The sequence below is a fragment of the Mugil cephalus genome, chromosome 16 (genome assembly GCF_022458985.1).
Source record: "Mugil cephalus isolate CIBA_MC_2020 chromosome 16, CIBA_Mcephalus_1.1, whole genome shotgun sequence".
Classification (NCBI taxonomy): domain Eukaryota; kingdom Metazoa; phylum Chordata; class Actinopteri; order Mugiliformes; family Mugilidae; genus Mugil; species Mugil cephalus.
The window spans coordinates 18,685,271-18,798,651 of NC_061785.1; the positions used below are offsets into that span (position 1 = coordinate 18,685,271).

General features: G+C 42.8%; 8 protein-coding genes across 13 annotated transcripts; 6 read left to right on the forward strand and 2 right to left on the reverse strand.

The window, feature by feature from the left end:
- Nucleotides 1-1,718: 1,718 nt before the first annotated feature.
- sbk1 (SH3 domain binding kinase 1) lies at nt 1,719-16,540 on the reverse strand. Its single transcript, XM_047609925.1, has 4 exons — nt 15,758-16,540; nt 7,730-7,971; nt 6,389-6,591; nt 1,719-5,953 (listed from the first exon to the last, which is right to left on the reverse strand). The coding sequence occupies exons 1-4, from the start codon at nt 15,793-15,795 to the stop codon at nt 5,123-5,125; spliced, it is 1,314 nt and encodes a 437-aa protein (XP_047465881.1). The 5' UTR covers nt 15,796-16,540; the 3' UTR covers nt 1,719-5,122.
- A 3,360-nt stretch (nt 16,541-19,900) lies between these two features.
- LOC125023061 (retinol dehydrogenase 13-like) lies at nt 19,901-23,764 on the forward strand. The gene is made up of 7 exons (XM_047610140.1): nt 19,901-20,095; nt 20,621-20,739; nt 21,238-21,393; nt 21,487-21,591; nt 22,010-22,222; nt 22,358-22,459; nt 23,116-23,764. Exons 1-7 carry the CDS (start codon nt 20,031-20,033, stop codon nt 23,325-23,327), a joined length of 972 nt encoding a protein of 323 aa, XP_047466096.1. The 5' UTR covers nt 19,901-20,030; the 3' UTR covers nt 23,328-23,764.
- Nucleotides 23,765-25,092: 1,328 nt separating this feature from the next.
- On the forward strand, nt 25,093-30,453 carry decr2 (2,4-dienoyl CoA reductase 2, peroxisomal). 5 transcript variants are annotated; one of them, XM_047608515.1, is made up of 10 exons: nt 25,093-25,302; nt 26,950-27,113; nt 27,223-27,291; nt 27,902-27,953; nt 28,053-28,188; nt 28,919-29,043; nt 29,268-29,361; nt 29,443-29,547; nt 29,759-29,947; nt 30,148-30,453. In XM_047608515.1, the coding sequence occupies exons 2-10, from the start codon at nt 27,013-27,015 to the stop codon at nt 30,180-30,182; spliced, it is 906 nt and encodes a 301-aa protein (XP_047464471.1). In that variant the 5' UTR covers nt 25,093-25,302; nt 26,950-27,012; the 3' UTR covers nt 30,183-30,453. The 5 variants fall into 5 exon arrangements, with proteins under 5 accessions (XP_047464471.1, XP_047464472.1, XP_047464475.1 ...); XM_047608516.1 differs by having other exon boundaries at nt 26,988-27,113; XM_047608519.1 differs by having other exon boundaries at nt 27,012-27,113; nt 29,759-30,011.
- Nucleotides 30,454-32,772: 2,319 nt separating this feature from the next.
- On the forward strand, nt 32,773-61,114 carry rab11fip3 (RAB11 family interacting protein 3 (class II)). Its single transcript, XM_047608513.1, has 14 exons — nt 32,773-35,732; nt 42,112-42,205; nt 45,128-45,204; nt 47,677-47,849; nt 50,836-51,036; nt 53,113-53,250; nt 54,254-54,289; nt 54,411-54,504; nt 54,679-54,923; nt 55,228-55,309; nt 56,376-56,513; nt 57,228-57,383; nt 57,478-57,618; nt 57,711-61,114. The coding sequence occupies exons 1-14, from the start codon at nt 34,086-34,088 to the stop codon at nt 57,822-57,824; spliced, it is 3,336 nt and encodes a 1,111-aa protein (XP_047464469.1). The 5' UTR covers nt 32,773-34,085; the 3' UTR covers nt 57,825-61,114.
- Nucleotides 61,115-68,391: 7,277 nt separating this feature from the next.
- Nucleotides 68,392-75,345, forward strand: telo2 (TEL2, telomere maintenance 2, homolog (S. cerevisiae)). 2 transcript variants are annotated; one of them, XM_047608137.1, is made up of 20 exons: nt 68,392-69,092; nt 69,179-69,456; nt 69,560-69,628; nt 70,340-70,487; nt 70,573-70,675; nt 70,755-70,823; nt 70,896-71,037; nt 71,736-71,872; nt 72,038-72,129; nt 72,587-72,685; nt 72,804-72,892; nt 72,984-73,075; nt 73,164-73,280; nt 73,376-73,447; nt 73,536-73,706; nt 73,799-73,890; nt 73,970-74,069; nt 74,162-74,226; nt 74,391-74,506; nt 74,843-75,345. In XM_047608137.1, exons 1-20 carry the CDS (start codon nt 68,752-68,754, stop codon nt 74,956-74,958), a joined length of 2,508 nt encoding a protein of 835 aa, XP_047464093.1. In that variant the 5' UTR covers nt 68,392-68,751; the 3' UTR covers nt 74,959-75,345. The 2 variants fall into 2 exon arrangements, with proteins under 2 accessions (XP_047464093.1, XP_047464094.1); XM_047608138.1 differs by lacking the exon at nt 72,587-72,685.
- A 984-nt stretch (nt 75,346-76,329) lies between these two features.
- Nucleotides 76,330-98,925, forward strand: ift140 (intraflagellar transport 140 homolog (Chlamydomonas)). The gene is made up of 30 exons (XM_047609062.1): nt 76,330-76,465; nt 76,927-77,090; nt 77,185-77,406; nt 77,598-77,719; nt 77,853-77,983; nt 78,111-78,286; nt 78,380-78,471; nt 78,552-78,658; nt 78,851-78,993; nt 79,100-79,303; nt 79,393-79,465; nt 79,597-79,688; nt 79,837-79,964; nt 80,079-80,196; nt 80,328-80,449; nt 80,544-80,679; nt 81,036-81,167; nt 81,766-81,992; nt 94,223-94,400; nt 94,721-94,911; nt 94,996-95,091; nt 95,185-95,317; nt 95,627-95,770; nt 95,861-95,989; nt 96,175-96,357; nt 96,449-96,652; nt 96,764-96,976; nt 97,279-97,445; nt 97,815-97,956; nt 98,090-98,925. The coding sequence occupies exons 2-30, from the start codon at nt 76,944-76,946 to the stop codon at nt 98,267-98,269; spliced, it is 4,332 nt and encodes a 1,443-aa protein (XP_047465018.1). The 5' UTR covers nt 76,330-76,465; nt 76,927-76,943; the 3' UTR covers nt 98,270-98,925.
- On the reverse strand, nt 85,376-93,388 carry tmem204 (transmembrane protein 204). The gene is made up of 3 exons (XM_047609063.1): nt 92,099-93,388; nt 91,287-91,442; nt 85,376-86,690 (listed from the first exon to the last, which is right to left on the reverse strand). The coding sequence occupies exons 1-3, from the start codon at nt 92,376-92,378 to the stop codon at nt 86,449-86,451; spliced, it is 678 nt and encodes a 225-aa protein (XP_047465019.1). The 5' UTR covers nt 92,379-93,388; the 3' UTR covers nt 85,376-86,448.
- Nucleotides 98,926-99,377: 452 nt separating the features above from the next.
- ccdc78 (coiled-coil domain containing 78) lies at nt 99,378-106,359 on the forward strand. The gene is made up of 14 exons (XM_047609569.1): nt 99,378-99,469; nt 100,832-100,963; nt 101,294-101,380; nt 101,577-101,933; nt 102,682-102,732; nt 102,881-102,969; nt 103,253-103,331; nt 103,426-103,551; nt 103,637-103,833; nt 103,935-104,109; nt 105,726-105,745; nt 105,836-105,917; nt 105,992-106,092; nt 106,174-106,359. The coding sequence occupies exons 1-14, from the start codon at nt 99,404-99,406 to the stop codon at nt 106,259-106,261; spliced, it is 1,650 nt and encodes a 549-aa protein (XP_047465525.1). The 5' UTR covers nt 99,378-99,403; the 3' UTR covers nt 106,262-106,359.
- The last annotated feature ends 7,022 nt before the right edge of the window (nt 106,360-113,381 follow it).

Genomic DNA, 113,381 nt, shown 5'->3' on the forward strand with positions numbered 1-113,381 from the left:
CTGCATCCAGGGAGATCACTTTCTGAGCTCTCCATGCTCCTGGACCACCTAGTGAAGGCTTAACATCCAGCCTCCTCCTGGGCTGGAAATTAGTTTAGTACAGCTAGCAGCCTGAGGAATAATCCTTTTGGTCCCGTAAAAAGGATCAGTTCAGACCATTTGGAATAGTACTACACCTGTCATGAATAACATTAAAACCACTGCCTTGAGAAATAAATAACTTTGACCATCTTGTCACAATTCAGTGTTGTGCTGTAAACTTTTGGACCTGATGTTCACTCATGTGGTTGTTACTTAGACATGTAGCACCCACCTAGACCAGACCAAGCACCCACACCCGATAGCGATGACACTCCTTGATGGCAGCAGCCACCACCAGCAGGATGCAACCTGACACAGACACACACATATATGCTGTCTGTATGTGGACCTTTTAGCTCACATGAGTTCATAACAAGTCAAAATAGGTCACGATAAGTGCGACATTGCGTTACATTTTTTGGCATCTCGCTTGACCTCACTTCCTCTTGACCTTCTCACCTCCATTCAATGTAAAAGTAAGATGTAAGTAGGGGAAAGCTCCTTTCCACCAGCTCCACGCTCACATGCACAGAACCGCCGTGAGCATGGACTGTAAAAGTTGTTGTCACCCCACATTCGCTGTGACATGCTCTTAGGGTTTCACTCTGTTTGCGTGTCTCCTTCTGCGAAGAATATTTGCCAATGAACCAACAAAAGTGATCACTGAGTCTGAATCATTACTAACTCCTCAACAACCCCCATGACACCTGGCCTCCAAATTCACTAGATCCTAAACTGATCAAGTATCTGTGGGATGATCCACAGAGGCCCCTCACCTGAGCCCATAGGACTCAAAGACCCCCACTAACAAAATTCTGTTACCAGATACCACAGGACACCCTCGGAAGATCCATGTCCATTCTCACACATGGGCACATGGCAGACCTACACAATATTAGGAAGGTGGTCATATTGTTATGCCTGATTGGTGTATGTTTTTAAAAATGTAGGTATTTCGTCTTCCAGATAGTGGAAAGAGGGACAACCCCAACAGTAATACATTCTGAGGAACTCTTAACAGACCAGGTCCAGTGCTGCCTGTATTAAATCAGTCCAGAGGGTTAATGCAATCAGTACCTTTACGCTGGCACTAGGCTGCTGTGGCCCTTTAAGGGCAGAGAACAGACTATCACAAAGGACAAGCTTCCACTCACTACACAAGCCCAGAGTGTCATGGCTGACCTTTCCTTTCTCTTGCACCGTCCGAACTGATTAGCTTTCCTCTGTGGCAGATACACCGCCGCTTGCCGCTACTGTCTAAGCCCAGCTTGATAACAACTTCAGCCAACTCTTCCACTTTGACGCAATAGCCGAGATGCAGCATGAAGGGACAGCGGGCCGATAACAGTTCTCATCTGAAGTGCCACATTTTAACCGTCCTTGAACTAATTTTGGTCTGCGAGGGCAGCAGATAACGCCTATCTACAGATGTGTTAATTGGGCTTTTTCAGAAGAAAGCCAGCATATTAAAGTTGTCTGGGGGCTCGCTGGCAAAAGCCAAAGCCTTAGGAAATCACATGTGACGCAAGCTGACCTTCATCTAATAGTCTGGGGACCACACAAAGCAGCGCTGAATTAGCTTTGCCTGTCCTGGCAGAAAGAAATACCACTGTCAGAAACACCCAGGAGGCATGAGATATGGTGCATAAATTTATTTCAACATATATTAACATTTTGTTAAAGACACGATGCGTACAGTATTTACATTAGATTCTACAACAAGATTTGCTGGCAAAAAAAACAACAAAAAAACAAAAACAAAAAACAAACAGATTTATCATTTGAACAGGGTAAACCGGGTAAGAGGAAGGCTTCTCTCTCAAGAGCTAAAATAACATTTGATACTTGACCATTAAACTCGATGATTCCATGAGAGACAACAGTTCACATTTCAACAACTGATAGTAGTCTAATGATGCTAATGACACAGCGTATGAAGCAGCTGCTCAGATCAGATCTTGGTGTCACTTGAGTTGCATCATGTAATAATCCATCTTGTCGTCTTAAGTTTCACGATGTTGCGTTATGTTAAGGGGCGACACTACAGCTAAAAACTGGTAGTTGTGTTGTTCACATAAAATGTTTAATTTCAAGCTATTTTTCTTGTGTGACACGTCTTCTTTCAGATTATTTCAGAATTACATTTAGTTTTCTGCTCATTCTCTGTTGTAAATGTGTGATACAGTGTCTCATTTGCATATTTAAACATAACAATTGTAGGTTAAAATAGTGGTTTCTAATAAAAACAAATAAAATGTTCCATTTATAGCCTATATAATATAATTGTATTGTTCAATTGAATTACTTGTTAAACATATATCTCTATTGCCTGAAATCTCCATTTAAAGGTGACTTGCATTCACCAAACTTTCCAAAAAAAAGCATTCTTATCTATATTTTGAAGGTCTATACAGAGTTTAATGTATCACTCAAAGCCAGATATAATATAAAAATCTTTTAATATTTTGGCTATTGAAAGCCACTATTTTTCTGATTTACGGAGTGATATAATTAATCAACCCCTTAATAGCCTTCATTTAACAATAAAATGAAACTCGGTTTTGCACTTCATTTATTCAACGTTCAAATTTCGGTGCAGGAAATGTATGCAAATCAATGCAAATCTAACCAGATAACTCCTCATTTCCATGTTTAACCCTATAATTACAGAGAACCTGTAATTCAAAGAAGTACTTGTCTTAATGTAGGTAATCAGCTGGAGAGGTTCATGTCTATTAGTCGAAAAACGTACCCTATTCATCTGCAGTGTCTCCCCTTCGGTCACATTACGTTGTAACACCTTTTCATTATCTTATGCACACAGTCTCAAGGTCCATCTAATCCCCGTCCTTTTCTTTTATGTAGAGTCTAGACTGCCACACAGACAGAACAGGCAGGGCTAATTCACTTTCCACTACAATCTAATGAAGGATTACCTTTGGAGAAATCCCACTGGGCAGCCCGCACCTCAGCATACAATACATCCCTTGACAAGGCTTCAGCCACAATCAGGTCACCTTTTGCAGAACCATGAGCGAGAATGGAAAGAGAAAATGACAGGGTCGTCAGATGAGACCGGACTTGAAATGTTTATCTGCAGAAATGCGTCACCCAGTTTAACATGCTGTTGTGAGGAGCGGTGGATAACCGCGAGGGAGGTTGGTGACCAGTTGCATTTGGGCTCAATTAGACTTGATGTTCGAGGGGAGGACAGAAGCGGAACCCGAGGAACGCCGGTGCTGTCGCTATATCGGACGAGTGGGGAAATGAGGGAAGTGAAGACAAGCACACATTTGTGAGAACACATACAAACACATGCACCCGGCTGACATAAGAGTAACGCAATTCCGGCAAGAAGAAGAAGAACAGTAATGAGCATGAGCAGGGGAAGTGAGCGGGGAAGCGTCCACACTGTGCTTCCTAGATGCTTTCGTAATTAGCTGTATCTTGATGGAAGCTGAAGCTGTTCCCTGGTCAGGATCAATCAACCGTTCACCCTTCACACAGTGTCCGTGACTGACGCAAAGGTCATTCTTCCAGACAACGAACACCTGGGTTCTGCTGTTCAAGTCACGTGTCCGGATGAATTCCCAGAAACAAGACAATAAAACACAATTAAAAGTGGACAAGAGGGGGTGGAACATCATACAGTATTCTGAGAAGTGAGGGTTTTAAGGTGTCGACGAGCAAAGCAGCCGTCATTAGCTTCGGCTAAGTGAATGAAAGAGGAAGCATGATGATTTTACACAGGATAACATCATGGCGACAAGACACTGAAGCAATGGATGATATCTATTGACCAATTTGTCTGTCATAAAGAAAACTTGATCCGGTCCAGATAAAGAGGAGAACAGCAGCTGCTACAATGACATACGACATGATAGACTCTAGATTATATTTCTGTATATTTCATTTGTTGTAATAGACTGTACATTCTGTCATATTTTGTTGCTACATACAGTGCATCTGCCCGACAGTAACTGGAAAACCCTAAAACCCCATGTCTCCCTGTTGTAGAAAATGAGTACAGCTACATAGATGAACTACCTGATATCATGGTGCACTCCTAGAAATATCAAATTATTTACAATATATAGTCGTAGTTTTTTTGTCTTAGAGCTATCCTCCTTTACAAAAGATCTTGTGCTTGAGCTTTTGGAACACAAACATACACGTCCAAAACACACACAGCAGGTAGAAAAGAAAAAATAAAATAAAAACACATTTCTTCTCATCGTCTCTGTTCGCCCGACCCTTTCGCTCGGGAAAATGTACAATCCCTGTAGTTTTAAACTGCAAATGAATCTCATTGAGAGGAGTACAAATGCGTCTCCCAGCCACTCAATAGATTTCCATTAATAGTAAAACAGGGAATGACCCACTGAAGTGACCTGAGTTGATGCCTATCGCTGAGAATCTCAGTCTAGACACCTAAGATGTCCCATACAAACTGCTACATTGTTTTGTTTTCCTTTTTGTCTTTGTAATATTGGTATTACCACTAGTATAGTAATACTGCTATACTAATAACATCTTGAAATAGTCTACGACTAGTGACTAGTTTTATGCACTGGAAGTTGGCAGGGATTTTATATTTGTGTAAATTGCCTTCTGATCACGTGAACATTTGAATTTCCTGGATATTATCTTCTGGAATAAATAAACACTACAGTAAAGAGACTTGGAGTGAGTCTAACTATAGAATCATTAGCACCACCACAGTGTATGGGCAGAAAACACAAATGTCAGGATGGCAGAATGAGCTGCTTAGAGAGGCTTGATGGCTTCTCAGCTTGGGAAGCAGTCTTTGGTCACAAATCAAAACCAAAACAGCATTGAATGTCAGTGATAAGCTGTTCAAGCGTGTACCACTGATTGATGATGTCCATTTCCACAGCCTGGGATGGGATCCTGAGCTTCTCTGTCATGGATAAAGTACCTCTACTTCTGACTTGGTCCTCTGTGGTACTCGTTAACACCTCTTCAAAGCTCGCTATTACCGTGAAAAGCCATCCAGCTTCCAGCACTAACATTTGTGCAGTCACACGCAGATTTCAATGGCTGTCGCCATCACCATCTGACTTTTGTTCTTGTCTCGGCCTGGAGACTGGTGCTGTCCAGGCTCCTCTCTAGGAGACAACGGGTCAGAGAGGACACTACGTTTGAGTGGCGCTGGGCGAAGGCAGGAAGTCCCCGGGGGGGTGGAGGGCTCAGGGTGTCTGTGGGAGGAGGAACGTGACGAAGTGGAGGACGACGAGGAAGTGCAACTGCCCGTGCACACTCCTGAGCTTGACCTCTCACCTCTCTTCGCTCGGCAAGAGGCTCTGCGCCTGAGCTCACTCACCAGCTCATACTTGACAAAGCAAAAGACGTCCTTGACTCCACAGCGTTTTTCCGGGTCGGCGGCGAGCAGCCTCTGAAACATGCGCAGAGCATCATCAGTGAAGCGGCGCCACTGAGATGGGTACGTTCCCACAGGGCATCCCGCTTTCTGCCAGCGCCGAAACTCCTCGTAGAAGGCATCGGCCGGCAAGGCTGCCTCCCAGGGGAAGTTGCCCGTCAGCATACAGAAGACCAGCACGCCGAACGCCCACACATCCAGACTGGTGGTCACAAGAAAACCCTCGGAGCGGCTTGCGCGGCACACCTCCGGTGCTGTGTAGGGGATGGTGCCACTCACACGTTTTACACGGCAGCCAACGCGTCGGGTCATGCCAAAGTCAGCCAACTTGATGCGACGGCATTCGCGGTCGAACAAGAGCACGTTCTCAGGTTTGACATCTCGATGCACTAGGTTCTTGCTATGCATAAAGTCCAGGGCCAAGCCCAGCTGTTGCATGCAGCGTTTGACCATTTCCTCTGGCAGCCCCACCTAAAAAAAGTGTTGAGAGACAAAAAGAAAGAGTAAGAGGAAGTTTTATCATTAATGCAGTCAAGAGTTTCATGGTACACCTGTTACAGCACGGTTAAAAAAGTGTAGGTGTCACGTTGATTGGAGGTTTGGAGACTCAGAGTGAAAAGCTCCAAAAAGGAAAAGTGAAACTAAAGAGTGTCTATTCTGAGTTTCGCTGCAGCCATTTTTAATGAGTCTTCAGAAGAACCTTGAAGTCAAGAACTCCCTGCACATCAACTGGAATAGCACTAAAGCAAAGTGAGAGCTTTTCATGGAAAGAAAACCGGGACGAAGACAAGGGCCCAATCCCGGGAGAGCTTGTTAAAACTGCGGCGTTTGAACATTGTGACTGATTGGAGGAGGTCACACTAAGCGCGGCCGCGATTGGTGAAGGGAAGAATGATAGCTGATTACCTGCGGGGGTATGATGTCGAAAAGGTCCCCAGCGGGAGCATATTCTTGTCCAAACACATAGCTGTCCTCCGTCTCAAAGAGCACGTCCAGGACTTTGATGATGAAAGGGCTGCAGTTAAGTGAGCCCGTTAGACTGTATTCCCGCAGGAAACTTTTGAGCTTCGTCTTGTTCTTGGTAACAAACTTCAGCGCCATTTTGGTGCCTGCAAAAAAAAAAGAAAAATAATATTAAAATGCAGAACGCGAACAATTAAATGTGCGTGAACTGAACCTGTTCATCTCATCAGGACTGCCTACATTTTACAATTCAAAAGTGTCCTCCAAAAAGCACTGTGAAATTGGAAATGCAGCAGAGAGCGATTTCTCTTTGTGCCTGCTACGCTCATTCATATAAACATGTACAATGAATGAATCTCACCTCCACTACCCTCATAACCAGCTGTTCACAGTCACAGCTGGAGAAGCTCTTTAGTGCTCACACCGGCCATGGAGGCTCTCATTCTACTCTGCACCACTTAATAATGCTTAGTTATACGGCACTCAGACAGAGCCCGCAGAGCCCACTCACTAACCTTCAGTTTCCAACATGAAAAGATTAAACACTAAACCTAAAACGGATTTCTAACTGAAATATACACAGATCAGGCATAACATTATGACCACCTTCTTAATATTGTGTAGGTCTGCATTGTGCCTCCATAACACTCAAAGAATGAACATGGGCCTTCTGAGGGTGTCCTGTGGTGTCTGGTAACAGAATGTTGTTGGTGGGGGGCCTTTGGGTCCTGTAGGTTGAGGGGAGGAGCCTCTGTGGATCATCCCACGGATACTTTCAGTTTGGGATCTAGTGAATTTGGAGGCCAGGTCAACACCTTGCACTGTTCTTTGTGTTTTTGTTGTTTGTTTTTTTGAGTTGTTCCAACATTTTTGTATATGTGTGTGTGTGTGTCAGGCAACATCGTGTTGGGGATGGATGCTGCCATAGAGAAGTGTCATTGCTATGGGGGTGGGGGTACCTGGATCTAGATGGGTGGTAAATGTCTAAGTAACATCCATATGAATGCCAAGTGAAAAGATGGCCAATGTCATTTCCTTCTCCTGTGGTTTTAATGTTGTGGCTGATCGGTGTATTCATCAACACACTGTCTTAAGTCATACATTGATCACATTAAACTGGTTAATATTAAAAATGTGAGGCATGCTGGTGCAATTTGGATAGTGAAATCACAACAATCTGCTACCATTTTTATTAGGTGGTTGAGAGTCAAAACAAACAAATAACACATGGACAAGGGATGAAGAGCTTGACATGTTGGACCATCTGTGCATTGACCCACTCACCATGTGTCCTGTGTGCCACCAGGTCCACCTTGCCATATGTGCCCTTTCCCAGCTCGCGAATGTGCTCGTACTGTTTGGTTACATCTGCTGCTGACAGAGAGGTGATGGCCAGGGCCTGCATGTCCTCCACTGGAACCCCTCCGCAGTAGCCCATTTTGGACGTAGGGGAGCCCCCGCCACTGCCCACCCGTCCCGGCCCAGACGGTGAAAGTGACAGGCTCGCCTTGACGCTGTGGGGCAGACTGACGGGAGAGGAGAACACTGCTTAGAGTCAGGTTACAACAGTGATAGCTGGCGATTGTTGTCTGTACAGCACGTCCTAAAGGATGGATAAATCAGGAAGGCATTCATTTCCCGTGCAATCAATTCAGGGAGTGCATCAACAGGGAAGGGATGTTCAGTAAATGCATTGGACTTCCTGCTGTGGCTCTAGATCACTCTGGCCAGCTTTCAGATATGGCTGTTCTCAGACAGCACTTACTGACGGACGGCTATTGGAAAATCAATAAGACCAGGTAGCAGGGCTAAGGAATGGAAACAAACTGACAAAGCTGACCGTGTCAATGCGCTGGCAAGACATGCCACAGATGATATGTGGCCACTCTCCACCGATTATACTGAACATATAAATTTTTCATGCAGTTCAAAGAGCTAAGTTTGTCGAATTGCTGAAGCGGAAAGATAAAATAGTGCAACACAGAAGTGATTGCTGATTTTAAAGAAACTGGGAAATAGGTCACTGATCCCGTGAGGCTCAAAGTATAGCTGATTTAATTGCAAGCTCAGATGGAGTGACGTTAAACACATGACACACTCAAAGCTGACAAATTAAATATCAGTTCTATCAGTCAGTACGTTCACATTAAAACAAATTATTTCCTTAATCCAACTTTAACTGGACAACTTAAATGCATGTAAACAGGTTCCTCCAACTAAAATCTCAGTTCTCCTTATCCGACTAAGACACCCAGATAATAATGCGATTACAAATCGTTTTTCTCTGGGATGTATACGCTTAATCAGACTTCAACTGGATAACGTGTGTGCACATGCTCCACAACCGCTGTGCTGGTGTATGACCTCAGTCGCAGAAGAAGAGGGCATCAGCGCACATCTTATCTGCTCCATAAAGTAGCGCGCACATTACGTATGAGATTAAAAAAGCTGTACTATTATCTGTCTTGTAGTTTGACATGCTGGTCTGCCACATGAACGACTCTTGTTTATTATAGGACGTATTAGGCCATATCAACCCACTGACAACACACATATCGCCACCTAGTGTGGAGGAGGAGAACATGTTCCCGTCAGTTATTGTTAATGACCGCATTCAGGAAGTGGAAACTTTGAGCATAGCTCGAATAAGCTGTGCATGTAAACGCACCGAGTAGTAAAATGATGGCAAAATGGAAGCAAAGCAAACTATTGAGCAAGCTGCACAAAATAAATCTCCTAACGAAACGAACCACATTAATGATCTTACTCCTTTGACCCCCCCCTTTCCTGCACACATAATCAATTTTAATCATCTAATCACGCGTGCATATACACAACGCTAATAGCATCAAATCAGCACAAACAATTTTGCTGATGGACTTTTTCATCCATCATCCAAACCAAAGCCTTTGTTCTTCCATCCCTGCAGCCAGTTTCTCAGCAGCTCTTGTCTAAACCAGGTTCAAAGCACCTAAACGAGAGCATCATAAAAAGCCTGTGCCGACTCAGCTCAGCGTTAAAGAGGAAAATGCTGAATTAATGCATAAACGCACAGCCGCACAGGAAGTTTTGCTCAGATACTTGGGAGGTGCGGGGAAGACTGTGGGAAGACTGGTGTCCCATAAGACTTGTGGGAAGACTAATAAATATAGTTGTTAAGGCACTGAACACTAAAATAGGATGCAGCCACTTTGTGTTCTTGGCTCAACGCTGTTTTTAAAAGAAAAAAAAATCGAAGCTGTAAATAGAAAGTGTGCCCTGAGTACCGTATGTGTCTCTGTAGATAACACTTGCTTCTTGATTTTATCACTACCGTGGAGATGGTTATGTAAGACTCTATGAATGTTGTAGCCAACTCATGCTGAGCGTGCTCACTGTACACAGCCTCCAGCGAGTCAACAAAAAAGTCGATCGCTGTCCAGAGCAGTCTGTGGTCCAGGTTTGGTGATTAAACGCTGAAACGGGACAGAGAGACAGGCAGACTGGAAGCACATTTCCTCTGACCGCCCACCCTGCGTGGCCCCACACCCTCGATCAGTGAGAGCGGAGCAGAGCAGAGCAGAGCGGAGGGAGCGCTTGTTTACTGGCCGCTCCTTCCAGTCGCTCTATGGGCACAATGTGCCACACTCCAGCACACAGACCCTAATCACATTACTCAGCTCCCACAAACACAGCTCCCCCTCCTCCATTTCCTTTGCAGAACTGGATTAAGAGTTCTACACTGTGATGAGTGCTTGGAGGACGGTCCTCTACGCAGCTGCAGTGATGCCATAAATGTGATCCAGAAAGTCCAGTGTAGTGCCTGGGAGGTGAGGGGATGCACATTTGTGGCTTGTGGGAGGTGATTGCATGTGGAAGTTTGGGAGGGGAGGCAGGGGTGGTATGGCGTATCAGTCACACGGTAAAACTTTATCAAAGGACCTTTGTGTAACTCTGAGACGGACCGGCTCTGAGCCTCAGCACAACTCAGAGTTCGTGTTTGACCACTGCCTCATGGCCCAATGATCTGTCATGCTGCCCTCTGCTCCTCTCCTGTCCTCTCAGGCTGCTAAAGACAGGCCAACACGTGCATGCTCCACATACTGATGAGGATTGGCTCCAGACACATTTTAATGTCTGGGGGATTTTAGCCAGTCTCGCTCAAGTGCAAATCTTTTAAAGACAGATCCCTGGCCCGGCTGCTTACTAAAGTATTGTTTACTGTTGTTGGAGGAATTACTGCAAGAACATCGTATAAATTTTGATGAAAAGTCATCTGACATTTCAGTCTGAAAACAAGCCTTTTTTCCCCTAATTCCTAAAAAGGTCTTTGCCTCAAAGCAACAATGCTTTCCAGGCATTAATTTCCCCACAAAAACAGATTGACAATTTCGCCCCATTTAGCAATTATCCAAACAGAGATGAAGACATCTGAGGTATAACCCTCTTAAAAACAGGCCATTTCCACAAAAAAAGGGAAAAAAAACATCCAGATTTACACCCTAATGACCAAAGTAATGGTTTGGAAACCTGTTTTTTGTGATTCCACGTGTCCCCACGTAACATTAAACTGCAGAAGCACCTGACCTTTTGTTCTATAAATGCCATGCCAGAGACGAGAGCAGAGGACAAACCGTGTGATACAACTGGAAACTGGACCTCTTGTCATAGCCTCAGTGGTGTGCTCACAGCACGTGCACTGCTTGATGCGCTCACAGCCTCTGAGCTCTTAGTCCTACTTTGGTTTTAGACCCGCAAGTGATGTGTCTCTAGAATTTGTCCATCAAATGGTCACATGTTCATGGTGAGATTTGAACAAGGACCAGTGGTTCCAGGGGACCCTACTGATTTGGATGATCCCCTGACCTTTCCTCTAATACCTTCATCTCAATCTCAATGCCAAATGCTGGCTCAATCTCCGTGACATTTGGTTCACCCATGCCCCCCTGTTGGCGTTTCACACAGTGCCATCGTCAGGTTAAAAATTTCCCTTTAAGACTTTGGTTCATGGCTAAATTCTTGCAATTACAGCATCGTTGACGCTAACGTCAACAAGTCATTAGCATAAGGAATCAGAGCTCGGGAGCAAACCGTCATGTTGACAGGGGACTCATCTGGGATAACAGTTGTGTATTCAGTGAGATGTTGCTAGTCTCAGTGTAAACTATATGAATGGTACAGTTGTGGGATCTGGCTGATTATTACACAAACACTTTATAGAGGGACGTTTAAAGAAGTAATACTGATTCACTTCTCAGAGATTAGTTTTATGAAAGGTGGAAATTTGACTCTCCAGCAAATGCATTTTATTGAATACATAGTATTTATCAGAGAGAAGGGGAATCAGAGTCTGCAGCTTTACAGGCACACGCTGTCCTTTTAAGTCGCCGTTTCTTCCTCCTCTCCTTTTTCTTTTTGCCTGTTCCTGAAAATGTAAACAAGAGACTAATGAAAGAAATAAATAGATTGCGGAGTCTGCTCCGCGTCTCTACCACTCTCCGTTACTAATGGACTGGTTGCTTTGCTCTCGGCAGAAGAGTCATTATGGAGGAGGACTGATCTCTTGTGTCCAATTTCCTGTCAAAATGCCCAACGTGCCTTGCTTCTTGGCCAAAGTGAGACCAGTGAGGAAAATGCAATGTGACTGGAAGGGTTTCTCTCACTGTCTGCCCAGAGCAAGCGTTAGAACAGTGGTTCCAAACCTGATGTCCGCAACCCCATGGTTGCGTCCAGAGATCAGGGGGCGAGTCAAAACTTGTCTGATCTGAGCTCACCATCCGTTTCCACCTGTTTCACCAGTCACCAGTTTTTAACCACTATTGCGTGTGTCTCATTAATGTGTATTTAAAGAAGTTTAAATTTGTGGGGGAAAATTTAAAGATTATATATAAAATGTCTAATCAACCAAACATTTAGCAATCCCTCCTGCAGTGCCTCCGCGGACCCCTAGGTGTAGCAGACCCTCTGTTGAAGACCTACGGTTTAAAGTATTCCGGCACCGTGCCAAATCTCCTTTGTGTGGAGTTCGATCGTGACTTAAAAGATGATTACATTTGCAGGATATTGTCAGGTTCAAGCAGCCAAGTGAGTTCATCTACCAATGGGATGAGAGTAAAGCAGCTCAGAGTTGTCAGACCTGGAAATTACTGCTTCCAAAATTTAAAAAAAATAGCTGCTGCATATATCTTAATGTTCACCAAACTGTGACGATATACCAAACTTATTTTTTCTCCTCCGAGTTAACCTGTAACTTCAACGCTATGATATCGAAAGTCTGAAATTTCCGAGTTGGAATGTAGAGTTTCCGAGTTTTAATTAAGACATCATATAAACTGGCGTTTTTTTCTTCTAAGTCACTGTTGTCAGAAAGATGGAGAGTAAATTTATGAAGACAATGTGTCCTAACTACAAACAAAGGACTTAAAAATATTAAAATAATAATAATAACTAGTATTAATTAGTTAGAACATCATCCACTGTTTTTTTGTATAAATTGAAACTGAATTAAATAGTTAAACTGCTAATGGAATAATTCCGTCCCTCCAGGAAACATGTTCAGGCTGTACGAGCTTTTCTTAGATACAAGTGGGGGGGCTCCAAGGAAAAAAGGTTGGGAACCACTGCATTAGAAGACATATAGAACAAATCTGTTTTTGTCTCTCTGTAGCTCATCCCTCGTTGTTTCGGTTTGAGTGGGTAAAATGAAAACACACATCATTTGATCAAATCTAAATGGGCTTCCCTGTGACAGGCAGTTGCAGTCAGGACACTCTGTTCTCCGTTTAAAAAAAAAGCTGAATCACCTCCTTCAGAGGCACAAACCATCGCATCCACTGAGTTCAGAACCTCCTGAGGTCAAAACCTCCTGCTGCGCTGTGATAGGTGAACCAACAGTCCGGGTCACAGACTCTCACTTTGACAAATCACCCACTCACAGCTCTGTCCAGCTGCCCATATGCAGGATCCCCGCTGGGACTGAGTGCTGTGTAACGTGCTTCTGGCTCGCCTCACTTCCACTTCCCTTCACACCATTCTGTCTCCCTCTCTCTCTCTCTCCTGTATGTAAAAACCCCATAGTGCGACCGCCTGCTGCTGGCGCAACCATTGGAAGTCAGTTCCCCCCTACGCGGTGACCTAAGACCCAGGAATGGATAACTCAATACTAAATGTTCCCAAACAGTGACTGAGAGTGGAGATTAGCTGCGAGCATTGATGCTACAAGGGCAACAAATGGCTATCAAAAAACAAAACAAAAAAAACAATCCCACTGTAGAATCTATCATTATCAGACTAGTATCAAGGCTGAAACATCGGCACAATAAGTTACCGTGGCACATGCTGTACCTAAACCCACCATTACAATCTCACAATCCAGCAGCCTCAAATCATAATTGGATGGCTTCATGAGATGAGGATGCGAAAGGAAGAGAGAGAAAGCAGCCCTTTGATGTCAAATGTGACTCTAATATGAGCTCAGTGAAATGGGGTCTAAATGATGGCGGTAGCTAATGATGTAACAGCAACACTAAGGAGAACATTGCTTTTATTTCTCTCAGGCCGTTTCTGCCCTCCGCCTCAAGGCAAGCGAACAGTGCATGGTGATTTGTTATCCTTTCTCATACACAATAGTCTCTAACCACAATCAATGCTGATTGCTGTGGCTGCCTTCAAGAAATCTGGCCCATCTCTCGCTAAACTCAGCTCCGCTTTGATTGCATGAAAGATTAGTATCAGGCGCTGTCTCATATTCGTGTGAGCAAAGAAACAAACAAAGAACAAAAAAAAAAAAAAAAACACAAGGACATGCCTAAATCAAACCAACAGAATAACCATGAGAAGAAGATGAGGAGGAAGAAGTACACAGTATTCAATCTGACTGACAGAGCTGCCATTAGACAGCTGCTCCCACTGAGATGATACCAAATTAGGAAGTAATCTGCAGGTATTTGTGCTATTTCTTTGTTTCCCCCCAGCAGGCTTCAGACATTTGAACAAGAGCATATGCTCGTGCTTCCTGTCCTCTATGCATCCTAATTCACAACGTTTGCCTCCTTTGTGTGCTCCATGCAGCCACGTTTTCCTACAACAACCAGTTGTGCAGCCCGACTGCGCCTGCTAAATCTGCTCATTTTACTTTAAGCTCATTTCTCCAGTATTAGTCACGTCCAATTCTTGGACACAGTTTTGTGGCTGTGTGAGGGGCTGCGATGAGTTCAGGCGCGTGCCTGCTGGGCTGGGCTGTCTGCTCCTGTTGTTTGATACAAAACCTTAAATTGCGGCTGTCTTATCTGTTTTCAGCAGGAGGAGCTCTGCTGGGTTTGTTTAGGACACATATTTGGACTCCCACAATGCTATTGTTGAATTCAGGAGGACGAATTTCATGCAAGACGTCTGGAACATGCTTATGAAGGAGGGCCCACTTGTTTCCCATTTAGAGATTTGCTTGCCAGTGGTCCATTACTGATCACCAATGTGAATGTGATTTGTTGCATATTAGAATTTCTATTTTATGTTTTATTTTTTGGTATAGCATAAAGCAGTGGCAGCCTTCAGTCTGTATGAGGTTTCAGGTCAGATCTCAGCCATTACTGCAGCTCCCAGTACAATGTTTGTAACAAAGGCATGCGAGCTGTCGTGTCTCGTTTAGAGTCCATTACCAGCCTCCAGGTTTGGCTTTTTGCAGGATTTGCGCTATCAGGTCAGCTGCTCATTTAAATGCATTAGGCGACATTAATGATGAGATAGGTTGTCACCTGTCTGCCCTGGACGAAGTATAAAAGGGCCATTAAAAAAGTGGAGCACACCGGATGCCCTCGCATCCATCTAGCGCAGCCTGAATAACAAAGGCAGAGTGGGAAACATCATCATCTTGGATTATGTGGGTGGGAATAAAAATTAAGTCTTAGCCCCATTAACACTGGTTATTATTAATTATATCCTAATGGTAAAGGAGGCTGTGGAGCTGTGCAATAACTGCTGACACTGACGCTTTAATGCTCCGCCTGGCTTGCAAATACAGATTGAATATTCATATATGAATATTGTGATTTGGGTCAAAGGTCAAAAAACGCAAAGCTATTCAGAATGTGATAATGATCAATAAGAGCATTTGTTAAAAACCGCTAAGTCAAAACAAGGAAACAATATTTGAAAAAATAAAGAGAGAAGGGTTTCTGTGTTTAATTGAATATTTGGGCCAAATATGAAACATCAATGAAACGTCAATTCCGTGTTTCTGTCTGTTTCCTTCCGTCCTTCCTCCCTCCTTTCTTCGCAGGCTGCTTGGTCTGACCTGGTTTCAGGCGCCCCAGGGTGCATCTAGGTGTTACTCACCTGCTGGCGACCTGTCTTTCTCCTCCATGGTCCTGCATCCGCTCGGCGCGCAGAGCTGCTGCGCACTGCTCACCGATCCGCTTGGTTCTACGAGAAACTGATGGACGGCTTGTTGTTATCAGTTATAGATGCAAAGAAGTCCGTGCATGTTTCCTAAAAAGATACAAATATATATATTTATATATATTTGCAGTTTCAAAGCTGACAGAGCTTGAGCGAGGTCCGCCGGTGCGCTTTTGTTCGCCGCTGTTGCCCCCAATGTGATGCTTGCCCTGGTTCTGGAGATGCTCTTCAGTTTGACACTTTCTTTGGAGGCGGATTAAATCAAAGCGGCAGCTGATGCTTGATGCTGAGATGAGGACACAGGCTGGGATCCCTCCTCTGAGCGACCACCGTCTCAACCTGTCAGGCAGCGGGAGGAGGGTGCGTGTTTATCTTTCGCTCCTCCAGTGGTCCGCATGACCCACTTCAGCACCACATACACACGGAGGCGAACCCATTCATTTGGATCCAGTCAGGGTTGGCTCGGGGAAGCTCTGCTCTCTGCAGCGTGCACAGACAAATCTGCATGTTCACACTCCCTCTCAACTCAGCTAGGCGTCCTGCTGTCATTGTCGCCAGGTCCGGCTGTTTTGTCCGTCGGTCCGGCGGGACTCTAGAGTAGGGGAGGGGGGCTTGTCTCAGATGTTGCTCCTCTGCTGGTCCTACCAGTCAGATCCCTCATTGTTCACCGTCTCCACCCTCTGGCAAACTAATAAGCTCACGTGTCCCGGGTCCTAGCGCCTGGACGCTCCCTTCAAATCGACATCCAACCTGGATGCATCCGGAGCATTTACTTTTGATTCATGCATTGAAGGAACAGGCTGCTCCACTCTTGCATAATTCAACAGCTTATGGCCTCAAGTGTGTTTACTTCACACGATGACTTTGCCAACTGTCCTTATTAGGTAACAGCAAGGCAAGACTTTCAATTAATTCACTGGCCTGTCAGCTCCCCATTTACTGTACATGTTTAACAACAGGCTTCCTGCCAGACAGACCAGACTGACTGCCTCCACATCACCATCAAACACACATTAGACGAGCCGGCTGGTTTATTTTCAGGGTGGTGACACGGATGTCTCCAAAGAAAATTTAGCAAAGATTGTGCTGATGAGCTACTTTCTGCCATCCTGGTCTCGTTTCAGTGCCCAGATGTCTCAGCAAATCAGGGAGTCATTTGCTTTGTCATTTGCTTTCTGTCCATTCTGTCTACTTTACTGTCTCATTTCGCCCAGATCATCCGATCAAAAGCGAGACACATGTCAGGTTCGGGCTGAAAGATAAGCTGTTGTGAAGCAGGCCAAGGTCAGAGGATGAATGGAGCTCATTCAGGGGAATATGATCTTTCGGTTTCCAGAAACAAAATCATTTGACCTGGGGTGTTATTATGCTTGTTTGGGGGAAATGCACGGATATTGAATAGCCGCCTCTTCAGCTCCTCTTTGAGATGACGAGTTGTCTCACAATCCAGTCGTTAGGTCAACAAGGCAACGAGAGTTTCCTCGGGGTGATCGTGGGAACAGAGCTGTCATAAATCATGGTGAAGGTCAAACACTGTGAGCTGACAGCAAAGAGCGGGACGGGTCAAGCTCACCGGGGGGGAAGATGCACCTCGGAGCTGTGAACAAATAGTTCTCCTCGCTCTTTTTCAAACACCAGACTCACGTCCTACTTTTTACTTTTACTGTGTCACCTAAAGTTTTCCACCTCTTGTTACAAGGGGGTGGCCTTGTTTTTTTTTTCTATGTTCTCAAATGTATCTGGCTGCACTGCAAACTGCATACTGGGGGGAATATTTATACTGATGATGGAGCTGAAGGGATGTGGTTTACTGCACTCAGATTTCACTTTATTTCACCCTGCTCTGTTCATACCAAAGGTTATAAAAATCACCCAAAAAGTTAATGGAGAACCGGGCTCAGCGACTCTGGCCTCGTTCAGACCTTCCATTAACACCCGTCCCGTCCAGTCCCAATTCCAAAATGATCAGCTTCAAGTACGAATGTGAACACACCCAGGACACACTCGAGATCTGATGACTCAGCAGTGTGGCAACACATCACTTCCTGGGACACACCAAGCACCGCCCACTCAGCAGGGCCCTAATATGTCATCCTTGCTGCTGCTGCTAACTTCCTAAATAATAAATGAACCTAAACAAGAATTAGCAAATGAAATGACTGAATATGAGACTAAGAGTGAGAAACAAAAGCTTCTGTACTTTTCTCCCAGTACAGACAATCAGATTGTCATCATGTTCTCTCTGACCAGCACGCAGTGAAGATTTTTCATACATGATTGGACCTGGGAGGAAACTGGAAATCTAAGTCAAGTAGCAGATGATGCACAAAATTCTATTTATTTACGTGATCATGCAGACAAGCTATGGTTCATTTTTTCCTGTCAGCAAGCCAACTGAATCTCTGGAAACTCTTGCCACATTTGCTTTGGTCAGCAGGAACTTAACTGTCCAGAATGAATTTCTATATATATTTATTTAGAGAACATGTTTGGCAAAGAAGTAAAGCTTTGCATTGAAATTAAGGAATACAAAGTTCTACCCCACCTTTGCGCTGCAACGGTCTGAATCTCCAGTGTAACTTTGTGTCTCATAATTGAGCTCTGCGCTGTCACATTAACCGGCCCCAACAGCCGAGTCATTTTTCACGATCCAGAAACAGATCACAGCCACGTCAACCATTCCCATTAATCCATAAAGCTCTTCGTCTCTAATCCAACAAGCTCTTCATCTCTGCTGAGTCTTAAACGCCTATTTTAATTCTATTTCCTTCTCCTGACATTTTTATCTTCAAAAAGGTCACTCTTAAAAAGGCAAACGTAATAAAAGGGGCAAATGTCACACTGTTTCTAAAGAACCTGAAACTTTTAGTCCCGACCTGTCATCCAAGCCACTGTTTGGGTGGTGCCAATGATCCCACGGGTTGTGTGAGGTCTAATTTGCTCTGAGGTCGACAATGTTGAAAAAAAGAAGAAAAAAAAAACATCATGTTGAAACACTTACAGAACAATTAGCTTAAAAGGTCTTCTTTTGTGGTCTTTTTTTAGTTCTCACTATAAATTAGAAGTCTGCTTTGCAGATCTCAATCTCTGCCAGCGCTTTTCAGTCAGTTTGGTCATCACCACTATTTCTACTGGTTTACCCTACGGTCTTGGCATCATTATTTTATGAGTATAACAAATTATATGATACGTGTAAAAGTGCGGATGATTCAAAAACAACAAGGCTACATCCCAAGGGTTACTCTGACTTTAGTTTTCATCACAGGACAGAACCAAACTAAGGACATTTTTGGCGAGAAGCTAACTAAAGACAGTTATGGATCATAATGCAGAATCAAAGACTAGCAAATATTTGGTAAATTAATCCACTGAGTCATGAGAAAATGATGGCTGTTGTATGTGAAAAGTCACACACAAAAATGTAAATGTCCGTCATATATTTTTGTTGCGCGCTTTTACAACAACCTGCTATCAAAATCTATTAACAAGCGACAAACAAGCAACAACTGTAAGGAGAACAGTTAGCTGTGCTGCTGTGTATTGTGGTTCACTGCTTTATAATTTTAGTTAGAATTCAATATCAGCGTCAGAAATCTTCTACGTGGTTTTTAAAGGCACAAGTTCCTGAGGAAAAACATTCTGCAGGAAAAAAATAGTTCCCCGAAACTTAATTGAGACCCAAAAGGAAGCACAATGAGTGCATCCAATGATGCACAGTTCTGTAGTGGAATTTGGCTTAACTACAGCACTTCAGTTTTCTTTTGTGTAGTAAAAAAAATAAAGATATTCAGCTTCACACACAGGTCATTAAGTAAAAGTAGTTTTTAGAAATTAATTGAATATAAAAAAAAAATAATAATAGTAAAAAAAAAAAAATACTTTACTAATTAGTTTTTGACAGAGTGGCCACAAGTCACTTCACCAGAGATTTATACATAAAAAATCAAATAAAAGTGTTAAAATTGCAAGTTGTTCCCATGCAGCAATCGCGGACTGCATAACACCAGCCACATGTTCAGTGAGACTACATTTCCCACAACGCCACAATTTTGTCTATCTGCGGTTGGTCGGGCGAGTTCATGACGTCGATACTATGCGCCCATAACCTTGTGTTGCTGGTTGCTGCACAGAAGTGTCTCCAAATCAGATGTGTAATCGTTGTTAAGACCGTTTTAATGGTTTATTTTGTTGTCAGCTTTATTTCGGAGCAATGAGCAAATATATTTTACCAGTTTCAGTTTTTGGGACAGTGGTTGGATGCGCTGTTTTACTGAAGTGAGTAACTCATGCTATAATTCACAGTGCCTCTTTATGATGTAACTGTCGGCTGTATTGTTACATATTACATTGTATTGGTTTCATTTGCTCATTATAGGAAGCATAAACTGCGAAGGAAAGTCAGGGCGTACTTCACGTCATGTTATGTAGAGCATAGATGTATTTCCTCTCATGGTGTGAGGCCACTACTACTTTACAATCTAGTAAAAGCCCACAGAAAGCAGTCTCATCACTTCAGTAGTTAAATATGCTTCCGGTTTATTTTCTAATGGACTGAATGGACTCTAAAAGTGATAATGTGTTAGCCTACTTAATGAGACAGAATAGGGTGACACATTGAGTTCAGTTATCTTCATGTCAAGCCAGCGATCAATGCAGATTAAATTTTAAGACTTATTCAGTACTGATACGAACACCAGTGTTGGAAGAGGTGCTCTGATTGTTAAAGTAAACGTATTAGACTCACAATTTAAATAACACCCGTTTAATACTGTTTGAAACTGGTTTTGTTTCCTCTCACAGAAACCATGTGACTGGAGGCCGGTGTCCCAGTAAAGCTACCATTAATGGAAAGACTGTGGTCATAACAGGAGCTAACACAGGCATCGGGAAAGAGACTGCCCGAGAACTGGCCAGGAGAGGTGTGGAGAAACTCCTCTGAAAGGCACAATATGCGCTCATCAGCCACAACATTAAGACCACCTGCCTAATATTGTTTAGTTCTCCCTTCTACCTCCCACAAAGTTCCAGTGTATCTGGATATGGAGAGAGGCTTTCTGAGGGATTCTGTGAATCCCACAGATAGTTGATCAGTTTGGGGTGTGGGGATTTTGGAATCAACAGCTTGGACTATTTTTCATGTTTTTGTTTTTGTTTTTTTTTAAGCAATTTTTGTAGCGTGAAGACCAGACTATACTGCTGGGGATGGCTGCTGCCATTAGTAGGGCATGTAGTCTGGTTAGCAACAATGTTTAGGTGGGATGTTGATCCCTAAATAACATCTGTATGAATACCAGGGCCAAATTCCTCAGCAATTGTTCCCCTCCTCACCTGTCATTGGTTTTAATGTTGTGGCTGATCGGTGCATGAAATCTTACTGTGCGTTGCTCTTACTGAGAGGCTCCTTCTTGCGTCGTCAGGAGGCCGGATCATAATGGGATGCCGTGACATGGAGAAGTGCGAGGAAGCCGCGAAGGAGATACGAGGGAACACCTTGAACCGCCACGTCTACGCTTGTCACCTCGACCTGGCCTCCATGAAGTCCATCAGAGAGTTTGCAGAGAGAATCAAACAAGGTGATGAACGTAGATTACTCCTCTAGGTTTGTTTGCAGTTTCAAAAAAGGTGACACTCAATAACGGTTTCTCAAATGTTGTCTTTTACTGCAGAGGAGCAGCGGGTGGACATACTGATAAACAACGCGGGGGTCATGAGGTGTCCAGCATGGAAGACTGAAGACGGCTTCGACATGCAGTTCGGAGTTAATCACTTAGGTGCTTACTTCCACTGGGGCAAGATTTGGTTGCAATGGCTGCAGTATTTCTTCAGGCTGCTTGAAATAATTCTGATCAGAGATTCCAACATGGCTTAACAATGTTTCCATTGCTTGTTTCAACATCAAGTGTTGACATGATTATTATGAGCTAATAGTTTCTTGTTAAATGGATTATCAGCGGGCTGATCGGCCATCTGTCCTCATTGAGGTGGTTGCACGGGGTGTTTTTGTTCTGATCGGGGTTTTATTCTGATTATTAGTGGAATACCAGTCTTTGTAAACATAGCCACTGACAAAGCTAGAACACTTAATCCACTGAGGAGAGAAGAGTGTCTAAACTCTTCATGAGAGTCTGAGAAATCTTCACATTCCGGTGAAATATCCAGCGCTGATTCCAAGTTTCTGCCTTCCCCCAGGCCACTTCTTGTTGACGAATCTTCTGCTGGATAAGTTGAAAGAGTCCGCCCCCAGCAGAGTGATCAACCTGGCCTCGCTCGCCCACCTTGTTGGAAAGATTGACTTTGAGGACTTGAACTGGGAGAAGAAGAAGTTTGATACCAAGCAGGCGTACTGTCAGAGCAAGCTTGCCAATGTTCTGTTCACCAGAGAACTCGCCAAGCGATTGCAAGGCAAGTCTACTGGCTGCTGCGTATGTGGGCATGTGTGGGAGGGAGCACAGCCTATGTTCTTATTTGTAATTGGCCATTGGATATATATTTTTAAACAGTGTTGTGTGTGTGTGTGTGCGTGTGTGTTTATAATAGGCACAGGAGTCACAGTGAACGCCGTTCACCCGGGAGTTGTTGCCACGGAGCTCGGCAGGCACACCGGCCTGCACCAATCACAGTTCTCAAGCTCCGTGCTCAGTGAGTATCTCACGTCCTTATTGGGTCCTTAATTTAGAAAAATCAATAAACGCTTACCTAAGATGCAACAGTTTGCTCATCTTGTGTAGACTCTGAGGTTTCTCTGTGAACCTTCTATTCTTACCTTGTTGGCATGAATAGGTAGAATTTCAAAAATAACCAGCCACATATTTTGTTTGCCAAGTTTCAACTTTGTAACTCCTCCTTAGTGGGGGATCTGTCTTTACTGCTGTTGTTAGGTGAAAGGAATAATGCCACAACTTAATGTTGAAAATAAAATGGAAAAATAGATGGTTCCCATTTACAGTTTCAAATACAATATAATTAATGATGTTTAATATTTTGTTGAGTTGATTAATCTTTACGTACATACACTGTAATCCTTAATATGTAAAGGGAAGGTTTTACTGTCAAATGTGTAGTGAATTCTGGTGAAGCAGAAGTACACAATCAGGGAATTAAAAATAAAATCACCAAAATCAATGTACCAAGGGCACCCGTGCGACCAGTTTTGATGCTGCTGCAGCTTCTTTGTGCTCATTCTGGGAATTGCTAGATGGATCTGCTCTGAAATGATTCATTTTTAATAACCCGCCCTCTTGGGTGATAAACAGAGTGTTTGCCATCGAGTTTAAGCCGGCCGCTCTCTTACACAGGTCCCTTTTTCTCCCTGCTGGTGAAGACCCCAGAGCTGGGGGCTCAGCCCACCGTCTACCTGGCCGTGTCCGAGGAGATGGAGGGGGTGACGGGGCGGTACTACGATGTGATGGACGAAAAGGAGCCGGCGCCCCAGGCTCTGGACGAGGAGGTGGCCCGCAGGCTGTGGGAGGTCAGCAGCAGGCTGGTGGGTGTGGAGGAAGGAGGATAGTCAAAGCCACCAGCCGGAGACCAGAACAAAGCTGCACAGACAGACCCGGCGCAAACACTCAGACAGAGCACAGGACCAGATGTCAGTACTGTGGGACTGTAGGTCTGCTCTGGCCTCGGGGGCAGCAAGAGATAAAGGACCTTTATGACTTGAGCTGTGCCAGGAACAATTCGCTGGTTCTGGTTGTCTGTTTTCTAAGTCCCTTTATGTTCCAGCATCATGATATTGTCTCTTTTTCTTTCTTTCTTTTTTTTTTTAAAGACTGTTTGACTTATTTAAATGATCAGAAAATGGCGAATACAAATGGCCTTATTTACTGCTTACATGAAAAAGCTGCATCATCTCATTAATTAAACACAAAGCAGAAGAAAAGAAGAACGGTACCAAAATACTGTTGAAAAATAAAAATTAATGTTTGGACGTTTTCATCATAAAAATGACACCAGTTTTTGTTTTCACGCAACCTCACTTCACACACTAGGTATTTCACATGCTTTCTCTCACACGGACAGCACAGAGGTGTGTAAATTGAGTCTCGATTGAAGACTACCCGTCTACAGAGGGAGGTGTTCTCAAAACCTACCCTTACACGGGTATCCTTAGATATCCTCAGATCCTTATGTACAACTGGGCTAAGACCAAGCAATTTCCCTTGTGGATCAATAAAGTCTGTCTATGTCTAAGTCTAGAGTCCAACAGACGGTTCTCTCTTGGTGGATTTAAGAATAAAATATTGACTTATAGCACCACCTGCCTGTCTCATATTAAGGTACAAGTCCCTCTTTTAATCAAATCTTAAATATTTTTTACATTTTTTTTAATTCTTCTCTTTTTTTGCCTCTCATAATGATTTGCCATTCTTTGAGTCACTGCTGGCCCGCACAGAAGCATGACATCTTCTCTGTAAAGGTTGTGTTTTTGTTGTAACCTTATCCAGACTGCACTGGAAATCAATTTCGACTGATGACTGCTTCACTGTTTAAAGAGGCTATAAACTTTTACCCTAACCTTTTAAACCACTAAATTTGATTCCCATACTAAATTGGAACATTTTCCATATGGTTTAAAAGTCACAGAAATTGTTTGTAACTATAAAAGACAAATTAAAGTTTGCGGTTTGTGGTCTGAGCTTTAACGCATCCATCATCATTCATTTTAATGCACACTTTTATGTGCACTTTTGTGTTAGCTCTCGTGTTTAGGAAAAAAACTAATCAACTTACAAAAGCACTCATCTCACATTTCTGAGCCTCTCAGACATGCAGCCTGCGTGCAAAGAAAAATATCCATCCCAAAAGTATTCGAGGGATCCATTGCATAGAGCTCTCTCCAGCGGTAATTCCCAAAGTAGGGATCAATATGGGCCACTCTGCGCTAATGTGCTCTGATCAGCATCGGCCCTGAAACTGTAGACCCTTGATTGTTTCACTCAGTGTTGGTTTACACTTGGAGAACCTCTCTGGTGCCATCCTAGAAAATGATTGTTAATGACCAACAGAATCACTGGGGTTTCCTTTGCTCTCAGAAACCGTACAGTCTTACAGAGTACATGACGCTGAAACAATCTCTCTCTCGAATCTAATCACCACTGACCTCTAAAAGTTTAGTGTCTGCGTCATTTCTAAATGTCAAAGCAGTTTTACTTTTTATATTCTACCCATTGTTACACACTCCAGTAACTAGACGGCACTAGGACCTTTCGCTTTTACAGTCTGTTATTAGGACAGGGTGATATTTTTTGTGCTCTTGAACGCAACCCAGGCGGACTTCGTTACCCACAATGCGCCACTGAAGGATGGCGAAAAAGTAAACGTCCAAGGTACAAGTCGTTCGTACAAGAAAAATATCTACCGAGTTAGCGATAAACGTGGATGTTCGTGGTCAGATATAGATAAGTGCGTCTTGTGCACGTTGTGTAAACGACGAGTTGGACGGATTTCCTTTGAGTTGGTGCAAAACGACTTTTCTTCTACAGGTAACAGCAGCTGATTGACAACCGGACTTCACTGAAGTCGGAGAAGTTAAAGGTTGTAATGCTGATTAGATGCGTGCTTTAGAGAGCTAACTTAGAGGGCTAACTTATAAGTCTGAGAGAGGCACCCTGCAGAGGGTAGTGTGTTGTAGACATGTGTGCTGCGGTCTGTTTTAGGGTTTCAGTACTTTCAACCCGTTTTTAAAGTCCTGAGTTGCAGAATACTGAGATCAGGATCCAAATCAGAGGACCTTTAATCAGATTGAGTGAAAGTTTACAGCACAAGTGTCGAACTCGTTTTAGTTCAGGGTCCACACACAGCCCAGTTTGATCTGAAGGGGGCCGGGCCAGTTTCGCAACAGCATATTAACCCTTTGTTTTAGTGGAAAATAGTACATTATGAAAGTATTTACATTTAACAAATTGCACTATTGCAAAACATTTGATGAACAACCGGACATTTCTAAAGAAATGCAGTTCAATATCTATAAAGTGCTATGTGTGAAAACTGTGTGACCCCTTGGAATTTTTACTGGAACATTTTCAGTTAATGTCTCCAATGTAACTTTTGCACTTTGCAAATTCATCCCTCGGGCCAATAAGGCCCTCTGGTGGGCCGCTTTTGGTCCGCAGACTGTATGTTTGACACCTGTGGCTTACTGTACTACTCAGCTCTGGTAATGAAGGGGTCTTATGCTGATCATGTATTTGTTAATGACATTCAGTTTATATGTTCTTCCTGTAATGTGGCACACACAAAAAGTAAAATGCAACGCTTACAGCCAAATGTGAAGGTTCACTTTGTAGGATTTTGGAGTGTGTGTGGAACAGAAATCTAAGTTTCTTAATAACGTTTTGCCTCAGTGACTGTAAAAAAATGTTTGCGCCTTGAGGTTTCTCGAAGAGTGATTTTGAAGCTCAGTGTGGTGGTTCTGGCCGTCGCCATCTTGGCAGTGCTAGACTCAGTCTAACAAACAGTCTGACAAACCGCTTGTTCACCCAGTGAGAATGGTGGACAATGAGTGGAGCTGAGACGACGTCTAGGCAAATGGCTAGTGACCTGTGAAGGCACAAACCTGTTACACAGAGCGGCAACATCTTAAGTTATGCTTACATTTAAATGCTAATTTAAACAAGTGAGATACCTGAGAATCATCTTGAAAGGGAAATTATCATCTTTCTGTATTTATTTAAGGTGTAAAGTTTTTAATGTGGACTGGACTCAATTTTGGAGACAGTCTCAAGTGGCCGTTTGAGTAGCTACACTTCTGGTTTGGCTCTATTTTTCAGCCCCTGAGGTCGCTGCTGTGTTTTTGTTAGCCATAGAAGTAGCTGTTCTCATCCAGACTTAAATTAGACTTTAAGACTAGACTTTAATAACATACAAGGGAAATACAAGCTTAGTTGCAGAGAGTCCACTATTTTGCGCTGCTGCTTAAGCCGTAATGGTAAAACCAAACACTGGTTCTAGTGGAGATTTTTTTAGTTTTTTACTTTTTTTTGGGCTCTGTGCACATTTAGACAGGGAGGAGGTACGGTTGGTACCTGCTAACTCACCAGTAGATGGCACTAAACCCTGCACGCTGGTCCTTTACCTATCTGACAATCTGACATATTATCGTTTTATTTAGTGTTATCTTGCTTACACAGGCAACTCATACAATGGACTTAGGTTATCTTAATGCCAGTGTGTGACAGATATAATTTATCAGCATGGCAGAACCAAAAACACAAGGAGAGCCGCTGCCTGAAGATGTTGGTACAGACGACTGCCTGACATCATACACACACATCTACAGTCCAGATTTACTCAAGTAAGCATGAAAAAGTTTTCATTTGAATGCTTCTCCAATTACCATGTGAGACCTACTTGCTTTGCTGCATTTTTCACTGCAACTACATAAAGCACGCTTTGTTTTCTAGGGATCAGGTTGCTTTTATTACTGGCGGAGGATCTGGAATTGGACTCCGTATCGCTGAAATCTTCATGAGGTCAGACAGATTATCTGTTTCTTCGTAGCATGAAATGGTCTTGCAGAAATATCAGTGTTCAGTCATTTTCACCCCTATTGCATTCACACATGCTGTTTGTACGCTTTAAAGTTGACAACAACAAATGATTTGTCAAGTAATAGACAATCTGAGAGTCGTGACTGTTCAAATGTGTAAAACACTGTGGGGTCACTGTGCTCAGTTGTCCCCATATTCTACTGGCAAACCTGTTATCTGATGGACTTTCATCATTTTTTTTTATGCAACAAAAGTTGAAGCCAACAGATTTGTATTTATTTAAATTAGCGCACACCTTGAACTGTATTTTGATTTGTAGGTTGGAGGCTCACCAGAGGATGAAGCTACCATTTTTGTGACTCATGCCTTCCTCATAACATTTTTTGTTATCTCTACAATGTCGTTCATGGCATTCTCAACCTTGCATTCTCTGCCTCTTGTCCTTGACTGTTTCACAATAAGTTACTCCCCTGTCTCTCTTTCAGCCGTCGCTGTCTTTTCACGTGCTAATCAAAATAAAACACTGTGTCCTTTTACGTTTTGTTTCTTTGTCTCTCCTCTCTGTTATATTTTGTTCTTATCTTTCTTTCAGACACGGCTGTGACACAGTGATTGCCAGCAGGAACTTAGACAAGCTCAAAGAGGTTGTTTATTTTTACGGTTTCCTCAGCCATAAAAAACCCATTAAATGTAAACCAAATGTCAGTGTTTCAACCTCTCCTAATGTGAACGTGTCTCCCTAGGCAGCTAAAAAGCTGTCTGCTGTGACAGGACGCCACTGTCTTCCTTTGTGTATTGATGTGAGGCAGCCTGACAGCATCGCTGCTGCTGTAGATGAGACGCTGAAGGAGTTCGGCCGTGTAGACATCCTTATTAACAGTATGTGACATCTAACACATATACCACTTGTGATAAAAAAAAAAGAAAGAAAGAAAAGGCTCTCTTGAGTGCTGTATGAAAACACTTTGGAGCTGATTCACTCTGTTTTTTGGAAGATAAATTTCACAAAATCATTCCAACTTGGAACAAAAAAAATGGTAATTTTAAAGTGTTTTGGGCTGAATAACAAGCAAATGAAGCAAAAAGTTTTGGTTTACTCATTAACTTTCCTGACGCTGCATCTTCTTTATCTTTTATCTTCATGCCCTTACCCCCTCTGCACACTGTTGCATCACTACAAGATTCTTACTTATTCTTAGTTATGTTATTTAAGCATTTATGGATTTAATGGTGCATTTAAACATTTTTGTCTAGTAGTGTCTCATAATTTGGCCTTGGTTACAGTAGGAGTTGTTTCTTTTCAAGTCGCAAATCGTTCCCCTTAAGTGTTATAAGACTCAAGTCTTGTACTTTGACTTCCAAGTCTTAAACAAATATGTGCTTCTTAAAATGCAATAATTTTGTCAGCAATTTTTTTTTAAAAGTATTGTTTTATTCTAAAAAAAGCATTGTGGAGGTGTCACTCTGACACCTCATTCTAATAATTTTCCCAAACCAAACAAATGATTAATGAAAAATGATGACTGGTGAGGAGCTGTCGTCCCTGTGAGTCAGATGGTTTGAGACCAAGTGCACTCAAGTCCACAGTTACGATCAATGTTTTTCACAGATGCTGCTGGAAACTTCCTGTGCCCTGCTACTTCGCTCTCCTTCAACGCCTTCAAGACAGTTATGGAGATAGACACTATGGGAACATTCAACACCAGCAAGGTTGTTTATGAGAAGTGGTTCAAGGTGCAGTATGACTTCTCTGTGTTACAATATGTCAGAGTTAAAAAGAATGATAGTAAATTTGTAATTAGTTTAATTACTTTAAATATGATTTAATCGCTGTAACTCATCGTAATTACCAGAAGAGGGCAGTAAAGATCAGATATCGCAATAAACCTTGGTAAACTGATGTTTTATTTACTTTATTATTTCACCAACTTTGAGCATTTTGTCATTTTTCTTTGAAGGATCATGGTGGCAACATTGTCAACATCTCAGCAACACTTGGATACAGAGGGCAGGCCCTGCAGGTTCACGCCGGCTCTGCCAAGGCAGCGAATGGTAAGAGCATGTTTTAGTGTCGTGTCATAAGACTGTCAATGAGAGATGGCGATGACTCCACGTTTCTCGTCTCGTCCCCAGATGCCATGACCAAGCACCTGGCTGTGGAGTGGGGGCCCAACGGGGTGAGAGTCAATGCTGTGGCTCCAGGTCCTGTCTCCGGCACGGAGGGCTTCCGCAGACTGGGTAACACAATACTGGCTAACTAACTAATTGAACAGTCATTTAATGGATGTCAGTTTTATAAACTCTGGGATCTAGTCCAAAAACAGACTTGTGGGAGTTATATTAACATGATAATAATATAAAATTCCCATATTCATTACTTGGCTAGTTCTTAAGGGCTCATGTCAAACAGAAGAAAACTAGATAACTGGATTTCCCTTTAAACCCTCAGGTGGCCCTACAGGGGAGGCTGCCGGCGCCTTCCTGTCCATTCCTTTGCAGCGGGCTGGCAACAAGACAGAGATGGCCCACTGCACTCTTTTCTTGGCCAGCCGAGCGTCTTCTTATGTGACCGGAGCCGTCCTGGTGGCGGATGGCGGCGCGTGGCTGACCTCAGCCAACGACCTCTCCACGCTGTTGGGTATAGCCTCCTCTAAATCTGCTAAACTGTGAACAGGGACTCCCCTGTCCTCCTCCTGGCCCAGGTGTGTAGGAGGAGGCGCAGTTTGAGGTCTACGTAAAGAGACAGGAGACAGGATGAATGTGATTGATAGGGTTAAAGGATAGATTTAATGGTGGTGTCACTCTTAATAATTCACTTGTATCTCTTATGTTTTTCAGGTTATTGGTCATCTGAAAAGAAAAGAGACAAGTAAATGCTGAAAACTCAAGGCAAATTTAGCACCTCTCTGTAGTACGGATGTGTTACATGTACAGTATGTGTAGTTCATTTTACCTTCTGGTGGCTTGAGAGTTTAAAGCACACTAGTACACTACATTGACTGTGTTCTCAATCTTATTAATTAAGACTGTATAATAATAGTCAACCATTCCAGGGCATTGTCATCATGTCTTGTTTACCACCTGCCAGTTGATGCGTTTTCCCGTAATCTGTTAATTAAACTCTTACTCATACTTTCACCTGGACTGCTGTTTCCCACATGTTTTCTTCATTGTGTTGTACCTTTAATAGAAGTTGCGCAGATTTAATCAGTCTACATGGGTTTTCTAGCATTTGGTTGGATTGTCTTCAAATGGTATGACTTGGGTCTAACATTTTGGCTGTCCTTCCACAAGCTTCCCACAAAGGTTTGCTGGTATTTTGGTCCATTCCTCTTGACAGAACTGATGTAACAGAGGCAGGTTTGCAGGCCGCCTCGCTCGCACGTGCTTTTTCAGCTCTGCCCACGGTAGGATTTCTATAGGATTGAGATCAGGGCTTTTTGATGGCGACTCAAAAACATTATTTTTGGTTTTGTTTGTTTTTGTATTCTTAGGGTCCCATTTAGAAAATCTATTTGCGGCCAAGCTTTAAATTCCTGGCGGATGTCTTGAGATGTCGTTTCAATATTTCTAAATTCTTTCCTCGTGAAGCAATCTATTTTCTGAAGTGCACCAGTCCCTCCTGCAGCAAAACACCCCCCACAACAGGATGCTGCCAGCTACGTACTTAGCTGTTGGGATGGTGTTCTCAAGGTTGCAAACTTCCCCCTTTTTCCTCCAAATGTAACGATGGTCATTGTGGCCAAACGGTTCCATTTTAGTTTAATCAGACCACAGTACCTGTCTTCAAAAACTAGTGCATTTGCAAACTGCATTCTGTTAATTTTATGTTACTTTTGGAGTTGATCGAGTGGCCTTAGACTCAACTTTATCGATCTCTTTGGGATGACTCCCTCCAGGAAGTTCAGCCCACTTTTTAACATGTTTGGAATAAAGACTAAAGACTAAGACATCTTTTACTCAACTTTCATTCTGGGGTTGATAGGCACATTTCACAAAAAAAGCACGTTCATCACTGGGACACAGAATGCATCTCCTTCCTGAGCAGTGTGATGTCTGGGCAATCCCAGGGTGTCTGTACTTGTGTATAATTGTTTGAACAGATGAAAGTGGCACCTTCAGACATCTGAAAGTTGTACCCAAGGATAAACCAGGTCCACAGGTGTGCCTCCAATTGACTCTAATGTTGTCAATTAACCAATTAGAAGCTCCCAAAGCCATGATGTTATCGTCTGGGCATCATCTACGTTAACTTATGACTTTGAAGAAAGTAATATAAGAATCTAACTCCCATTATTTTAGCATTTAGCAAAGAGAAATAATTTTGGTAATACTAATTGACCTAAAAGGATTTTTTAATGTCAAACAATGAGGGGTAGGTATTGATGAGGACTTCACGATACGATATGTATCGCAATACCTGAGTATGATATGATCCATTACTGTGATATTATGATATTGTGATATATCGTGCATATATATATATATATATTATATATATATTATATATATATATATATATATATATATATATATATGAAGTGAAGTTAAGGTGCTGGAGGTTAAATATATGCAGTGGACACTGTGAATATCGTAAATGCTGACAACTCCAACAGGAGTATTGCTCTTGAGAAAACACTTGCACAAAATTACATGATAAATAAGGACATGTCCTAGGATATATTGTCCAGAGGACGTAGGTGTCCCTTAAGGTGTGCAGGAAACAGCATCATTGTTAAAATATGCTGATGTTACAGAGTGCTGTTGGGACAAAGAGATCTCTGTTAGTGCTTCTGACAGGCACTGTAGGTGTGGCCATACAGAGGAGTGAGAGTAGAGAAAGCTGGACACTTTCGACTGATCAGGGCTTTGAAAGTCCTACACACGCACGCATCAAAGTAGAAGGAAATCATCACTCAACAAGCTAACAAGTTTTCCCTCTTTTCCTTCTCTTTGCTTTTAGTTTGTGAGGAGAGGTCTGACGTTGTTTTTAAAAGGATACAAAAATACACAAATTGAAAAGCTCTTGATTTTACGAGTCAGGCGGGGGCGCCAAAACACCACAAGTACAGCATTTAAAAATCTTATTAGTTTTCTCGAAATGATAAATCTCGTCCCCGCCACGATCTGTGAAAACAGTATTATATTTTAATCACCTGTTGAGTAAGTAAATCTTAGAGATAATAAGCGGTGGGCTCACAGACAGATGGAAATCCAATCCTAATCCCCGTTTTAGTTGAAGGTTCCTGTAGCTGATCCTGAACTTTGACCCGTGTGCGAAGGGGTGGACATACTTACAAACACTCAAAACAGGGGGCTGAGAATCATCCGTCTATTTGGCGAACACAAATGATAAAGTCCCAGATGCTGTAAAAGCCAGCGGTACTGCGGGGTATTTTGTACGCTTGCGTGAAACGTCAGTGGCGTGTGTATGCGGCTGGAGGAGGAGGAGAGGAGATGAGGAGGAGGAGGATGGGACACTGCTGATGCTGATGCGAGAGCTTTCGGCGTCTGTGATCAACATCGATGGACTGATTGCCAGATAGATGGTGGAGCCTCTTAAGCCCGATTTCACATCGTCTCGTTTTAGTTCTCGGCGACGGAAGCGGTGACAGGCGTGTTATTGAGACCAGGAACGAGGAGGAATTTGAGGTGGAAAGAAGGATTTCGTCCCTCGTCTGCCTGGCCTGTCTTCTGACTGACACAGGTGGATTGGCCGCTGACGTCGAAATGAGGACATAATACTGGACACCACCAGTCGAGGCGTCTTTTTCCCGCAGTTAACCCATAAACCGCGACATGACGAAAATAATTTTGGGATTTGTTTAATTGAGAGGAGGGGAGGGAGCTGGGATGGTTGCTGTGTTGGCGAGCTAATAGGCTAATTTGGCTAGCTAGGCAGCTAGCAGCTTCCCCGGCCAATGGAGCGAAAGAAGTGGGATGCTGGAAGGAGGAGTTAGCTGTTAGCTCGAATTCACTTGAAGAAAGGCACCGACACATGTGGTAACCCGCTTCATTATGACGTGTTTAACATGAACGCTGTAGCCCGGAGTTAATTCATTGCCTCGTTTGACTCTCGGCACGTCGTTAAATTAACTCGCCGTGGATAAGGTGAGATAATCGGCTAAGGGAGCTAATGTTGACAAACACTCGCGACTTATCGCGTTAATTCGCAACGTCGTTGTGTGAAAAGGGGCTCGCGGCTGAGAGTTTGTGTCCATCGGTTTAGGTCTGAGACGTTCACGTCAGCGATTTAACAGCGTCCAGGTCGAAGAGAAGCATGTTGACGGTGGATGTACAAGAGCTGGGACATTTAACAACAGCCAGGAGTGGACCTGCCATGAGAGGAAGGGACAAAGTGAGTCAGAACACCCTCACAGCGGTTCGATATTCAGTCAGGCTTAGTCATTGATATGACTTCTGAATTTAGGTATCGGTATCGTCGAGATTTGGATGCCAGCCACTAGTACAAGGTGTAAAACCGTTCCCTGAGTGGCATTAAACCTTAAAAAAAAACAAAAAAACAAAAACACCACTATTTTACTGTTAAGTGTATAGAAAAATCTAAATATATGTCAGCAATATTTAAAGACTTTGAAATGTTAAACATAAACAATACTCCTAAGGACAGACTTATTTCGAGATTTAAATAAATGTGAGTAGTGCTACATGAGAAAGCATGGCATTAAAACTGAAGAGCTGGATCTCGACGACAGCAGTGAGATAAAACATTACCAGCTTTCTAAAGTTTGTCGAGGTAAATATAGCCGGCGTTAATGGAATCGACCATCCTGTCTGGCCCTCTGGGGCACACGCAGTGGGAGTCAGAACAGCCATTTCCTCTGGGATTTCAAATGCTCGATTCGGACAATGGAGGTGTGCCCTGTCAAAACAAGAGCGGTCACACAGGTTTGGGTTCCAGTGATCAGGATCAAACACCCCAAGTAAGAGATGAGGAAACTCTTCGTGTGGAGGAGACGGCGCAGTTGGACAACCTTATTAATATCTCAGATTTTTCTTGTGGAGATTTACAATTTGAAGATAACTTTACTAATTCCCACTTTTCTAGCAATGGTACTCTCATAGAGGAGTTGTGTGATAAAGAAAAAACTGAGGTACCTGATGAAATCAGTGACTGTGCTTTGTCGTGGCTGTTTTCTCCTGACTTTACCGAGGTGACTGGGAAAAACTCTGCTTACAAGGAGCTGGCTCTTACACAGGATTTCCCTCTTGAGGGATCAAATGTCCTCAATAGTGAGGCTGAGCTAATAAACCTCAGTGTGCCGCCCTCTCCAGGGAAGATTTCTGAGAGGAATTCTGAGACTGACGCGGGGGACCCATTTTTGTTAGTAGATCTCCTCTCAAGTGAACAATGTCGTCTCCCCCCAGAGTCTTCAGGTGAGTTGAACCCACAGGGTGTCAGTGAGGAGCTGCTAGACCTGTCACGGGACGAGCAGGCGGGTCATCCTCCCTTACAGAGCAGCGGGACTTTGTCACCTGAAACTGGAGACAAAGGTTTATTCCCTGATCAAGTGACTGATCTGCCTGTAACTGGTAGCTCAACCCTGCAAGGTTTACCTGAGAGCTGCCTCCCGCATAACCACACCAGCGCCTCGCTGGAGTGTTTTGAAGGATCCGTGCCTTTGTTGGATTTAGAAGTTCCAGATTTCGACAGCAGTCTGAGTCTGTGTCCAGTCAGTCCTGCCTCTGTTATCTGCACAGATAAGCCGTTAGATGTATCAGCAGAAGAGTCGGAGGCAGTGCACGCAGAAGTGGCTGTAATTAGAAATCTTCCTTCGGAGCAGCAAGGTGAGAATGACTCACTCGCTCTGGGGTTGTCAGACGAACCTCCATCACTGACGCTGCCCCTGGATGAACATGCCATCATCCATGGTGATTTCACCATGGTGAGTAACTCTGTGGAGAGTCCATCTAAGGATCTGATGGAAAAAGTTTTTTTCTCGGAAGCTGAAAATCAGGAGAATAAGGCGATGGCTTTGGATTTGTGTTTGACTGTGGCTGAGGTCCATGAGGACGAATCTTGGGACGTGAAACCGCAGGATGGTGTACAGCATGCCACTGTTCCCAGTCCATCAGCTGAGCAGCGGGAAGATGAGAGTCTGACAGATGCTAACCGGCTCGAGGCTTCAGACTGTCATGAAGTACCACCTTTTGATTTTTCAGTCCAGGACTTAAACACTTCATCTCCTCAGTCCGGGTGGACTAATGATCAAGCTGTGGAGACAATTTCCCTCTCTAAGATGGGGGTAGATGACTCGCTTCCAATGGTCTCCGCTGTGAACACCAGGGAGGAAGATGTCTCCCCGCTGAAAGCTGTGTTCGATGCCTTAGACCAAGATGGAGATGGCTTCGTTCGTATTGAGGAGTTCATGGAGTTTGCTGCTGCCTACGGGGCTGATCAGGTGAGATGTCTGGCCTTTCTCTGCTTTTCCCTGTTCTGAGCCGGCACCTACTGTTTAATGCATGTAAAACAAGATACAGCTCCATACACATGAATGATTTATCATTGATTTTGTGCAGGACTTTAGTGTCAACTCAATCGAGATCCATCTGCTGCAGCCTAAAATATTCAAACATATATTAAAACGGTTGGTATATGTGTATGTTATTTCTAAAATCAGGTCACGATTAAGCGTTTGTTTGTTTGTTTTTATAAACTGTTTGGGTTTTATGTTACCCAAACGCATATTTAAGTAGTAACTTGACCCCAACATTCAGTGTAATACATGATGCTAATAGTTCGACATAGGATTAATACCATGCCTGGATTAGTTTATCTATTTCTGGTCGAGGTTCAAAAGCTAGGATTTGGGTTACTATCCAGTCTGTCAAGCATATTGTCTGTAATGAGTTCTGTCAGGCTTGAAACTCCTCCATATGTCAAATGACAAAGTCTCATCTCTCCATGTGCGCGTCCCGTGGTTTGGGGATTATCTCTTGTGGTTTGGCTGGTACGGCTCACTCCACCCACGACCCTCACCCATTTTCTGTATTTTCCCCTTTTCACCGGACCTTTAACTTTATACCCTTAAATGGAAGACACCAGAAACAGCTGGTGAAATCCTAAATCTGTTCAACTTTAAAGTTTTGACTAACATACATTATATTTACGTGTTTGTGTTTTCTTAAACTGAAAGTAAAATATGGAGAGTTGAGAGCTGATGTTACTTCAGTTTCTGTTCCTGTCTTAAGTGGTGATTTGTTTACAAGAATCGGCCTGAGTTCCTGTCACATTTACATGTAACAGTGAAAGGATATGTCAGCCGACATAAGCCACACGCGTGCTTCGATTAGTGTGTATTAAAATGAAATGTGACATTGGTATTTTTTTTTTTTTTAGGTTGTTTAATATTTCAGCTACAGCATATAGAAAGATTTATCACACCGGGGCTGAAGGTGGGCGTCAGGCCTGTGTAATGCATCATAGTTAAGTTGGTGACAACTCGTGCCAAAACTCCAACGCCTCTTCATGTCCTGACGATAGCACTGGCCTGAGAGAATTTTTTTTTTTCTCTTTCATTGTGTGACAACTCCCACAACATGTCTGTGTTGTAGTCTGCGCTTGCAAATATGTAATATTAAATTAACACCTTCAGACTAATTTTACACTGGCATATACACTTCATATTTACATGTCTTAAATATGTCATATTCTGTGATGCTTGATTCCTAATACACTTTAATCCCATCTCTCCCAGTTCAAAGCTCTTCTAATGCCCCTCATCTGTCCTGTGTCCAGTCATGGGTATCTGCAGCTTCCCAGGCAGGCAATGAAGGATTAAGAATAAAATATATTTTCCTGAGTCAGAGGGACTTCATGGTTTGGGTGCTTCCCACAAACCGCCCATGACCCTGCTCTCACGGACGTAGGAGCAGAGCTTTTGTCATCTTAGTTTAATGGAAATCAGTTCCACCTGTTGATATGCTAGCGAGTTCTAAAGGTTACAACATTTACATAACACCGAGAGTGAATTTTTATTTCGAAGGTGTGGCCTGTTTTACTGTTATTCTATAGTGTTTGGTTTCTGCGAAAATGTTCCATCTGCACATCATTTTCAGCAGTTTCTTTTGGATCTCATCATCTGGAAGGTTTTCCTTGGAGCGCTCACCAGATTGTGCAGATTGATTACGTGTGCTTCTTTCTTTGTGTTAGCTGACGACTATCTGGTTTCCAAGTGCCGCATGAGCTAATACGTGCCCTTACAGGAAACGCTGCTCGGATTTCTGTCCTTTCACGATGCGGAAGGGGGGTTAGGAGTTTTTGGAATGGGAGTTAGATTTTTTTCATTTACAGTAAGTAAGGCGGCGGCACACAGGCTTATCCACAGAATTTGTGGAATGTCTTATAATGCATGTAGCCTCTCAGTGGATTTGGCATTCATTAGCTGTACACAAAGATCACTGGGAAAGTCAGGTCTCATCTACAGTAACAAGGGTAACACACAAACGCATTCTGCTGAGGTACCAAGTGGTTCACTGCTCTCATATCACTTAGGGATACAGATGAATGTACTTTTCATATTTGAATAAGGCCCTGATATGGCCCTGTAATTCAGTCATCTGAAGATAAAAGCAGTTTGAATAACCTCCACGTCTGAGCGACTCTGTTGCTGAAATTGTACCGTGGTGACATTACACCATGCGCTCGGCTAAAACAGCAGGACGAGAAGTGTGACTCATGCTTAAGGACATCCATAAATAACACTGTTTTAAAATGTACAGTTAAAATTGCCCGAAAGTAAGCTAACTGGAAGCGGAGTTAAAGGAAAGCTCACCGTGTCACACGGTTTTTGTGTATATATGAGTGTGGTAAACAGCATTTGGTTCAGTTTGTTCCCTTTAAGTTTATTTTCTTTGCCTTTAGTAAGAATTTGTGGTGTTATAGTTTGGGGCTACAAGCAGGATTTGCATGTGCATCACCCTGCACCTCAGCGCTAATGTTCCCGCAACCTGTCAGAGACAGCAGGAAGGTATTCATGAGGAATTTGCATGAATGCTCAGCGGGCGCTTGTATGTTAAGCATGCAAATGTGTTCTCCCGAACTATTCCAGGATATGAGGGTGACCGTATCTCTCACACACACACACAAACACACACACATGCTCTATTGTATTTGTGGTTTGAATATTATCATATAATGTAGAGTCTTAAAACAGGTGGTAACATGTCTCTCTGCTGGAGAAACACGGTAGTTCCTATGAACACAGATGACTTTCCATTTAATTATATCGATTTCAAAGTGCTGGATTAGAGTTCCTCCTTTCCCACTGATACATATTTCTCAGAAGAATAGTTGAGATTAATTTGATTTATTGGTTTTGTTGGTCTGTAGGTTATAATGTAATTTATTGTCACAAAACCATCTCTGAACAGTGTTGGGAACCAATAAATGCTGACCTCTCGCGCCTTCGCTAGATTGGTCTTCGGTGGTGAAATGGCCAGCAGATATGCGTCAGATCTGTGAATTCAGCTATTGGAAAGATCTTTCTAACCACCACTCACTCTCTGGTTTTGACCCTGATTCTTCACAAAAGCCGTACTGAACTGCATTGTGGTGGCGTCTCCCTTGTGATTTGACACTACCAACCCTACTTTAGCCTGCCTCCCTCCCCGCACCCGCCGCTTTTATGCGCTGCCCCTCTAATCCACAATGGAATGTCCCATGCCCTGAAACGTCCCCTCTCTTGAGTTCACTTTTGTGAACGTGTGCGTTAATGTTTCATTTGCGACGATGTTTTATCCTTTTTATTTTAAATCTTCTTTCGCCAACCCCTCTAGGCTTATGATTATGGTTATCGGGGCCTTTGTTTAGACACTATTGTGAAATCCCCTTTCGGAAAGACTCTCACCAAAGGGTATTCTTCTCCACGGGGTTATGCACAACAGTGGTCTGTGTGGAGGCGCTCAGGCGTGCCCCGGCACTGATTAGACACAAATAGAGGAAACAGAAAAACCACAGTGCCTTTACTGCTCCACCAAGCAGTGAAACTGACAGTTGCGCTCGAGTTTAGTCTTTTTGTCTCGCATGGCTCCATCTGTAAATGTAAACCTGCATATTGGTTGTACAAAATGCAGTATGAGTGACACTACTGTGAACATGTTTGAATATCAAGGCTAAAAAAAATACTTAAAGTATTAAGTGAGAGGAAAATGTCAATAAATTAAGTTAAAGACACAAATCAAGTGAAGTGTTTCAACTTTAAATGGGTTGAAGGAGGACTACAAAGAAGCTCTGTAATTTGTTGAGCAATAAAGCTGCAGGAACACAATAGACGGAGTCAGCAGGTCAAATAAAGAGTACACAGTAACAGTCAAAACAAGAAGAAGTGCATAAATTACTGATCCGTGGCAAGACACAGTCATTCCAACGATGTGTGTAAAGTAAATCTTAAACAGGGTAGGCTGGTCACGAGTTTTTCCGTCTGTGTTGCAGGCCTGAAATCAAATTCACCTTTCAGTTTTTAGGTTAAACCTAGGAATAGCCACAGCTTCTGCTCACAGGACCTGAGGGGCCTGGCACTGCTTGACAACCCAGATGTAGGCCATGGACGGTTTCCACAATATAGTAGCTGTAAATTGCTCTGGTAGTGGCCTATCCAGCCCGTTCAGTGGCGAATTATGATAGTAAAGTCACAAAGCGTCTTACTGCACAATAACTAATACTAATACCAATACTTTAAGAAAAATGTCATGGGAACAAGGCACAGATGCTCAAACTTTCCCAGTCTCACCACAGTTTTCTCGCCTCACCCAGCGTGAGGTGTTTCTAAATAACGGCGTGGAACTTAATTATTTCCTGTGAACTGTGATGCTGCATCGAGAGATGGAAAACTAACGCTGTATTCAAACACCTTCCACTGAACTCACAGACTTCTCTGCACGAGTTCAACACTTAGGGAAAAAAAAAAACAAATCAGTTTTCACCAATGCCCCTTTAAGCCTATAAATACAGCAAACCTACCATAGCTGAGATGAGAGTTGCCGCACGCTAAACTTAACATTGTACTGTTAACCACCATTCAGTAAGGCCAGTCACTCCCCTTCTCTCACTAAGTACAGCTGGATTTAATTCACCAAACAAGCCTTCTCAGCGTCTTGAGTCACAGCTCAGCGTTGCTAAGCAGATCAACTTGTTTTTATGTGTAACTGATATAAAAAAAAAAAAAGAGAGAGAAGCCACACACAGAACGAGTCTTGGTAAAATGACCTTGTTCACATTTTGTGTTTACTTTCTCGAGGAATAAGTGAGCCCAAACCACGGAAACCTCACACGGCATATTCTCATGCTCCTTCCCAGCTAGAGTCATTCTGTCACTGATGTATATGCCTGAAAGTATACAGTAATCATGGGTTGGTGCAGCTTTGCCATGGATGACATTTGACTTATTTTAGAAGCACTTTTTTTTAGTTTATTATTAGTTTGAGTAGATTTTGTTTGCTCGCTGTCACAGATCATTTTGTGGATGGATGCGATAGACGTGTCTAGGTACCTGGGACTTTTACTCCCAGGAGAAGCTCGAGGAACAAAATGTCTCCTTCACACCATTTGTTGTCCTCCTTTTCCACCACAGTCACAACATTAAGCAAATTAGGCAATTAGGCAAAGGAGATGTTAGCTGTTCTATATCATTATTTCTAGCTGCTACTATATAGCAGGTAGTAGAGTAGGTGGCAGAAGAGATTCAAGCTGTCCTGATGTAGAATGTGATTGCCTTTTGAGACATAATTGAATTAGTGGTGGAATAGAGACTACCAGTATTAGAAAGTACATTCAAAACGTAAACTGCGAACTGCTGCAAACTCTGGACTTAATGTAATCACGTTGACTTGATTAGCAGCTGTCGGATAGAATTCCGTGTGTACTCAACGAATCCGAAATGTTTGGCTCTGAAAGCCTCGTCCCTCGAAGTATTCATGCACTTTTGAAATGTACCACCACCTGAGCAGGGACTTTTTGAACGAACTTAATATAGGCCGTGGTCCCCACAGCGAGTAGCGTGGTCCCTTCACCGAGTAGCGTGGTCCCCGGGGGAAAGTTCTGTGGTGGAAACGTGGCTTCCGTGACGATGTGCCAATAATTCCTCTCAGTTCAGATCAGGTTTCCCAGACATTCAGAGTATAACTAAACAAAATGGTCATCCAAAGTGCACTGTTGTTTTTTCTGCTCTGTCGTTCTGTCATTACTGAAGCACACATCCTGAAGTTGCCAGGCTACCGACTGTAGGGATATGGAGTATGTAGGTGCGCTTACATAACCCAGAATCCGAGTGTCTGTGTGAAACACCATGGATTGGTTCATGTCATGAATGTGCTGCTAAACTAAAACACAACCACAACTGTGTTTTATAAGAAATATGCCTGAAGTTTAAGACACTGTAAAGCCCTTATAAACCGACTATTGCCCAGAATCCACTTGACATCAGCAAGTTGATTTTCTCCCGGAGGTCAGAAGTGTTTTATTGGTCACTCTCTGCCCCTGTAATCACATAATTCTGCAGTCAACTGTCATGCGAGTGAGCTGGGTCCAGGTAGTTTTATGTAGCTCACGTGCAGATAAAATGCTGCTCTGTTCATCTGAATGCACTCTGCTTTTCCATTAAAGTCAGTATGCAAACATTGCAGCTTAGTCATCTGCCCCCATTTTGTGGAAAACTTCCCTTTACATAATTTATTACATCATCTCGAAGCATCTAGGCAGCACAAATGTTAGCTTTATGAGACGTGTGTTTTTTTTACCCCCTGTTGCTATGGTGATTGATTGTTGGCTGTCGTTTCTTTCAGGTGAAGGATCTGACCAAGTTTTTGGATCCTAGTGGCCTTGGAGTCATAAGCTTTGAAGACTTCCACCGTGGGATCTCTGCAATTAGCAACGGAGGTGAGTCAACACACTTCTTCCATTATTGTTTTCATGTAAACTCAGCTGTGAGACTAGAGGTTCTGCACCTAATTCTTTATGAAACTTGCCTAGTGAACTGATTCTGACATCAGATGCATCAGATGACACACTTTTAATGTATGTAAATACACTAGCTCTTGTGCGTACTAATAGTTTTATTGTCGCTTTATTTGCCTCACTCACATTATACGAGCATGTATACGGAAAGCTTAAGTTTCCAGCACCTAGCTCTATCTCTCCACGTTACCCATGGTGCACATTGTCGCTGTCAGTTCACTATGTTCGCATTATCTCAGAGCCGAGGTGAGGGATTCTTAAAGGAAGGGATAAAGGCTGACCCAAATTCTTTGTAACCGGACTCAAAATAATACTCCTTAACCATTTTGATGCCCTCCTGGTCCACTTTAAAGAGCTGTTTCACACCTTCATTTATTGTATATCTATTTTAAAGGTTGGTGGTTACACGGATAACAAGGAGCTATATCTGTCCTTAAAACCCACCCCCATCTAAATGTTTAAATTTGAGCTATTTTCTATCAGCATGTGAGGACAAGATAAATGTACATACAACAAGGTGATGTCATTTCTTCTACTCTACATACTGTACATGTGATATCACTGTGAAACCGTGCGAATGATGCCTCAATCCACCCAGGCTATTGATTCGTAAACCTCTTTCCCAAGGCTTTCTGGGTTGCTCAGCTCTGGTTACTCAGACCATTAATAAGTCATTAACTGGAAAGCATGAGATGCACAGACACATGGTCTGATTGGCGAGGTTTCACAGCGGGAGTGATGAGGTTTGGCCAGAGAGTCCTATTCACCTTAATTATTTACTGTCCTCTCTCTGCCCTGTCCTCTCTGCTTCGTTTTTTTATTTTCTCCCTCCAGCCGTCGCTGCAGTTGCCATGTTATGTTGTTGTTTGTCAGATTGAAAGCGCAAGCGCGCATGATGCATTGCCACGTATTGACGCGTTTGTCAAACAAGCTGTCTGCAATTCCCCAAAAAGACGATACAATAGCCTGTTTCCACTCGTTTGTTTAACTCACGACCACTTTGTTTTGGTTTGGTTTGGCCATATATCATATAACAAAGATGTCATCGGTGCGTCTCAAGCCCCTGATCGTCGTCCCGTGCTTCTGTTACTCACTGTCCTATCTTCATGCCTCATATTTTTTCCTGCAACGAGCCTTCTAATCGTATTTCTCCTTCTGGATCGCAGATTCTGATTAGTGTGCGAAGATGAAACGTACACACTAGTTTCCCGAGCGGCTCGCACACTGCTGACAGATTTCCAGTATACCTGTCAATTTTCAGCCAAACAACAGATTTTTGGACCCTTTCGATCCACTTCACGCTCTCTACCCCCGCTGCTCCCACCCCTGTTGTCAACAGAGGCCAAAACCTGCTCATCCAGCTCCCAGCCCGTGGTCTAGTTTCAGCATAAACTTTAGTGCGCCCTGCCGTCTCATTTGAAACGTAATATATGTAACGCTGAAAAGAGTGCGTTTTAATAAATGCATCCCTTTAGGCTGCGGAAATGCCTTGCGCCCCGCGTTGGCTATGGCATGTCTGGAACAACAAAACTCGGTCTAGAAAATATGTGTTATTATGCCAAGAGACTGCAGGTGTGTTGCTCGGCCAAAGCCAGCTTCTCTGGTACGGCCCCATTCGTTGTAGGCTTCACTTTAATAGCCTGCGGTGTGTGTGTGTGTGAGACTCAAAGAGCAAAGGGTTACATAAGACCCAGGGGCACAAAAACCCTCGGGTCCGCTGGCAGGGCACTGTTTGTGTTCTGTTCTCTCGGCCGGGTGCTATGCTCTGCTCTGTTGACTAGATACAGGAGCCGCAGTGGCCGACGGGGGCTGTTGTCGGCCCGTCTCAGGTTACACTGCTGGTCTCCAGGTTCTTTCGGCCGAGCCCTTTATTGGCGGCTATCAGTGGGATATGGGCTGCTTATTGTCTTTTTTTTATTGTTTTATTTTTCCCATGCTCGTATTGCTTGATGGCGAATAGCTCACGAAATGTGAGTGTGAAAGTTACATAACGTTTGCAGTCACATCACATTTAGATTTGCTGACTGTAAATATGTCAAAGCAGGACAGTTAGGGCACAAACTCTCAAATGTGCTGATTACAGTGAAGTACACAAGTGGAGGGTGCAATATTTTTCTCAACCGTGGATTACCACTTTGTTACTAGCGCTGCTAGTTAATTATTCATTTGCCAAATACAGTTTAAACCCTATTCTAAGCTAAAATCATATGATGGCATAATTTTAATGCCTCTAAAATGCAATTCTCAGAATGTCCTGGTACTTAGTCTTTTAAAGTTGGAAATAAATGCCCTTTTAGAGGAATAGGCACTTCTGTAATTAAGTCTGAGGTTGTTTTTCCTGACTTTGGAGGCCTAACAGTTTTCAATAGGTACCCAGAGTCAGCTTAGTCACAGCATCGATCTCTGTGGAAGACATTCAAATAGGCATTTTAATCAAAGCAAACTAGGGCAGGGATAAAGTAACTTCCACAATGACTCCCTGTTAGCACCTTATGTTTGTCAGAAAACTAATAACAAGCTCCTGGAATTTCATCTCATAATATGTACTTGCATGTGTAGTGCATTTAAAGTATTGACTCATGATCATATTCTAATGTGGAGGTGTAAGAATGTGCACACAGTAATTCTGATACTGTACATTTTGGTTAAATATTTCCCCATTGCCTTCTGTTGTGTCACATTCCTGCTGAAAACTTCTCCCTCTCTTCTCTCTGTACTGCCTGTTTGCACATTGGACGTTGGTACTGCACACACCGCTCTCGTGTTTGTTGAGCCTCCTATGCTGTTTGACTTGGTTTACTCTGCACAAGTTAAACCTGTCTTTTTCCTTTCTCTTATCTGCAGGCCCTGAGCCACAGCTCTACAATGTAAACTACAGTCCAGGGGATGGAGCTGTGGGCTGTCCAGAGGAGTACGACGAGGTGAGGCCCCCGACAAGAGGCTTAACATCCCTCTAGTGTGTATGCGTATGTGTTCCAGTTGTTGTGCTTTCGACTCCCATTGGTGCACACAGCAGCCCGGCGTGAAGGCCACAGGCTGAACTCCACGTGCACTCTCCCTCTTCCCACTGAAATTCACCGAGTGGCTTGCAGAGCTATCATTACCACTCTGTGAATTCTCCTCAGACTGAACACCCTGGTTTGGCCGACACGAAATAGCATCTGGCAGGCGAGGCTTTTGAGTATTCTTTGACAAATATTGAATTAGCTGGAATGCGCAACAGCTTCTACTTGTCTATGTGCGTAGACTTATGTTTTCACAGTTGCGGTTTGGCATATCTGGAATTCCTGTCTCTTCTTCTGCGCAAAACTCGTATATTTAACCATCATTTTTGCTGGCCTCTGCGAAATTGAAAGGTTCATGCTATTGTATGCCCTTCGAGCTCCACTGCACCCTGGCTGTTGTTTTAGTGGCTACACATTGCGTCCTGTCAGCACCCCCTCTTGGTGGGGTTTAGAAGTGCAAGTGCCAGGCAGTCAAGATTGCAAATGCAACCCTTCCTGTGTAGCCCCGTTTCCAGTCAGCACGGATTCATAAGTGAATGATTAAATCAGACATCCTACAAGAATACTTTTAGAGAAAACACTGCATCCCTGTGCACCCGGTGACAACCTCATTATAAGTTGTTTGACATAAAATAGATGCAGGTTACTGTAGTGAAAATTTTAATTCACTTGGTAAAAAAAAACTTAAGGAAAGACTGAAATATAATTAAATATGTATGAAAATATAGAAGTGAATCCAGCCTACTGTACCCAGTTATTTATAAGTTATTTTCTTCCTGAAATATTCCAGCTGCCGTGGTTGCTGTTTACTGGAATGTAGAAGCAGATTTTTTTATTTATTTTTTTTTTGAGGGAAGTTTGTGCATGTTTGAAGTAAACGCCATACCTGTGTTCATGGCCTTGTTTTTTTCCTCGAGTTTCTGGCAGAAAGAGGTTCCCTCTCAATGACTGTGTTGTTCCGTCCCTGTTTGCTTTCAAAACAAGCAAGGTGAGAGCTGGCATAAGGGAAGTGGAACGCCCCATCCTCCCCTTTTTTCATTTGTTGAATATTTTCTGCTGTTGCCAGCTTTAACATTTCAGCCTCAAATTATGGACTCTTAGGAGTAATAGTGTCATTTCCACATGTGCCAAGCGGTAAAGCTTAAGACCATGTTAGTATTCTGTTGGCACACAGTCAGGCAGCTATGGCAGGTAGTTGTGATGTATAGTCCTAATTGTGCACCGTGCAGCTTTAGGCATGAAGAACCTGGCTTAATGATTTATGCTGTCACACTGGCTCAGGAAGTGAAGCTCCCAGGAGTCAGACAAGTCGACTCTTAAAGCTGGTAGTCGTTGATTTAGCTTCACAGCTGACTTCTGTTGCTCTTTGGACTTTGTCTCCACCCCCCTGACCACCCAGTGGAGCTGAACGAGGTGTGTTTCCACCACACTCTCTCTTTTGCTCCCTGTGAGAGTGAAGGTGAGGGAGCACCACTAGGAGCTATCCACGGGCTCTCATGGAAGGTCGGCTTTCCTGCCACTGAGTTCTTCAGAGCGAATGGTTTTGGGCATGGTTGTTACCCCTCTGGGCCTCAGTTCTCCTGACGCTTCATGTAGACTGGTACGTCTCTGCTTCCAGCTGCGTTATTGTTTACTGCTCTGATACCTGATATTGGGTTTCTAGTTGCTGATATTTTCAGATGTCCGTTTTTGGCACAGTATTTGACACATCGTTTAGTATTTGTTGTTTGGAAATCTGCACGCTTGCTCATTTTGTTTGTACTTGTTGCTTAGAGGTGTCGATGCAGCAGGTTCTGCTTGGTACTGCCATCTGAAACGCGGCAGACTGCCTCTGAAATCTGTTTATGCTGAAGGATTTGTTGGTGTCTGAGTTGGTGTCTGTGCCTACTGGCTAGACTTGAAGAGAATAAGTAGATCTCTGAAAGGGCTCTCTTTGATCAACCTGTAGGTTTGTTGGCTGCTGTTTGCCAGAAAGAAGTAATTCTAAACATTAAATGATGTACACATTAGAGATCGACTGATTTGGATTTCTTTTACATCAGCCTTGGCGATGCCCGATATGTTTTTCTAAGCTAACATTTGGAGTTGACACTGCTTTTCTCCCTCTATTTACATGATATCAGCGAACACACTGTGTATTGGTCGATGCCGATACCAGTACAAACCAAAAAATAAATCCCCTGCCTCATTTGTATTTATAATGATGGGACAAGCAGTGTGCCCTTTTACAACTACGATTTGAATTAGACCAATTAAAGATACACACTGTATGTTGTACATGTAATATCTATCCATGTATTGGCCCGGTTGAAACCTTTTGTAAATAATTTCCTGATTGATCGGTGTGCTGGCAGCGTTGTTGATCTTGTTCTGTTTCCATCGCTGCAGCAAAATGAGGTGACGGACAGCGCGTACCTGGGCTCTGAGAGCACTTACAGTGAGTGTGAGACCTTCACTGATGAGGACACGGGAGCCCTGGTACCACCTGAGATGCACGAGGATGTGGAGACGGACAGCGGCATCGAGGCCACGCTGCACGACCCTGAAGATGGCACCAATAGGTCAGTGTAAATTTCCCTTCCGCCATCTACGTCATCAACGCACTCGTACGTCCAGGACATGGATACTGGATACTCCGCTGTGTGTTTGACGCTGCCAAGGCCGGTTGACCCTGAATGACTCATACCTACAGCACCGACTCTAATCCACTGCTGCTGATAATCGCCGCTGGCTACGGAATCGACAAATAATGTTGTGTTGAACCTCCAGCCGATGGTTTTGCTCTGGAGCTGCCTTACGCTGACCTTTCAGGCAGATCAGGTGGTTTACGAGGCTTGCCCCGCCAGCGCTGGTTCGCTTTGCTTTTATGTGGGTCAGCAGACAGGCAGATTAAACGGAGGCAATAGGCCGCCACCACCATGTTAACATAATGCCTTCAGTTCCCTCGGACACGCCCACGTCCAGGACGTCAGTCATGTCACCCTCCGCCTCTGCTTGCTTTCCTCATCTTTCATTTCTTTGTTGAGCTCATCTCCTATTCTGGGGCAAAACTTCAAATGGCAAATGTGCTGCTGGTGTTTTCTGTGCAGCGGAACTGTGAAGCACATTGAGAGATAAGCTGGAATCTGTGCAGTGTAAGCACAAGAAACCTTGAACACAGAAAGCCTTCCACCCTTCCTTACTCCGTGCATTATCATTTTTATTGACTAAAAAGAGGCTACTCATCTTCTATATATTCTCAGTTTATTAGAAAAAAAAAGTTAACCCTTATATTTTGTGGCAAACTATTGCAACCCATTCACAATTTTCTCTCTGGGATTTTCAATGCTCTTTTGGACTAAAGACTTCTACTACTTAAATCCTCTTCTGTCTTTCGTTAAAGTTTAGTAAAAGTTAGTAAATCTGCCTTCAGTTAATGATCCCCCTCAACTGAAGCAGACAAAAAGGTGACTTACTGCCTTTCAGATGTTTAAGTCAGTAATATCCTCAATCCATGACTTAATTTCAAGGAGTTATTTTCTTCCAGCCCAGTTTGAATTGCTATATGTAAAAAAAAATGACTGCACCCTCAGCCTTTCTGTTGATAATGTTTAGAGGGCAAATCCAAGAGAGGAAGTGGCTTAATCTGCTGACAGGGTGACCTGTCCGTCCGGCCCGATGACGGATTGGAGTGGTCTGCCTGGCATGCATGTGTTTCTGACTTCCTATTCCATGTGTGAGCCTTGAATTCCAGGAAGTGTTGAGTTAGCTGTTTTTTCTTTGTTATTTTCCCCCCTTTTTATTTTCTTTCGCAATCTGTTCCCACCTCCTCCAGTCACTCATACCATCTAAGCCTGCTGCTGACTCTATGACGATATGACCATTATATTCCCTCGTTTCACCGTTGTTTTCCAAAGATTTGAAACTCTTAAATGGCCATATTTTTCTCTTGACTGCTCGTACAGACTCAGTGCTTAGATTGCGGCCAAAGGTGCAACACTGACTTGAAGGGGCTGAATACTTGTGCAGTAACTTCTTCTGATTAACTGACATTACTTTGTTGCATTTTTGCTAAAATAAAAAAAAAAATGTATAGATTTAATTTACAAAACACAACTTATAAAACCAGAAATGATCATTTTTATAGGAAGTCTATATATGTCATTTATAAACCTTTTAGTTGAGCTTCCAAGTCAAAAACTATTTCCTGCTTGCAGATATCCAAGGCTAATTATTGGAATGAACCTAAACGCACTCACTGTATGTAGGCTGCAGCCAAAGACGTATTAAGGATGGGAGTATACGGACTGAACTAGAGATTAACAATCTAACAGGATTAGCCCCCCCCCCTCCCTTCTCTGTCCTAACCCTGCGTCCCGCACACATTGGGCTCTTGGACAGTCAGCAGGACTGTCTGTTGGCCGTTGCTTAGCCTCAAATCTGATTAAGCCACTCACAGTCAACCCTTACCGGTACAGCCTAAAGTCTCCGGGCTGCTGCAGACAATGCAACATACGTTACGTGGCACTGCAGGCTGGCGGCTCCTCAGCACCACAGACTGTCCCGTTTTTAGAGGCCCGAGCGTTTTTGTTTTCTCCGACCTGGAGTTGTGGTTTCGTTTTTAAATTGGGGTAACCTGTGAAACTTCAGGATTCCACTCTGGTTGTCAGGGGTTTTGACTCCAGTTGCTCCGAGGCTTTCGCGCCAGGGCAGCGGAGGGCGGCGTTTAAAGATGCGTTCCCTCTCTTCACCGTCCCTAGACGTGAGGGAACTCAATATGGGGCCAACTAGTAAGAGCCACAATAAAGGGTAAGTGCCTGTAAAATTGGCCATGTGGCTAATCGGTTAAAATGGATGCAAGACTTTTTAAAAATGTCACTGTTTGACGTTTTAGCTTTAAATATGACAACTGTGTGACGGTACTCTTGTAAACAAACTAAATGAGCTTTGTCGCCGTATGCTGAGATTGCTAGCTTTTCTGCTGATGTAGACATCCTCGTCCTGTGTGCTGAAGATGTCCAACATCCTGTAGAACAACAGGAAAAAGCCGCCTTCCAGCTTTCCTCTTAATGCAGATCAAGGATTTTTCTGTTTCGGAAAATTTTGTTACTAAAATGTGCGATTGAAACTTCCAGACGCGCCGAATAGATTGTTGTTGAGCCTTTCTATGGTCTTTACCCTCCTTAAACTCCTCTCACATGTCTCAGGTGTTGCCATTGTGGTTTTGCATTACCAAACAGGCACAAGACATGATGTTTCAGCCAAAGCAGCCTATGGGATTAATGTGAATTAGCAGATTACCTTTGAAGACGAACAATCGAACTTGTCCTGATTTTCGTTCTTCCAGGGGACAAAAGTATAATTGTACTTGTTGTGGATTTATAGTGATATTTACTGTAGGTAGTTCTGGGCTTAAGGGCCTTGTTTGTTTTTGCTGAGATTATGGTTCTGTGACCAGTTATTGTATTGTAAACGTTGTTAACCTCTCTGAACCGGGCGTGTAAATGATGCTGCTGCTGCTGTGTACCCAGTCAGTAAAACAGTCATCTGTTCTTATGCGCCATTCAGGTTTTCCTTGAACTCCGATCACCATAACCACTCGGTGGTGACGGTCATCGGCGGAGAGGAGGAACACTTTGAGGATTTCGGGGAAAGCAACACTTCGGAGCTGCTGCTGGAGAGCAGGGTCGAAGGGCCGGAGGGAGAGGGTGACTCCTCTCTCACACAGACCCCCGAGCAGGTCAATGGCTCGTCACCGCTCTCTCCCAGGTACGTCATTGTCGTCTCAACGAACTGCATCCATCCTACTCACAATGAGGGCAAAATAGGCCCAGACTTAAGCTAACATAACGAAAACTTATTTTGCTTGTTCTGCCCTAAGAAGCCGTTACATTACTTTTTAAATGTAGAGCACACAAGTTTAGTTAACTCCTATTAATATTTCCACCAGGCTGTGAACAGCTCAACTTCCTTTTTATCTTCCTGATAAGAGGTGTGACACTGTCGCATTCTCCAGGCCTCCATCTCTTTACAACCCTCAGAGAAAATGCATCACTTTCGACAAAGACGCTGAGGTCAAGCCTTGATAAGAGCTATCGGGAGACGTCCTTCCCACCTCTGTCTGCCTAGTTTTTCTGGCCAAGGGTGAGATAAGAATACGACTGAAAACAAAGTTCATTCCCTCACCGCTGCGAAGGCGATGAAAATACGAATGCGTGGCTAAACGCTTTTTTACTGGCTGGTGTTGATCGATCCTCACTAAACGTTTTTCAGCCTGTTGCAAAGCGTTCTGTGACAGTGAATAAGAAAGCTTCGCCTCTCGCCAGCTGGGACACAGATACGCATTGTTGTGTTCCGTTGTGAGGGGAAGAAAAAAAAAAAAAAAAAACATAACACACATATGCTCACACAAGCCGATGCGTCACACCGGTCCGTTCTCAAGGTTGACGTCCCTGTTGCCTTTTCCCATTCATTTTTTCCCCACCCCCTCCTCTTTTTTTTCATCAGTGGCACTAAGCCGGATAATGCGTAAATCCCACTTGGGCAATATTTCTGTGATTTGCTTTGCCAGGAAGCTCTTAACATTTAACTGTTGCCCATTGACAATGTGGAAATGAGCTGGTGTAAGCGGATCGGCACTAACCGTGCTCCGTCAGTCATCACTGAGTGAAGACTTGAAGTTAGTTTCTCGTGTTTTGTAGAAGCAAATATGTTTATATACGTACATACTGTATTAACTTCAATCATCAAACATATATAAATGATATGGTAGAATTAAAAAAAAACAGAAGAACTTATAAACAGACACTTGCCTTTCCTGTATAATTTAATATTATATAGTATTAGATTATATAAATGAGATTTAGTGTGGGACTGTTATATTAAAAAATAATTAGTTTTCACTTGTGCACCCAACGAACCGGCAAGCGAGTCTACATGCGACCATATATATTTATAAACTGTATGTGAAACATAATTTTCCATCCAAGCTGAGACGAAAGCAGCTTGGTGGCTGAAAAGTCACACACACACACACACACACAAAAAAATATTACCGCATCCCACAAACTTCACCCACTCGGTGCGAATGCGTCACCATGTTTTGATTCAGCCACGCTGTTTTTTTTTTTTTTTTCTTTTCTGCACGTTGCAGAGCTGCCCACGCGCACGAGCCCCCACATTTATCTATCTACATATTACAGCACTTCTAGTACGTGCGCGCACACACACACACACACACGCTGCAGTCATCGCTCAACAAAATCGTTTAAATTCCTTCACAATGTCAGGAGAAAATGGCTCGGTGTGACGGTGCATGTGGCCGTCAGCCCGTCCTGTAACGCAGCCTTTCTGTCTGTGTACACAGGGACACGTGTCAGTTTGTTGCATAACTCAAACCTGACTCTCCCTGAACGGCTGGTAGAGGTGATTAGAGAGGGCAGACAAAGAAACAGATAACTACCTGTTACATTTAGATGTATGTAACTTAACACTGACCATTCTGTGTGTTTTGTGAGCTCATGGGGAAGGTTAAATAGACAACAGTGATAACTTGGCCTCAGTGAAGAGAGAACAGCTCGTTCTTTATCTTAGAAATGTTTTGTTTCTTCACTTTATCCAGAACACCAATCACAGCCGCAGTCTGTTTCACGTCTCTGTCTCACCGTAAACCCTCGCACTTAACTCTTTCAAACTCTCCTGTTGATGTCACTGAAAACCTGCTCCCTCCCAGAGTTGTCCTGTCCCACCTGAATGCACACCACCGTCTTCTCCGTCACTCACCACTTCCTCCTCCTCCTCTGCTTCCTCTTCTTCTTCTTCTTCCTCCTTGTTTCCTCTTTCCAGTGCACCCGCTTCTCTCCCTGACTGCTTTCAGAGCTTCCTCAGGGAGGAGGCGCTGGACTTTTTCTGTAGCCAGTGTCACAAACAAATAAGTCGTCTCGAGGACCTCTCCACCCGCCTCAATTTCCTAGAGATGACTAGGTAACGCATCATTCACCGCCCCGTCTGGTTGCCGGCTGTGTGAATGTGCTTGCAGTGCCGACTAGATGCAGTGTGTCGCATGTCCTCACAATGTGTGCTGCAGAAGCAACAACAACACTTGTTTGTGTTGTTGGGATGTACGTGCACGTACATCGTGGTTTATTGTGTGGGTCTGTTTTTCGCACATTTTACATCCCGCTGTTCCCGGTCTTTCTTCACCTGCACGCTTTTTAGCTGAATTTAATGACGGAAAAACCCAGCTGCTACATTTTAGATGATAGTAGCTGCTAGTTCCTCTTTATCGTTGTCAGCAGCGCAAAGTATTTGTCCTTCATGAATAATGAACAACACTGAAAGTAAGCTAAGAGGGTATCACAGGTGAGTGGTGTCGATTTCAGTGTGTTTTTGTTTATTTTTGTTCTTCATGTCATTGCCTTCATGCTTCATTTGAGTTGCAGCAGGCTTTACTGCCTCCCGGTAGTTGAGTAAAACATTTCAAAGAAGCTGCTTTTATCAGAACAGACGTGCTGATCTGGGATTAGGGACCTGTAGCCGTATTACCGAAACTTCTGAAAGCCTATTTGGTCTGTTTACCAATAGTGTAAAGCTAAGACGTGGCACTGTTTTGAACCGTGACTGTTTTCAGGAAAATATTTCAATCTAGATTATGGGTTTTGTTTAAAAAGCACTTGTCACACGGTCATGGGAGCGAGTTAATGCGTTAAACTGAACTGATCCTGCATCAGCACTTGTTAGATCAATACATGCTGGTGTGTTTGTTTTAGATTGCTGTGGTGTGGATACCCTGTAGCTTTAGCTTCATTCAAAAACCCAGCATTTAAATACTAAAGAGCCTCCTCAACATGCCCTTTCTCTTCTCCTCTACTACTAGAGTGAGAGGGATGAGGGAGGGGTGGAGAGGAGGAATACCAGGAGACGGTGTCTCTTTCCTCTATCCCTTTCTCTTCCTGACCATCTTTCCTCTTGTTGTTTCCCTATGCAGCGCTGGCAAGAGGCTGTCCAGCAAGAAAGTAGCAAGGTAGGCTGAATAATATCTCTGTTTTCAATAAGCACCGACTCGTATTTCTGTTATGACTGTAAAAGATAGTTGTGTTTGAACACAGCAGTGTATTAAATGTGAATGGGCTCTTCTCGTGCAGACACCTCCTCCAGAACAGCTCGATGACTCTGGACACCATGAGCGACTTGACGCGGGACATCCTGGAGCTGGCTGACAACGACATCACAGACAAGGTGACAAAACGAGCCTCCGACCTCAACCTTCACACCTCTCTGTTTCCACCTGCTCACACTAGTTGTTAAAGGAAGGGGGAGCTGTTCTCATTGGTCGCATAAATGCTGTTGTCAGTTTATCACAGCTGGTTATGGAGAACTTGTGTTTTCGCTGACCGTGAAATCTCTTTCCAGGTGCTCCTTCTCGAGCGTCGAGTGGCAGAGCTGGAGAAGGAGTCTGAGGCATCGGGGGAGCAGCACGCTCGGCTGCGCCAGGAGAACCTGCAGCTCGTCCACCGGGCCAACGCCTTGGAGGAGCAGCTGAAGGAGCAGGAGCTCTACGCCGATGAGCAGCTCCAGCTAGAGACCCGTCGTCACAAAGAGGCCCTGAGCAAGCTGGAGAGAGAGAGGGGGCTGGAGCTAGAAAACATGCAGACCAGGTGAGGAGACCAGGGGAAATCTACTATATCTATACTATGTATATATTTGTATATAAATACATGATTTATTAAATTATTGTCTGGGTAGATGTCCTTGTTGTATTGACTTCTTGATTCATTATCATGTCAGTAACTGACATGTTGTTTATTGGATGAATTGTGGCTCTACACTGCCACCATCTGGCACTGAACTTCCACTGAAAGAGCACCGTCTTCCTGTGATATAGCAACTACCAGTAAAAAGTTCTGACGTCTTATGTGTTGCTCTGGTTCGAGGTTTTAATGTCCGAGTGTTGTTTTCCAGGCTGCAGCAGCTGGATGAGGAGAACAGTGAGCTGAGGTCATGTGTTCCTTGTCTTCGAGCAAATATTGAGAGACTAGAGGAGGTGAGAGCAATGTTACCACATTTCATGGGTACTAAAGAAGTCACTTCCGAAGCGCCCACCGCCATGTTTGTGCCCGATTAGTTTTCTAAATTATCCATTATGAGGGTGAACGCCACTATATCTGAAAGAGACAGAGACAGCGATACTTGGACAAGACATTAATTATTCGTTGTGATCCAGATTTATTACCTTCAACTTAATGTTGCCCTTAAAGTCCAATGAATATCAGAATACTCCATTTTGCCTGTTATGAAGTGTATATACTTCAGCAGCAGTGGTATATCGTGGTATAAATGATCACTGCTGAATATTGGTGATTGACCAATCAGAATCAAGTATTCAAGAGAGATATTTTGATTATACTTATTAACTTTTCTAGTTTAATATGACACGCAGATTCTATAAATAGTTACAAGCTATAACTATATTATATAATAGCAAGCACTCAATTGTGGACATTGGGACTTAATTATTTGCAGTTCTGCTTTTGCACAGCAATGTTCAGACATGAGAATTAACGGTTGTATATTTTGTTACATATTGGTGACTTATTACAATACTGAGTTAAATAATTCCCAGGTCCACACATGAGGACATCATTTTTTCAAAAAACTACTTCCTGTTCAAAGATGATGACACACAAAAAAAATACGTACGCCTATCAATACGCTGTTGCTGGATGGGTGAACGACACCAAGATATGTTATCTGGAGGCAAAAAATCTTTATTTGATCATAGCACATGTCAGTAATTAAACAACCATGTTATTGTGGTGCTGCAGTCGAGAAAGAATGTTAGCTTGTTTTGCTTGTTAGCCCATAACGTTGCTAATCTTTAAAACGGACGACCACAACACTTCACTTAGCACCTTGTACAGTTTTATTCAAAGCTGCAGTTTAAGGCAGTGAAAGCTTTTCTTCTGTTTTCTAATAATAACAATAAAAATAATGTAGCCTCTCTCTTAAGTTCTCTAGGCTACGCGGTCTAGATGAATAAATGTATCTCACTCATTAGTGTCAGTCTTTTCTCATCTGTTCGTAACACTATTTATGGTTGCTGTTTGCAGGAGAAGAGGAAGCTTGAGGATGAGACAGAAACCATGTCCGACAGATTAGTGGAGGAGACCGAGTCTCGCAGGAAGATGGCCGACAAGCTGAGCCACGAGCGTCACCAGAACCAGAAGGAGAAGGAGTGCACGCAGGAGGTACGAGTGGTTTCTCTACGCACAAAACACATCACTTAAAGGAAAAACACACAATAAAGTTTACACTTAATGTACGGACACACTAAAGCGAACATCAAAGGACAAATTGCAACAAAGTCCAACAAAATCGACTGTACGTCGTTATTAAAATATTCATTCTGTATGTGAGGGTTCACATTAGATAATGATGTAAAATGAAGCAGCTTTGCCGTTGCATTTGTTTTCATCAGGTCCTATTCTCCTCTCGTGCACTTACCAGTCCTCTAAGACAGACGACCATTCAGAGTGATTTCCCAACATGATGATGTGCTGGTGGTCTGGAAAAATTACAGCCTAACACTGGGAAATTCCCGACTGTTGGCTAAGATGGTTAGGACCCTTAGAAAAATCACTGACTGTGTTTACATGGATCATTTTTCATAACGTGATTATGGACCCACATTATGAAGACATTTTGTTTTAGAGGAATGAGAGAAGAGAGAAACAATGGTAGGCGGTTATTAGGTAAAGATATTTTCCTCTGGCACTGATCGTCCCTGTTCCTTATGTTCAGTCCAGTCTGTTGTGATTGAGGTGGTCACGTGAGGCATTTTTAGAGCTGATTATTAGACACTGTTATATCAGTGTCCATGTAAACTTGGCCACTGTCATCTGTTATTACTTGGACGTCTTTTCGTTTCACACCTCTGATTTTCTGATCCGTTTGTATCGCAGCTAATTGAAGACCTGCGTAAACAGCTGGAACACCTACAGCTGTACAAGCTGGAGGCCGAAGCAAAGAGAGGGCGCTCGCCTGCCGCAGGACTCCAGGAGTATCAGACCCGCACCCGCGAGGCCGAGCTGGAGCAGGAGATCAAACGACTCAAACAGGTAGCGGACGCGCTCTCCTCTGTGTTTTTGAGATGAAAGAGTGATTCCAGACAGCACCGGTTCACGTTGTGGTGCATCTATTTATCTTCTTCAGGACAACCGCACCCTGAAGGAGCAGAACGACGAGCTCAACGGCCAGATCATCAACCTGAGCATCCAGGGAGCCAAGAATTTAATGTCGGCCTCCTTTTCCGACTCCCTGGCAGCTGAGATCAACAACGTGTCTCGTGTAGAGGTGAGTTAAGAAAACGGAGATGCATTCTTCATCGGTTCACCTTTCCTTTAGATTCTAACTCTGACCCCGGACGTCCCTTCCTCTGTTTCTAGTTGATGGAGGCCGTCCACAAACAGGAGGAGATCAACTACAGACTCCAGGACTACATTGACAAAATCATTGTGGCCATCATGGAGTCCAACCCCTCCATTCTTGAGGTCAAATAAGACGCCATACAGCCAGAGGGGCCAATTGCTGTGACTCCACAGGCTAGAATCATATTGGAGATGTGGCTAAAAGAAGAGCGGATGGTGTAAAAATAATCAGAAATCATTTTTGATAGGAAAAAAACAACAACAATGCACTCAAATCACTCACCCTGGAAAATAATTGATTTCTAAGAAGTCCACGGCTGTCAGAGAAAAATAAGCTGTTTTTTTTTTTTCTTTTTTTTTAAGTTCATTGAGTTTGTGTTTGTCTGCGTGTGGTAAATGTTAGCCCTCCTGAAAACACTTGGGTTCTGGTGACGTCCATGTTTTTGACTAGAGGGACCTGAGTCTCCCCTGATGCGTGGATGAATTTGTAAAAGGGGCTGAAGCATTAAAGCGTAGAAAATAATCCTGTTCAAAAACAAGCGTCTACATTCGACTGAGCTTAAAAAAAACAAAAAGCAAATCAGATGATTAAACCCAAAAGGCCTTAAATGAAAGGTGATCAAAGTACTCCTTGATTAAAGCCTCAGTCGGTGGAGTCTTACTGGGATGGTACGCTGTCTGAACCACGCTGAATCGTGCTTTAATCAGAATCTGTATGAAGCGCTGGTCAGGAGGCAACTAGAATTCGTCTTTTACAGCTTGCTGCGCTGCCTACAGTGTGTGTTCCTTTAAACCAAGTCTTTCCAGTGAGCCCAAGTGAGGGACATTTCTTCATCTCGGTTGCAGATAAGAAATGTCTGGAGGGTTTTGTTGGTGTGTGTTTGTGTGAGGTGTTCCCTATTTTGCCCTGTGTTACTTTTAAAGGTTTTGGTGACACTAGAGGGACAGAATGACGCAGTCGTTCTCGTGACGTGTCCCCCGTTTCTAATTTGCTTCATCATTTATTTTTACAATGAAACAGGGTCCTAGAGTTCAGGTGGGCCTGAGGAAAAAAAAAAAGCACTACCTTTCCCATCACTCCTTTCGCACAACCGTTGGATAACTCAAACTAACCTGCTCATACTGATGATCTAAACTCTACGAACACTTGAATTAAGCTCAAAGGGAAACTCGTGAGTGATCCGGGAACTTGTAGTGTTTTTTTTGTTATAGTTTATTTTACGGCCCACCTGACTCCAGACTTCTTGCTGAGTGAAAGTGATGGGGAAGCTCTTCTGCACAAGTGATATACTGTCATAAAAATGTTAATATTAAGACGGAAATAACTGACATTTGACGGGGGTTGTATGTGAAGAATCAAATGGTCGTACTTTGCACTACGTTTTGATTTCATTATTATTTTTGTTGCTCGAGAAAAGAGGTTTTAAAGTGAAGGGATCAAATGAAAAGTGAAGACTTTGGAAGCCCGTATGAAGACCTTACTGCAGCACAGTTGGGACTGTTGTGGACTGCAGGCATCCCATTCATGCTCAAGAGGATAAACCATTGCACTAATATAATGCCATATATAATTGGACATAAGGAAAAAAGAAAAAAAACAGACTGCAGCCATTAGTGTCATTTACACACTGTAGTTCTTCAGCCATCAAAGCTTCCTGATCTGAATTGAGGAGACAGACTTTGGTAGCAATAATGCTTGGTGAGAATGTGGACAGTAAACAAGCCTGCTCTTTATTTCCAACCAGTTTCTGCTTTTTGCTGCAAATCTAAAGTACAGCGAGAACACGTACGTATGGACTGATCCTGTGCTTACCGGTACTGTGCAGCCATATCTCGATGCTTGTGGACGTTTCTTTTCCCGACCTGGAATATGAACATGTGTTGGATTTACATACCAGGCGTCTTGACTGGGGGGGGGGGGGGGGCACGACGATCCGCACCGACACGCTGAGAAGAATTCCTATTTTCGACCTCAGTCTCACTGCTCTGCTTCACCTGCCACTCCACAGGGGAGGGGGGGGAAATGGCCTTGGATGTAAATGACTTGTAAAGTTTTTTCTACACTCATTCTAGATTCTAGGTATTTTTATAGTCGGAGGAGAAAGGAGCGTTTCTTTTTCTGGTCTCATGCCGAGAGACAGCTGCCCGTTTTCTCCTCTAGCATGTAGCGTGTACAGTACCTGTTGGGTTTTTCTTTTCTCATTTTGAACAACCCGGATATTTATTCGACGACAACTCGCGCTCTGTGATCTGTTCTGCTGAAAAACATGTTTATGTACTTTTATTTTGAAATCACAAGGGGGAGGTTAATTGACAGCGAGCGAGTCCGTGGGACAGTTTAGTGAGAACATTGTTCTGTTGTCTTTGGTTGAATGTGATCTGCTCAGGACGGCCATTTGTCGAGGTCTGCACTCTCTTTGCTTAATGTTGCTTTGACCTCTTCAAGGTTTCGATTCGTCTGCAGTTTCTACTGTTGTCTTCCCACATGGAGTCCGGTGCTGCATGGAAACACAGATTTTTCTTCTTGTATATTTCTGAGTCACCATGTTTGGCTTATGGTTTGACTGACAAATCATTTATTATAGCATCCACCGGTGGAGTTGTGAAACCTCTGACACTAAAAACCTCACGTCAGGCTTGCTCGGTACGGCTTTCAGCCTTTTAGTCTGACTTTTAACACAGCGGGCCATGCCACACTTAATTCTCCCCCTCATTCAGATTTAGTTTCTGACAGATTTGATTAGACAGTGTGACCACAGAGGTGACGGCTATTGCACTTTAACCAGATCTAATTCCTCCTGCTTTCAAAAATGACCAAAGATAGATATTTCAGTTGATCACCTTATCTATCAATCATAAACCCACAGCTTGTTCTGAAAGAAGCAAACTGGCCTGTTAGTCTAAACACTGTGCCTCTGCATCTCAAACTTCGCCCTAACCTGATAATGAGCCCTGGTAGAAGCACTGACCACGCGACTGTCAGTTTGTTAAATTATATAATGACGAAACCTAATCTGTAAATATGAATTGTCATTTTTGTGGACCTTCTTTCCTCTTTTTTTTTCTTTTTTTTTTCTTTCCTCTCACGCTCACTTCCACTGTCCAAAGAACGTTTGCTCAAGGCACAAACATCACTACCGTAGTAGTGCATGGCTTGCCGTTATGTGACATGGGAAGATAAAAAAAAAGAAGAGAATATTGTAGAAAAGAGAAACTGTAAAGCTTAAATTTATTCCTATTTTCAAAGATAAATGTATAAATTATAACAGTATTGGTTACAACTGTATATTATTTTCGAGGATCCCCAAAATGATCTAATCCTATTTGTTGCTGGGGAAAGTATAATTTCAGTCATTGTAAAAAGAGAAAATTTAAAGGTAAGCAGTGAAAGTAAGATTAGAAAAATAAATGGAATAAAAAGACCTGTGTCTGGTTTCTTTTTTTCTCCCAAGCATTTGTGTTGTGTATTTTGCATGTTCTGTACCCGGAACCAGAGCTTAGATTGTTGTTTTTTTTTTTTTTGTTTTGTTTTTTCCCACTGTCAACAGAATGAATCTGGCAGCTTCGTATTCATTCAGACAGCGTGTTTATTATTGTGCTGATCACATAGGTGTAATACTACATACAGAAAACAGAAATGCTCTACATGTTCCCCTGGTTCAGTATATTGGTTCTAATCACTAGAAGGGTTCCTCAGTCACTGACACATCAGCCCCACCTGCTGGTCGTTGATGTGTACTGCTGGAACCTTAACCACATTAAACAGTCCATAGACATATACGTAGACGCTGCATTGAGCGCGTTGCTGCGATATGTTTTTTTTTTTAATGTTTTTATGAGTGTTTACAGCTACTCACGTGTGTAACACTGTTACTGACTGTGATGATAAACATTGAAATATTTATATTTAAAATCTAATCTGTGTCTATCCCACTAAACATTTTGCATCCGTCAGTCCGCGACCAATTCTGGATGTCGATGATGTGTCAACTAGGTCCACTATTTGGACGTCAATATACCATTCAAAATTTGAACGTCAGGTGTCTACATATTTATGTCTGGTAAATATAGAACTCTGTCATACACAACCCCAACAGGGAAAAAATGTCTGAAAATGCACTCTATTGTTTATTTATTTATTTATTGTGCGCACTGCATTTGCTGGAGTTTTGTAACACATTTTAGCCTTCTGCACTAAATGTACATATTTGCTTTATGTAAATATGCTCCAGGCACTGAGAAACTAATTTTATATGTACAGACATATAAATGACAATAAAGAACCTTGAACCTTGAGGAAGGAACACACAAGGTGAAACCAATCATATAACCACAGGAAGTAAAGTAAGACATGGAAAACTGAGGAAGAAACTTTTAATATAAACATGAAACAGTTTGGTGGTGGAGGAAATAATATGACACACAATAGATGTTTTTTTGTTTTGTCTTTGGTTTTAATGTTATACAATACAATAACTAGTGCATGTTTTCAAGATGTGGAAGGAAACCGAAGGACTCGGGAAAAACCCATAGGGAAAACATGCACAAACAACTTAATGTGTCTTACCAGCTTTAACCTGGTTTTAGGATGAGGGGCTTTTAAATATTCACATGTACTTCTTCTTATCGTTTTCTGGCAGTGGATGTGGTGTAGGCTGAACCCTAGGGATTGACGGCAGGTGTTTGGATTCCTGTTTATCTGTGCTGTCTTTCAGTATTATACCACTAGACTGGCCTGGGATGGGTGGGGTCAAAGGCAGATGTGTGAGCTGACCTTTAGCTGTGGTGGTGGGGAGGTGTACTTGTCTTGATATTTGTTTAGATCCCTGCTTGACTGTACTATCCTGACCTGTGGTGGGGAAAGTCAGAGGTGCAATGGATGGTGGTTGAGCGGTCTTACACCTCAGCTACGAACTGCTGGATGGTGGTCAAATTTGTGAGCTGACCTTTAGATGTGGTGTAGGATGTACTTGTCTTGATATTTTTAGATCTGCTTACTGTACATCCTGACTGTGTGGAATCGAGGGCATGTGGTGTGCAACCTACAGGATTGTGCAGCTAATTTAGATTCTGTTCTCTGTACATCTTCAGTCTTTTAACACTAGACTGGCCTGGGATGGGTTGGGTCAAATTTGTGAGGTGACCTTTAGCTGTGGTGGTGGGGAGGTGTACTTGTCTTGATATTTGTTTAGATCCCTGCTTGACTCTACCGCCCTGACCTGTGGTGTGGGGAGTCAGAGGTGGATGTGGTGTGGGCTGAACCTTAGGGATTGGTGGCAGGTGTACATGTTTATTCAATTTCAATTCAGTTTTATTCATATAGCGCCAATAACAATACAAATCGTCTCAAGACGCTTCACAAAAACCAGCCTGCAACCTCCAGAGCAAGCCTGAGGGCGACAGTGGCAAGGAAAAACTCCCTTTTAACAGGAAGAAACCTTGAGCAGAACCCAGCTCATATGGAGGGACCCATCTGCCGAAGGCCAGCTGGTTAGAAACAGAGAAGATAGAGAGAAAAGAAGAGCAGGAGAAACAAGATAAACAAACTTTTACACATAGATTCCTGTTTCTCTGTCTTTCAGTCTTTTACAACAACTGTTGACCTTTAGCTGTGGTGGTGGGGAGGTGTACTTGTCTTGATATTTGTTAAAATTCCTGCTTGACTGTACTATCTTGACCTGTGGTGTGGGGAGTCAGAGTTGGATGTGGTGTGGGTTGACCCTTAACAGGAATTGGTGGCAGATGTACATGTTTAGATTCCTGTTTGTCTGTACTGTCTTTCAGTATTTTACCACTAGACTGGCCTGGGATTGGTGGGGTCAGATGTGTGAGCTGACCTTTAGCTGTGGTGGTGGGTAGGTGTACTTGTCTTGATGTTTGTTTAGATCCCTGCTTGACTGTACAACCCTGACCTGTGGTATGGGAAGTCAAGGGTGAATGTGGTGTGGGCTGAACCTTAGGGATTGGTGGCAGGTGTACATGTTTAGATTTCTTTTTTTCTGTACTTTCAGTATTTTACCACTTGACTGGCCTGGGATGTGTGGGTCAGATGTGTGACTCCACGTGGGGGAAGAGGTCCGCACATTCCCAAGATAAAGAGAACACTGATGAAAAGAAAGGCAAAAAAACAGAATACAAACAGCAATCTCTGGAGTGGCATGCTTTGTGCCTCAAGAGTCTCTATCACCACCGCTGTCATCACTGCTCTCACCATCGTTTATAGATTTTCGATATTCTATCAAGTCACCAGTAAAGCCAATAATAAAGGAGAATATATTCCCACAGTATGCAGTCTTGAATGTTAAAAATACCAAGTCAAAAAATCTCACATTGGAACTGAAATTTTTGAAAGAAGAGTGCCAGGAGTGGAGAAAAATGCTGCATCGTTCAACCGTGAAGATTAAGGAAGGATTCCCTGATAAATCCCAATCAAAATCATCACAAAAACAGCAATCAGCTGGTGTGCAGATGTCAGGACTGGAAACAAACCATGGTATGGTTCAGCCCTCACCACATCCAACTATGACTCACCGCACCACAGACCAGGATAGTACAGTTAGGCAGGGATCTGAAGCTAAAGGTCAGCTCATACATCTGACCCCATCCACCCCAGGCCAGATTAGTAGTACAATACTGAAAGACAGTACAGACATACAGGAATCCAAACACGGACAACTGCCACCAATCTCTGAGGCTCAGCACACACCACATCCACCTCTGACTCCCCACACCACGGGTCAGAATACTACAGTGAAGCAGGGATCTAAACAAACATCAAGACAAGTACACCTCCCCACCACCACAGCTAATGGTCAGCTCACACATCTGACCCCACCCTTCCCAAGCCAGTCTAGTGGTAATATACTGAAAGACAGTACAGACAAATAGGAACATGTACACCTGCCACCAGTCCTTGAGGTTCAGCCCACACCACATCCACCTCTGACTCCCCACACCATGGGTCAGAATACTACAGTGAAGCAGGGATCTAAACAAACATCAAAACAAGTTCACCTCCCCACCACCACAGCTAAAGGTGGTACCCATCCCAGGCCAGTCTAGTGGTAAAAGATTGAAAGTACAGACAAACAGGAATCTAAATATGTACACCTGCCACCAATCTCTGAGGTTCAGCCCATACCACATCCACCTCTAACTCCCCACACCACGGGTCAGGATAATACAGTGAAGCAGGGATCTAAATCAGGCCAGGCCAGTCTAGTGGTAAAAGACTGAAAGACAGTACAGACAAATAGGAATATAAACATGTACACCTGCCACCAATCCCTTGTAAGGGTCAGCCCACACCACATCCACCCCTGACTCCCCACCACCACAGCTGAAGGTCAGCTCACACATCTGACCCCACCCACCCCACCCCAGGCCAGTCTAGTGATAAAATACTGAAAGACAGTACAGACACACAGGAATCTAAACATGTACACCTGCCACCAATTCCTGTTAAGGGTCAACCCACACCACATCCACCTCTGACTCCCCACACCAAGGGTCAGGATATCACAGTGAAGCAGGGATCTAAATCAGGCCAGGCCAGTCTAGTGGTAAAATACTGAAAGACAGTACAGACGAACAGGAATCTAAACATGTACATCTGCCACCGATCCCTTGTAAGGGTCAGCCCACACCACATCCACCCCTGACTCCCCACCACCACAGCTAAAGGTCAGCTCACACATCTGACTCCTCACCACCACAGGCCATGATAGTACAGTCAAGCAGGGATCTAAACCAAGCCAGGCCAGTCTAGTGGTAAAAGATTGAAAGACAGTACAGACAAACAGCAATATAAACATGTACACCTGCCACCTATCCCTTGTACGGTTCAGCGCACACCACATCCACCTCTGACTCCCCACACCAAGGGTCAGGATATCACAGTGAAGCAGGGATCTAAACAAATATCAAGACAAGTACACCTCCCCACCACCACAGCTAAAGGTCAGCTCACACATCCGACCCCACCCATCCCAGGCCAGTCTAGTGGTAAAAGACTGAAAGACCTTATAGATAAACAAGAATCTAAACATGTACACCTGCCACCAATCCCTTGTAAGGGTCAGCCCACACCACATCAATCCCTGATTCCCCACACCACGGGTCAGGATAGTACAGTCAAGCAGGGATAAAAACTAAGATCAAGACAAGTATGGCTCCCAACCATTGCAGCTGAAGGTCAGCTCACACATCTGACCTCACCCATCCCAGGCCAGACAGTACAGATAAACAGGAATGTAAACAGGCACAACTGCCACCAATCCTTAAGGTTCAGCCCACACTACATCCACCTCTGACTACCCACACCACATGTCAGGATAGTACAGTGAAGCAGGGATCTAAACCAAGCCAGGCCAGTCTAGTGGTAAATGATTGAAATTACAGACAAACAGTAATCTAAACATGTACACCTGCCACCAATCCCTGAGGTTCAGCCCACACCGCATCCACCTCTGACTCCTCACACCACGGATCAGAATAGTACAGTGAAGCAGGGATCTAAATCAGGCCAGGCCAGTCTAGTGGTAAAATACTGAAAGACAGTACAGACAAACAGGAATTTAAACATGTACACCTGCCACCAATCCCTTGTAAGGGTCAGCCCACACCACATCAACCCCTGACTCCCCACACAACAGGTCAGGATAGTACAGTCAAGCAGGGATCTGACCTAAGATTAAGACAAGTACACCTCCCCACCACCACAGCTGAAGGTCACCTCACACATCTGACCCCACCCATCTCAGGCCAGTCTAGTGGTAAAAGATTGAAAGTACAGACAATCAGGAATCTAAACATGTACACCTGCCACCAATCTCTGAGGTTCAGCCTACACCACATCCACCTCTGACTCCCCACACCACAGCTAAATGTCAGCTCACACATCTTACCCCACCCACTCCAGGCCAGTCTAGTGATAAAATACTGAAAGACAGTACAGACAAACAGGAATCTAAACATGTACATCTGCCACCAATTGCTGTTAAGGGTCAACCCACACCACATCTACCTCTGACTCCCCACCACCACAGGCCAGGATAGTACAGTCAAGCAGGGATCTAAATCAGGCCAGGCCAGTCTAGTGGTAAAATACTGAAAGACAGTACAGACAAATAGGAATAACAACATGTACATCTGCCACCAATTCCTGTTAAGGGTCAACCCACACCACATCCACCTCTGACTCCCCCATCACGGGTCAGCATACTACAGTGAAGCAGGGATCTAAACAAACATCAAGACAAGTATACCTCCCCACCACCACAGCTTAAGGTCAGCTCACACATCTGACCCCACCCATCCCAGGCCAGTCTCGTGTTAAAAGACTGAAAGACCTTATGGATAATCAAGAATCTATACATGTACACCTGCCACCCATCCATGGTAAGGGTCAGCCCCCAACACATCCACACCTGACTCCCCACACCATAGGTTAGTACAGTCAAGCAGGGATCAAAACTACGATCAAGACAAGTATGGCTCGCAACCATTGCAGCTAAAGGTCAGCTCACCCCACCCATCCCAGGCCAGACAGTACAGACAAACAGGAATGTAAACAGGTACACCTGCCACCAATCCTCATATCCATGGTCATGGATATGAAGGAAACCAATATAGTGTATGGTAGGAAGGGTTTGTCTGTGGAATATTTCCAATTTTGTTTTTAAAACGAGAGACGTCCAGTGTCACTGTCTCCGCCTCCTCTCTTGAGCCTCCGGGAGACTCATCAAACTAAGTTGGTCAGTGATGCATGTGGAATTTCTGATCTCAAATGTGTTGCGGCAGAAGATGCCCAAATTTCCATCTTGTGTTGATCCATTTCTGTTTCAGTATCACTTTTTAGCATATTTTTTTGTTGTAGCTGCAATATCACCATTAGTACTTACGACTACTTACTTACTGAGGTGTCTGAGACGATTCTCACAGAATACTCTAAGATCGGGATATAAAACCTAGACTAGTGAACTCTAATATTGCCTTTGATCATCGCTTGGCTTTGATCATAGCCAAACACAGCAACGTTGCCTAGGAACAGGCCCCGCCCACTCCATAGCAGTGACTATGACGTCATCTATAGGCGACAGTAGCAAGTTAGGCCACACCCCACTAGCTGTAAATATAAATACCCCTTTAGTCAGTGTTTATTTTGCGTTGCTAGGATGTAGTGGCCGGAATATGAGCGAAATGGCTACGGTTAGTTAGGAGTACACTCATTAATACACAGTATAAGATATTACAATCATAGGCATATATACGTAGACGCCGCATTGAGCGGGTTGGTCCATTGCTGCGATACGTCAACGTGTCCGCCATATTGATGTGGCAGATCTTCCCTGTAAACTCACAGCCTACTTGTTGTTTTCATTATAGTATAACCCTCGTAATAACTTGTACTCTGTACTATCTCTTAATATCTCTGACATCTCTCAGAACTCAAACTTAAATAATGAAGCTTTTAACAAATCTATAATGGTGAATTTTGCAAATAAATGAATGTAAAATCTATATAAAGAATATCTCAATTTAATATTTTCTTCTTTTATTAAGTTAAGTTTAATTAATATCCCGTGAATAATGAAGTATTTTTTGTCGTCACCTCGAGTGTTACAAAAGTCGTTGGTTTCTTGAATGCTACACCGGAAACATTGTCTCCGGAACCAATGTTCCACCTTCCTGATCAACACGAACGTATTTTGATGGAACAAACTGCGAGCCAAGCGGTACGGTGGCGCGTCGCTTTCGCCAAAACACGAGTTGACGGTCGGAGCTGCAAGTTGCATCTCGAAAGGAAACATTTTAATATGACAGCGACTGTGAATTTATTTCGCTTCATTTACCAAAACAATGTGTAAGAACGAATAGGTTGAGGCTAATTGACTAATTAAGATATTCGGCACCAATATGACGTGGTTCCTCACCGACTTTGTTGTGAGCGGTTTAAAAATTGCACGTGGAGGTGAATAATTGGTATATCCTGGTAAAACGTCACTGTTTGTACCAATCATTCTCTACTTTTTAGGAGGTAGCATTAGCTTTACCAGAGATGGAGTCTCTTTCAACAAATGCTGGGGTTCGACTAACGGTGTCTCAGTGTTTCCGGTCACTCACCTCATCCACGGACACTAAGGACATCATCACCGCTCTCCAGACACTCCACTCTTTCTTGAACGGTGACCCAGAAAGTAAAACGACTTCAGGCGAGCGGACAGAGTTCAGGAGAGCTCACTACACTCGCACTCTTCAGCTCCTGGTCGGTAACATGGAGGCTGACTGGTTGCACAGCTTCACCGCAGCCCAGCGCACAGAGCTCTGGGACGGCCTGTTCCTCAAGGGTCCCCCAGAGCAGGCCCTGCTGGTGTTGATGGATGCGATAGGGGCGCTGAGGTGGGTGATGTCAGGATGAATGACATGTTTATTATTTTGTCCGTTTATTTATCACACTTATCACTGTTATTTTCTTTCCATCGCAGACCCACTACAAGTCTGGACCGCTTGGTCAGCATCACTGAGAGGTTCCTTCAGAGCAGGCGTCTGGCTGACCTGCTGTGGAGCTACTGTCTGCAGACAGCTCCCACAGACTCCCCCCAGCTCAGAGAGACCCTGCTGGGGCGCGTCGCCTCGCTGCCAGACCTTACCGCCAACAAGTTACATCTCAACAACAGGCCTTGTTTTCTTCCTCAGCAGTACTACCCACTACTGGCCACAGAGATGCTCACTGTCCTGGAGCGAACCTGCCAGGCCCTCAGAGGTCAGTGAATGGCTACTGATCAGTTAACAGTCATGTCGAAGTGTGTAACTGTGTGTGTTATTCCTTGTTCTATCTGTGTGCGACTTGTATTTGTCATTTGCAGACGGCAAAGACTGTTCTTTGATGTTTGTGGCTGAAGTTCTTGGAAAAGTGTGTATGCAGGGCCACAGTGGTGAGTTTCATTCTATTTTTTCTAAAGCTGTGTAAAAAAGGAGGTGTAATTAATGTAGCATCACTCCATTTGTGCTCCAGGTCTCTCAGTGGCTTGGTAGCTAAATATTAAGCGGAAAAATATTAGAGAGGCTGTAATGTGAAACTCACATTTTCATAAAGGGCATAATTAGGCATAGAAGCAAAGAAGTAAGCATTGAAGTCTGGTCAGATGTTGCAGTGTTTCCCACAAGATTTCGTTTGACCCTGGTGAAATGAGAAAGACTGCTGTTTGAACAGTCTCTGGTTTCTGGCAATTATGCCATGTAGTCGCAAAACATAACGCTTGACGTTTGCTACAAATGAAGAAGCTCCTTGATGTTATTTATATGATCCAGAGTTATTAGACCTTAACAGAAATATGTAATAACTGAAACACTTAACAGCAGGACAGAGACTGTAGGTGGTAAAGAGGTGATACAATCGGTAGAGAACAGTCAGTCTGACATAATGTGTATCGCCCTATGACTTTGTAGTCGAGTGGACATAATTACATGGGCTGTCGTGGTGTTAACATAGTGTGGGAAACCCTGATGTTGACAGCAAACATATAAAGTATATGGACAGCTGCTGGATTATGAAGACGTTTCTATTGAGTATGAATTAAATTTGCCCCTGGTTGTTTATTGCAGGTTTCATACAATAGTAACACAGAATCGTCCTCTTCCTGCAGGTTTGGTCCTGGCAGTTATGGCTCCTCGGCTTTCTTCCTGCACACGCTCGGACATGGTGTGGCAGAGGGTTTGCTGGAAGCTGCTGGAGAACGTGCCTCAGCGCTGGATGGAGAGCGTGCTCACTGGGCTGGTGCAGGCTGTCAGTGGGTAAGGTGGCTCCATGGCTGTTAGAATCAGTCACCAGTTAACTGTCTGCCTCGAATGATATCGTTTCTCCTGTCTGTGTTTTTAGACCTGATGCCTTTGGCAGGATCATTGGGAATCTAGTGTTAACCAATAAAAAGGCCCAGTTCTTCATCACTCATAAGCTGCTCTTACTACAATACAAGTATGAGGTAATGCAACTACTCCAGGCAATAAATCATAGGTTGCAAATCGTTTAGAAAAGTTTGAATTCATGTTTTTTTTCCCCAGACTCAGGTGTTGAGAATAGTTCTGGGTTACCTCGCAGCCGACAGGGATCGACGTCCACTTCTTCTTCAGGTGGGTTCACGCAAATGTTACGTATTGTTCTGATTTTCACATGTGCTTTATTTTATTTATTTATTTCTCCAGGTTTTACGGTCTGTGTCCCAGGCCTGGGCTAATCCCAGCGCAGTGAAGCACACACCTCTAGAGCAGCAGCTGTATGTCAGCAAAGCGTTACTGCTGAGTGTGAGTCTGCTGAAAGACTCGGAGCTACAGGAGCTACGCTCAGGTACAATAAAGCTGACTGTCTCGACACACTCAATAAATCAATAGCCACAGTGTCAATTAGTCACTTTTGACAAAACAGTAGGTGCACTAGTAATATTCTACCATCATCACTGTTACTATTATGTAAAAACAGTGTTAGAAAGCTAGAAATTCAAAAGTATGGTCATTTTGGAGGATGCAGTTTTTGGTGCCGTTAAACTATTGAATTAAACACAAGTGTGTCGTTCTTTATCCCACTGAATACATTGGGATTGTCAAAATAATAGAAGCATGCACCTGTACAATAACAACAAACCACATCCTCTAAAATGAAAACACAGTTGAATCGGCCCCTCTCTGTTATTTTATTGATTTATTTTATTTTAAAGAAATGCTAAATACATCACATCAGGACAGCTATAGTAGAATGCATTCGATTTCACTTGTGTACCCAGTGAACTGACTAATGTGTATAGTGCTGTTTACGTCTGGCATACATCTCAAGGCTTTAAAAATAAAACGATTGTTGCATTATGTGGGTATTTAATGACACAGAAATCACAGAAAAGTCAGTAAAGCTCATGACATGATCCTGTGTCCACATTGTCCTTCATATTATGGAACTTTTCACACAATAGCATTCAGAGACTGTCACGTTTGCAGATTATGTATGCTGCAGATGATTGCTTTCATAATTATTGTTGTGTGCATCTTCCTTAGAGTTATTTCAGTGTATGCTGGGCGGCATGCAGAGCCACCTGGACAGCAGCGTGGTGCGTATCAGGCATATGGGTATGGTGGTGGGAGAGTGCCTGAGCTCCCGCATGGATATCAATGGAACCAAACTCAAATTTGAGGTACAGTCGGTTTATAATACAGCAAGTGTAATAATGAGCACAGCAGTGTTGTAGCTCATGATGGATATCCAGTCTGTCATTTGGCTTCAAAACATTAGATTAAGAACTTGGCTGTAATGTAATTTCCTGCAGTTTTGAGACATTCCGTATTGTGCTTGGTTGTAGTATGATCACAACGAAGAAACACGTGAGCTGCTTTCTCTCATGACTCCTCTCACTTGTAATGAGCCTGAACTTGAGCCTGAGCCTGTAAATGGGTAAGTGTGAAACATATCTTTAACCCATCAATCAAATGATGACACTCTATCATTCTCTGCTTAGGATTTAGGATTTACGCATTTAGGATTCTTGAAACTAAAAATGTAGAGAAATTCTGATTAATGATGTGCAGCAAATGTAGATTGTCCTCAGGAAATCAGATGGTATATTAAAGCGACTTTAAGAACTGTACTCCACTACACATATTACGTATTATATATTATATTATTTGTTGCAACTATGACAGTTTGTTGACATATTAATAGTATTCAAGTTTCTTAAATTTCCTGGAAAATGTGGATGACTCTTCTTGCACTTGGAGGTCCAATGAAAAGTTTCTTTATCTTTATACATAGCATTATTACATTATTGATATGTTACATCTGCAAAGACATACCAGCTATTGAGGAAAGTATCCTATCATGATATTTCTGTAATGAAATGTTTTATCTACAGAGTCGACTCTACTGGCGAAATCAATGAAACCGTTTCATTGCAAAATAAATCAGGTGCTGAAAAGCCATCACAGCCTGATCCAGACTCTGATCTTGATAGGTAAACATGATCTCTGTCTGTAATCTGAACTTCCTCTAAGATCTAAGACTCAGTTTGTTGTATGTTACTAAGAGATTATTAAAGTGTATCATTAACCTCTCATCTGTTACTGGTCCAGTGATGACGAGCTCACTCCCTACGACATGTCTGGAGATCAGGAGCTCAGTCAGGCGTCTCCACCTCGCTACCTACGAGACTGTTTAGAAAGTATGGCTCCACAGATCTTTAATGTTTATCTAAGTAGTGTTTTTTTGTCTTGTTTTAACTCTAATAATTTGCTGTGTGTCAACCAATCCAGTATTCACATCTTCTGAGGACCCAGTTCGTGTGGAGCTCAGTTTGAGAGTTGCTGAGAGTTTGGTGCGGAAGAACGTCTTTGCAGCCAAAGAGGTATGATGGACGCAGCAGAAGTGACGCAGCAGAACTAATTTAAAGATCATTGTTGACATAATGGTTTGTGTGTGTTTGTTATTTTCAGATTAGTGTCCAGATGTCCAAAGTGCTTCTTCACATGGAGGACAAATACAGTATTAAGGGCTTCCTGAGTCTCAGACAGACGACTATGGTGGCTCTCACTGTCACTGACTGTATTCCTGTATGATCAACTTTACTGCCTTCTCACACCAACATTTGTCTTTTAACACCACAGCAAATCCCCAAATCAAGCTGTATCTTTTTGTGCATTGATAGGTGACTCAGTATTTGACCACAGAGTTTTACTCCTTGAACTACAGTCTTCGCCAGCGGCTTGACATCTTGGAGGTAAAAACCAAAAAAAAAGAGCATTACCACTTATCATTGCCACTCACCATATATTGGTTCACCATGGTATCTTTATTTGGTATTGTAGGTCCTCGCCCTAGCTGCCCAAGAGCTCTCTAAACCAGTCGGTGAAAAGATAACTCCATCCACTGGCATTGCTACCACCACTGAGCTGACTTCATATCCAGGTGACAACCCTGTTCACTGGCGACAAGTTGTAGAAAAACGAATCCAGAGCAAGACAAAACGGCTCAGTAAGGTACTTAAAAGTTTATTACATTTATTATCTCTAACCTTTCAATATTTGAGTGAAAACTCGCCTCTTTATTATTTGCTGTGTTGTTGCTGCAGGGTGCCACACAACCTGTTGCCAGGGCAACCCCGAACCGTTACGCTCCGGTGGCTGGACACTTCTTTTTTCCTCTGCTCAGGAATTATGATAAGTAAGTGTGTTCTTTTCTGCTGGATTTAAATCGAAGCAGTCATAGTTTGTGTAATGTTTGCACAACACGTCTCTTTCAGGCCTCAGGTGACCTTTGACCTGTTGGGCACCGACCACTTGGTACTGGGCAGGTTGATTCACACTTTGGGCCTCTTCATGCACCTAGCAGTCAATGCACCAGTAAAGACCACTACCATTACATATTAAAAGAAACTGTCGATCTGTCCATGTGACTCTACAGTACCCTAACCCCACATGTTTTTTGTCCCCAGATAGCTGCTCAGATGGGTTGTGCTTTGCTGGATTTTGTGTGGACAGTGCGATATCATGTTGACCAGTATGTACACAGTGATGCATCGATGTTTGCCTCGGTGTAAAGTGATGAAATGATGTGCATGGTTACCAATATTGTGGTGTATTCCTGCTGCTAGACAGCGTTTTTATGTCACTGTAATTTAGCCGTTGCTTGGCTGAAGCTCTAATCTGAATTCTTCCTTAAAGGATGGTGAGACGAGGCGTCCTCTTCGCTGTCTGCTCTGTGTTTATGAGCATGCCCAGTCAAAACCTGCTGGTGGACCTCGGTGATCAGTTGTTTGAGACCAGAACTTGGCTAGCAGGTAAAATAAATACTAATGATATATACCATTAAAAACTATTTAATAAAAAGATTTTAGAAAATAGATTAATTTTAGTACTTTTTTTTAGCTGCACCAAAGTCTGCCACTGATATTCCTTTAGTTCTGCATAAACAATCATAAATACAGCAGGACAGAGCAGTCTGTGAGAAAAGGATGAGAAATCATGATGTCCTGTATTATGTGACTGTCTGTGACGTGATTGGCTGACAAATATAACATCATTTTCTTCAATAATACTGATTATCATAGTAATACTGAATGATTTGTAGCCCCAAAGCTGAAAGCTGCTTATATGCCTTCTGTTACTATCTCCAGATGTGGCTGAGGGAGACCCTGATGCGGACTGTCGAAATCTGGCTGTGCAGAGTCTGGTGCTGCTGGATAAGAGCTTGAAGAAGCAGCTGCAAGATCCTAAAGCACTGGAGTCATGATCACAGCATCTACAGTGGACACTGAAATTATCTATGTGAGAATAACCACATGTGAAGAGAGATAATTGTACTTCTACCTACTGGTCCTTATAGAGACTGTGGTACTGAGGTTGGTGGAAATGATGTTCTGGATGGCACAAAGCAGTTGATCTGGTGGAAATGAATCATCCTGATGATCCGCTAAGGATGTCCTTTTAGCTCAAGAGCTACTCATTGCAGGTGCTGCAGTTTTTCACATCCTGGAACATAAGCAGAGGAAGAGAAGGACACATAACTTCTCACACATTTCTGAATGGCTTTGTGCCGGCACACAACATAATTGACTTTACTCTTTGATGAATGCCAAGCATATAATGTAAGGACCAAATAAAATATTAATAGAATGAAGAACAGGCTGCCATTGTGCCGTATCTGAATATTGAAATGTCTGTTTGGAGGAAATCCTTTTTCCTTTACGGGATCTTCTCTCTGCATTGTGGATGTTTATTTGCAAAGGACATCCTGTGAATATTCACATCCATGTACACATTCACAAATAATGGAAGTATTGCTACTACTTCCTGTTGTTAGGGACAGTGGAACATGTGTCCTGAAACAGTTCAACTTTGAAATAGATGTTTGTTGATACTTTAATGTCTAGTGACTCCTTGTTTATTTTTAAAGAACATTATAGATATATAGATTTTCTCTTTTTCAGTGAAAACTTGAATATCTTCTGGGAATATTTGAGAGAATAAGGCCAAAAGTAGTTACTACTACAAGTACAGAAGACAACGTAAGGAAAAAGAATAAAAACTCAACAGGAATATATTTTTTAAGAGTTTACTGGATCAAACATGTAAATTCATCTGTTAAATAACTTTAGACTACTTCAGTTTGACAAAAAAAAATAGTCAAACTTTAAGATCTTAAATTATTCATGTTTTGTCTGTTACGCAACAAACAAATGTGAAATGTAGTTCATATAGTTTGGCTGATTGTAAAATGTGACCAGAACTACAGTATAAATATGAAATACTTACTCCCACCTCAATAACAAATACAACAGTATGCAACTCATACCTAAAATCTGGGTCCATTCCAGCCTATCTAGAGCACAACTAAATACACTGCATGCTATATTTCAATAGATGTCATCAATTACCCTAAATAAATGTAAGCAGTAAAATAATTAATTTCTGTTATATCACATGATGATGATTGTCATTATTACAATATGATCTAAATAACCCCTAACAGTTAAAGAAATCTGCTGGAAACATCAAACATAAGGCTTGCTCTGGTTCAGGCCTCCATCAATCTCGTCCATACTAAGACAGCAACTCGGGTTTTTTCGCTTTTTTCCGTAACTCCGCCTCCTGTCCGACATGGGAGGTTGTCAGGGGCAACTGGTAGAGACGCTTTATGCTCACACAGGAGGCTAAGCGACAACAGCACTGGGAGGAAGGTGGTTGGTTTCGAGTTTTAACAAACGAGTTGGCGACAATTTGAAGAAAGTGACGCGGAGGTGGGTCTCCGATAAACCAACGGGACGGTTATCTTCGTTTTGCCCCAACGAAGTCCAGCTATACGCTAACTTTGGCTAGCGTATGTAGCTTAGCTAATGTTAGCTGCTAGTCAAAGCTAACTTAGGTCACCCGTTTCTCACATAACGTTAATTAGCGGATTGTGTTAAGGTAGTACTGATGAGTATGCGCAGCTTTGTCTCAATACACGAAGCCGTTGTTCATTTATATCAATTCGTGTACTAGCAAACAAAGTCAACTACATGCAAAGTGAAATTATACTACGTTAGGTAGTGAATCACAGGATGCTATTCAAGGCTACATTTCCAATTAAGTTTGATTGAATTTTAGAGTTGCTTTGTTGTAAACTTTTATAGCATGAATTAGCTAGTCAGCAATAACCACGCATACTACTGCAGGCTCCACCTAGCTCCCGTCTCCTGTTTGTTTATTTCACATCCAGAAAGATACACTGGGGACATGGCGGTGTATTTTGACCACCGTATTGAGGCCCCTGAAAGCAGTGGTGCACCCATTCAAATAACCTGGCACTCAGCTCTTCCTGTGCTGGCTGTGGCTTCAGGCAACCATGCAGTTGGATACATTGTAGATCTCTACCTGCAGCAGGTAAACACTGGGCTTTGAGGATGCACTCTCTAATATTTACTGTCAACTACAGCTACTTATAAAATCGTACATACGCATTCTTGTCCACATACAGGGAGAGTACGTGGAGAATTGTCATGTCCAACGCCCTCACCATCCCACAGTGCTGCGCTGGCATCCCACAAAGCCTGTGTTGGCACTAGGCTGGGAGAACGGAGAGGTGATGCTGCTGACACACCCGTCTGGAGATCAGGCAGTCCTGCCCACCTTACACACAGCCTGCATCACACTGCTGGAATGGAGTAGCTCTGGTAGCCGCTTGGTAACTGGTGATCTTGTGAGTTTGCAGTGACTTAATACGCAGACACACAACATACATGTTGTTTACACACTGATGTAGCCATTCTTAGTGGGTCGTTCCTTCATATGTGATAAAAAGTATTATATTTATATGGGCATACTTGGGTGGTGGCAAGAATAAATATTCTTCTTTTACTGCATAAATATGGTGTAATTATTTATTGACAGATTGGAGTTCTGGGAGTGTGGAAGGTAGATGCTAGAGGGCGACTTCAAGGAAACCATCTAGTAAAGCATGATTACAACAAACCTCTAACTTGCTGCATCTTCAGACCCGCCTCCCCTGGAGAGTAAGCTGTGTTTTCTTCGTTTTAAGTGCTAATATTAAGATGGAATGAAACCCCTGTAATTTGAGTGCTGCGCAGCTGATAGTTGGATTTTTAAAATTTAAATTTGTTTTAAGTGAGTATCTCCTTTTTAAAGTGATGTTAAAATGCTTGCTCGGGCATCAGTGAGTGGAGATGAGAGTGCTCTGGACATGTTCAGCTGGAAAGGAGCGCCTCTGAAGATGGGCCCACAGGAGGGACTGGCATTCTATGTCAGCACTGCAGATGGTAAGGGCTTACCTTTTTTTTTTTTTAACCTTTTTGTATTTGAACCTTATTCTTCTTCTGACACATTGCATAGCAACAATTCCTCCAACAGAACTTGCATATAAACTTTTTTTGTCCTTTTGTATAGGTAAAGTCCACAGTGTGGATGAGCATTGTAAAACAAGCCCACTTCTCAGTGTGGAGGGCTCCATTAAGAAACTCTTCTATATTGAGAAGAGGGAGACGCTCGCAGTGATCACAGAGACCCTAATGTTATCACAATACACTCTGGGACCTGAGGGTGGAGCACAGGTGTTCATGGAGGTACACCAAAACTATAAAGAAAAAAATACATTTCTAAAGCTGTATTAAAAATGTCACGTTATGAACTATTTATGAACACATATTCTGTTACAGGTTAAGTTGAGCAGCAGGTCAGGAGATAATGTAGACATTGTCTGGACAGAGAACAGCCTCCTCATTACAGCCACAGGAGAGCCTATTATCAGGTCAGTGTACACCTACTATTTGTATGCACATAAATGTCAGTTTTAAATTTGAGTAACAGATTTCACTCACAATGTTTTAGGCTGTGGGACCTGGAGAGAGACGACAACTATGTTTTGTCTCTTGATGAGACTTTGGGCTTCGAGAGGAAAGAGGTGATCAACTGTGTTTCATACTGTGCAGGAAAAGGTAACTGTATTTATTGAAAAGTACACAAAGAATTCTTAAATGTTATTTCCTACTTTTAAGTTGCTTCGTTGGAGCCTTACCATGTTCCTAAAGCCTGAAAAGACCCCTTGATTAACATTGTGTTACTGGTGTTTGAGCAGATCTCAAAAAGCCTCATTGCATTCATACAGTATGATTTTGTGGAATCCCCAGAAATTCTTGCAGCTGGTACCTCCTGTGGGCGAATAGCAATGTGGAGGATGGTGGTGCTGCCTGGTAGCAACAGAGGTGACGCCAGGACCCAGTGGAAGCTACAGACACCCACTGAAATAGAAGGAAATTTCACTCAGCTACAGGTACCATCGTTTATTCGCCATTGTTATTATGTATGTTTGTATAGTATTCTTAACAATAAAGTTGTAGTATTCAGATGAGAAAGTTTATTGAAGTCTTCAATTTCAGTGGGGCTCCAGTCTGAATCTTCTGGCAGCAAACAATTCACAGACAGTACTGATTCTGTGGGAGCATGTCATGTCAGCCCACTTCAGCCAGCAGGTGGCAGCAGTGCAGCTTACCCCAACACAACTCAGCATCGCTCAGTTCAATTCAGGAGTGCACCTTGCTCTGCAGTCTGATATGCATATTAAAGGAGTGTGTGTTACCAAGGTAAGAGTAGATATAATGGCCTCTATTAACGCCCTGTGACATGTTTAAATAAATGTAACTGTGACTTGTTTTGTGCAATACACCAACAGGACTCGGTGACTATCTGGAATTGTAAGCAGGTCACTGTGTATGAGCTTTCAGGGACAGTTCTACGCAATACAGGTACAACACTCATCAAACTCACTGAGTTCAGTCCAGGCATTGATGTGGCACTGCCCTGCCTCCCCATGTAAAGTGTTTCACGATATCTATACACCCGCAATCTCTAAAGTCTCTCTTATTGATTTTCCCAGGATCATTTTCTTGTGATTCCCACGTTGTAGCTGTACATGATGAGAACCTCTACACTGTAGAACCAAACAGAGTGCAAATCCGTACACCACAGGTCTGTTTGCCCAATGAAGAACACACTATCCATATCAAATATTTTCAAAAGACGCACATGAAACTTTCTTTTTAAGAAAGTATGAACATACATAAAAGCAGTGTTTGGATTTTTGTTGGACTATTTTTTTTTCTTTTTCTCCTTCCAGGGCACAGTGAAGCAGCTTCTAACCTTCTCCAAGGCAGAGGGAAACCCTGTGCTATTGAGTGTGTGTCAGTCTTACCTGGTGGTTGGCACAGACACGGCTCACATCAGAGTTTTTGACCTCTCTAGAAGGTATTGGATTTGTGTGGATGGTTTGCTCTAGTTACAAATAAAATACAAGATGAAGTCCGGTTACATTTACCGTATGTTAAAAGTCTCTGTGTTGACATTTTCTGTGTCTTGTAGAGATGCCAAAGCTCACTGCAGTGCTAAGAACCTGGCTGACCAGATTACCAATCTGGGAGCCTTGAGGTCAGTCAAGTGTAACGCCAATGGCAGCCAAGTCAGCATCCTAATCTCTCAGGTGATTGGTCAACATACTGTCTCACATTCCTTTCTAAAACCTTGATTGATGCTTTTACTTTAAATTCAATGCCTCTATGTAGATGTGATGTCATTAGCGCATTTGAACTGAATGTAACTCTTTCCTCTCAGGTTAATGGCCGACCTGATCACAAAGTGTACTTTTATGACGTTGAGATGGACACTGTGACACACTTTGACTTCTTCACTGGCAGACCATCCAGTGGTATCTCACAGCCAGAAGAAAGTGAAAAGTAACTGAAGTTTCTTTTGTCTGTTTTCCATGTGTTCATGCAGGGATTTAATCCCTATGTGGTATACCATACATTTCTGTTCTGTGTCTTTCAGGCAGCAGCTTCAGGGGACAGAGCTCAGTGGTCGGTGTCCTGTATCACACTTCTGGGATGAGAGTGAACCTCGCCTTTTTGTTTGTGAGACAGTGCCAGTTGGGTCTGAATCCTCTTCAAACAGTTACTTGGATATGGTAAAGTCTACTCCTCAACACTGAAATGCATGCCACTAAAACAGCTGTTGCTTTTTACTGTTTCTGCCTTTGCTAAAATAATATACACACATGCTAAACGAGCAACAGTGGGACTACATATATGGCTTTTAGCAGGGGTCTTCAACGTTTTTCAGGCCCAGGACCCTCAAACTAATGGCAGGATTAAGTATGAACCCTGTACCTACTATATGTGTTCAGTGTTAAGTTATTAAAATAATATACATCTGTTGAAGACCTATGGCTTATAGCATGTGTAAAAAACTAAAAGTCTTATTTTTTTGTACTGAAATGCATTTAAAAGTACTTTGAAAGTATGATGCCATCTTTCCACTTAGGCGGATGTGTTAGTGGTGACACTCTTCAGTACACAGGAGCATGGGCTCCTCCTACAAGACTGCTACCCCAAACCTTCAGGCCTGCAATCCCTCCTCGCTCTGGATGTGCCCTACTATTATTTTAGCTGCAAGGTGAGGACAGAAAGCACACAGAGTTCTGCTTGTGTGTTGTTTATCATTTGGGTGCGCCACATAAAGATGTGGCATTTCTCACTGGAAAGTTGATGCCTTGTATTTATACATGTATATTTGTTATCTTTTGACATCATTTAGCACGTTGATATCTTATATTTATATATTCTTTATCTTTTGACATCATTATTCTTATTCTTATGTGTGTTTGACCTGACACACCCCAGCTAGTGTTTCGGAGGGGTGGTGTCTTTCGACCGGAAGTAAGTGTCTGTCCCCAAAAGTCCCTAATACCTCCAGCTGTTGTGATCGTCCGTGCATTTGTGCTCCATTTAAACAGGTGTTTTTTTACACAGGTTCCCTAACTTCAGCTGCACAAATGCATCCAGGAAATATCTAGAGCCCAGTAACCTGTGTCCAGTTCCTGTTGCACTTCTCTTGATCAGTAGAATTGTTCTGTGATGCTTTGTCGTCTGTTGTGCTCCACCCCATATCCATTCCCTTGTTGCTCATGTTTTTACCTGGTTTTGAAATTTTATGTTTCACTTCTTACTAATTACTGATTACTCATACTGATCTTACATTTTCTACTCCTCAGCCAGGAGAGAAGGATCCAGGGTCAACGGAGGTTTCATCTCCTTCGCACCAGACCAAACTATCAAAAGGGCCCCAATTCCCCCAAATGGTGTCCAGACGACCTCTCAGAGACTTCGTGGGACTGGAGAACTGTGAGAAGGCCACGCGTGACGCCATGCTCAACTTCAGCTTCTACCTGACTATTGGCGACATGGACGAAGCCTTCAAGTCAATCAAGCTCATCAAGAGGTAGGGCGTTTGCAGAGAGATCACACATGCAAGATGGCATACGTGCCGGGGGACACATCCCTCTGTCTGATCAACTGTCATCACACGCCCACCAGTCTTTTCCACAGGGCCTTTAGTTCAAAGGCAGAGCGCACAGTGGTAGCATTGTTAACTCAGCCTTGACTCTACTCAGAATTCTCCACAATAGTTTGCAGTGGGAGAGCTGTAGGAAACTGCTCTTAAAGAAAACGAGGCATTGTTGCCTTTCTTTACTCCTCAATTCACTCAGCACCTTTGACTGTTAAGGCCAAACAGCCAAAATAGTCCTGTAACCTCAACTTTGATGTATGCTCTCTTGGAAAGCTTTATCTTTATATTTTAACAGTTGAGTGGTAAGTGCAAAAATATGACACACCAACAATCTTTGGAAACACTTGTACATTTTAAATCATATATGCGCATCATTTAATAATACGTAGTTTCAGAATTTACCTCTAATTGTGCCGTAATCAAAATAAATTAGCTGAAACATTTATTTTTTTATTTGAGTATATTAAATAGATTATACAACACAGGACATGATTAAGGAGTTTCTGTGTGTCTGTGCAGAGGGAAGGAACTCTTCAGTGTGTGTATATACAGTATGTGGCTGTTTCTGTTAGGGTACGGGTGTGTGCTGAAGGGATGTACTTTTCTAAACACGTTCTGAGTCACACACATAAGGTCCCACTGCCAGTTAGGTCCGAAAGGAGTGCCCTTTCCATCCTCGCAAATGTTAAATCAGGTCACGAAAAGGATGTGTGTGTAAATGGGACTCCAACAGTGATGTGATACTATCTTTTGGAGAGTACGTGATACAGGGCACTCAGTCTGAATTCTGCCGCGGTGTTGCTTTCGCACGTACAAACTCTACGTAAATGGGAAAATAGCATAAAAACAAACAAATGGGAACACAGCATTTCATTCCACTGGCCGGATATTCCTAAGAATTTAATAGGCGTGATGACAGCTTTACTAAGTTCCTCATTGATGGCTATTTTTACTGCTGCTTCTTTTTTTTTAAAGATTGGTATTGTGTTCAATTCCCGCATATCTCCACCCACAGGAATATATCCTTCCTGCAGCAGTAACCTGTATCTTCTGAGTCTTTTCTCTCTGATGAATCAACAAAAGGTTTTCATATCCAGAAGCTTATTTTATCTATACAGTATCATGAAATATCTGTTGGAGTAATAAGAGACATTTATACCTGTTTCACACATGTCTATCAAAGGCTCAGTTCAGCCAAGTCAGGGATGTCTTGTTGAGTACTACCTCCCTCTGATAATGTAACCTGGCAGCACTGATAATTCTATATTCTATACGTCTGTGCCCTGAAGAGCCCTGAAAATAGAGACAATTATGAAAGATACTTTATCCACAACAGATTTTCTCAATCAGAATGTCCCCATGTCAAATACAGGTTGGAATGTCTTATTCAGTCCACGCTGTGCTACTTCCCCTCATTCATGTTGTCCTTGACTTTTAGGTGACGTGCTGCAGGTTTATCTAGCCTTAGCAGTGCAAGATGCAAAACTACCCATTTCCATCTGGGCACAAAAAAAACAACAAGAGGAAGTGTTCACCTTGACGCAGATATGATGTTTTAGTCGTAATTTTCTGCATTTGACATTTGACCCTCATGCCCTCGGGTTTTTATGACATGAAAACATTCGCTCTTACCAGTCCGTCAGACCTGGAGCAAACATAAGAATTTGAATTGTGAATCATGATAATATCTTCCCAGAGGATATTGGGACTGTATTTGCATCACCTTGCGGGTTTGGATTAGCATATAGTGTATACTCCATATCAGGCATAATATTATGACCATCTTCCTAATAATACAGGTCTCCCTTGTGCCTCCAAAATAGTTTTGACTCATCAGAGAACGGACATGGGCCTTCTGAGGGTGTCCTGGTAACAGGATGTTGGTAGTGGGGGTCTTTTGGCCCTGTGGGTTGAGGGGAGGGGCCTCTGTGGATCATCCCACAGATACTTGATCAGTCTGGGATCGTGTGAATTAGGAGGCCAGGTCAACACCGTGTGCTGTACTTTATGTTTTTTTTTAGTGTTCCTAAAGTGTTTCTGTGTGTGTCTGTGTCAGGCTGCATCCTACTGGGGATGGCTGCTGCCATCAAGGAGTGTCATTGCTATGGGGTGGGGGTGTCTGGTCTAGTCTAGGTGGGTGATATATATCTAAGTGACATCCTCATAAATGCCAGGTCCAAAAGTTTCCCAGCAGAACACTGAAGTCACAAGATGCTCAGTGTTATTTTTACTTACTCCTGTCAGTGGTTTTAATGTAATGCCACATCCGTGTATAATGATAGTAGTCTCGGAATGTAAAATTCTTCTACCTCTACACTAACAGTCAGTTTATTTTAAATAAGAACACATTTTGCATTGCTGAGATGTAAATCTATCAAAATTCAACATAGTCTTTCGTTTCTTTGAGTTTATAGCTGTAAGGCACAACACCTAAGTCTTAGCATCTCTAACACTCTCCCTCACACTTTCCCAAATGTGGGCATGTACATCAAGATGTGTTTTTAGTACTGGACATTCTTGAAAATTTGAAAACGAATAATATCACAGCGGAATAAAAAGCATTATTTTATATAACCAGTGGTTTATACATGACAGTATTAATGATAAATTATATTTCAGTTAGATGGCCATCCTGTCTGTGCTTAGAATGAACATGTGTCAATACCCAGGATTCACTGATCTGATACGTGGTAATGTTTTCAGACCGATACTGGGATAAGGGGTTGGGTAGATACAGTTATGTCATGTCAGTAGTAGTTACAACATGAGTGAGACTTGTCATCATGTCAAATGTGTGAAGTTGTTTTAAGCACACCATAAACACCACACCACACCACAAACTTGACACAACAGATAAAAGTATATCAAATTGGCACCGACATTAGCTGGTACATAAGGATCAGTGTTGGTTTTGAACAATGAAAAGTGATCATCAGTGGTCATCCGTAGATTTCACACTTTCCTTACCTTCATAGGCAGGTGATGTGTTAGATGCTGCTCCTTGCATACAAGAGAGATGTTCAAAAAATTAACTGAAAAAGGTACTAGACTGTGTTAAAAACAAAAATAGTGGAAAGAATCTGCTTGAATGCAAATCCACAGATACACAGAAAACCCGTCTTTGTCATTTTTATTCTAAAATTATGAAAATTGAGCAAATATGTTATGACGCTGATGTGGTGGCACTTTGACAAACACCATGTCAATAATATTAATGTGATAAAAATTTCCACAAGCTCTGTTGTACTTCTGTATTATATGCCAAAATTACTCTTGAAAGTTAGATAGTAACAACAACAACAACAACCACTGTATTTGAATGTTTAGCAATGAATTTATTGAATTTGATATATTATTATTTTACTGTGCCCCATGACCTACATATAGCCAGGAGATCTTTGCAAAAGTATGATATGATCACAGTAATGCAACTAGTTACGAAAGCACTATTCTATTATTTTATATTATATTAATTTAAGTATACAGTATGTACCACAAGCGAGCAGTTTCATATGGAAAGCATCAAAAAAATGAACTTAAGCTGTGAAATGTGCATGTTATCTAAAAACTGCAGTACATTGGCAAAGTAGTTGTTCCCATTCATTTAACAACAACTGATTAAAATGTCAGTTTCCATCCAATTTATTTTACTTGTTTGAAGAGTAAAAATATTCCTGTAGCAATGACTCACAGAGTGAGAGTATACCTTGTTGTGTTTTGCTAGGTGATTGCCATTGGATCTTCTGAAATTAAATAATTTGATCAAGCGCAAAAAAAAATGTCACCGACTCTTCTGCTTTCACCTTGTTAGTTTATCTACTTTACTGTAACATATATCATTAATATTAATATGTATTAAAATTTTAATATGCTTTGAAAGAATGGAGAAAAATATGAGGTATTCTGGTATTATAATTTCAACATCTTGCATTCTTTCCAATTTATAATTATGCAGGAGACCATTTAATAAGTGCGCATTTATAAAAAGGTCAAGTTCCAGCTTGATCTTTCTTCACAAGAAGGTTTTGTACAAGACAGTCCAAATTCCATACCAGCTAACACTTAACTCACCACAAGCATGACCATTCGATACATCACACTGTATATGAATGGAACTTTGGGGCTGCTTTATACATTAGTTTTACTTAAATATGTGACTTCTGTGCACTAGACAGCAAAATCATTCTGATAACTTTAGGAAAACAAGTGGGAGAAATTTAATGTAATTGAAGTTACATGTTAGTCCAGCTGTTGTAGATCCAGAGTAATGTCACCTTGTCTTGAGAGTCAAATTTTAGGCACTTAGCTGGAACAAAAACACAACTGGTTAAAATCTCTGTCTTGTCACTGTCGCTCCTTATTGGCCTGGGATGTGAGGTTCCATGTCTCAACAAGGTGACTCCACGTAATCATTGTCTAGCCGTGGATGAAAAGGTGACGCCAGTGATCTGATGATTATAACTGGAGGTGTGAGGCAGTCATCGCGGCGGTGTAAAATGTTCCAGATGAGCATGGCTGCAGCCATGGTGGCCAGAAGGCAAGCAGCTATGTCCAAGTAACAGGAGTAGGACAGGTGTGTGTAGGGCCCAATCCTGTAGAAGGTCACGAGTCCAATCACCAGCACAAAACCTGTGTGGTAGACACAGTGACAATTAGCAACATCTCAGCATGAAGAGAGGCTTCAGTGAAATACATTTCAAAATGCTTAGAAGATGTTTAAGCAGCATTACTTTTCATAATAATAATAATTGTTTGAGAAATATTCACAGTGAAAGGTCAGTTCTTGGAGATAAAACGAGTGAATATAGACATCTGTGAGTGTGCATTTAGAAACAGATGTTTGAGAGCTAAGTCCTGTCACCATGACTATAAGCATGACATATTATTACATTCACCATCTTAGCCTACAATTAATTAAACACAAAATGACCTCGATATTTGATAAAAGACACCACTAGCGTGGCTAAAAACCATGACTATTAGATGCTTTCTTATCTTGTTCACAATGTCAAACCCCATTTTAAAGATAAAGTAAAGACTACATGTCCGAAAGTGAACTTAAAGAAACTTAGTGGCTTTTTGAACTCTCACATGCTGACAATTGGACGTCCATCCCTGCAGCCGTGTATTTCAGCGGGAGCTCTGTGTGGGGCCTTTGAATTGGGAAATCTGTTTCCTCCTAGGAAGACCTTCTGAGATCTCCAGATTAAAGTTCTCAATGGCATAAAAATATCGGAGCTTGAATATGCAGTCGGAAGGCCTTTGAGAGCATATATTTGTGAGCCTTTTATCTCCTGATTTCTTTGATTCACGATAGTTTGACTCACGCCATGAGGTACTCCTGTTTGCATGCGAAGGTAGAAAGCCTCAGCCCTTGGCTTCATGCTGTTTCTTTGATCTTTGTTTTATTGACATTATCAGCATTATTCAGTGTCTCCATAGCCCACACCTTTCCTCATTCTTCACCATTGGAGACATCTAAGAAATCAATGCTGTTTGAGCATTCCTCTGTCGATTTCTCTTTCGCTGCATTGAAGTGTGGTCTAGAGCCATTCAATAGTCCAACAATAATACATGTCTGAAAGCATGCCCGATCCACAATGGCATAAATACAGGGACCAAAAATAATCCCTGGAAATAGGGATGTTAGTACTTTAGGATATGAATCAGTCAGTTTCCTGAAACAGTATATGGCACCAGCAGGGGGGAGGTCATTTTTATTTCTCGCTCTACTTCTACAGAAAACTGGTCGTCATTGTTTTAAGTGAGGATGTGGATAATTGTGTCTGCATATCATTGCGTGTCTACCGCTGTGTGTACACTTAAGAATGCAACTGTTTGCTCAGTTTGTTCATGTTTAACCTGTCTGGCTCCTTATCCAAGACATGAATAATCTCCTGTCCAGGTTTCAGCCAGGGTGGGCTGTGTGAACCTCTTTTTTGGCATAGACGTATCTCTCAAGCTTCCTTCCCCTTCTTCCTCTTTCCATCCTTCCTTCCTTCCATGCTCACCACACCCTGAGCTTCGAGGTTAATAAATTTGCGGGACATTTGACACAATCTGTCACAGAGTCTTGGTTAGGTCTTGGAAATGTTATCCGGCCCCTCTGCTTTCCATTCAGTTAGTAAGCACCCTGTTTTAATCTCAAAAGAAACACATCTGATTAAGAACAACCAGTCTGAATGGATGTGTTTTTCAAATCTTTACCACCATCTTATCACCCAGAATATTTGAAGTTGAGCCCAAAAATTCAAAATCAAAGCCTAAAATCAAAGTAAATGAAACTGCGTCTCAGAGTGAAGTGATCTGGGGCGTGTTGTCATTTAACATGTTACAGCTGTGTCCATTCACAGAGCACATTCCTCTGTTGTCCCCAGGGGTTAAATGGCCAGTATTGTGCTTTTAGCCCTGACCGACCAACGCTGTTTCGATATCACTCTGTGGAGCTTAATATTGTTATTCCGCACACTCACAACTTGCAACTGAGGAGAGTTTTGGCACGTCTGAAAAGGAAAACATTCCAGAGAAAGAGAGCGATGGGTAAAAATATCTCCATTCATTCAAAACTGAAGCTCATTCACTGACTTTCACTCACTCGGTCTGGGAGGGAATTGCTGAGTTGTAGAGGTTTTAAACTCACCGGATCTTTTACTCAAACTTTAAATTCAATGAAAAAAAAGTCACTGTTGTCTGATCCATGTACAGAAATTGTGCTGTGTCTCTTTTCAGCAATTAATGTGATTAATGTTTTCTTAATTATTTGTTTAAGGTGTTTCACAGTCAATTATTTAGGATTTTTTATTTTTTAAGTTTTGTCCAACCAACAGTCCAAAACCAAAAATATCTACTATTAGACAAAAAAAGACAATGAAACTAAGAGAGTACACTCTCCAATTTGAGATACTCAGACAACTGGATCTGGCATTTCTATTGTTCTAGCAGCGTGGCTTGGTTGTATTGTCACCACACTGGCCACATTAGCAGGAGTTTCTCAACAAGTATTGAATGGATTCCCATATAATTTACTACAGCTATCCCCATTGGTCAAAAGAAGCCCTCGTAATAGCTTACAGTTTGTTGCATTCATCAAAGGGATAACACATCAAGGGAAGAATCTCAGTGACGCACAATAGTCCATTGATGTACTAGATGTATTGTGTGTAGCGAGAATTGCAAATGTTAGCATATGCTCATGGGAAAACTAAGATGGTTAATATCGATAAATATCCAGTGTTCAACTGTGTTGAATTATCTTGAGTCTTGTGTCTGTATTGACCAGATGCTCAAGGATGAATCCGTTCTTTACCTTAGCTATTACTGCTAGTCAAGAATAAACAATTATGGAAAACTTCTCCGTTACACTTCATCAGACTGACTGGCCACTCGGAAGAGGCTAAAATCCTTGAGTTCGGACGAACTGTTCTTCTTTAGTTTATTCAAATTCACAAGAGATGAAACTTTACAGGGGATAGTGAAAAGCAAATTCAGGATAATGGAGACTCGTCTTTCCCTGTGTAATTCTGCTTATACACATACTAACCATACCCATTTTGCCATTTGTGGTTGTGTGCATTCCATCTCGTTACTCAGCAGCATTGTTGACTATATATGGTAAGAGAGTAAAACTGAAAGATGACATTTTTCCAGAGAGCAGAATTATTTTTAGTGTCAGGCACTAGGATGTCCGTCTATTTTGTGTCTGTCTTTATTAATCAAGTTTCAGTGAGATCAGAATCAGAATGGCTTAATTAATCCCAAGGGGAAATTACTTTTCATTACAGCAGCTCCTACTCAAAGTGTACCAGCGTTCAGAACAAAGAGCAATGTATGCCATAAAAATATGTAATAATAAGTAAGCAATTAGAATAAGAATACACGCACTGTAAAAGAAAAAAGATGAGTCCCTGGTCAGTGGTATTTGGCTGGTGGTGTGATTCATTAACCGTGGGTGGGTCTGAATCCTCTAACCAAGGTCTTTAGATAAAAGCCATCATTCCTGCTGCAATGCGTGCAGAATGCACTAATGATAAAATGAGATACTGTGTTCGCTGCTGCTGTTCTTGGACATTTTGTAAACACGCACATAAAAGCTCGGACAGCTTATCTAGACAGAGGCAATTCCCACCCTGCTGTCATGTGTGCCACAGGACATTTCTCTACCGAAGCACACTATAAACACACAATCACAACACACAAACTAACATACACAAACATGTATGCACATAATCCCCTCCCACCAGCGCACACACAAACACACAGTCCCTGTCGAAAACTGTCTTTCCCGTCCATTCTCCCTCCCCTCTTTTTCCTTCTTCAGCTCAGGGGTTTGCATAACAGGTAGTCACAGACATTTCCTCGTCCTGAGCAGGGATATCCTGGCGCCCGACAGTCGCTCCCTGGCCCGCTGCAGCTCTGGCCCATGGATTCTGGTCTAGGACTAATTTTAGACCCAGCACAGACCCCCTTCATGGTGCTCTGATACCAAGCAGCTGAGCGACCACTGCACACAACACAACTCAGCACACTTCCTCAGCAGGGGCACTGGGACAGGCCATGCCACCCTGCTCTTAATGTTGCATAGCTGAATGGATAGATTGGTGGGTGCTAGTAGCGGAGAGAGGAGGGGTTTTGTTTCAATAACTGGACTAATTTCTGTCTAAGTCTAATTATTCATATAATCTTGAGCATGTGTGTTTTAAAGTTTATCATATCTCCTTTATTAGTATGGTTGGTCTGTTTGATTTGATTTTAGTAATTTTGTCTTACCTTATATTAAAAAAAAAAAAAGAAACATGGCGGCTTGCACCATACGTAAATAAGTAGATTCAATATGCACTTTTTATGCACTTTTTCTGAATAAGCTACATTTACTATGAACTTGCATCCTGTGGAAATATTTTCTACCATGTACTTTTTTCAAACAAAACAAAGTTTAGTTTTACTTACATAAATACAATACATATTTGCTTCTCTCTGGGAGCTAGCTAAGTGACTTCCTGCGGTATTTAAGGCTTAGAGCTAATCTTTAGTATTGGAATAACAGCCAGTCTAGCCCCCTGTATTTAAGCCTCATTTTATTGCACTCTGCCAGAGACTTTGTGAACTTTGTCCTGCACTATCTGGGTTTTCCATCTTTCTGTGTCTGAATGTTTTGACCACAGATTGTCTGATAGACTTGATGTAAGGCGTTTTAAACAAATAAGCAGTAGGAAGGCTGGTACTCACTGGCTAGCTGGAAGAGTGCAGCGATGGCCTCCTCCCACCACTGAGATTCCTGTGTGATGAAGGGCAGCTCCATCAGGCCTAGAAGGAAGATCAGCTGACCGGCAGTCAGGGCCACTGTCGCCATCAGGTTACAGGCTCGCATCATGTTAAACTGCACTTGAGGGACCAGAAGAAGAAGAAGTTGTGTCATATCCCTGGCCCTGTCATATGAATGTGTTAATTGGACGTGCACAAAAGGCTAGAAAAAAATTAAATAAGTTTATCTCTAAACTAAACTGAACCTTGAAGTGCACACATAGAGTGTACACATTTAGCAGGGTAGTAATTCTTTGTTATGGTTTATTATGAATGGTGAGGCACTTCTTTGTTTTACATCAGTAGGCAGCATCGCCCACTGTGCCAAGCAAAGCTGGCCAATGAAAGTTCAGCATTTCCCAGACTTGTTCTTCAATGGCAATTTCTCAATGGAGCCAAATCTAGTAAAGCACATAAAGCCCTCACAACTCTGCCTCTGCTTGGATGTCTATTCAAATACTCTAGTTGTCAATAAAATGACCTTAAGATTTTAAATGACATACATAATAGTGTAGACTCTTGGCATGGGCTAATATTTACACTAATGCATTAGATTAACTTAAATGATTCATGGATGTGCATATCAATTAACCTGCTAGTGCCCCTGACAGTGAAATTCTTCTGCTGTGTGTTTTGACATGGAGAAAAACAACTGCCACTCACTACTACATGACGCAGGGTACTTATGCTGTATACCCAGGGTACTACTTAAACCTAAAGTAACAGTAAGGACTTACATTTGACTGTGCTGCGGGATTCTTGGTAGCCTGCGTACTCAGAGCCCCATCCGAGGCTTTCGCAGTGCCTCTGTGTTCCTTGGACCCTTCTTCCAGCCTGTAGGTCGTCACGGCCCTTTTCCCCACCAGTGGGGCACATCTTCCACAGTCCCACGCTCCGCTTACGTCCGTCCTCCAGAGCCTGCAGAACCCAGCTGGGTGTGAAGGCTGCAACATTGTTTAGGACCAGGGACAGCAGGGCTACCGCCACCGCTGCCGCCACCAGTCTTTGCACGGCCATGCGACGCCCGGCACCCGCCACCTCTCCCCCTCCGCCGCGTCCCTCCTCCGGCTCCTGTTCGTCCTCAGTGCGCCGCCGGCTCCCTCGCCTCTCCCCCGGGCCAGCAGCGGTGCCCTGGGCCCCCCGGCTCCTCTCCACCTCCTCCACCACCACGCTCTCCTCTTCTTCCAGCTGCTCACTTTTGTTGTTCCAGCTCACACAGAGGTGGAATTGGCAAGAGTGTTGTTTTAAGGCTTAGCTAAAGAACATCTCCATTCATCCTCATTCAGGAGTTGGATGTCGTTGCAGCAGATCCTCAGCCCTCCTCCTCAGCCAGCAGTGTGGGTACGTGGGGATTAATCCAGCTGACACCTAGGTCCATTCCACTGGCTCCGGCTGACTGCAGCTTGACTCTTGGTCTCGGTCCTCGCTTGATATTGGCTGTATTTTTGTACTTTATTTTCTTTTCCTTTCGTCAGTGCTTTGCTTTTTGCCCTTGTCTGACTTCTGTGTGCAGCTGGTTTTTCTGTGTAGGCAGTAGATTGTTTTTCTTTTCTTTTTTTTTCTTCAGCAAAGCCACATTGCTTTCAGAGGAGTACAGATGAGTAAAGCATGGATTCTCCGGTCTGTGTTGCTAGGAGCTGGTACGTTGGTGCCTTTGCTTAGGCTACTCAAGACTCTCTCTACTTGTAGAGCCCCTGCTGCCCAACTGGAACAACAAGTCCTCAAACCCACCCCTCTCTGCTTCTTTCTATCTTCTCCACTTCTCTTTCTCTTTCTCTCTCTCTCTCTCTCTCTGCAAATCCTTGAGGTCAGAGTTGAAATGTGGGGGAGTTTCTGTTCATCGTAGTCCGAGGCATCAGTTCGCAACGAGCTTCAGGCACGCGGCTCCCTCCTTCTTGATCACTTTAAATATGTGTGTGCGTGTTTGTGTGAGAGAATGTCCAAAATACCCCCCTCTCAGACGTCACTGTGCGGTGTATTCTTTTGTCTGGAGACCAGGAGGCGTTCGCTAAACTTCTCTCTCTCTTTCTCTCGTGCGCAACAAACATATTAGCTGCCACAGTCGGCCAGCAACAGGATGCGTTTCCTGAGAGGAAAAGAGGATGGGAAGAGGGGCCAAATGTAGACCTGTTCCTTCTCTTGTCTTTCCTTTTCTGGCTCTCTAGATCTTGCCGCCCTGGGTGCAACCAGCTCGGCTTTTCCCATCATTTTTAAATACCTCACTTTTTGTTTTTAGCCTTGCGTTTCTGTAACCATATGGAGTCAGATTTTGGCTGACCCTCGCTATCCTTGCTTTTTTCGTTTTCACTTGGCCTCCCGCTTATAGCGAGGCCCCTAAAGATTTGGGGTATTTCCTGTTGCTTGACTTTAATAAACAGCCCACATCTGTATCAGCTAAAGCAAGAAGGAGGGAGGGGATCCAAATAGAGACCAGATGGCTGTGGAATCTTAAATTTGGAACTGAAGCTGAAGTAAAGGGAGTTGATTTACGTCAGCAAGACAAAAGGAAAGAAAGGAAGGAATGGGAATGAAAAACACGCCTCTTGCTTTAAGTTTAAAGTCATACACCCTATCTTATTTACTCATTTGTTATACTTATCAGCGTATAGGAGGTATTCATTTTGGTCTGATTGGTCATCATTTTCACATGCTTTTTAACTGTGTAACCCTGTCTTGATATAAACTTAAATCTGAACCACAAATAACCAGACAGTTTTTCACAAATAAAACTTCATAATTTTCAAACAGGAAATCTCTTATCTGATGTACATGTACATGTGCACAGCTGTTGATTAGTAACATAGTATCAGTGTAAGCCAGACATCACCCTCACAAACAAGACATTTCTCTGTTCTCTGTAGTAAAGCAGTATGGGAAAACATGGCACGGATGTGTGTGAAAACCCGCCGGATGGATGTGGCACGCGTGTGCCTTGGGAATATGGGAAATGCCAGGGCAGCAAAAGCACTGAAGGAGGCGGAGACTGAGCCTGAACCAGAAGCCCAAGTGGCTATGTTGGCCATTCAGCTTGGCATGCTGGTAAGATATTATCAATATTAGTATTTTTAAGTAAATGAGCGATAAGTCACGACTCACTTACAGTCAGGATTGTGCACATTTTTTAAACCCATTGGAAACAAACGTGGGCAGAAAAGTTCAGTTCATAAAAATCTATTTGCAGAAACTTTTTTTTTTTTTTTTCCCATGTTTTTCATAAATAATGTGTAGTCCCTCCACATCCTTTGGCCACAAATAGCACATCCTCTTTTTAGGTCTGAGCATTTCACCACACACTGACCAGGGGACTTTCCAAACCTAAAGCATTTATCTTTCCATCATCTTTTCCTGTCTTCTAACAGGAAGATGCAGAAAAGTTGTACAAGTGCTGTCAACGCTATGACCTGCTGAACAATTTCTACCAGGCTTCTGGCCAATGGCAGCTGGCTTTGGAAACGGCAGAAAGTCACGATCGCATCCATCTGCGCACCACCTACTACAATTATGCCAAATATCTGGAGTCCATGGGCGACAAGACACTGGCCCTTGTTTAGTATGAGAGAATGTTCGATTTTATATTAATTACAATATTTGTACTTGAAAAAAAGATGTTGAGTATTAGCTTTTTTTGTTGCAGTTATGAGAAATCAGACACACACAGGGTCGAGGTGCCAAGAATGCTCCAGGATGATACGTCATCTCTAGCGATTTACGTTAACAAAATGAAAGACAAGTAAGTCCAGGCTTGATTGTAAAAAGAACATTAATACTGTGTGCACACACTAAGTTACAGTGAAACATCGGACATATCATCTTCTCAATCCAGGAACATCTATAAGTGGTGGGCCCAGTATCTGGAGAGCCAGTCAGACATGGATTCAGCACTGCACTTCTATGAGTGTGCTCAGGATTACCTCTCCCTGGTTCGAGTCCACTGCTACATGGGGAACATTCAGAAGGTGACACTGTTTGTATTAGGTTAGACAGGTGAAAGTATTTCATTTAAAAGAAATACAGTTCATTTTACTTTAACGCTCCTTACTTGCAGATATACTCAGTAAATGTATGGTTTATCTGCTTAAATTGCAATTTAAGTCTCATTATTTGCACTTGACATACAGGTATGTACTGCCATGATTAGCAGTGACTGATGACTAATGTAGTCTATTTTTGATTTAACTGTATGTTACTCATGCAGTGACTAAAATACCCAGATGAGAGGAGCCTTTACTTTCATTGTTGTGATAATGCTTTGATTGATGTACCAGGCATCTGAGATAGCCAATGATACGGGTGACAGAGCAGCATCTTACCACCTGGCCAGACATTATGAGGGCCATGACGACATCAAACAAGCAGTCCATTTCTACACCCGAGCCCAGGCCTACAATAATGCTATACGACTTTGTAAGGTAAAGTACAATCTTTCCACCCACCAACAAGCATATTTAAGAAACAAGAAACTATGAAACTAAGTAATTTCTTGATTTGTGTTGGACCAGGAGAACGGTCTGGACGACCAGCTGATGAACCTGGCTCTGCTCAGTAACCCAGAGGACATGATGGAGGCTGCCTGTTACTATGAGGAGAAAGGCACCCATATGGACCGAGCTGTCTCACTCTACCACAAGGTCAGCTACAAATGTCTTTCTGAATGACTTGTTTGGATTGAAGCGTTTTAAGTCCTTCCACAAGGGGGCGATATTTTACCAGATATTCAAACCAAGCAATATTAAAGTGAAGACAGCAGACTCTGACCACAGCACTGTGAAGAGATAAAAACGCAGCATGTCTTGTTTTCACTCCTGTCTTGTAGGCTGGTTATGTCTCCAAGGCTCTAGAGCTGGCCTTTGCTACCCAACAGTTCTCTGCACTTCAGCTGATTGCAGAGGATCTGGATGAGAACTCTGACCCGGCCCTCCTCGCTCGCTGCTCCGACTTCTTCATCACACATTCCCAGTATGAGAAGGCTGTGGAGTTACTGGTAGCAGCCAAGAAGGTACCTGTCACATTATCACCTACCTACACACAGGTTTACTATTTATGCTTACTTACTTTATGTGTGTCTTCACATTTGCGTTTGTTCTCAGTACCATCAGGCCTTGGAGCTGTGTGTGACCCAGAATCTGACTATCACAGAGGATCTGGCTGAGCAAATGACTGTAACTGACTCAAAAGACTTGTCCGAAGAGGCCCGCAAGGAACTGCTGGAGAAGATAGCAGACTGCTGCATGCGTCAGGGCAATTATCATTTGGCCACGAAAAAATACACGCAGGCAGGCAACAAACTCAAGGTAATAATGTGGTGTTACCCTGATGTCATATGTTCTAATCCAAACACATTAATACACATTCATCCCAGGTAAGAATATGACTCTGAACTCTTTTTTATTTTTTTTAAACAGGCAATGAGGGCCCTACTGAAGTCAGGTGACACAGAGAAAATAGTATTCTTTGCCAACGTTTGTCGTCAGAAAGAGCTTTTCATCATGGCTGCCAACTATCTTCAGTCTCTGGACTGGCGTAAAAATCCAGAGATCTTAAAGACCATCATTGGTTTCTACACTAAAGGCAGGGCACTGGATCTGCTGGCTGGCTTCTATGAAGCTTGTGCTCAGGTGACACAAAACATCAGTTAATTTTATGGTGGTTTTCATGAATACTTTTAAGATTATGACTTGACTGTTGACATTTTGGAGGGAATTCCTTAATTTTAAAATCTTCATTTATAAATGTTTTGATAGATTAACAATTATTGCTGAATCTTCGTATTAAACTAACAGTTTCTAGATACAATAGTTTTCTAAAATAATCCATGAAGTGAAGAATGCTTGACTTGCTGACTTAAAAAGCCATGATAATTTGAGTAATGTTATTTTGCTGAAATCTGAAGTATATCTATTTTGTTACTGCTATTAAGGTGGAGATCGATGATTATCAGAACTATGAAAAGGCTCTGGATGCTTTGACTGAAGCTGCCAAGTGTCTTTCAAAATCAAAGGACGCTTCAACCGGACAACAGGAAGTAAGACTGGCTGACCTGCAGCATAAGGTCGCTCTAATCAAGAAGTTTGTCCACATACGCAGGTAAGAATAGGCAAATAGTCATGAGAAAATGTAAATATGTCCTATGTCCCTTTTTTGGACTTAGCTGCAGTTCTTACAGATACAAGCATCACACAGTATATGAAGGCAACCACTGTGATGATTTTCTTGGTATTGTGGAAGAATTTATTTCAAGTAATCAGAACATGAATGCCTTGCCCAACTCATCAACATCCACAACTGTTTTCTAAAACATTTTTTGTTTGAGTGTATCACCTCTGTCTTTGGGCACTATTTAAAAAAAAAAAAAAAAAGGAAAAATATTTGCTTTTCTAAATATGTCAAAAAAATATACAAGCTCATATTTTTTGCAGTTTTTTTGGGTGTCTCTCATGTTCATGTTGCCTGCAGGCTGTATTCTGACGATGCTGTGGAGGCAGTGCGGCTATGTGAGTCCCTGTTAGAGGAGCCACAGCTGGACCCTGCTGTCAGGATTGGAGATGCATTTGGTTTCCTGGTCGAGCATCACTGTCAGCAAGGCAACTTAAAAGTGGTGACTGTCATTTTTTTTCTAACATCTTTAATTTGAATGCGTTCCCTTGGTCTGAATTACCAGATTTATCAGAATAAACTATAATATGACTTTGGATATTAACCTCTCTGCCTTGTTCATATTTCTGTTTCAGGCCTACCATAAGCTGGAGGAGCTCCAGAAACTGTTGCCATCTCAGAACGTTAGGTACTACATTAGTCAGGCCAGTCTAGACGCCCTGCAGAAAGAGATGGGTTTACCCATGGGATATAGTGACCGCAGACACAGTGTGAAGGAGGAGGATGAAGTGGAGGAGGATTTAAATGTGTCTTAAGTGATTCTTCCAGAAATTAAACTATACATATCGATATAGTCAGCACTTAATCGCACCGGAAAAGACTGTGTAGTTGGTTTTGTACACCAACATGTGATGCGTCAGAGTTGTCTTTGTTAAAACAGCACAGCAAATGGGAGCAAACTCATTATTGCGTTTAACTTGAGTCTATTACCACAGAAAACTGATTTGACCCACGAAAAACTACATGAAAGATATTAGGGTAGAAATTAACGCATGTTAATGGAGATAATGGACTTACAATGGGTCACAATGCTCTGCAGAAGGATAATAAATAAATAACCCTGAACATGTATCAGCTACAGAACAGGGTAAAAATGTTACAGGAGTTTCTGAGCAGAGTGATTCATTCGGTTTTGGCCTTGGAGCCACATTTAGCTCTGAGCTTCATCATAGATTTATCCCCAGGTCAGCTTAGTGATTTACATGCATTTGGTACAATGTATTTTTTTAATTCAGTGTATTACATGTACATATCCTGACAGTGTCAAAACTTATATCTTTGTAAATTATTTTGCATCTATTTTTGATAACCTATGAGACCATTTCTATTGGTATATTAGATAGTGAATTACATTGTTTCTATACATTGTAAAGTTCATACAATAAAACACATTTAAAATGGTTTCACTGGTTAAATGGGGTTGTAACTTCTTTTGTGTCACGCTCATTTGCCTGTAATAAATTGTGATAGAAAAGCAAACCATCCATTTAATCTAATTTGTTTTGATCTTTTACAAAGGAAACATAGAGTTTTAAAATATCGTTATCATTATCTGTCAATATCCCAAAATCATTTTAGTGAATAAAATGGAAATAATAATCACCCTCATAGCTTTCAGAGATCCCCAAACAGTCTGTATTTTTTCAACTGAGCCAATATTTGCTAACTGCTAAATTAAATAAAGTTGTTTTAGCTAACAGTCAAAGGCCCCGCAGAGACTGTTGGGATTGAATTATATTTACAGTGACATTTATGTTGCTTTCTCTTCCAATATTTTGTTATAGCAAATGAAATTTGAAGTGATTGCACAGAGACAAGTTTTATTTGTGTTGCGGCGTCATGACAACATAATGTTGGTGGATACAAGCACCTGTTGACAGTGACTAAAGATGGACGCTCAGGGACACCGGACAACTAGAGATCAGGAGCAAATTCAAGCTCTGACGCAAGAAAATGTGAGTAAATATACAATGTTACGTGTAGTTTTCCCACACTTAACTAATGCAACATAGTCTAATAGTGGCTGGTTAGATTAAAATTAAAGGATGAAATTAGCAGAGAGTGAATTGCCTGGTTACCAAGATTTTTGCTAGTTAGGCTGCATAAAATGTCTTTGAAAACATACACTGCTCAAAATAATTTTTAGAAACCCTTGAGAACACATCACATATACTGATATGGATTGTGTAATGTGTGACATGTGCTCACGGTGAACTGGCTCTCATCCATGGAAAGCATAGGGTGCCAGTGGAGGACCTGCCAGGTCTGGTGTTCACTGGCAAATGCCAGTTGAGCTCCATGGTAGTTCCTGGCAGTGAGCACAGGGCCCACTAGAAGATGTCAGGTCCTCAGGCCACCCCTGTGAAGACTGTTTGATTGTCTGGTCAGAGACATTCAGACCTGCTGGAGTTCATTGTGTAGAGCTCTGGTAGCGCAGCTCATCCAGTTCCTCCTCGCACAAAGGAGCAGATAGATCTCCTAGAGTGACTTCCTGTCTTCTGGAACCTTCTCCGTGCTCTTGACACTGTGCTAGAGACACAGCAAACCTTCTGGGAGTGACTCATACTCATATTCTATCTTACAGCAGAACTAATGAAAAACAACCAGAAAAGATGAGGAGGGGGAAGATGGCAGTAGCCTCCATCTGTAAAAACATTGCTGTTTGCCTCTAGTGCACCTGTTGCGGCGGAAACAGAAGTTTAGATCAGTATCCCAGAAGTTTTACTGACTTGATGCTATACTCTGATTTTTAAGTGTTGCTTTAATGTTATTTTTTTATTTTTATTTTTTGTAAGTAGTGCAATTATATTAGCAAATCTTGGCTAGTTAAGCTGTTTTGTTTGTAAGCAAAATTGTAAGACTAAATCAATGTGGTGAAAATAACAGTAAGGTTAGCTTAATGTTGTCTTCTGTTTAAAAGAGTGAAATTAAAGTGTGTTAAGTTAGCTAGTTACCAAGATTTTGTTATGTTTGGTAAAATAAAAGGGGTGAAATAAACATCTAGGCTACTATCTTAGCTGGTTAATAAAATGCTGACTTGTAAGATTAAAATTAAATTAAATTAAAATGATTAAACAGTAACTAGTTAGTAAAAAGATGTGCTTGTAGGGCTAAATTAATATTTCACTTCATAGTTAGCTAATTAGCAAAACTTTGGCTAATTAGTCCACATCAAAATGGTGCCATTAGCATTCAGAAAGTTGGTTTAGCAAAATTGCATTTTGATGTACAGTAGAGTGGATATAACCTGAACATACTTTAATGGGAATACCTACATATGTCTTATTCCTCGAGTGTTTGTCTCCGTCTCACTAAAGTTGAAGCTGTGTGACAAAAATGAACAACTTTTCACCAAAGTGGGCTACCTGGAGACCAGACTGGGCCACCTAGCCAGCTCTAACACAGACCTGTCCTTCAGACTGGTTCAAAGTGAAGAGAAGAGACTGAAGGTAACAAGCGTTCTCAAGCTGTGTTAGATATGAACTGCACCAATCAGCCACAACATTAAAACCACTGACAGTGAATAGCATCAACCAGCTTGTGACAATTCTGGGAAACCTTTGGACCTGACATTCATTAATGTCGATGTTTTAGACATGTACCAACTCATAGGACCCAACATCCTGTAACAACGTTCTGTTACCAGACACCACAGGACACCCTCAGGAGGTCCATGTCCATTCTCTGATGAGTCACAACTAGTTTTGAGGCACAAGGGAGACATACACAATATTTGGCTGGTGGTCATAATGTTGTGTTGAACCTTTCTAATGTTTCAGATATCTCAGGAGCTTGTGGAGGAGAAAATACAGACTAACAAGATGAGAGAGCAATATGAACAGGAGACATTTGAGCTGAAAAACAAGGTGAGGGCTCAAACTGGGTGAAAATCATTCCAGGAATATAATGAACAGAAATGTGTGCACTTGCCTTAAAAGAATTAATGTATGTTTCTAAAGTTCAAACGTGTTATATAAAGGGCTTAAATTAGGTTGGCCCTCCACAGCAGCGTAATCCTGAGTTTCTGTGGCTGTCTGCTCTGCACTTTTTTCCTCCGGTCAGATACTGAACCAAGACGCTGTGATAACAGAGCTTGAAATAGAGCGAGACAACTTGTTCAGGGAACTGCAGTCAACTGAAGCCCATCTGAAAGTCAAAGAGAAGAGTGGCCAAGGGTTGACAGAGGAGTGCACTGCGCTGCAGAAGAGCTACCAGGTTCTGGCTGAGGCCCATGACAAAGAGCTGGCCCAGAGCGAGGAGCTGAGTGCAGAGCTGCTGGCTCTGGCGCAGGCCCAGGACGCCCTCCGCAGGCAGCTGGAGGAGCAGCAGCAGAGTGTGAAGGCCACCACGCGGGGCCTTCATGGAGAGCTGGACAGGGTGCAGGCCTTGATCAGCCGCATGTCACGGAACAGAGTGAAGGTGACGCCATTTATTTCTTGTGCTGTTAGTGGGTGCCTTTACACATGAGTGGGTTCCATGTGAGACGTCATGTCTGCACACTGCTTGTTCAACCATTGTCAGCCATTGTACTCTTCGGTTCAAAAGTTTCCATCAAATTTCTAGTGAGCCTTGATAGCACAAATTTAATGTTCTTTTGACACTGTTAAAGTAGTACTCTATGAATCATTTTCATTCTTTAAATATATTTCAAGACGAAAGAATAATAATATGTTTTCATGTTTATTGCTTAGACCAGGGGCGTCAAACATTTGCTCCATCAGGATCTAATCTGGCCCTTGGGATAAATTTGCAGAGTACGAAATTGTATAGAAGACGTTGACTGCAAATTTTCAATAAAATGGACACATGTTCCTAATTTTTCCACTAGGGGTCGCAATGTCGTAAGAGTTGCGGACATGAAAGAAACACTTTCAGAAACCCGGAACTAAACAGCAGATGGCAGCAATGTGCCAAAATTGCACTTATTTTTCTTAAGATTTTTTATTTTTTCATAACATGATTTATAAAAGCTCATTAAATAAAAACATTTTCATACTTTTTTTCAAATAAAGATTTATCGTTATTTATAGGTCGCTTATGCTATTATGTTGCTGGTCTGGCCCACTTGAAATCAAATTGGGCTGTATACAGCCCTTGAACTAGAATGAGTTTGTTATCATTTTTGTTTGAAATGTTGGGTCATATTTGTCTGTCCCTCTATTCACAGCCTGAGGATCTGGCAGCATTGGACAAGGAGCAAAAAAATCTGGAAAAAACTGTGAGTATTTCTGTAAAGCAAATGAGAGATCTCATTTGGGGGAATGGTGACCACCAGCACATATGCTTTACAGGCATTAGAAAGCTAAAAACCAGTTTTAAGTCATCGCTCGCTTCATGTGGCTTTTCACTCATCTGCTTTCATGTAGCTGCTTGGAAATCAGGACGAGATGAAAGATATGCTGGACAAAATGAGGAGCAGCTACGAGGAGCAGCAGAGGAAGCTGGAGGAGAAAGTGTGAGGGCCAGTGAATGTTTGTCATTTGCTCGTGCGCAGGCTTGATTAAGACAAAACATCATTATCCTCTTTCCACTTCCAGTCTGCAAACAGGGGAACCCATCTCAGGATGCATGTTTCCCCGTGTTCATCCCACATGCATCTGCTTTGCGGTTGCGTCTTTGAGCCGAGTTCTAAGATGTGGCTTTCTTTGCTCTGTGTGTGTGATGTGGTCTCTTTGCTTTTTCCTGTGATGTGGGCGCGTGTGCATTTTGCCGCGGTCGGGCCTGTGTTTGGTCATCAGGGTGGCAATGGGTAAAGAGCACCAGGAGAACAACAGAACGATCCGCATCAGCCAGCAGAAGCTGTCTGAGAGGAGTGCGGTGAGCGGTGATGACTCTTCTTGTAACGTCAGGAGGTTAAAAACACTGGAAGTGTGTTTACATTAAAACAAAGTACATCCTGTTTCCATTTGAGGCCCTGATGTGCTGTCAGAGCCAAGTGAAGGAGGTGGAAGAAGAGAACTCGAAGCTGCAGCTGCAGGTCAAAGAGCTGAATGAGGAATATCGTGCAAGGCTGCTTTGTTATTTACAGGACTTATCTGTGAGTAAAAGCACTTTAAAACTGAGACTTGATCATCACAATAGGTCCTGCCTGCAGTGTCTCATCATACTAACGTGTGATCCAGGATTACATTGACGGGCTTGGAGAAAATAAAAGCCAGTCGGAGCAGAGGAAGGTGAGGACGTTTGTGGACGGCATGCTGCAGGATGTTCGTTCGTCCTACAGGGTCAGGGAGGAGCAGCTCGCGTCTGCCGCTCGGACCTACAAAAAGAGACTGCAGAGGATCACCAAAACACATCATGCACTCCTGATTGCATACAGGTAGAACTTCCTGTGTTTCTTTTCTGTGTTGTGTGTTGTCGTTAGTGCTGTTGACCAACAAAAATAAAAAAATATGCTAGAGCTTCAATAAATGTCTTCAGGGTTCAAAGAGAGCAGATTTTGACAAAACCAGAGGCCGATCTTGACCCTGGACCTCCAGAAGCCCACTTCAGCCTGGATCCCAGTGAACTGAGGGATGAAACTGAGAAGGAGCTCCAGGACCTTCGTCGGGACAAGGCGAGGCTGGAAGGTCAGCTGCAGGCGGCCAGGGAGCAGGTAGCACAAAAGAAAGTTGCTTTGAAGTGGATAGATCTGCTTTTGTTTTGTCTCGTGAATGCTTATATTTGGTCTGTAGGGATTCCTCTTTGTGGCCACTCTTCCTGTATAAAGAAAAAGAGCATTTGTTCAGTGAGTGGTGATCTGAGGGGGGAGACTTCAAAGTTTGTGTCCTGAAGCAACTAAAGAGCTGCTGCAGAGGTGGACTGCAGATCATGTGGCCACTCTCTTGTAATGGTGACCGTTGGAGCGGTGTCAACGTGGGTGTGTTCATTCACTTCAGATGTGTTTTACAGCAGTTGACTTTTCAGGAAACATTTGCAAACAAGAGCAGTTACTTTCAAACAGTACCACACTCACTGACTACTCACTGACTTCCCATAAGATCAGAAGTTTCCATTTTTCATTCCTGGTTGTGTTTCGATCAAACAAGGAAGACATAATCCATGCATACTTTGGAAGAGCTGCTTGTGGTTTAAGCTGCTTAAGTGAATATGACAGTGTACCTGTTTCCCTGTGTTTCCAGTCTGTATGCTAAGCTAACCGCTAATATCCGCTGGCTGTAGTTTCATATCTGTCGCACAAACAAGCAATAAAAAATTTGATATCATACCTCCTCTTCAAACAGTTAATTTATTTCAATGAAACTCAATCAGCCACAGTGCAAACTATCTGGCAGCGTTATTACCCTAAAAAAATTGTATTAGTAGTATATACATATCAGCCACAACATTACGACCACAGACAGATGAACTAAATAACACTGAACATCTTACAATAATTCAGTGTTCTCCTGGGAAACTTTTGGACCATGTGGATGTTACTAAGACATGTAGCACCCATCTAGACCAGACCAGACACCCCCACCACATAACAATAATGACACCCCTTGATGGCAGCAGACATCTCTAGCAGGATGCAGCCTGACACAGACAAATGAAAACAGTTTTGAAACAACTCAAAAAAGAACAGCACAAGGTGTTGACCTGGCCTCCAAATTCAGTAGATCCCAAACTGATCAAGTATCTGTGGGATGATCCACAGAGGCCCCTCCCCTCAATCCATAGCACCCAAAGGCCCCCACTAACAACATTGTGTTTCCAGACACCACAGGACACCCTCAGGAGGCCCATGTCCATTGTCTGATGTTTCACAACTGTTTTGGAAGCACAAGGGAGACCTACACAATATTAGGAAGGTGGTCATAATGTTATGGGTGATGAGGATATTAAGTTATTTATCTTATACTGAAATGATGATCACAGATTCAGAGCTGGCCAGCCTGCATCCTGCATCATTAGGGTACATTGATTGAGGAGGATTGTATCACAAACAAATTAGACCATTATTATTAGATGATTATGCCATCTAATAATGTTGGCTTTTGAGCTGCTCATATGAAAGCTGCTGTTTATTTACACTCTACTTTTCGCTATCTGTTTTAACATAATGTTCTGATGGCATCTTTGACATGGCGTCAGTTAATTAGAAGCCAGCTCAGAGTAAACATTTAATACTGTTAATCCCTGAGTTGGATGGGTTGTGGAGAAGTTTAAGTAAACATCAAAAAATCTTCGAGTTGCTGTCTTATCTAAACTCACTTTTTTGTGTTTCAGAAAAACACAGGCTGTCATGAGTGAGTGCCATTTTTGTATTTTTACCAAATGATGAATGTGGTCAGCTGGGCATCGTGCTTAAGAAAATGTTAAAAATGTAACTTTATCAGGCCTGCAAAACAGGAGCAGATATGTGAGGAATCCTGGCCAGACATAAGGAAACAGCTGAGGGAGATCACAGGCTCTACGCTGGTAAACAAATCTCTTCTCCATTTAAATTCAGTACATTCTGAATAGGAGGAACGAGGTTTATCTCCTTCAAACAGGTGGACTTTGAGAAGGAGCGAGCCCTTCTCATCACCAGGGCGACAGCTGCAGAGGCGCAGGTGTCGGAGTTGCAGGACTATATTGACAACCACCTGGGCAGGTTAGGAAGCTGCTTGATGTGTAAGTCATTCAATGTTCAGTGTCAGAAGAGTGTTATATGGAGCTTTACTACTGCCCGCAGGTATAAACAGGAGATCACACATCTCCGCAGACTGCAGGGGACAGAGGAGGCTGCTCGTTCCCAAAGTGCTCATTCGTCTTTTCATTGAAACAGGAACAGTCCCAACAAATAATTCATTTACATGTAAACTAAAAATTACTGAAAAGTTTTTGTAAAATGAAACAAAAGTTAATAATAATAATCTAATAAAATCATTAAAAACTTTTTCTCACACACATTTTGCAAATTGTGCGAGCCTTTCAACCGTCAGTAGGTGGTGCTGCTCATGCTGATGGTCCCCTTCCATGAAAGGCCCCCCAAAGAAATCTGGCCTTGAGAAAAAAATGCCAGGAATGTTTGTAAAGCTTATGTCAATTTCACGAGCTCGGGAGAAGAAAGCGCTGTGACAATGAGGGGTCACCCTGGTGAGAATAATGTCATTACATGTTACCCAGACACGTACACGCCTGTGAATACTTTCCCTCAATGTGCTGCTGAGAACTGTGAGGCAAACAAGCCAGGCTTTTTTCCAGAGTGAGGGTTCATATTTATAACCTTGGTGATGGCGTGAATGGGCTACGATTCCCTTTAAATCCCTTTAAGAGTGAAAGCATTTTTTTTTTCTCTTGTGAGTTTTGCTGGCTGGGTTTCCTCCTACAGTTCACAGCTCGGAACTTCAAAATTAGATTTACTTTACAAAAAATTGATTAAATGATGCTTTATGTTTAAAAAAAAAAACTCAATTAAATACTCAGGGGCTTGATGGGAAAGAGGAAAGAGGCATACGCATGTCACCCCAATTCCCTTTTAACGGGGCATGCCAGCCACGGGAGGGCGGGGGTGTGAAAGTTTGAGAGGAATGGGAAGTGGGATTTTGTTAGTAATGTATTACACTCCCAGGGCCATGGGAAAGGGGGTGGGGGGTGTTCAGCTTGGGCTTGTGCCAACATAGTCACTGTGCCAAAACCCTGGGTGCTGGGCGACCACTCCTCTCACCGGCAGATCTGTGGGAAAAACAAAAGCAGGTTGATCTCTGCAAAGACAGAGAGGTGATGCGTCCGCAGAGGCCTCTGGAAACTTGTACAAATTAAATGTACTGCGAGTGAATAAAAAAAACAGTTGAAATGGTGACATTACAAATCTAGTATGCGTAGAGTCGGGTGTGCCACAGCTGGTCCATAAGGCACGATGCCAACATTTCTTTCCCAAGTTGGAGCATGTTGGAAAATGTGACTTCTCGGTACCTCGACCACTTGAGGGGCTGCTATTATGATGTAAATACTAATCAAAACAATCATTATATTAGACACAGTTGGCAGGTATTTGAATGGTATCAAGAGTTACACAAAAATGAAAGTTTTGTTATGTCCTCTGTCCATCCATGCAGAAACTCCATCAAGGCAATTGTTCAAAAAGGCTTTACCCGTGTTCTAATTTAGTATTTTATAGTATATTTTCAAGCATTGTTCCTTTCAAATCTAAATTCTTTTTGGGAGCCATAGTTCAATTTCCCTTAACAACCTGAGAGTTTGATGAATGCCTATTAGAATCATTACCATCCCCTAATGGAATGGAAATGTTGTTTATTTCTCCAGTAAGTTGGATGGACCTACAACATGACTTGGCAATGAGAGACGCTCTAGTTTGCTAGATTCCTTTGACTCTGCTGTGAAACAGAAACATTTACTTTACTTCTAATGTTGAGGTGTCTGCAGCCATCTAATGCCAAGATCAGCAGAGGATTGTAGACCAGACTAGATACATTTCAAGAACACCCCCCCCCCCCCCCCCTCTCTGGCGTTCAACAACAATGATTAAAAACCTCTATTTTGTCCTGGTTGAGCTGCAGGAAGTCTTCTGCCATCCATGACTTAATATCTAAAATGCGATTTAAAAGGGCATCAAATGGCCCCGTGTCATCAGGAGACACGGCAATATACAGCTGCATATCATCTGCATAACTGTGGAAGCTGATGCTGTGTCTCCTGATGACCTCCGCAATTGGAAGCATAAGTTAGATTAAAAAGAGGGGGGCCTAAAATTGACCCTTGGGGCACTCCACACTTAATTTTATGCGTTCTGGAAGAACTATAATTACTTAACAAATGGTGAAACTTTATGTGAAGCTGTACTTGAGTGATAACATAGTATCTCTGTGTTCACATAGTACAAGGTAATAAGCATTAAAAAAAATAAGTACCCTTCATGTGTTCAGTTTGATAAGTCCGATCATTCCTCTCATCTTCATCTTCTACTACCACTTATCCCCACTAGAGTCGCAGGGGATTGGGGATGCTGGAAGCTATCCCAGCTGTCAGCGGGTGAGAGGCAGTCTACACCCTGGGCAGGTCGCCAGTCTATCACAGGGCTAACACAGAGACAATTTAGAATCACCAGTTAACCTAACGAGCATGTCTTTGGAGGTGGGAGGAAACCAGAGTACCTGGAGAAAATCCACACAGACACAGGAAGAACATGCAAACTAGGCCTATTGCAAACTAATCTACTCCTTAAATGATGACACAAATTCAGTTCATTAATTTCTGAACATTTTAACTATTTAAAAAAAAAAAAAAAAAAAATCTAAATGCCCTGTGAAAATGCATCAATGTTTTTGTTTCCCTCAAAAGGTTGAGTCTCATTCATATAGAAACTGTGACTGGTCTGAATGGGAACACCCTGACTAGCATGTGGGTCTATGTGAAGTCATTATACTGCTGGGGGCCTGATCCAATCAACATTACAACTGCACATAAACATATGACGCTTATTCACTTTCTCCTCTCTCTTCTGTCTAGATGATGTTACTGTGGACACATTTGTTTTGGTGGTGGGAAAAAGGCTGGATGAATGTGTCGATCCGAGGATGGGAAGCAGGGTGTAGGGATGCAGAGGAAGTACCTCACACGGCCTGCGATGGGCCGCTCGTCAAGAGCCCCTTTGTTTTAGGAGGTTAATGCCTAATTGATACAGGCTTAATGAGAACGGGCTGTGCGTTCAGAGTGTGTGAGCTGGGGGCCGAACGGCACTGCCATAATTGGAACGGACAAGCCTTGTGTGGAGGAGTGCACAGGGAAGGGATTTATGGGAACGCAAGGAAAGGAGACACAGAGTGGGAACGAGGAAGAAGAGGTGACAATGAGCACAAGGAATGCAGTGGGAGAAGAATCTGGTGCGATAGCGAGAATATTACAAGATCATGAGAAAGAAATGTGGCAACAATGGAGAAATGAACACGAGGTTCAAGCCTGGCATTCTCATGGATCGCGTCCATTCAGGTTTTAGCGGCTTTATTATAAAAAGCTTCCTGTGGAATGGATGTGCACTATAGAATCGACTTAATGCAAAACGTAAACTGTAACTGTCTGTTTTCTGAGACACCTGTCTTTTCTGATGAGCTGTCTTTTCACCCCCTCTTTCAGTCTGACAGCCTGAGACTATTCATGCGAGAGTCCTCAGCTCCCCTCCAGACAAGCTTTCAGTACAGAGGCTGGAGAGGCATTAAGAGGGAGGAGGGAAGGGGCAGGAGAGGGGAGAACCGTGCACTTCAGAAAACCTTGAAGAATTAGGGCTGAAAGCTATGGAGATTCTGGGTGGCTAAAAGCGAGGGGGGAAAAAAATAAACGTGCATAATTATAGAGATGAAAGGCGAAACCGAGTTTTCTGGAACTCAAAGAGGCACACGAAATGTTAAAATGTGATGAAAATGAAGCGTGTGGAAGAAAGATGGCAAATAAGGTGACAAAAGAGAGGAGGAACAGTTACAGTAAGGGTGAGAAAGACAGGGAGGGAGGCAGCTTGATGAACAGGAGCGAGTGAGAATGAGGCTGAGTGTCGGTGAGGGAAGGAGAGAGGGACAGACCCCTCTGCTTTCCCACACTCGGCCGGTTCCCACAGTGGACCCAGCTAATCCCTGTCTTAATTGGGGGAGAATTCCAGCGCACATGTTCCCCTGGAATGGGTGCAGAGCGACGGCAGAGGAAAGCTCTGGAGCTTCTGACACATCAGACGGGCCACAGCGGCTGGCCTGATGCACAATGTGTGAGTGCACTTTGTTGGAATATAAACATGCTGCCTGACTGTCAGCACATCTGATGTATAAATGGCTTCACCGGTTACGCTGCCTTCTTCTTTTCACCCGATCCAGGAGCTCTCAGAGGCCACTTAACACTGCTTAGACACATTCCAACATGTGAGGACTACGCATCTTAGTTTCATGCTATGAATGCTAAAAGGCTAAATTCTCCTTTCAACATTTTCACACTGTTGAGGGATTTGATTTAACCAAATTCCAAAAGAAAAGTTTTCCCCTCCACTCTAATGCTACCTTAGCATGAAAGGTTTCAGTCTCACTGCGTGCCAGGATTTATGATATTGGCGAGAAGAATTTTGTTTATGGTTCAACTGTTTTCTTTTGTGTTGTGGTGATTACAGAACTTCCTGAGGCCCCCTCAGAAGCTCAGACATACACTCAAATATATAAAAAATATATTGTGGGATGGTGGTGGGTGTGATGTGTTCATGCCGGGGCCCTGGCATTGTTCAGCAGACGCACTGCGGATGGGAAAAAACTGTTTGCCATACGACTGGTCCTGCACTCAAGGGATTGCGACCGCCTGCCAGAGGGTAGAGGGGAGTCTTAGCTGCACGCTCCAGAGTCCTGGAGGCGTACAGCTCGCACAGAGACCGCAGCCGATCACCTTCTCTGCAGAGCGAAGGACACGCTGCAGTCTGCTCTTGTCTTTAGCAGAGGCTGCAGCGTACCAGGTGCTCCATCATTGCCTCTGGTAAGTTGAATTTCTTCAGCTGTTGCAGGAAGTACATCCTCGGCTGTGCTTTTTTGATGATGTTCAGCTCCCATTTGAGGTCCTGGGACATGATGGTGCCCAGGAAACGGAAGGACTCCACGGTTTTGACTGAAGAGTCACACAGGGTGATGGAAAGGAGTGGGGCTGTGTTCTTTCTGTAGTCCACAATCATCTCCACTGTCTTGGATGTGTTCAACTCCAGGTTGTTACGACTACACTAAATCACCAGGTGATGACCAGGTGTCTCCGTCCTGTATGCCATCTCATCTCCATCAGAGATGAGTCCGATCGATGAGGGTGGTGTCATCTGAAAGATGTGGGTTTGAGATGTGGTTTCCCAGCCTCACATGCTGCTTCCTGTCAGAGCCACTCAACCTGTGATCTGCCTGGTACACCGCACCAACGTGGTATTGGGACACAGCAGGCTCAGGTGTGTTTCTCTTTCTGACGAGAAACCCGGCTCATCTTGTGCTGGGCATGGATCTCTACCCACAGCCTTGATGTTCGTTATTATCCAAGCATGGACAGTACCTAAAACTTGGTTCTGATTCTGAATAATTAGGCATGACATTATGACCATCTTCCTAATATTATGTAGGTCTCCCTTGTGCCTCCCAAACAATTGTGCCTCGTCAGACAATGGATATGGATCTTCTGACGGAGTCCTGTGGTGTCAGGAAACAAGATGTTGTTACTGGGGACCTTAAGGTCCTATGGGTTGAGGTCGGGGGAGCTCTTTGGATCATCCCACAGATACTTGATCAGTTTGGGATCTATTGAATTTGGAGGCCAGGTCAACACCTTGTGCTGTTCTTCATATTTTTTGAATTGTTCCTTAAGTGTTTTTGTGTGTGCGTCAGGCTGCATCCCGCTGGGGATGGCTGCTGCCATCAAGGAGTATCATTGCTATGGGGTAGGGGGGCCTGGTCTGGTCTAGGTAGGTGATATATATCAAAGTAACATCCACATGAATGTCAGGTCCAATATTTTCCCAGATGAACATTGTAATGTTGTGACTGATGACTATGTACTGTATGTAGGAGAAAAGAGAAGCACCTAACTTCTGTACAAGTGATTACTTACTACTAATAAACACAAGTATAAGTTTGATTAGGAGACTGATATTAAACATCATGATTCTCATATTTTTCTCAGTCATGTGCACTGAATGTGTCTGTTGACGAATCTTGCCCTGAAGCTGATGTTTTCCAAGAGAAAAATGCAATGAGATACTAGTAACATAACAAAACCACAGTGAGAAGCAGTTTCGTTCCTGCCTACCTCTTCCCTCAATAAACAGTCCGAACAATAGGCACAGTGCACTACATCTCTGAGGAGGTAACCCTAGACTCTCTGAGGGGAAAGATAACAGGCGAAAAAAATGGGTGCAAAAAGGGGGAGGCAGACTCCCGCTCTCAGTTTGCAAGATTAGGTGGGAGAAACTGAGGCTGGGTTGCAGGCAGGTAGAGAATGATTATAGTCTCTCAGTGAAGTTTCTCCCTTTTGTGTTGACAATCAGAAAGGTTTTGTCAGAAACTATAATCCCGATGGTTAATTGGCAAGGTTTGAGCTCCCAGAAAAAAAAACAAAAAAAAAACAGGTGTGTTTTTTACTTCGGTGGGCCGACTCTCTGTCTGGGGTTTATTATCCAGAAGGCTTACGTCAGCCACATGCATCCTGAACTTACCTCCCCAGAAACTATGCACTGCAGCAACAAAAGCTGTAACGGCTATTACTGGTCTGAAATGAATTTCCTTTTTCATGTGTCTCTTACCCCTTTCACATCGAAAATACCCGTGTCTGAAAATTCCCACCTTTGGTGTCTATGACATTGCCAGCAGTCCCAGGTCTGACCTCCCGCTGCCTGTTTTTTCCTCCCTCTGATACGTCATCGAGTCAACAACGTCATCATTACACATTTAAATGCACCGAATATCCTCTTCTCCATAGATGCAGAGCAGCTCACGGATCTCCCGGTCTTGCCAGTGCGCTGCCATGATCAATAAAAAAGTATGCCATACCACTATACAGACTGTATATAAACACAGCCGCGCATTGCAGTTCACATCAAGATTACCCAGTGTGATTGTCACCCATCAAACACATTTCATTTGTTTGATTGAAAAAATGGACAAAAGTCTCTACCCTGCAGAGATTGGTCTCTTGGGACAAGACCAAAACTTTGATTTTGAGCTGCTCGCATCCCTGGCAGAAAGTGACAGGCAGGTACATCGACGTCATTGTGTAAATCAGTGGGTCAACAAGGCATTCCTGTTCACATTGAAGCTGAGCAGAGCCAAGCCACTAAAATCCCGGGTAGATTGCCGGGTTATTCGACCCAGGTTGAAAACCCGGGTCAACGTGGTTTTTCATGTGATGTGAAAAGGGCTTCTTTGGCCGAACAAGCAAAGAAAACTCTCC

Bases quoted from the DNA above. Each gene is read 5' to 3' on its own strand.
- sbk1 (XM_047609925.1), bottom strand. From the start codon at position 15,795: ATGCAGGACCATGGAGGAGAAAGACAGGTCGCCAGCAG. The intron at 7,972-15,757 runs GTGAGTAACACC...CTCTCCCGTCAG, and splicing joins GAAAGACAGGTCGCCAGCAG to TCTGCCCCACAGCGTCAAGG. The intron at 6,592-7,729 runs GTGAGTGGGTCA...TTTTTTTTGCAG, and splicing joins GGTGGCACACAGGACACATG to GCACCAAAATGGCGCTGAAG.
- LOC125023061 (XM_047610140.1), top strand. From the start codon at position 20,031: ATGAGCAAATATATTTTACCAGTTTCAGTTTTTGGGACAGTGGTTGGA. The intron at 20,096-20,620 runs GTGAGTAACTCA...TTCCTCTCACAG, and splicing joins GGATGCGCTGTTTTACTGAA to AAACCATGTGACTGGAGGCC. The intron at 21,592-22,009 runs GTGCTTACTTCC...GCCTTCCCCCAG, and splicing joins GTTCGGAGTTAATCACTTAG to GCCACTTCTTGTTGACGAAT.
- decr2 (XM_047608515.1), top strand. From the start codon at position 27,013: ATGGCAGAACCAAAAACACAAGGAGAGCCGCTGCCTGAAGATGTTGGT. The intron at 27,114-27,222 runs GTAAGCATGAAA...TTTGTTTTCTAG, and splicing joins TACAGTCCAGATTTACTCAA to GGATCAGGTTGCTTTTATTA. The intron at 29,548-29,758 runs GTAACACAATAC...TTAAACCCTCAG, and splicing joins GGAGGGCTTCCGCAGACTGG to GTGGCCCTACAGGGGAGGCT.
- rab11fip3 (XM_047608513.1), top strand. From the start codon at position 34,086: ATGGAATCGACCATCCTGTCTGGCCCTCTGGGGCACACGCAGTGGGAG. The intron at 35,733-42,111 runs GTGAGATGTCTG...CGTTTCTTTCAG, and splicing joins CTGCCTACGGGGCTGATCAG to GTGAAGGATCTGACCAAGTT. The intron at 53,251-54,253 runs GTAACGCATCAT...TTCCCTATGCAG, and splicing joins AATTTCCTAGAGATGACTAG to CGCTGGCAAGAGGCTGTCCA.
- telo2 (XM_047608137.1), top strand. From the start codon at position 68,752: ATGGAGTCTCTTTCAACAAATGCTGGGGTTCGACTAACGGTGTCTCAG. The intron at 73,448-73,535 runs GTAAAAACCAAA...TTGGTATTGTAG, and splicing joins AGCGGCTTGACATCTTGGAG to GTCCTCGCCCTAGCTGCCCA. The intron at 74,227-74,390 runs GTATGTACACAG...TCTTCCTTAAAG, and splicing joins GTGCGATATCATGTTGACCA to GATGGTGAGACGAGGCGTCC.
- ift140 (XM_047609062.1), top strand. From the start codon at position 76,944: ATGGCGGTGTATTTTGACCACCGTATTGAGGCCCCTGAAAGCAGTGGT. The intron at 77,720-77,852 runs GTAAGCTGTGTT...TCCTTTTTAAAG, and splicing joins AGACCCGCCTCCCCTGGAGA to TGATGTTAAAATGCTTGCTC. The intron at 79,965-80,078 runs GTATTGGATTTG...TGTGTCTTGTAG, and splicing joins GTTTTTGACCTCTCTAGAAG to AGATGCCAAAGCTCACTGCA.
- tmem204 (XM_047609063.1), bottom strand. From the start codon at position 92,378: ATGGCCGTGCAAAGACTGGTGGCGGCAGCGGTGGCGGTAGCCCTGCTG. The intron at 91,443-92,098 runs GTAAGTCCTTAC...TGGTCCCTCAAG, and splicing joins ATCCCGCAGCACAGTCAAAT to TGCAGTTTAACATGATGCGA. The intron at 86,691-91,286 runs GTGAGTACCAGC...TCTACCACACAG, and splicing joins TGCACTCTTCCAGCTAGCCA to GTTTTGTGCTGGTGATTGGA.
- ccdc78 (XM_047609569.1), top strand. From the start codon at position 99,404: ATGGACGCTCAGGGACACCGGACAACTAGAGATCAGGAGCAAATTCAA. The intron at 101,381-101,576 runs GTGAGGGCTCAA...TCCTCCGGTCAG, and splicing joins CATTTGAGCTGAAAAACAAG to ATACTGAACCAAGACGCTGT. The intron at 102,733-102,880 runs GTGAGTATTTCT...GCTTTCATGTAG, and splicing joins AAAAAAATCTGGAAAAAACT to CTGCTTGGAAATCAGGACGA.